Consider the following 125,934-nt stretch of genomic DNA (forward strand, 5'->3'; position numbering starts at 1 on the left):
GACAAAGAGAAAAAAAATAAAAATACCCAGTCACCGCTTTGCTTGAACTCGTAATTTTACCTGCCTATGGAGAAAAATCCAAATAAATAACGTCGAGAGAAAATTGAATTTTATTCAGGTATCTTGTGACAAACTCCGTACATTTGATCACATTGTTCCAAGTGACTTATTCCATGCGAATACCGATTCACGATACTGGACATCCTGTTTTGAACTTACACCTTGGAGTTTCAATCGAAAATGAACTAACTGCCTCTCGTGGAAGCTTTTTGCGTAACAAGGTTCGCGGCAACGGATGAAAGACTCTGTGAGTCACGTGCAGTTGAAGGTGATCGAAAAAGATTTGAGAGAATATGTGGCTTTGGCGAAGGGTCTAAGCACGAGACGGGAAAAGGTTTTGCGGCGAATTCTGACCATGAGAGGATTCGTTCGAAACGGCGATGCAAATACACCGATTGCCTGAATTATGGATGTACGAAGCCCCGCGTCCATTCCTGCAGGGTGAGAGGGTATATACACGACGATTCGCATTTATATACAATCAAATTCCGTGTATACCAAGACGGCAAGACGGTGAGTCCGGTTTACCCGGGCCTGCCAGCGAGCGGAGAGAAGGAGGCAGCCTCTCCTGCCTGCTTTCCGCGTCGTGCCAGGGTCAATTTAAAAATCAATATTGACCAAGGAAAAGCAATCCTTTATTTACTACGTGGATTGTTTCGGCTGGTGGTCTTCGGGAAACGCCGGTGCAGCCACTTTGGAATTCGGTATTTCAAACACGTCTCGAGTAATCCGGTTATATTTGATATTCCTCCAGGAGTCGCGGTGCAAGCCGCCCAATGGTCGGTGTCAACATTCTCTGTGGAAAATTCTAACCGGGGCTCAAACCGATTTTACTTTATGACCGGTGGATGAGAATGAAAAAAATTTTTATATACATGAAATACATGACTTTGATGATTTTTTGTCTTAAATTTCGACTCAACTTGAGGTCCGAGAAAAAATTTTGGATAACAACGACACTTCCATGCAGTTGTCTGAAAAAGCTTTCACTCTTATCGAATAATTAACTATATACTTTTGGTAAACTTTGATTACAACATTTTATGGTCTTTAATTACTTGAATAGATATTGAAGTTGGAATTTTTAAAGAGATCTTACGCAAAACGTCAGATGACTTTTTTTCAAAGTTTCGAATAAGAATTCGCTACGGAGCAAGAAGGAGATGTGGAGGTACTCCGCCATTGTGCGGAGGGAGGATCATTCTCTCTTTGGCTCGCGGTACGATATCATTTTTCTTACGGGTTGCTATAGCTGGATCCTGCACGAACGTGAGGGTGACAACCCTCCTTGCTGACTCTGGAATCTTTCAGTCTCCTCGCGTGTTCTCAGCCACGCCCGCTAAAATTCAGCTCTCCGGAAAAGTCATCCCCTGATTTCAGAAAAAGCTGGTATTACGGATGGCACTAGTCCGGGTTTCCAAATCCGAAACCGCCGCTCACCCTCTTTTGACCCAAACCGAAAATCATCATTTTCTTTTTCCCTTTTCGCATCTGCTTCTTCCATAACAGCGATGAAAGTTCAACAAGGTCATCGCTTTATAGAACCCGCAATATGTATTCATGATATTCACGCTGGAGAGTGAATAGCATCCACGTATAGTTAGATTCAATCACTGAGACGGATTTTCGGGATCGAAAAATCGATCTATAGTCCCGGAAATGATTACTCCTCTGAAATTTCGTTCATTTTCAGTGTCACTCGGAATTCAATCCAGCAGTATCGACCAGCGAAAAATCAAGTCGATAATATGTGATCGCAAATGTCGACAAAGTCATGAAACCAAAAAAAATCGAAGTCTTCTTTCTTTGAGCTGTGCTCTTGGTACGAGGCCAAGTCCCAAAAAATCAACATCCGAATGAATCACAAAAACCGGTTAAACGGACAAATTTCGTTGAAATTTTATCGTTAGTATCCCGCTTTCGTCCAACGATACGATATTCGATACAACCGACTCAGCCCGTATCAAATACACCTACATAGCAATAACTAATAACGACTATTGATTTGTTATTTCAGGGTCGGCGAAACCTTATTGCGCCATATAACAGGACAACGTAGGGGGCGAGCTGTTTGTTTTGACGAAAAACGTGCGATGTTACACGCGCACACGTACGTATCCACACGAGTGCGTATACAACTGGCAAGTGGTTTTCATCCACATCCACATTAACATCGATCACCGCGTATAAGGTACGTACAAACCAGTAGGTATATTAAACGTACACAAGGGTATAGAAACGTGTGCTTTCTCCTGGTGGTGCGCAAGCGCCTCTCAGGTCGAGGATCATGTATAAGGTTTTGCGATTGACCATACGCGTGTGGGGGTGCGCCATTACTTTGATATATAAACGCAGAGAGGCAACCCTACGGCCCCTCAACCCACTCGCGGAGACCCGACGTTGTATAATACAGAATCGACAGCCCTCCTCCAGCAGCCCATGACTGCCGGCCGATTCCACCCCCGGTGGGGAGGTAGTCGGTCGCGCCGCGCAGCACAATATCGCGGCAACATAACTCTTGTCCCCTGCACGCCCCCTGCGAACCCCGCAGAGATACATCGCGCCCCCCCCCTCCCTCCGCCACCCCCTCCTGCCCCCAGCCACCCCCGACCACCGACCCCTGCCCCACCCGCCCCGACCGAACCAACGGCTTTGTTTCAATAATACTGTTTATATTGGAACGCGAAGCATTGATCTGTTTGCACGGTGGCCGCCGCCCGCCCGAAGATGGACATATTGGTTCCTGTGAGTCCGGGACCTCTAGACCACCCGATCGCACCGACGAACCAAACGGTCGCTGTGCGACGTTCTTTTGGGATTTTCACCACCAACTTTATCGACACCCGTTATAGGGGGGGGGGGGGGGGGGGGGGGGAAGTTTTTGGAGGTTAAAACGATAAAGAAGATTACGGGAGGAAAATTAATTTTTTAGGTTATTTAGGGTTTTCTTTTTCGGTCTCTTAAAATGTCGATTCTTCGAGGGGATCGAAAGGGAACGGGATGCGGATCCGTAAACAATAATGATACGTGATATTGACCGTGAGTAAATTAAGCACACTTTCGACAGTTTATCGAAAAATCTATGTTAGCAGTTGATTAGGAGAATCAAAAAATTTCAGAAGCTGTATCGATTCTCGGTATTGATTTTGGGTCTGGTGTCTTGAATTCTTAAATCGAAATGAATTTTACATTGAGAGATACGTTTTATAACTTTTGAAAGGCTTGTTCCTGCACTAAATTGCAGACGATATTGGAACTCTTATATTGAATTACAGCAGTGCTTTAACAATAAATAACAGACGTTTGGGAAAAATGTATAGCAACTTCTTCCACCCCTGGAGTCGTCGTCCGAAAGGGTTGTTCTAGCTGTGTAAATATTAATAAGCTTCTCACGATCTCGAGTATTTTTCTAGTTCCGTTTATTGCGAAAGTTGGGCTGTTGCAGGAATCAATCGCCTATCCCTTTGGACCTTGGCAGCCATGAGTAACATCAACCGATCTCTGCAAGATTCATCCGATCACTGAGAGTGACCAAACTTTTATCTCTCCGATTTTTTTTTATCCTGTAATATGCTATGGTACATCAAAAAAACACCAGGCACGTAATTCGTTCGAGTAGTAACGATAACTTTTTCATAAAACCAACGGAAATTATTCATTATCAACATAAAATAATATGCGCAGTAATTTCACCATCAGAGTTTGCATTCCTTAATTTCTCGGGGTAAGCTTTAGGATTCGTTTTTATCCCTCAAACGTCCGACTCGGTAGTTTAAAAAAAAAAAATACGCGTCCGATGCTTTTTCACACGCTACAACATATCGAGTACTTACTTTCCTCGTCAGCTTTTACCGAGACGAGGAGCGGGAGGTTGCAATGATCAAAGCCGTAAAATTTGTCGCAAAATGAAACAGCTGTGCCCCGCTCCGTTCCCCCTCTGCAAGGCGACGGATCGTGAGTATATACGATGTACGTGTAAACCACCGTAGATCCGTGTGCGTTCTTCACGAACACAGAGTTGCCGGTCACCTTGTGCAGACCGATCGGCGATGCCCACGTGCGTCGTGGACGCCTCGATGGTCGCAGCTATCTCGGTGTGAAATTAGCGCAGATGTCACGACGGCGGTTCAGCAGCAACGCCGACGGGCTCCCCGTTCATTTTCCACCAGATTGAACGGCGCCCCGAGACCGCGGATGAGCGAGTGCCGAATTTCCGCAAGCTCGCCGATATCGCCCACCTGACATTATTCTCCCCGTGTCGATTTCTCCCTTTCTGCTTGTTTTGCTTTTTAAGACGGTGCGGAAGAAGGTCGCGCGGGCTGGTCAGCCTCCGGGATGGACTTCGAGGTTGATTGGTCGGTCTTTTATCCCCGCGTGCGCATGACTTCGGCCAGGCAAGGGAACCCCGGAGGCAATGGTAACCTGCGATATAACCTTTGGAGAAACTCGCTCTATCCCAGTCGACTCACGTAATACACCCCCGGCCCGACACTCCCCCGAGCCGTCGGTTCTACTTTATAACTTCTATTAATCCTTTATCACAGCCTAAGGGGGAGGGGGGAGGGTGGACAGAGAAACAGACCGTGCTCGTGTCCCCTTTCCATGAACATTGCGATACCTGATGAGAAATTTTTGGTAGTGGTAGAAACTCGAGGAATGATCCAAATTCGGGTTCACCTTTTATTGTTAGTCAGGGATAGTGAATTCGAATTATCGAAATTCGGAACTCCCGAATCGTCAAAATTGATAATGATCGAATTTTTCACCGATCGAAACTCCAAATGGTCCAAGTTCCTGGCATTCCGGAACCTCGCACAAGATTTTGCGTAACCGATGAAATTCGTGAGGAATCTTGGGGTTGAGTTGCAGCACCGATTTTTCGAAAGGTTCGATTTTATTTATGCCGGTTCTGAGTTTTTGAGGAACGTAGATACGCTGAAAATTGAATATACCTACGTAAGGTCGGGATAGAAACATCTCAGAACTTATTACGTGAAATCAAGAGAGAATTTTTAGGGGGAAATTCAACGTAGCTGATTTGAATTCGTACGCATCTTCATCTTCCGGGATTCTGAAATTTTATTACTATTCGATTCGAAGTTTTTCAAAATCGTCTATTTACACTTTCAAGAAAATATCAACCCTCTAAAAAATATGAGTCGATAAGCTTCGAGATTCTTACCTTCTGAAATTTTAACCTGTCGATAATTTGTACTTTCCGCCGTTCTTGCAGCCTCGAGATTCGAAATGATTCAGTATATAAACTCACACGATTCGGAATGAGGAAATTTCGCCCGTCTGAATTCCGAACCGCAACGAAATTCCGGACTTTTCGACAACGGAGGATGTCTCGAACGTTATTTTTGCAACAAAAGCTGTCGAACCGTGAACCGCATCGACCATCGACGACCTCGCCGAAAGGTGTCCGAGCAGCCATGCAGCGGTTGTGCCACTGCAGTATAAGGACGAGCCCGGGAGATCGTGAACGGAATTTGTAATCAGCCGAGATTGCGTTAGCGCAGCTAATTACCCGGGCACAATGCTTTGATAATATTATATTGTCTTGTTCCGAACGTGCAGGGGGAGTGCTAAGCTCCGTGGAACGAGGAGATGGCATGGATGCTACAGAGACTTGAGAACTTCGCCGACGTTCAGTTATTCACAACGCAAACTTCGGTTCTTCGGAGCGATTAAACGCCGTCTCGCCGACTGATTCCCTCTCACAAAAGCCTAGCGGTTGCCACTCGCGTTCATGCACAAAAATGGATCGGTTGACGAATTTAGATTCTCTCCGAATGCATCGCAGCTAATAGGATTCATCGAAGCTCGGAAACGAAATCGGCAAACTGTTGCGGGCCAAATTCACCAAGCTGTTAGATTTTTCATCATGTTCGGATTGAAGTAATTACTGATATACGAAGAAAAATGATATTCGTGACACCGTGAGTAGTTCGAAATGTTTGAATTCACGTTACCCAATAAAAAGAGATTCGAATTCGAAAGCAGTAAACGTTTTTAATCACACTAAAAGAAAGCGACGATACATTCAATATACGCCAAAAGCACATGAAGCACGGCTTGCTTTGCATTGGTAAAAGTGTTTTTCATCCCTTTCAAGTAATTGCCGACACTGATTTAACGTAGAACTTGTCGCCAAATGAAATTCAAGTCATCGGAGAAGATCTAAATTCGAGGGATTCTCTGGAATCGGATGAAAAGTCTTCCTCGACACGAGCACGTACCTGGATGACGGGAAATTTTTGTTGCTCGGTAAGAACGGGAGAATTTAATACCAGCATCGCGATAGCTTAAAGCGTGTCGAATGAATCAGTCCCGCCTTGAACAATGTGAAATTGTCCGGGTGCAGCGTGCATTCTTTCATTCATCCCTCGATCCCGTAGTTAGGAGGGTGAAGGCTCGGCCGTTTTGCCACCCCCCAAAATTGTGCGCCGCGATCATATCTCGCTGGCACTTTCACGCATCATCCCGGTGTTTACACAGTTCCGCACAAATCTTCGCTCTCTGGTGTCCATATTAAAACAGCCCCTGCCTGCAGCGGCCCTCAAGAGTGTCGGGTGGATGGTGGAGGGTGGAGGGCGGGAGCCGCACGCGAGTCTCCAACCCCAACCAGCCATCTCCAAGGGACAATTTATCTGTATTACACCCTCAGTTGGCTCCACTGTGTGTTTTGACAGGAACAGTATTATTAAATGCTGGAGCCAACCAGGCCGTGCGCTCTATATCTGATCCATCACGCTCGTAATCTACATATCATACGTTTATACGCTCGTAGAATTCTCTCCCTAATTTAACCACCCCGTCCGACCCCTTACGCGGCTATCACGTGACTCGACTATCCGCCACCCACCGGACCCATCTCGTTAACTACGCTTCGTTGAAACGACCCCGAATTATGTCTGTCTACTCTTCTCGGTAGGTTCGTATCGCTAAGCTCGCCATCACTTTGCCAAGAGTGTCTAAAAATTATTTTCTCCAATTTTTGGTAAATGTTTGACTATTTCCGATCGGACTGTTTTTTAAAATCAATCTTCTTCTTCTTCTTCTTCTTGCCACCCTTAAATTTCCATTGAAAATTTATCGAATAGTGGAGAAAAAATGTCGGACAATTATTCGTTTGTGTCATATTTTAAACTAACTTATCGTATATCTTGCCAATATTACTAACGAAAAATTATTCTTTCAAAGATTGGACCACGTTTTCAATACGGATTTTTAATTCTCTCTGCTCGTGAAGTCCCTTTCTTCTTAATGAACGAATTTTTAAACCTACTAAAAACGTTATCAACGTTATTCTCGGGATGAATGAGCGAAGATAAATCTCGGACAGTTCAAACCTCGGTCAATATCACCGCGTCGAATCACCGACGGCAAAAACGTCGTTACTCAAAGTATAACGAGAGAACGACTGCTGCAGGAACGGTATCTTTGCCATAATTTGTAAACGTCCTAGAAAGACATGAATTACATGTCGACAAATGGCGATATTATGCAAAGATACGCGCGGCGTCAGCGACGCGCGTTCAACATGCCTGATATATCCATACCGGACAAATTAGGTAGAGGCGGTAAGGTAATCCGGTTAGCGGACACGACCAGTGTTACAACCGAAATGGCTCGGCGTGTGGTTCCCACGTGACAGAGCGCGTGGCAGGGATTTAGTCGGCATCCCTGACTGATCCCCGGCAATAGATCATCAGCGCGATGTTGTGACGAGGCGTTCGGCACGCCGCTAATGCTCATCCTTGATCCTTGCTTACAGCCGGTTAGTATTCGCGATATCATGTCCGCCTTCGGAGATAGGACGATTTTAACCACGCTTTTCGCGGCTCATTTTCACCCTCTGCCAAACGCGCACGCGTCGCAGCTTTGCCTCTCCCCCGATACCAGGATTACCACCCTGATCCGGAACTTTTTTCCCCACGTGGTGGTGGCTGAGAAACGGGTCGGAAATTCGAGAAAGGGGGAGGCAGCTACGACGGTGCGGTTAAATACATATGCGTGAAAAAGATACTCGGAGGTATCGACCGATGAGCTAAACAAGCACCGTTTTGCAAGGGATATAATATCCTGCCTAGGGATCAAACGATTTCGATAATAATTGCCGACCGAGTACAAGTTTGCGCCAAGCACAGCTTAATTCCCGACGATATTATAATTAAGTGGTTCTGACGTAATGGGGGCCGTCACGTCATCGAGGGAACACCTTACTCCGAATCTACCTACCTTGAACAATCAACGCGGCTATGGTAATGGTCACGCGACCGTAAAACCCCATATACCTTACATCCGTCTACCTTCCCACCTATCGCTGTTCGCGCCCGACTCAATTCTTACCCCAGCAATACGAATACTTTCATATCTATCTTTATGCCGTTGGCGAATGCAAATGTTTTTAAATTATTTGCAGTATTTGTATTATTCGTTGAAAATAAAATTCTCTCGGTTAAGCCTATTTTTAGGAGTATTGTTAAAGAAAATGTAAACAGAGCAATTCGAGTTTGAAGGCTATATTGTTTATAGTTTCAAGAAGAATTCAGAATTTATTCATTGAAATTAATAACAAAATGGTGACATGGCGCATATAAGTAGTGAACGACCACTTTTCAATCTGGCGGCGCAGATTCCTCGGTCAATCTTTATCCGATCGACTTGATATTTTGACACAATCTGTAAAACTTGTTCATTGATTTAAGCTCGTGGCTACATTTTTAAAGTTCACTCGTATTTATTTGAAATTTATTTTTTAACATTTGGGCTACGAGGTCGATTCCGAAGGGGGGTTTTTAACTCGGATAAATTTTTTTATTTGTCACAAGTTGGACAATCAGATGAAACTTTCCCTATCGTGTAACACAATTTAGCAAATGATAAACATTTTCCTTTGTCAAGATGTCCCATAATTCTATGTGTAAGATGCGTAAAAAGTAGTTTACTCGAAGCTTTTCTCGATATTTACCAATATTTTATGATAATGGTATACTTTTGAAAATGTAGCACGAATGTTTCCATCATCCCGGCAAAGATACAGAAAGACCTTGATAAATATTGACAACCACGGGAAAATATCTAAAGCCTTTCGCAAAATTTTTATACATCCCCAGAGAATACTCCACCTTTGATTAAAGTAAAGTGAGAAACATAATTCTTTTGTTACGTTATATGTAGGTATCGTTACAACAAGGGTTTAAATATTGTTGGAATTACAAGAAAACATAGTACGGGTAACTATTTGCATACATTTTTTGTTATTACAGCGTTCAATTTGTTTGTTCGGTTTTCTGCATTCCTTAACGCAGTAACCACGACTGTAAATATCCCTCGACGTACGCGATTGGCTCGATCTTACCTTTCTGCGATTAAAGTATCGCGAAGGATCTTCTCAACGCCACAGATTCGCCGAGGTCCTTTCTAACTAGAAGGGTCGCGGTGAGCCTGCTGCAGTTCGGCTCTGTGGAAAGCAGGGTCTACCCTTGAGACGTCACTGACAACCCCGGACAACCCTATCCCGAAGCTACCTTGGCCCACCCCCGTCGAGCAGAGAGGCAGACACACACCGCCATCAGGCAAACACGCAAGCCGCAAAGTTTGATAAGCAACCCAGTCAATTTCCGAGGATAGGATGGCAGGCTCTGCTAGTTTGTTGGTCTAGAGGAGGCAGGCAGTCGGTTGGCGGGCAAAGGACAAAGTAGCCCTGGATAAATTACGCGCCCGACAGACAGCCGTCTACCTGCGTTAGCAAATCACGATTGTTTATTCAGCGAGGCCGTCAGCGTCGAACCTGTAACGGCCCTCGCGATTAACTGGATCGAAGGACCTTTGGCCTCGGCATTGATTACCGATCATACCTGCACGTGTCGCGTTTAGTTGTCGTTTCCTGCGTGTGCGCTCGACACCCGCGTCGGCATCGCTGCTTGATATAGACGAGTAATATCGAGCCGGTCCTTTCAATCAACCCTACAAACGATAGACCAACCGAAACACAATTTACCCCGTAAATCGTATCACGTAGGTAGGTGCGTATACGCAATGTTTACAATTTTACTGCACTGCAGTTTGTGAAAATTTTATGTACGCTAGATGTTTCTTTTTTCGTTTTCTTCCTTTTTTTTTATAGTCAATTTATATCCAATTCTGACTCTACGCTTACAGGACTAAATTCTATTACTATAGGATATTGAACCTAATATGAACCAATTTCTCTATCGAACCTAAATTCAGATTATAATTAGCGGTGATTCAAATTCTTAACCGCGCAAGTTGTCAAATTTTGAATATTGAGAAAATTGATAGTTTCAGCCAAAGTGTCAAAAGCTTGGTAAAAAATATTCTGGGTGCAACGAATTGGGGTCGTTTTACCTGCCAAACTGGCTATTTCGACAAATCCGAAATTTTTTGTCTGTACCTTGTCGTTGAAATCGTGTCAAATCTAAAAAAATATAACAGCATCCATTTACCTCGGTTAAGTGAAATTCATGATTTTCGCGTAATTATGCGTCAAATATGGAAGAATTTGGTTTGAAAATATATCATGGGTCAAAATAGAATAAAAAGTACCTACAAGTCGAAAAACGATTAATGACAGTACACTTGTACGAATGATCTGAAAGCGCCCTAAAAGTGAAGTTTCATCTGTTGTAACGCCCCTTAAGCGGCTGAACAAGAACCAGCATTTCACAGACGGGTAGTCGTTACATACGTACATTTTTACCGAAGCGTCAACAGATGTTGCACGACCGAAATAATAATGATAAAAAAAAAAAAAAGAAAGTGGGAAAATTTGTGCGTCAAGGGAGCTGTTGAACATAATTGAATCAATCGCCTTCTCCCCTGCAGTCCCGAGCTGTGAAGTAAATTTGCCGTGAATTCTTAAGGGTTCGTCGTGTGAGCGGTGCTTTCTTTTTTCTTCTTATCTCTTTTTTTTCGTGTCGTTTAATCGAATCTTGATTATAATTCCAATTTTCTTGATTCTGACCTCAGATGTTACTCTTTCGATAATTATGACTATAGGTATAGTAAATTCGTAACTGAAAAGAAAGAACGAACAGTGTGATTTTCGATCTGTTACATCGTTGAAATTAAACGTACGTTCCGCGAATGACACGTAGTGTGATTTTCGAAACATCTGTCGTTCAGTGTCATCGGCAACGAGTGCAAACAGTATATTAGGTATAGCGGATCCCTACCGAAGTATTTGATGATTTTCAAAGGGCATATACACACCGTATACAATTTGCAAAGAGGGTGTTCATCCACCCATCGGCAGGCTCCCGTTTCGAAGCGCCGGTTCTCGCAAACTGGATAGTAAATTAGCCCGTTAGTTGAAACAATTAATTAATAATTCATGATAGGCAAGGCGAATTTGCCAGCTGGGTGAAATCAAATTGTATCTATTTATACAAGTACATACTCGCACGTGTGTACAATGTACATACAGATGTACACCTCGGTGTATACGGAAGTGTGGGTGAAGAAAGGGCGCGGGGGGGGGGGGGGGCGGCGGCAGGGAGAAAGCACAGAAGGGTATAGTAGTTTGCGTTACGACCGATGTCAGAGAGCCACCATCCTGAATATAATTTACTTGAACAAACTAAAATCCCCCGTTGTGCTCCACCCCCCCCCCTCCCCCCCCCCCTCAGCCCCTCACCCCGAGCTTCGCGACGTGTCTCCGCGTCGTCTTTTCCCGCAAACGAAACGTTATCCTCCCTCCGTTGCACCCCCTTTTCGTCTTTGCGCGCGACACCCAGCCGAACCCGACTTTCCAACCCCTTTGCCGAGAGGAGAGAGAAGCCGAGGCGCGGTGTAACGTAGAAGCGAGGCGCTCTGCCCCTTTACGAATACTTTATAGGGCCAAACACCCGGCTCAATGCCACCCAACTTTATTCTCTATTTATGTTTACTCCTAAACCGGCTGTACAACCCTGCAGTACACAACCAGCGTATACCTTATACCTATACATTTATACATCACTTCGGAAGCACGGTTATACGTATATTTATAGCTCTTGGTATACGCTCTGCCTTACACACCCACGTGCAGCCTCACTCTCTCTCTCTCTCTCTCCCTCTCTCGCTCTGTAAGGATCAGATGGTTTTATTACCCGATTAACTCTGTCTCTAAGGATTTTCCCCAAACGCCAAAACTTTCCGCGGTGGTTTCAGTTTGACGAACTCATAATCTCGATCCGCATTTGCTGTGCATCTGTTATTCTCGTTGGTCCGAAAGCAGTAATTGCGATTACAAAGTGCGGCTCGCTTCTGAGGAAGTTCACTTACAATTCCGGAAATTATTGAACGGCTGGTCAATGTTATAAATCTTTGTCGGTTAGCGGAGGCTCGAATATTCTTGAACGGTATGACATGTAGGATGAAATGTATAAAAAGGACAAGATTCTCCTACTGAAAACTGCAATCAGCAGGAAATGCATCGTCTACCGAAGAGAGTTTACGCGGTATATTTTCGATACCGAATTCAATCCAATTTGTAGAATTCAAATTTACCGTCTAACAAGACTGAAACCTGGTTGAAAAGAAGCTTTATCCATTAGCAACGATTCGTCGTTTCGTAGCCGTTCATCGTCGATGATCTCCGGCGCTTTGTGCGGATTGAGAAAGGTAACAAAGAGGTGGAACGGGGGAGGAGGTGGCTGTCGAGGATGAGGATTCGAGGATGTATAGCGAGTGTGACAGCCGAGGGATGCGAACCTGCGTTCATAAATCTCAGCAGATTACTAAATCCCATGTTTGATGGAACTGTGCTTTCTCCCCTATTCAACATCCACCGTTGAACGCTACGGCGAGTACTCGACGCGTATACGTACACACGTACACCCTTCAAGATCCCCGTTCATTCTTTCTCCGGGGCGCAAACGTGTTACGCGATATCGCGCTAACTCATCGGGCGTTCGGGGCTGATAACATTATCATAAAATGGCAATAGCGTCGGGTATTGTGAGGACAGGGTGGGTGTTGCTCAATATTGCCCGGCTCTAGGAGAGGCGCTGATCTAGTGCCTTGCAGCGATCTGACACAGCTTTCATATGCAAATCTCTCTATCTCTCTCCCTCTCTTTATCCCACCGTCTCTTTCACCGTGCCCGAGTCAAGTCGTTCCCAAGTTCACAACCAGATACTCGGCGCCGTCGTCTTCGCTCTTTGACCGAACGCTACAAGAACTGTCTTCAAAGTTCACCCAGAGTATCGTCTACTACTAGATGGAGAGGTCATCTTACTCGTGCTACCGGAGAAGAAACACCTTGCGGCGTTCAAGAGCTTTCTATGCTTCATCCTGTACATCCCGGGAGCAATTCTAGCGAGTGAAAATCCCTCCAGGTCAACGTCTAACCGAAATCGAGCACCGAAAGTCCATCCCGAAGGTTCACCGGTCAACCATTCGCTAGAAGTATCTCGCGACTACCTGCTGCTTGGTTCGGATTATCGAAAGTTGAAGACGCGTCATCGATTTGCCACCGCTGTCAATTGGCTTGCTTATACAAGTTAAAATCCGAACGGACCAGACTCGATCGTATAGCTGACCGCCACCGCAACATCAACGAATCCTTTTGTATTTCAACATCGTCAGTCTCACTCTAACCAAGCCATTTTCAATGGTTTTCGAATGAAAAACAATCAACGGAACAAGTCGTCCGTGATTAATATTCCAAGTGACGATATTCCTTCGAAATAACTCACTTTTCTCCGCAACGATCACATTCCGATCGATCAGCATCGCGATAGTACGAGCGAAGGAATTGGTAAGGGGACTAGATTCGAAGACCGCGATGGGATTGCGAGGAAGATCGAGCCCCGGGGAGGCTGGATTGTCCGAGGCTGAGAAAGACGGCCTTCAACGGTGAGAATAAGCAGAGGTGCCGTGCGGTGTTGCATATCGATTGACGTAGTGGTTGGCGAGGGCCGTAGCACGGATAGCGGTATAAGGAGGCGGCCGGAGGGTTGCGAACCCCGCAGAGAGGGTTGAGGAGGGTGTAATGAAGCACCGCGCAGACACGCCGCCATGAATATTCATAATCTAATACCTGAGCTGTGCGGGAGTCGAACGAAAGGCGAACAGAGAAGGGAAGCCGGGGGCTGGGAATAGGCGGTCCGGGCATCCGAGCCGTCTCATCATCTCGGAGCCCGTTCCATATTAGACATCCAATCGCTGTGTCTCTCCGCCGCATGACTGAAGATCCTCAGCGCGCTTCCCTCGACGGATTTGAATATCGGGCGCCCCGGCAGGTCGGGATAATTCTGAAGCGCCGGTTTTTCACGCCCCGCGAAAGAAGAAGATGAGAGAGACTAGAAAAGTGCTCCGCACAGAGGCTGATTGAAATCTGGTCGCGGTGACAGACGCGAAGCGTTAGTCACGCCAGATCTGATGAGCCAGATTTGGTAAACGGGTACCTACCAAGGGTAAGGGTGCGGACGATGAGACCGTAGCTACCCCGCAACGATGGAATTAATAACACCAAGGGACACCAATCTGCTTGGCTACAATGCGCGTATAGTGCCGCGGGGTGAGGGAGGCGGATGAGTAAAGTGGATGATTTCGACTGCAAGGGAGGGACAGCGCGACGCTACATCAGGGACTCGACGGTGGATCGCGCATGATTTGATTAGCCCCAGATTGACCCCACGCTCCGTCATGTTACTATATGCACCGCGGGCCAGGGTTAATCACTCACAAGGATCCTTTTTATTCGGCATCCCCGCCCGCGAACCGTCGCCGAGTCTGTTCGACCCTCGTTGCCGCTGCTGCTGCACCATTAGTCCTCCGGCGGGCACTTTATGTTGGGAAATTTGCAATCTTCCCATTTAATAAATTGACGCTCCCCGGCTCGGCAGTCGGAGGCGGGGGCTTACGCTTTGAATACATTATCCTCCTACCCAAGTTCCTCCTGTCTTCCATAATGCGATATCATGTTCGCCTAACAGACTTCCCCGACCCGACCGATGTGCGCCGATTCGCGATTTGCCAAATCCGGGAACCAATCGCCCGCGATACCCTCGCGCTCCGCTTTCACGAGATACTCGACGCACTCGAAATGCGAGAAATCATCACCACCGGTTGGATGAACTGCCCCTTATGCAGCTGGGAATCAGTCTTCGTATTGCGTTACAAATGCCGGGGTAACTGCGTGAGTGGGGTCGCCGACGGACATACGGACCCACGAATTGCCGAGCCAGGGGTTAATTTGAGACAACGCGGATAAATGTAGTTAATATTGGATAAGAGGGGAACCGGCGAGGCGGTCGTCCAGGGGCCGACCCTGCTTACCGAGAGACCTTTGCTGCCCGTATTCGGGCGTCTGTCGAGGCCTCTTTGCTTCCCAGGAACTTTAAGAAGTCCACGCGGTGCCTGCAAGCCGTTAATTTTCCCCCCTCGCACATCGATCGGGATTTTTTTCACAGCGCTGTGAGAAATCAGCATCCTAATTGCACCTTCGCGACAACGATTCCCTCGGTTTATGTTTCTCTCTCTCTCTCTCTCTCTCTTACCTCTTCGACTGCAGGCAAATTTCTCATAACTTAGCTTGTATCCAACGCACCGTATACACCGAGTTTTCAAGAGAATCGATCACCGCTCATCGATCGGTACTGCACCCGGGTATTACATCACCTATTACTCATAACGTATACCTAATAACCATTAGCGGAGCGAAAAACCACTCACGGATCATATTCCAAACAATTAAGGAGACGCTCGAAGGTCATAAATTACCACTGGTCACGCCACTCCTCAATTTCGTTTTCAACCGTTGTACGGTTTCATTGCACGAGGGATATTACTTTAAAACTATTGAAAGAAAACCGAGTTACCGGAATTGTCACGGAAATTTTTCATTTTGTACGACATGAAAGTTTTCCTGAACAGAAGGAACAAGACGCGGCCCTCTAGGGTTCGTTCCTCCTGTTTTCTGACGGTATTCCGAAAGGTAAAAGTGGGAGAGAAGATGGCTCTCGGCTGCTGGCAGGTATAATTCGATTAGTCGTTAGTCTTCTCGGTGAGACGGTGGAGGATCCCGAAGTATCGGGAAGGCCGAAAGGAAACACTATGAACCACCATTATGTTACCTTATCCACTCGCCCTCGCCCCAGCTGCCTGGGGTATTAGTGTTCGTGGTAACTGAGCTAACGGTTTCCTTCGCTAAATTAAAGGAGTTAAATGAACACAAGATGACCAGAGGGTGAAAGCGGGATTCCGGTACCTTGAGGAAATAGGGGTGGAACCCCGGTCCGCTCTGATTATATCAGAAATTGCGCCACTCAATCCGTTCGTGAATGTCTTTTCAGGAGAAACCAAACGGCATCTTAGCCTCGTTTAGGCTCGGTTGATTTTCTTTCTCAGGCGGAATGATCGAGGTCAGACAAGCCGTTGAAATTTTGAAATATGACGGAAGGTTGGCTGATCGAATCGAATCAAGTGGACAAAATCCGTCGACTCTTTGGCACCGCTGTTGCATCTCTTTTTATAGCCCAGGACGAGCTTAGCGGCGGATATTATCAACGGGGGTCAATGTGGAGACTGCAGACTGGGATGCAGACGGCAGGGAGAGGCGGTGGAGAAAGAAGGAGTGGAGGTGGAAGAACTGACTTGGGTAGGTACGTGTCGGTGTTTGTCGGTGGGTGCGTGGGTGTGTGGGTCTATGGATGGATATATAGGTGCTCGCGTCATATATCGTTGGAGGAGGATAGAGGTATGAAGCAGCGCGAGTCCCGTATTGGAGAGATCATCCATTCTGGCCGCAAGATGGCCGACGCTCAGGGTCCCGCGCCAACGTAGCAAGATTTGTTGCCATAAACAAGATTGCCTCGCGCTAATGAAAAAACATTACCGCCGCAATATTGCGCATCCAGTATTATACGCCGGTCCCCTTTCCCCGATATACAGACTATACGTATAGTATACAACTCGGCTGAAACTCGCTATCTTTTTCTCTCTCATCTCGGTACCGAACGCATCTGTACTGAACTGAATAAAACACACACAGAGCTGCATCGATGGACGCATAATTGCCCGATTGAGCCATATAAACTACTTTCCACGTAGACTTAAACACCACGGGGTGAAATATCCTCGTTTTCAAACGCTGCCTGATAGCACAGGTTGTTGCAAATTTGTTTCACTGAACAACGGTTTTCAGAAGAGTGAAAAAGTTAACCACGTCTTGACTAGCATCGGAAACTGAGAAATGCCCTGGGAGATTTCGAATCTTCACATTCGAAATGAATTATCGTACTTAGTTTTTATTCGATGAATATCTAGCAACTGTTCCTAAATGTTCTCTTGAATTAATTTACTTATCATTTATTTTAAAAAATCCTACCACCATATGCTAAGCATTGGTAAACTAAGAATCGAGATGATCTCGTTGCCATGCCATTAATTCGTCGATACACATAAGATCGTTAACTATTTCATAGCAACATTATATCGGGCCATTTAATCTTGTTCCAGAAGGTTATAAAACAAAAATTTCAACCGAATGTTACGTAAAATTGTGGTCAGCCGCTACAATAATTCTTTGTCTGCTTAAGTGTTCGTTCGTCGACGTACTCACCCCAACTGTAACCAGACGAAACAAAATTTAGGAAGATAATGGTGCCTCGTACCCTCTTAGCCTGTACCGTCCCTCGTAAAAGAGGCATACATCAAGCTGAAATTTTGAGGGCACACATAAACATTGTCTTGTTTCACGGGCAGCCACAATTCTCTCACTCCTGTCCAATTAAAGAAATTGCCGTTCATCTCACAAAGAATTTTACAAGCCCCGAGTTCTGTACCATAAAAAGACCTTCCTAGTTACGGAGCAAATACCATTCCGATACCTACCTAGACCGAACGATTCCAATTGCATTCTCTATCAGAAGACAGGCTATAATTTATACCGTCAATTATGAATATGCAATTTTATCATACAAGTCTCTTCCCGGTACGGCGATCAGAGTTCACTGAATCGACATATTTTGCGATCAACCTTCTTCACTCTGCTCTTCAACCTTCGGTCGTCATTGTTGCTTCCAGTGAGAACGATCGGATGTAATTCGACGCGACAAAGTCGTCGTTGCTGAAGAAAATTTTCTCAAATACGTGGCAAATATTTTGGATCCTCGAGATTTCGCAGCCGATGAAGGGTGGCTCCGGCATCTAGAGAAGAAGGAGAGACGCGCCTCTTCCTCCCGGTGGTCAACGGGTCCGGTCCAGCGGACGGCGTCTCCTGGCGCAGGCGCATGCATCCGTATTGACGCGCGCTGGTCACCCGGAGAAAACTATACTACCCTCTCTGACCAACGACGTTCCCCTGATACGCCGCCGACGCTGGTCCTCGGGAGAACCTCGGCCAGCCGTGTGTCTTACGGAATGCCTATGACGCCTTCCCACCCCGGCGAAACCCCCTCGACTCCCTCTTTCCGCAGGCCTCCAGCGCTCACACGCCCGTGACAAGAACAAGGCGGCCATCCAATAACCCGCGGCCCCCGGCCCCCCGCCTCAGGGACGAGTTATTGAGGCTCCACGGAATTAGGAGGAAGTCCTGCACAGAGGTTACGCTGGACAATCGCCGACGACGACGCTTCTGGCCTCGGGGATGAGGTTATGACCGGATGACGAGCCTCGGGAAAATCGACCTCTCGAAATACTCGCCGGAAGCCGGGCTTCCTGTTGGTTATTATCGTATTAATCGAACGTTTTGGGCGTTGCTCAGTCTCACCGATCTTACATTTATTCCGCGATGTATCATGTGCGTCGAAAAATGTTAGACACGTATATTTGCCGTCGAAGGAGTTAAAGCCACTCCTACAATTTGCCTTTAAAAATAAGGTATGCAACGAACGAGAGTAAGAACACTGCGCACGTCATCGTATTGCGTTGAAAGTGAATAGCGTGCAATTGGTTTATAAAAAACAAAAGTATACATCATTATCGAAAAATCATGAAAAATCGATTCTTAGAAGTGCTTCTTACACCTCAAACGGCTGAAAAAGTACGCGCCTGATATTCTTCAATGCACTCGAGCATATCGCTGAGGTATTCTTCTTGTCAGGAAGGACTGCGACGATTCTGCTCCTGGATCCTTCGATACTAATATTTCCATTTTGCCCAAATCTGTTACACATGACATATCGAATTTTTATAGACAATATAATTACTAGCCATGACAAAAAACAAAAAAAAAACCACCGTGACCTGCACAGAGTTAAGCTGAATGATATACTTTTAGGCTAAACGACTCACTTAATTACCGTAAACGCCGAACAGTCTCACCCAGGTAATTACTGGGTTTGACCAGGGGGTCAGATGTTCACCTAACGAGAAAATTGGCGACCTTCAAGATGGCGATCGGATAACCGGCGCGGAAGGGGTGAAATGATTCGTTGGATAATCTACCGGCCACAGTGTGCCAAACGAGTGCGGGTGACGAGTTTTAAATAGCGTCGGTGTCAAAACGGCGCGCGGCAAGGTGAAAAAGACCGACGGTGGCTCGCTGCGAGGGTGTGCAACTTGGTTATTATGGCTGCTTCGGGTTCTCCTGGCACGCCTCACGTACGCACCGCGTACGTCGCACACCCTGGAACAGCGGTGGCCGGTCCAGTGGCCGCGGCTGTGGCCAGCAGCCGGGGGTGGTGGCGATTGGAGGTCCGTTGAGGGTACCCAGGCGTTGATCAATACGTGAAGATAGAATCCGATGCTGCCCATCCGGGCGCCCACCCACCCTCCACCCACCACTACGTACCCACACGTCGGTTTGTATGTCCACGCCTCGGTGTGCGCGGAAGGAGGTGCACACACATCGCCTGGGCACGTTTGTGTATTGTGTCGACTGGCGTCGCAGAAACAGACCCAAAGTTGTCGTTTTGTAAGCTGCAGTTTTTCTTTTTCTTTTTCCTTTTCTTTTTTTTTTTTATCCTAGGCAATCGCGAAGCTTTGATGTACTCGTATGACCGATTGCGACGTCGGGCAGCTCAATTGCAGACCTATTATCAGGAGGGTTCTTGGATATTTGGACGATATTGCAAAGAGGATCATTCGTTAGGACGTGAAATGTTACGATATATGTAAGTAGTCAAGCGACACGGTAAAACACTGCGATGAAATTTTTTCGAGAAAATGAGGTGTTAAATAAGTAATATAATGATTTTTAATTCGTTCTCGTAGAAATAAGATGAAACAAACCGATAATGCGTATGTTTTTTACCGAACGTATGAAATACCAGCCAATTTTTCTATATGGTTGAAACGGTTTCTATGTGTTTCCAGCAATAGGGGTGTAACGTTGAAATTTTTGGAGGGAAATTTAACTCGATTTGTTTTGATTTTATCAAAGTAACAATCGGTTTGTTCGATCCCGTATTGCAAAGCACGTGACGCGTGCTAAAAGAAACTCGACTAAAATTCTTTACCGTTGTTCTTCTGTACAAGGATATGAAAGTTGAACGTGTGAAAACAATGGGTAAGTATGGAAATTGTATTACGTGTCGTTTTCAGAATTGCACAACGTAATTATGCTACTTCTGTATGTTTTAAACATATGATTTTAACCACAAATTGGAAATCTAAAAACACGTAACCATGGATACCTTCGTATTGTTTCTTGTGTTTAGCGTTGCCTGAGTTGTAGCCTTTCTCTCTGCGAACCTGACCGATACTCTTGGTGCCTACTCCGTTTGATCCGCTCAATTGGCAGGACCGATAGTATCAACCTTTTTTATGTGGGAACTTTGGCGACGGCTAAGCCACGTCCTTTTGCCTTCGATATATCTCTAGCATGCTCGAAATCAAGCCTCTACGATATTTATTGACGTATCACAATAAAGCGCTGATGAATCGAAGAGAAAATGTCATGTCGAACTTTATGCGACAAATTAGTTCTTTCCAAAATAATCAGGCTCTTCTAGAATTCCTGTATACTCGGCAAAATTCAACTTTCCTTCGTGCAAAAAAATACACGATCCTGAACTATTACCATATTGTGTCGGGTGATAGAATGATCGTATAAAATGTATAATTCTCCAGTTTCGAAAATTCGCACGAAACTGAGATTGTCAATCAATCTTCCATCTTTCAAAAATGAATCCATGTTCTAAAGTAAGATTTCCAAATGTGAGGAATAAATTTTATCAAGTCGCGAGATTAGTGTAAAATTACTTTTTTTTTGAATAATCTTCAACGATATCTTATAGACTTTGAAAATTGTTTGAAGCAGGTAAATTTCACTATCTCCGAATCCTAGTAACATAATAATGTATCAAACGTTTCATTTGATTGCATGAAATTTCATTAACGACTAATAAAATCTTATAAGACCAGATCAATTCCCTGCACCGACTTCTTATTCAAGTGAACGGTTCTTTCTGGGTATATTTTCTCAGATCTCTATTTCCTTGTATCCTATCATCTCTCGTAACTTATCAAACGAATCATTTGAGATTGCACGAAATTTCGCTACCGACAAAATAAATTTTCATTTATTTCATAAGACCAGATCGATTTCCTGCACTAGCTTCTTGTTCAAACGAACGGGTTTTCCTGCGTACATTTCCTCTCAGTTTATACGTGTAAATAATATAGAATCAGTCTAAGAAACGCGTCATGTGAAAGAGTGAAAGGAGGTAAAAAATAGGCGTAGGTATACCTCGGCGTTCGGTGAACCGGGTGCATCAGCAGCAGCAGCAGCCGCTAGCCGCCGAGCTTGCAGACGAAGTTCGTCTTCACCGGGCTCTCCGGGGTGAGTTAGCTTTATGTTAATCATGGGCGTCGGCAGCGTCGCGGCGACTGACAACAACAATGCCCTAGCTCTTAATATCGCTAGGTGACGCAGTGGTAACTGTAACACGACTCGCCGCCTCACCTCACGATCATTCGAACATAGGCCAACCTGCAACCGCCATGGACGGAACCCCATAATATCCAACCCGCGCTCACCTCGTACATTTTCGCCCGACGCACACACCCCCGCCTATCATACTCGTGCACCCCGGCACCGACGTATGGTTTACACCCGGTTTACGATGGTTCGCCGTGCGGCACATCCTCGGCTGCGAAGGGCGGCGAGGAGGCGAGGAGGCAAGGGGGCGAGGGTGAAACTGCGCCGAAGGGGCGAGAGGGAGGGACGGTTGGGAAGGGGGGGGGCCGTCAGGGGGAAAGGGGGCAATCAATATAGCCCTCAACGCAAACACGGAGCCACCGTTGTACTAACATCAAATAGGCGGATAGCTGCCGTTCATCGGCTTGCGCGTGCATCGGATGCCGCTTCGATACCCGGTATAATAATACCTACATTGATATACCCGTCGCTGAACACTCGGTGGCGCCGAGGGTGGCTGGGGGGAGGATATTAAACGCGCGTAAATCAGATAGCTGCGGAATTTCGGTGAGAGAAAATCATTCCTCGTTGGGTAGATTTGTGTTCCCAGGTATTTTCCGGCGCGGTAGAACTCGCCGTTGATTTTCGCTCGTTGACTTTTAAAAACTTTCACAAATCTTAGCACTTAATAATCGCAAGATGAAGAATTTATGGAGAGGCTTGGGTATTTAGAATCATGTTACAGTTTAATTTGTTGTCATTGGATAATACGTGGAAACGTTTGACTGCCAGTTTATCTTGAAACTTTTTCTACAACACTGTTTGAATCAAAATATATCTTCCTATCAATGATTGACTTGTGTTACTGTAACATGGAAAATTTTAAACTTGTTTCGGTTAGATATCATGATTCTTTGAATTCTGTTTACCCTCGCGTGTACCCGAGAAAATTTTCCGTTGACGATCGTTAAAGAAAGCCAGTAATTCATTTTGATCGGCAGATGCGACATTTTTCCGCGATATTTTCTCTGCTCGCGGAAATTTTCTGACCGAATCTGTAAGATATGTAGAAGCTTTTTTGTCAGAGGACGATAAATTTCACGAACCTGAAGAGGTACGGCAAAACAAGGTGTGGGCAACCGGGCCATACTGGCAGAAGCCCGAATTTTACCCCTGGGGATTTAGTCCGCGAGGCAAACTGCAGGATACCCTGTGACCGTCGATCCGCGTGTCGAGGAATAAGTGAATAAAAATTCAACCTTAACACCGCCCCGCGTTTGATCGTTGCAGAGAAAAAACTTAGCACATTGAATTGAAGTAGCAGCGAAAAGAAAAAGATAGCGGGACAAGTTGTATTAGGGAGGAAAAGAAGAAGAAGAAGAAGAAGGAGAAGGAGAATAGGCAGAAGAAGAATAACTGACTTTCTGAGATCCACACTGTTACACGTTTTATTATAAATTACTTTAACGAATTATGCTTCTGAGGATGGGGAAAAGAATTTTTTATGTTTCCTTTTCTTCTTCTTCTTCTTCTTCTTCTTTCTTATTCTTATTTTTAAGAGTGGTATAACAGCACCGGCTACGCTGCCCTCCTTCTTGCGGAATAATGTATAATTTTACGGCGGGGAACAATAGCGGCGAGAAATAAATTATGCAAGATTACAAAGAAGGGAAGATGAGGAGGACAGGGTGGCAAGGGGGACGGGGGCGGAAAGTCTACGGAGACGAACTCCTCCTGGGCGAAAAGCTGGCAGAAATGACGGCGGTATGGGGGAGGGTGAGGGGAGTCTAACCATTTTATATTATCCGAGACCAACGCCGGCATAATTACCCACCCCTAGCCAACCCCTCAAAGAGTCACCGACAACCCGACCCCGCAATTCTTCAGCGCGGCTGAAAAATACGCGAGGGAAAAAGACAGATAAGTCTTTTCTTTCGTTATGAGATGGGCGGCCGCCACGCTCGAGCTTCCAGATTTCCCCAATGTAAACATTCCGCTGCTTCGCCACTTCACCCAATTCGTTGTTACACGAACCACCCGCCTCCCGTTTTAACCACCCTCCCGACCCCCGCAATGGTGAATTTTCACAAGCCACTTATTTCGGACCAACGGAATCCGCAGTGACCGTCATTCATTTTTTTCATTTTTTTCATTAGCCAAGAAGCCCGAACAAATTAAGACGAAAGGAAAAAAGTAGGAGCTTTTCATCCCGCGATTCAAGCACGGATAGTCAGTTTTGGATCTTGAGAAATTTTTCCTCTTTTCTTTTTTGATTCTCATCTGTTCTGCATTTGCATATTCGATTCCATACAGAACGAAGTATGATGTCAAAATATTTGATTTTGAAGAAGAAATTTGATCGGTTCCTAATTGATTATATCGAAGAACAAAAGTTCAAATCAGTTCCACAATTTATGCAGAGAAGGCTAACGGTTGATTTGAGAATCGCTGGCGGATCCTCTGGTAGGACAACGACCACAGTTGGTAGAACGAGTTTGGGTACAGGAGAGAAGGACTGATGGTAATTCCGATTGGAAAGGAACAACCACTTCCCCCTTAATTCATAAAAATACTCTACTCCCAGGGTCCTGAGAGTAAAGAAGAATCTGGGATGCGGTCTAATAACCTTTCCCTTTTCCGATACCCCGTTCCTCTTCCTCCGACCTCATCCCTTATTCCCTCACGATTCCCCGCCGCCCCCTTTCTCTAATTCTTCGCGACGCCAAAATTTCGCCTTGCGATGGTCTTATTGATTCCTCCACCTCACTCAACGAATGTCAAGATGCGTTCGCCACGACTCTCACTCCAACCCTTCGGTGGTCAATCAGTTCATATCCGATACCTTGCCAAACTGGAAACGGTAATTATCGACCAACTTGTTATCCATGATTAAAATAATTTGGACATCACAGTGACGTGTTGATATATCAGTTTTGGCAATACGAAAGGAATGGTGAAATGAAGGCTCGACTGAACTGGAAGAGGTCATCCTCTGATTCAAGTTTTTGATGCTGGTCAAGCGAGTCTAAGCAGAAATCTAACAGAATGCAAGAAAGGCTCGGTCATACTATCAGTTTTACTTCTTTAGGCTGCCTATAATTACGAAACTCTGAACTATGTAAATATCATGAAATTTTCATAGATAACTGGAGATGATTTGAGCGACGAAAATGTTGCAGTGTTTTACTTCCAGTGTCATGAAATCAGGTTTACATAGATTTTTACGGCAAAAGTGACACTGCGAATTTGATGTTTCTTTGAGCCACTAATTTCTTGAGGTTGAAATAATTGTTCTCAGCTTCGTTAAATATTCACAAGATATGGAAATGGATGAATTCGTACAAAAGATCATCGCGCATGAATGGGGAGCTGGTTGAAGTTGCTACAAAACGAGTCGAAAGGTGGCAGTGTATTAAAACTGGATACGAGGGCCAACGGAACGTGGAGAACGGTTCGAAGATGATAGCAAACAAAGTACCGGGAGTCGGGGAATATGAGGATGTTAGCGATTCTCGAATTAAGACGACGACGTGAAGTTCATCGCGAAGGGAGTCTTCGTAGCCGGAGTCGGAAGTAAGTCGCGTCGGAAGATGTTAATGAGACCGGAGGGTTGGCATTCCTGGCGGCATCCAAGACTCCCAAAGATTCCTTACGCCCTCGGAAGCATACCTAAGGATGTCGCACAGGGCCAGTTCCTCCAATCTCGACGAGGATGGTGCAGCTCTCGAGGATCGCGAAAATCGCGCCGTCAGTCTCACCGCTCTTCCAAGACCATGCGAGTACTCTAAAAATGGACGCCTATCGGCCGCGGGACTCTGCTTTTTAGGGTCGCTCGGAAGGGCTGGTAAAATATGACCGACACTCGGACAGCGTCGGGGTGGAGCAACCCTCAGGGGGCGGAGGCGACCTCCGAGGCATGTTGCGGGATATGATATTTCCCGGCTCCTCGGCCAATCCCGAGGGCGAAGAAGATGCCCGACGGACCTGGGTGAGCCGAAATAATCGCCGACCGCAAGCGGCCCTCGGTTCGATATTCGGCTCCTATGACGCGACTCCTCCTTTCCTCATCTTTATTTCACTCGCATCGAGGGGGCGAAATACGAATACGCCGTCTAGTCGCCTCGGTGCCTCTGGTGATTATAATTTTCCACGGAGTTTGAGAAAATTGCGGACGTCAGGAACAGGTGGAGGACGTTTAAGACAATTCAGCGCAGGTTACTTCGCGTGGTGGGTACTGCTCGAGTCCTTGAGTCGGGTTGCTTGGGGTGAAATGCTGTCACTGGCATACCCGCCCGTTACTTCTGCCACGGTGAATCCAGTTCTCGCTCCATCGGATCATCTCCCGTCACAGTTCCCGGGCAGCTGGATTCTTTTTCAGGTTTTCTGAGCTGTTGCGACCACCGAGAAAAATTTTTTTTCCACCCAGTACGTACGTACCTGTATCATTTTTACCTTCAAACGAAACCGACTTCGCGATCACGTTTGAACGGATTTTTTATCCAGCTTTCGAGAGTCGAATTCATTCGAACATATCCCTCGATAGATGGGGATGTGTATGTAAATTGAAAGATATCGAGGGATCGATTGGTTCCCGTTCTGCTACGCTCCGCAACGTTACTTCCTTACCATCGAATTCTCATTGAAAGTATCTCCTTTTTCTTTTTTTCTTGTCTTTGCTTTATTTCTTTCCTCTTCTTTTTTTCGTCTGTTTCGAAAACGAGCCTCGGTTATCTCATACACTTTGATCCGTCCCTATTCCATCCGCGGAGGATTTTGAAACGTCAGCTATTCTCAAGCAGTCTCGAGATCCAAGCCCATCTAAACGATATACCAAAAGTCGTGCTGGATACCTCGCTGGCTCATTCCCTCAAGTTTTCTCATACGAGTTTCATCGTTACGATAAACCCATACCTATCCACCCTCCTCCCTGTCAACCATGAGAACGATCCACCAGCCTATGAATTCAAATTACGCCCTTCGCCCATCCACGTGCGGAAACAAACGTAGGAAAAAAATCATCCTCAGAATATGAGTTTTAGAAAATATTTTACAGCCAAAGAACATCCGCGCAAAGAACCGATTATGATAACGGATGAATGCATCTAGCTTCGGCCAGTTTTATAGCGTCAAGATTTGGATCTGGCTGCAATTTGGATATTCGTATATGTTATATTTTAACAATAAGATATGTAAATTCTAAAATTTTTAGGCCTCTAAGCTTTTCCACTTAATACGTGAAACGCGTTGATCAATTTTATTACGTGCTTTAATTGAAAATTTGCTTCCAAATTTTCGCACGTCTTATCATTGGAAAAATATGACCAAGTGTGTTTTTTGAGTGAATTGGTCACTGTAACAGATCTAACAATAAATTGCAGCCCGATGAAAATTTTGACTTTCACTGACACAAAACACCGACCATTTGGCAAACGAACAAGTACATTCTTGAAGCGTGATTGCATCTGTTTTAATTTTCCCTTCTTTTTTTTTAATTCCTTTTCATTCTGTACCACATGACGTACGTTCGCCGCGTACGCATGGGAGGGTGACGTGGCTCGCTCGGATTCCCGTAGATACATGCCAACGCAGTGCAAAGGGAGAGCGATAGAGTTGGCGGGTGGATATAATCGCGGGCTCCCCAGAACGCACGCTGCCGACCGACCGTATAGAGGGAATCGTGGAAATCAAACTGCAATTCCCATTTTTATTTCCTTCCCGATAGCGGATGGTGTTTTTTTCAAACGGTTCTGGCCCGTTCCATTTTAATCCATAGAATATAAAAAAGGAGATAAAAAAGAGTACAGGGTGAAAGTGGACTCTGCCAGCCTTCCACTCCGGCTCTCTGTGAAAACCCGCGGGGAAAACTCTCGTCCGCATTTATATACGTATAACGTGCGACTGCGATATCAAAGGATCCACAGGAGTTGCCAAGGATCTCTATTATGGGTCCGAAACACTCGTGTTTAAACACTTGACGCGTCGTTTTGCTCTTACATTTTTTATTTACCATGAAAAATCATTATTATGTTCAATCAATGCGTACATGGATTAAAGGATTTGTAAAATCGACATGATTGAATAATACGATCCTGAAATTATACCAGATACAAATTTATGACGAAAATTTTTACAAGTTTAGATAATACTGGGTGAACGTTTGTCTTGCACAGTATAAAATTTGTATTGAATTTTAATCGTACGAGAAATTACAATTAGCAATATTTTGCGAATTGAATGAGATAAAGTGACGCAGAAAATTTTCTCAATACTCTCACGGTACTTTTTCTCTCACTGTTACATTAGTAAGAATAGACGACATCCTACTCGATCGCTAAAACCGATCGCAGCATCCTTTTAAGCGTAAGAACTACGATTAAATAAAAAAAACACATGTACTTTAAATCAGTTGTGAATTGAATTTCGTGAATTTCGCCCAAGGAACTCGAAATTTCCGATCACGCGATGACTATCCTCCAGATCTTCGGCGTCGACGGACCGAGGGTTCGAAATGACATTAATTTTTGAACACCCTATGGATATAGAAACGAGCGTGGTGGGTAAGGTACACAGAGCTCACCTTAATGTCGCATAAATCTCCCACAGGAAAATTACACCAATGCGAGATAGAGGGTGTCCGGGGGTAGAGGAAGGGGGATGGGGTGGCAGAGCGAAGCTTCGAGATCGGTGGTGTGTCGGAGTTGGGGGTTTGCGCGTATATTTCCAACGCCACCCCCGAACCGGCAGCGGCAGCAGGAGCAACGTGGCGGCAGCAGCAGCAGCAGCAGCAGCAGTAGTAGCAGCAGCAGCTTTCCCCACTTCAGAAGAAAAGCACTTTCATAAATCTGCTGGCAGATATATGTGCGCACAATTTCCGAGATCCGGCCATTAAAGAGCCGCTCTTCGGCTGCACCCACCCCCAGCTACCCCCGACCTCGCGGCACACCTCCGCAACGTCGCCTCCGCTTCCACCCCCACCGCCGCAATCTCGCGAGCCCGAGGCTTTCCGAACGGCAACGCGGAACCCTGCAGAAGTAATTCAGCTCCTCTGGAACGGGCGGCGCGGCGTGGCGCGGTTATATCTTGATCTTCCCCTCAGCTGCTATGAAGAATAACGGCACAGCAACGCGAATACCCGGGCCACTTTCCCGTTTCTCCTACCAGCCGCGCGTTTAGATAACGCGATCCCGAATTTCCCCGCCACCCCTCCGTCGCGGGGTGAGACGACGGCTACCCCCCCGTTTCCGCTCCTCTTTTGACTCCTAAGGACGGGGGAAGGGTGGCACCTCGCTCGCGGGGATAACACCTTGTAAACAGTTTACTCTTAAAACTCGGGACCCGCCGTGTTACCTATGTGTTCTCAGATAGGGGTGAGTTATGCCCTCCGTCGCCTCGCCACCCCCGCAATCCTCGTTTTTAGAAATTTATCTCCCGTACACCGGGACTGGGTACCTGTTTCGGAAACGTTCACACCGTACCACGTACCGTCCTCTGTCGAAAGGGTTGCTTCGTGTACGTATTTAACTCCCTGCACTGTTCTCTCGCTGAGCTAGGATTCACCACCGGAAGTTAGGAACGAACTATCTTAGGGTCTTGGATTTCGAGACCTGGCGAGTTTCCAAACTTTTGCCAGCTTAACACGTTTCTCGAATAATTTTTCTTTCGCTTCAAATTCTCCCGCAGTTTCACGTCCTGGCAAGAAACATCGGCAGCGATGAATGGAACGGCCAAAATGCCGCGTTTTCAAACGAAAGGCTCAAATTCCTTATACGCGGAATACATGTACGTACGTATATAGATCAAGGCATACAGAGCCGCAATCTCAGTAAAGACAAAGCCTAAGACCCTTTGTCCTAGGACGAACCCTTTGTCCAGATTTACTGTTTAGGCACGTGAATTTAATCTCAACTTCAACGAGTCAATTCTATACCTACCCACGCTGAAGCTCTGCAAACGAAGGTTAGCCTCGCGACATCGCGACAGCAGCCTCTTGCCCCTCGTCACACCCAGCTTATGTCACGTGAGAATTTCTCCGTGAAATGAACCACCGAAAAACTGTTGCAACGAGACTCAACGCGTTTCCAAAGGTTCGGCTTACTTCCGAGTATAGAGATCGGTAATATCAATTCCTTAGATTTCACTTTGAAATGTTATTGGTTGGAAAAAAGAAAAGAAAGGATCATCTTGAAAGAAATTCTCTGTACATATCGGCGAAAAATTATATCTACCGCCTACCGAGACTTAAACTCGATCGAAGATTAATGTTGGGGGCTCATTTTATACGAAGTAAATTACTTTGGTCCTTAGCGGTGGTAATATAGGGTTGCTCGGTGTATCGCAACCCGGCATCCCCTGCTCCGAGGTCTCCCACCTCCTGGAAGGGTAGCGAGGATGAAGGTGGAGGTAGGTAGCTGCCGCGGTGGTAGTAGCTGAAGGCTGAGCGAGGAGGGGTGCGTTACAGATGGCCGGCTTAACTGCGGCATATTATACGAATTAATTGCCCTCCCCAACCTGAGACGGACATATTATTTATCTTCTCTGCCCTCGTTCTCCGGAACTACGGTTCGCCCACCACCCCGCCGCGGATCCCCAACAGCCCTCAACGACCATCGTTTATCTATCTTTCTATTTCTACGCCCAGTTCGGCCGGCTCACGCCGATCGAAAACCACCCCTGAAAATTCACCTGTACTTATATTTGTAACTGTACCCACTTCGAGGAATCGCTCGAAAACCGCTGCGGAGGGTAAATAAAGGTAAAATTTTCCAGACGAATTGGAGCCGTATCTGCCCCTCGTCTATACTTACTCATGGCGGCTGGAGGAACCAGGAAATAAAGGACAATTACAGGGTGAGCGAGACGTGAAAAGCCTCCACGTGGAGCGACTAGGGCGCCGGGTGAATCGAAGTAGGGACAGTCTTGTCTCAAAACGCACCTCGGGCCGCTAAGGGCTGACCACGAGGATAGACAAAGGAACGTTCTCGAAGCTACCAGCACCAACACTGGAAAGTTCCCCACGCGTTACCCATAATCTGAACATCCCCTTTATGGAAGGAAAAAAATAGCGAGCTGAAGACTGCGAGTGGGTATTTACGTCCGCCAAAGATGCGGGTCTTAAAACGGAAGACTTTGCTCCGATCATCGGACCATCGCTGATGGCTGGTCGAAAAGGTTTCGAAATTAACGAATATCTATGTGGAAGAATAATAATGTACTAGCATCCTCCGTCGCGGCTTTGACTTCTATATTCGGATACAGAATCGGCAATAATTTGTGAATTATTTAGAATTACTTTCTGCCACCGAAGTCTACATGTATAATGTATATGCTCCGTGAAATTGCATAATTCGCAAGTCATAGGATAAAATAGACTGCTGAGGCTAAGATGGTACTTGCAGTAAATTTGATGCAACACTATTGTAATTATATTCAGAGGATACGCCGTTGAAAATTAGTCCAATCTCTCTTTTTCGGGGCCTTGATAGGATAATATCAGTTTGTACCTTTTATGAAATTTTAGAGATAGTTGAAAAGCTTTTGATGAAATTTCACGAAAATAGGCCCAGCAGCTTCTGAGATTATCGATAACGAACAGTCTGCCTTCGTATTAGCGCAGTTTAGGTAGGCCGAATAGCCTGAACATCATTATTCTGCGGTGTACGCTTTTTGTAACTCGCTTACGATTCTCAACCTTTTTTAGGCTTCGTTTAGTTGATGATGGAGCTACTGGATCATTTTTATTATAATATTTGGAGAAGTTCGTGAACTGAGATTATATGAAAAGTCAGTCCAATAATGGAATTATCGAATTCTTTGGCGAATTTTTTGAATTCTTACCGTTTTCCAACTTTTTAGGTGAAAATTAATGATTACAAAGTTTTTCACAAAATCGTTTATACCTCGATATCGACTATTACTGACAATAGCGAAATAGCAACATCTCACACGTATTTCTATGCTGGAGACAGAGTCTTTGTATTTGTAATAACGTGTGCTCATTTTCACATATAATCTGAACCCTGAGAAGAAATCTCACAATTTCTCTGAGACGTGAGAAAAGTTGGGGATGAAATACAGAATATTTCCGGAATCACTTTGCGAACATTGCTAAAATGCTAAAATGTTATTGAATGAAAATTTGAAGCAATCACGGAGTAAAAGGTTTAGGGCTGATTGCTTAGGGTTGAAATCAACCTACCCCTGATCCGGAGAAGCCTTGACACGGTATTCACGCAAGCAAACCACGACGGTAAATATGATCTCCTCAAGGGGTTATATGCTTGGGGGTGGGGATGACAGCAGAAGCTCACCTGCCCGCGGTTCACCGAGGGAGGGTGAAATATCCCCTCCGCGGAATATGCGTATACCTACCGAGCAACCCACCTTCTTCTCTTCTCCAGGCCGTGGTGCTTACAGGAGGGGAGGATGTGGCGGTGAATGCGGCTGAGCCCGAGGGGGTAGAAGCCTCGGGTTTACGTCAGCCAGGGGAAGGTGGAATGAGCCCCGCCCGTCATAATCCAGGGGCGCCAATCCCGTGGCTTGGTTTTATTAGATCCATAAATCCATCATATCCATAGCGGGCCGTCAGCCCCGCGCGCCTATTGGCCGCGCTTATGACCAACCCTCCGCCCCGTGTTCCGGCAAGGAAGGTGCTGCGAGGGTTGCAGGCTGGCTGACGCAATGCGGACCTTTCTTCACCCCGCCTAGATATTAATATTGAATTTTTCCTTCTCAAATCGAGCCAAGCCGCGGAGAAACGAACATCGAATACCGGTTCCGGCGTTCACCAAGGATTCGACACCGCGCACCCTCCCCTCCCGGCAACCGTACGTCGCGCCTGCGCACCCTCCCTTCATCCCAGGGTGGACACGTCGCCGGACACAACACTGTCCATCGCCTCCCAACATCCATCCTGGAGTCCGGCTATTTCTTGCCGTTTTACGTCCAGAGATTCGAGCGCGCGTCTCCTGTCCAAGCAGTTACTCCGAAGTGTTCACTCTCGAAGGACTGTTGAAGTCACGGTGATATTTCCATTTTTGCAGGTGAACCAAGCGCGATGACCGTTACAGTCTCATCCGGGGGAAAGGACTGAATAAGGAAGTGAGAGGAAGAACCTGGGCGTGTGTTTATTCAAAGTCCTGGAAGATGCGTAGGTACCTACTGCGGAGAGGGGTGCAGCTGCGAAAGTCCTGGATGACCCCGGCCTCCCCCTATCTTTCCGTCTTTCCTCCCCCTCTCGTCGTGCCACCCGCAGCTCGCTGGACCCGCAGAGAAACTGGAAGACCATCGGCTCCTTGACGGACGTGGGGATCAATATCTGCCAATACCATACTCTGGAACCTATATACGAACCCATTTCCACTACCAATGAAACGCAGCACCTACGTGTATTGCGTTATACGGCTATTCTTTCCTCCACGGTCTGCCTGCCCACCCTGCCTCGTCTTCGACCCAAGCCTCCTCGTCCGCCTCACCCTCCCGCACCACCCGGGCCTTCTATTGGCCATAAAATACCTTGCCAGTAAAAGGTGAAATTTACTAGTGAGAAGCGCCCAGAGAAACGCCTATACACCCACCCAGCACCGGCAACAATAACATTTCCAAATGGTGATCAATAATTCCCGGTATCAACGCGTCCTTCCAACCTCCGGTATAGGTCCGTTTAATCCACCTCGCTTCGCCGTTCATCTTCAAAATTTCATCGAATTCTATTCGAGTCTTCCGAAACCACTCCAGACACTCGATTCGCGTAAGTCGGTTCAACCGATGGTGAAAAAAAAGCTTTCTGGAAAGTGAACTACCGTCCAAGTCCTTTACGAATACCATCAATCGGCAGATACTGCAAGTGATCCTTTACTTTTGTTCCAATGGTACCACTCTAGATTCGTGTTTGACCTTCGTTCAACGGCCGAGAGACCTTCACCGAGGAAGAGAGATGGATAGAGTAATGGTAATGGTAATGGCAAATGTATTTCTATCTCACAATCAGCCTCGATGACGCTTGTCGAGATAGTTAATACAATTTTCATTCTCTGAAGTATACTATGCAACATGGTGCCAATGTTTCCATCCATAAAACTTATTCTGGTTTTGAAGCTGTAATAGTTGGGGGAGTTGGAAATGTGCAAGTAGTATAAGCGCGTGGGTGGAGGGTGCTGTACAAGGTTCTTTGAGGGAGGTTTTTATGAATATGATAACGTCGGGGAGGCGTCCGATTGGTGGATCGAGCAACCAATAGTGTAGCTGCGCGATATAACTCCTCCGTGATATGACGTTATGATATCGCTCGAGTCGGTTGCTTATTATTGGTCGCTGTCCCTTCTCGACCCCTCGCGGTTTCATCCCCTCTCCGCGTCTTGCTCACCCCCTTACCTTACTCCCTCTCTCTCTCTCTCTCTTCTATTTCTCTCTTCGCCGCTCCGCATCCACCCCGACGCACATGCCGCTACACTTGGTAAAGCGGTGCCCCCGTTTCCGCCACCCCCCTCGTGTCCTCGATCCTCGCCCTCGCCCTCGTCCTCGCACTCCCCCCAGGACGCCAAATTATGAGGATCAATACGCGAGGAGGCTTCGCGACTGGCGCCGACGCCATTCGCCTCCTGGATAGCCGCGAGGACGGACCGCGTCAGAAAAGCTCTGTACCTCGATGGAACCTCCTTGCAGCGTTTCACTCAAGAGGATAGGATACCGAATAGGGTGTTTCGTTATTCACGAATAATACGATCGCGAGGGGATCGTTCAACACTGTCAGTTTATCAGTTCGGTAAATCGAACAAACTGCATGACACCCGACAATTATTTCAACTCTGTTTTCCACCTTTGTTTTATGACAGGTATCACATGATAACTGAACACGGCAGCATCACTCAATACTGAAATGCAAAACTGTCGTTCTCAGATGTCCTCATGTCCTGTCGATCTGGAAACAACGAACAATTACCTAGTGATTGTGTAATGAACTTTTAAGGGACAAGCTTATTAACATCAACCATCCTGGTGTTCCAAAATCAAAGATGTAAATGCGGTTTAGAGGACATAAAAGCTTTTGTCGACGGTACGCTGAGAATGAAAGTGAGCAGCTGGAGGCCATTCAATTCTCATCGCCAATTCATCCGACTGTCCACCGCTGGGAAGTGCGTGAGTCCGTGTTCTTTTATTTCATTCAACTGAGTGGTTGTCTCGTTGTTGCACTTATCATAGTGGTCACATTGACCGGCCAGTTGTTTGGACGTGAAATAAACGACACTATCTCTTGGGAGTAATTTTCACGCATTCCACAGCATCAGCGATTTCTAATCTCCAGATCACTTTACCTAACAAATACCTACCAGTAGCATTCTCCCCTTGAAACTGCAGGTGAAACCATGATGAGTTATAATTTTTTTACTCGTAATGATTCACCGTACCTTCAATATGAAACTCTACAAATTGCATGAAACTTTGAGCAACTCTTGCAGAAGCTGTGGTTCTGCAGTGGCAACACCATAGCCAGTGTACCGGCAGGGATACCGTTTTCTGAGAAGATTTACGGTATCGCCATGTCGCCCAGTTGAATATAACAAAGCACCGAAGCCTGAACATAAAAATGTCATTCTCTGATTTAGCATTTGGGAAGTATACAAGGCGTTGTCTTATACGTGCGCTTTGGCAAAGTCGCTGACCAACATTAAGATCCTTCTTTCTCGACGGAAAAATATTTCTCAGCAGCGGAATAGCGTCTCTCTGGATGAATAATGATGGTCAGAATACCTAATTGAAAAAATTTATAAGCTGGCTACCAAAACAGAAAGAGTAAAAAAGAGTCACTCTGCAGTTTGAGTCCAGTGCATTGGACAGCGGGGTTCTTTTGACCGAATCTCGACGTCCCCGAGGCTCCAAGGGAAATTCTTCGGCAGGGAGTAGCCTAGGAAAAGCTCGGTTGATCCAGAGTGGTACAGAGTCCGGCAGTTGGGTGGCTCGTACGAAAAAGTAGAGAGAGAATGAATTTTTTATAGGTAAAAACTCCATTAGAGAGAAACGCCGGTGTTTGTTATTGGTCATCCTCGGAAGACGGGGGGTACGTGTGTGGGAGGCGAGGCAAGGGGAGGTTGAAGTGTGTCCGGCGCAGCGGTGTCCATTGATCCGAAGGATACAGAATCCTCCTCTTGGGCTTCGCCTCCGCCATCATCCTGGTCACCATCCCCTGGAGATAGCCCCCCATCCCCCACACCAGACCCACAACTCCTCCACACGCACTCTGGCATCTACAATGTCCTCTCTCGCGAACGTCTCAAAGAAATCAATTACCCCGACAACACAGAATCCTCCCCTCCCCACCTTCTCCATCTAGTCACCTCCGTCCGCCCTCTAGCCTCTTCAAACCCCGCCTGACCCCTCCACACCAGCAACCTTCCACATATTTGTTTTATGGACGCATTCTGTGCACACACCTACCAAACCGTTTACGATACATCCGCACCTCCTCACGAGTCCTCGGGCTCTTTGTAAACTTGTGCATCGAAAAACGATACCGGAAACAAACAGTAATGAGAAACTTCCCAAAAATTTATTGTATCTGTTGCGGTTGCATTTCGAAAACTAACTTTAATTTATGATGTGCTGAGATACTCCATCACTGCTTCATAGTGGCCAGGGAGGGTTAATTTGAAACGGATTCAAAGCTTCATGAAAAAAAATTCTAGAGCTGGTACTATCATGGATAGGCTGAATCTAACACATCTGTCAAACAGGTCGTTAGAATTCGTATAATCATGTAGTTGGAGCTGACTAGGATCGGCGTCTAGCAATCCAGAAAAGGAAGTGGAATAGCAATTCTATTCCGGACACATACGATAAGTTGATTAGTGATAACGAGTCCAATGAACTACGCAATGAGACCTTTTTGAGCACAGTGAACAGAGACGTAATGCCAAGTCGAAGATGTCGTCAAGTACCCGGATAAGGAAATTGGAGACGCGTCTTCACCCTGGTTGTTGACGTCTTTTAGATCCTCGTTCCTGGCATCGTACCAGCAACAAGTTCGGGAAGTGGAGAAAATCCGTGCAGGCGAAACCGCGCGTACACGGAGAACTGAGCAATTCCCAAACCTCGAACTATGTGAACTTGAAAGACTATTCCCTTCTATATCTTGAGTGGAAATGAATGGCTCAACTTTTTCCGGAAAAGTCGTTGCACTTGGGGAGCGTACAGTACAGTGTGAGAACCATACGCTAAGCTTGAGATGATCCTGCAGTAAATTATGGGTTCATGGAAGAGCGAAAAGACTCGCTTCCCTGACAGTTGGACTCGGCCCGTCACCCCGAAGTCGGGACTGAGGTGGACGAGCCTCCCAAACCCCCGGTCACGGAACAGGGAAGAAATGGGACGCTACTGGACTGGACACATCGTCCACTACCTACTTTTATATCGTTCGGGAAATAATGGGATTCCCATCATGAAGTGGATTTCCCTTGGGAGCGGTGGACATCGATGCACGCGTCACGAGATCCTTTACCGTTCACTCTCCCTCTCGCTCGTTTCCTATATTTCTCTTTTTACCTCTGTCTCTTTCACTCTCCCACGTTCTGCCAATCTATCTTGCACCTATTATGATATATATCACGTTCTTATTTGCCCAATTGAAACGCAATATCTATCATGAATATTAAGTTCTTTGAAATGAAAACTTATATTACTATAATAGTTACTTCATAGAATTAACTTATTGTAAATGAACTTTAAGATCAAGGGTATCTATTTCGAAACATAATAAGAATTACTGTTTCGTTACAGTCACGTTTGTTGAAACAATTGAGAATAATTCCTTACAGATATTTCCATTTATGAAGCTATATTATAATTAAAAAATGATGTGTCATCGTAAACATTAGCAGTTCTTCATTTAACTCATTTGGCCCGGCATCAATGGTGTGCGGTTAATTCACGATAACACACTTGTGGATTATTTTGGTGTTTCAATTCTCATGAGAGAAAATGAAAAGACAATCTACATCGTGAAATTAAATAACTCATAATCATCTGCTTATTCCTATCAATGAAGAACTCAACAATACATCATTGAACTAATTCAGCCATTATCATTAAAATTTTATGAAACTGTGGAAGCTATAGTTTTTCATTTGAATTAAGAGAACCAGTTTTACCTAATGGCGTTTCAAAGTATACTGGTTCCCACAAAGATACCTGTAGTACTGCGAAACTCCTATAACTCCAGAGAGAGGTTTTTTGATTTTTCAACCGTAAAATGGAACATTTGACTAATTATTCTTCTGGCAGTCCTTACTTGCTATTTTTACACGTTTTTTGAAGCACACCACTATAAAGGAGAATCGTTGATCATTTATCAACCCAATATCCCGTATGGGTCTTCAAGATTACATTGTTCTATTCATCTATGGTTATCAATATTGTATTAATTTTACTTGTAGTACTGGCATGAAATTCCCTTGTATATTCAATTATCGATCAAACTCATGATAAAGCATTGACCCACTTAATTTCGTTGACTTACTATATTCTTCTTCCTTAACGTTTTCGCGCAATAAATGTAAATTCTAGTCGGTTAACCCTTTGAAAATTTCGCCTAGTCAAGACAGCTACGCAAACGGTAGTGAATGTTTGGTTGCGGACTAACAGGCGTTAACGCAGCTCAATCGGACACCAACACCATTTCCAATAAGTGCGTACAATTCTCGTACGCAGGCGTAGAAATCCGAGAGAAAAAGCATTCATGCACGCTCAACTACACACACTCAACTTCACATTCAAGATTCGAGGCAAACCGAATGAGCTTAGGTTAGGTTCAATTTTAAGCATTGAGTAAAATGTATTAGCCGTAAATTGAAGTGCCGTAAAAAACACGGAAACAGAGTATAAGGTCTGCAGCATTGGTATACCATCATCAGGCATGGCTGGGCTGCTCAAGTCATTTGCCAACCTGCAAATATCCTGCAAATTTCTCCACCCTAGGTAAGTTGCGTACGAATTACTCGTGCGACTACGATTTATAGGTTACGTAGTGCCCGGTTAACCGCAAATCTCAAACATTCTTATCATTTTCTCCCAGGGTTGAAGCCATCACAGTACCTTCAAGAGGCAGAAAACATTTAAACTATTGGCCAAGGAAACGCCATCCTATATGGTTGACAAAACAAACTCGCGTGGCAAGTATCGCATCTCTACCTAGTAATAAGTGATCCTGCTAGAATAGTTACGCAGGACGTAATACTGTATCCCAAGACGAGTCGTTCTCTTTATTTTCTCTCTTCTGCATATTCTCATCAAATTCATCATTTGATTGAATCTTGTTCAATAGCAATACAACGAAAACCTTACCGCCGACAATGCCCGGTTCATCAAAGAAGTCGTTGATACCAAATATAGTAACTCTGAACTCAGTCTGGGTATCGCTGGGTCCTTACGTGCATCGCCTCTCAAAGTTGAGCCAATTGAACCTAAAGCAGAATGGCAACCATCCTATCGACGCACTGGTGTCATTGCTAAAAAAATTGGAATCTATCCACTGTGGCTGAAAAATGGAAAAAGAGTTTTCACCACTCTTTTACAGGTAGAGTGTATGCTGCTTAAGTAAAAAGTTATCTTCAACACTACACAATTGTTACAGGTCTGGTGAACAAAAAAAAAAAAATCCAAAGAAAATTTATGAAGATTCTGCATCTTACTATGTAGTTTCTCTTAAAGCTCAGTTTCCATGGAGTGAACTTATTTTCCAATCAGTACTTTTTACTAGAGTTCATTAACACCATGATTTGTAAGTTGTTAGTAAGTAAAAGGAAACATACTCGAGCACTTCATGACCCAATAGGATAGAAATCTTTCATTGTTAAACTTGTTTTATTGTACAATCTTGTACATCCTCCATACTTCATCATTTTGAAAGTAATTGTTTAATTAGGCACTAATAAAAACTAGAGTTATAATATGTAGCAGAAATATTCCAATTCTATACTTCAGAATCGAATTGTGCAAAGTATTTTGTTGTTAATTTTTAAAATGACATAATTATTGAACCCTTGACAATCTGATTATTCTTCAGGTGCTGGATAATCATGTGGTACGATACATACCGCCAGAAGACTACAAGCCAATACTGTTCAAGCGTAAGCACAAAAATAACCCTAGGCAGGAAAAATTAGGTTGCCTTGTGGTTGGTTCCGACAGCTGTGACCCTCAAAAGGTAAGAATTATTGCTGTATCTGTTTCACACATTTTATGAAAAATGTAAACATCTTTTAGGTGCCGATAACAAAACATTTTTCATTCATTACGTTTACAGTTCACCAAGGAATATTGCGGCCTCTTTACTGACTCCGGCGTTATGCCTAAGCGTGTATTAACTAGGTTCCGCGTCTCACCCGAAGCAGCGCTAGCACCTGGTACACCACTCGTTGCTGCACATTACAAGCCCGGACAAATTGTTGATATCAGAGGCAAGACGTAGGTGTTTTTATCGTTTTATCCATTTCAGATTCGATTAAACGTAAATCAGAATTAAAAGCATCTGCATTTTTTTTTATCCAAGCTCAGTATTTTGAATAACAAATATAGTTTTTCATGTTCGTGATTCATCTGTTCTAAGTATTGCAATATATAATGACTACTTTGTCTTTAATTTTAGGTTTTCTTCATTCATTAAATCTTCAGACCCTCACACTTCATTATAATAAGTGTTTTAAAATTAGTAGCGAAATAACTTGTTTCTTTATTTTCACGTTTGGGCAGTATCGACCGTGGTTTTCAAGGAGTATGCAAACGGTGGGGATTCAAAGGTGGTCCAGCCTCGCATGGTGTGACAAAAACCCATAGAAGACCTGGAAATATTGGTGGTGGTGGTGAAAAGGGTCGCGTATGGCCCGGAACGAAAATGCCGGGTCACATGGGTAATCGTATGCGGATACACAAGGGTGCCAAGGTATGATCGTCATTGAATTCTGGATAGTTTTTTTCAGCCGTCTCTGTAATGACATTCGAAATACAAAATTAACTATTTTATTTATCCACAGATCCTTCGAATCAATACAAAATATAACGTATTATGGATTCATGGTATTTCTATTCCCGGTGAAACAAACTCATTCGTTTCCATATATGACACAATTTTGCCGCTGAGGAGGCTGAAAGAATCACCAAGTTTTCCAACTTATTTACCCACAGCGGACGAACCTTTACCAGAAGAATTGTTTTGCGATGAGTTGCATCCCTTTACAGAACCCACTATTCAATTCAGTGAAGAATCGTAATACGTGTATTCTATTATGTTAGGAAAATACAGATGATATCGACTGTCTTATGCAAATATTTTATATTTTTATTGCGTTTCCGGAACTTAAAAATAACCTTACTATACGCAATCCGCATAACGTTCTCATGCTTGGCTTCGGAACATGCTAATTGATACCGAGAGGTAGTGCCACTGACAAGGGGTGGCGATTCGATGAACTACTTTTACCGAGCGCACAGAGAAGCCGGGAGAGCTGGGCATCACTATTCTGTATCATTCGCTGCTTTCCGGATGCTAAATACGGCAGAGCATTGATCGATTACCGACGATACACCTCGAAAGTTAGTTCCAAAAAGCCGTTTCAGATCAGAGAGAGTTACAAAATCTAGAAGAGAAAAAACGCAGCGTGCGAAAAGATCGTGGTATTCAGTATTGGGAGCGACATAACCTAAAGATTGCATTGGAACTTTGAAAATCGACTGGTGTAATTTCATTTTAAGTTCTCATTGGTAGAATAACGCTCGAGAGTCTATGTGGGTCTGAAAAAATTGCACTTATTTAATAATCTACGAACATCTTCTGAGTTTACGATAAATCAATTCTTTCACAATGCCGATAAAATATATTGGTAGAACAACAGATTTCAAAGGTAAATCGCTATGGGAAATTGTTGGGAATTTGAAGAACGGTGGCATTGGACGTATCGTTGCCAGACAAATGTTTGAAAGATACCCTGAGCCCTCTTTCATAAAAATTCTCAAAGTCGAAGCACTGCCCTACGAGGTAAGCAATGACTGAAAACTATGAACCAACTTAACTTAATCCTATCAGCACAATATTTTTTGGACAGACTTAAGTTTTTACAGATCATTTTTGACCTCTCTTACTTGCACAGGAACCTCGCAAGGTCAGCGTCTTGGTGGAACGAACGTTTCGTGGAGTTAAATTTGACAGACCTGTTCTCATAAGAGCGGCATCTTACAAATCAGACTACCAATTGATTCCCAAAGATCAGGAGGCCGCGTACTGTAAGACTGAAAAACCTAGAACGATGTCAATTTTGGCACGGACATGTGACTATCCACCACTCTACAAAGAGATGCTAATCCGCAAAATGAAAGCTAAAGGAACTCCAATAACAGAAGAACTGAAGCTTGAAATTCAACACACAACCTCTACTAATAAGTTTGCAAGGGTCGCTGAAGAGGGAGAAACTCCAACAGTCAACATGACTATAGACATTGGGCCAACATGCTCGCCACGGCTCTATGAAAATGTAAAACAGTAACTTAGATTGTGAAAATTTTGTTTGTTATTAAGTCACTAGTTGTAAATAAACGCTCGACTAACGTGCGAGTATGAAGTTTTTTATTGCTCGTGCGTATTTCTTCTGTTAAAATATATTAATTTAAATGCATTGTACACGATATTACTTCACAACGAATTGCGACAGTATTATTTTGTAATTTTTTGGGGCCATTGTGATCTGTAACGTTGACAAGGTTCAGCGTTTCTCTCGCGCTTTCGTTTTTCCAAAAGTTCCGAATCTAATAATGATATTACAGTCAACTGCGTGTTAAACGAAAATTTCAAACGTTACCAAAAAAATCAATAGACAACTTACAAGTTATGCCCAAATCTGCCGCTTCTTGTTCAGCCTCTGCAATAATTGCCTGCAAATAATTAATAGCAATTAAATTCGAATTTTAACTCAGCCCATAAATGTAAATTTTAAAATGCCTAAAAATTTGGAAACTCTCCTGGTAATATTTTTCTGAAACCAGAATCTCTCCGAGAAAGTCCTAAGACACTGTTTTAAAGTTAGTCAGAGATTTTACAAAAGCGGTTACGCTTTTGAATATGTTTAAACGATGATGATCTTCTCTTACATAATTATTCCGACAGAAAACACCGGAAAAAAATCATAATTATCTTTTTCCTTTCTCAGAATTGCTGAAAAATCTGGTTTTCCAAGTTTTTGTAAACGAAATTTCCCATGGCTGGCAGTACCTTCCAAAATAGACGCATTTCTTGCACATCTTCCTGTTTTCTCACCAGCCAACCCCGGACCCATTTTTGAATAATCAAAGCACCATCTTCTTGTGTCCACAGCCAAGATTTCGGGAAAATCGGCCTTGGACTGTTCATTATACATATATACATTTCAAACCTGATCATGAATCGAGTATCTGATGTCCAATGACATACTGTGTACGTAGTAACCGTGGTATATTTAAGTTCTATAGTAAATTTGAATGCGAAACAGTAAATTTAAATTTGATTTTTTGATGAACCATTGAACAGATTTTTCTTAGGTTTTTCAATAAGTTTTACCGTGTAAAATACCGTCAAATACGAAACGCTGGCCCTATCTTACCCCCAACCCTACTGGCTGGTTTCTAGCATAACTGGGTTCCCAATTCTTTCCGTAGTACAGTTAAATTGTAATTCATGTTGTTAGGTGGTTTGTAAAATGAATTAAGTAATGATCACGCCATTAATACGTCGTCACTAACTTTGACTTTAACCAGAGTCTAAAGGGTGGAATACTGAAAACCTCCAACCAATTCTGCAATCTTCTAGGATGACGAGGATTACTGTTCCACAAAATTTCAGCGAGAAAGTCAAGTCCGTTGAATCGACATTTTTGAATCTGAAATTCAAAGCAAAAATCATCGCATTTCTTGTGCAATAAACACAAATAAGCATCTGCATTGTAGCTGAAAAAAAGAAAGTGAAACCTCAGCCCTTGACTCACACAAAGAGCGTCCCACTCCTGAGCTTGCATCAGCATCGTTCTCATCGCCGGAAGCAGAAGAGGAAATATTTTCTGGTCGAGAAAATCGGCAAGACTATCCTGCGGCTTGCCTGCTGGTTCCGAAGCATTTCTCTCCTTAATCCACTCCCTGTAAGGTGCAGTTTTCTCTTCTGATTGTCGCAGTATGCTTTCCCAGAGTGAAACGTTCACCACATCGACCTCGTCGTCGCTGTCCAGACTGGAGTCCTTACTGCTCTTGGAGTCGAATCCGCACGGGTTCGGACCGCAGATGCATTCTTTGTCGTCCTCTTCATCTTCATCGCAAGAAAGACTCCTGAGTTCTGCGGGCGAAGGATTGAAAAAACTAAATAATTGGCTGTTCTGACACATGATAACCGTTTCATCAGATTACTGCACTATTGCTAAATACTATGAAGATCGTAGCAGTTGAAAAAATCGATTTCAATCTGTCGCTCAATTTTCAAACATGTTTTGTTCCCCGTAAAAATGTACATTATACACACCCGTTTGATATATTGACCATCTTGCGTATCAAAATTCTTGGAAATATTGAAGCTGCTCTAAATAGGCTTCGCCAAATGTGCCCATCGCACTAAATTGCTAAGTGATGAAGAGGAAAAATATTGAACGGACCAGGATGGAAAAATAACATCATATTTCAACGCTATGAATGGCAGCATATGTGTGACACAGATTCCAACTGAAAACCATACAAGCTTTTAAATGCAGAGCTGCCAAAATTCTTGTCCGAAGTTAAGAGCTCAAGCTAGCGCAGCCTCCAGTTCCGTGAACGCCGAGGAGGCAGAAAGTACGTGTTTCAAAGCTAGGTACTTCGTTCAGTATAACACTCTACCTTACTTCAGAACCACATCTTGATGGAGCTCAAAAAGATGCGGTAAAAGGAATAATAAACAATCGCCGAAGTCCGTCGCAGAGTCAGAAATCAGTGCAAATCGCGGGAGTCGCCGCAGTCCAGAAAACAGACTCACAGAGCACCAAGAGTAGCGATAAGTCAGTGCCAATCGTCGGGGTCACTGCAGTCCAGGAAACAGACTCACGGAGCACCAAAAGTAGCACCAAGTCGGATTCGAGGAGTCAGGAGAACCGTAGCCCCGTTCAACAGATTCCGCAAGTATCTGAACGATCGTCAAAAAACAGCGAAATGTCTTCCAGAGACCGAGCTTCGCCTTCCGCAGCAGCTCAGGGTGCTCAATGGGATCCAAATTCACACGATCCATGTCCTCCGACTTGTCCGATGGCCATGGCTAGAGGTAAGCCTTTCATTTCCATCCGAGCTTGGGAGCTTTCGATTTGATGAAAGATTGACATTTAACAATAAGTTTAAATTCAGAACGAGCGGCAAAAAAGGCTCAGATGCGACAAGAAAGATTGGACGATTATTTGCTGAACAAGGGCTTCAGCTACTTCGATGATCTCTGTACCTGCACCTCGATTTGCGTTTATAATCAACTAAGAAGAGACAAGTTCGTAATTGACGTATTAAAGGCCGCGTGCTTGTTTGGCCTCGGTATTAAGCTCTGTGAAGAATTGGATGCCTGGAATGCAATCGAATAATCGTTGCAATGAACGTACGATAAAATGTTCGTGCAACGAAAATAAAAAAAAAATTCGGATAGGGAAAAAGGGTAAGAAAAACGTAACTCAAAAATCTAAAAGGAATCGAACAATTCAATACAATGCAATGTTAATAATTATGTTGACAATTTTTTGTTACACATATCCACAATTCACAAACAATTGACACCAAGAATAAAAATAGTCATTCTAATTTTCAATTAAATTAAAGCGGGGATCTTATGTTGCAGCAAGTGAATTCCCATCATCATCTGTACTTCAACCTATACTAGAAAAATGAAAATACAGCCTCAGTGCGATTGTGAATGCATTTTATCAGAATTTTCTACAAAAGTGTCCATAACTCAGTCTGCTACCACAATTTGCGGTAAAAATGATACTTATTTCCTTGTCACCGATCTCTGCTTCAGCAACGTCTTGACAACACAGAGCAAGCCAACGCTGATCACAAGAACGAAGATGGTCAAGACGTAGGGTACGATCAGCTGAGCATCGTCCGGTCTATAAGTTCTCGAATCGTTTTCCGGTGCTCTTTTGACTACCTTGAAAGCAATGTCACTCTGCCAGTCAGTGACATTGGCTTTGGCGTCCGTGTCGAGGCCAGTCGGACTCCTTGCTCGTCTTGTATGCTCCTTCGGACAGTTGAGACTGCAGTCCTCGCCCTCAAGACATCCCATCACCTTGACGCTGACTACCATTTCGTCGGTCTCCTTCATGTTCTCGAACATGAATGCCTGAAAGACCAGGTAGCTCTCGAGCGGCGCCACCCTGTACTGACCGCTCGGTGATATTTCGGGAATCTCAGGATTGCGGCAACCCTCAGCATCCAGGATCCACAAACTGTTCATCACTCTCTGCTGCTGACGCGCCTCGATGTACTGAACGCTAACCTCGCCGATCCTCGAGTATTTCCACCCTGAAATTATTTCATCAAGGGATAATTAACCCGTCTTCGATCACGGAATGCACACAAGTGACGGATACATTGACCTACCGTCACCATCCCTGACCAAAGCTCGCAGCAGGATTTCTTCCCCAAGAACCACAGTTCCACCAGGCAGTATCTTGACGTCGAAAACGTTCTCGGAGTTGTAGGATTTCCGAAACAAACCGATGTCGGTCTGGAATGCATTCTTCAGACCCCCGGCAGCAACTCTCGGCGCCATTCTCGCAGCTCTGGAATGAACAAGTATTCAACAGTTCAATTGGTGACTGGAATTCAAGGTTCAGGCTTTCGGACAAAGAGGATTGACGCTCACGTGTTCAAGGTCTTGACGTTGATCTGCGTTGTGTGCGAGGCGGTTTTATCCTGAGTCTTGCACTGGAGGGTGATCGTAGTGTCGTCCTTCAACCTGAGTCCAGAGATCGTTGGAAAGCGAACGGTCAAGCAAAAGAAGGTTCCCAAATCGGTCGAGCAGTCGGTTACGCCACAGTTCCAGAAATTCTCCTTCTCAAACCTGAGCCGATATTCACCCTTGACCTTAACGATCTTGCAGACATCGTTACTGATAGCGTCTATCAGAGGATGATCGGTATCCTTGAGTGCGGTCAAAGACGCCCGAAAGTACAAGTCCTGGCCCGAATAGTGGCAGGACATGTCGTTCACCTTTATCGCCTCCGAAATCCTTGCGCCAGCGCCGAGCTTCAGGGTACTCTTAAAGTTCGATCTCTGACCGATCCTACCAGCGTAAGGATGCAAAAAGTAGCGCCCTTCTCTGGCAACGTCTTCCCGTGGTGTCTGAAGATCGGTTCTCGTCGTTGGCCAAGTCGTGCTCAAATCGATGCTGGTCACACTGTCGATAATGACCGGTGGCGTGGCCAAAGCCCGATTATCGACGACTTCCGGGAGCAAAGGGTCGCCCACTGGTTTGGGGGGAAGATAAACGGGGGCGTTTTCTCGCGAGGTGTTTGCCACTCGACGAAAATTTATCAGCACTGGTTCCTGGGGGGCGGTCTTTCCGTGCTCTAAAGTTCCGAGGCTGCAGCGCGCTGTCAATTCGAGGCAGAAGAGCGCGATGGCGAACCGCATCGCGAATATCTGAGCGGAAATTGACGCCGAAGGGACAGTAAAAGCTCCGAGACGACTGATCGATCTTTCGTTCGAAATTTTGCTTTTATAGCACCGTAGATGTCGAAGAGAAACCCGACGAGGTCATGAGCCCCCATTGTTGGTTCGGCGCGTTTCTGATCATGTACCCGCCGAAGACAAACGCCCAATATGACACAAAGTCCATTATATTAAAGAGGTACAGACACGTCGAAGAAGTGCAGACAGTCACGCAACCCTCATTCGTTATTCGAACGGCGATCCCGACGAATTAGCATAAACAAGCAGAGTGTGATATCCTCGTTTTAACACCCGAACTGCAGGCTATTACTGGCCCAAAACCCATTAGCATTAGCGGCCGGCATTAATCCGTTATGCTTATAACCCGATGCCCCAAAAACGGTGTGTATAAATCGCACTGCTGCTGTTCTTGTGCACTGATTTAAGCCGAAGGATGACGCCTAATTGACGCCTGCTCTCTGGATCAGTGAGTGCCCGTCTTATCGTTCGTACAAGCGACAGCTTCGTCCGACGTTTCACGGTTGACACACATTGGTCATAACTTCATGTATCGTGTGCCAAGTTCTCGAATTTGAAACCCTCAGCTGCAGGTTCAGAGAATTAAGGATCCCTCTTCGGTTTCGGGATGATACGCTGCGAAGCGAAGCGGCATGTGAGAGAACAGAAATTACACTACCTGCAGGTTATTAATAACCGGTAGTCACTTGCTTCATTAATTGCGTTTTCATGCTAAGCCGCTCATCGACTCCTCTCGAAGAATATTTATCGCTATCGCAAGATTATTTACTTTCACCTCGTTTAAACCCGCGAAGACGTTTCGTGCAGAGTAACTGGACCGCAAAATATCGGTTTCGAAATGCTTGAGGAGAACCGTGGAACGATAAAAGACCATTCTGAGAATACTTTAGTGAGTTTAAGATACCTTACATGATATTCAATCTCGTGCCAATTTCAATTCGGCATTCAGGCACTCAGAGGTCGACGATTATTTCACAAGTTTTCTCGTAGCGCATCTAATTTATATACCTGAAAAGAAATCCAGCAAGAACTTGGGACGTTTTTGGCGACGGTCAAGGTCCACAGAACGCCATGCGGAAAATGCAGGTGGCTAGATGTTTGCAGGAAATGCAGAGAACTTGTGTTCCGCTTAGCTTAGCTTGGCGGGCGTTCGCCATTAATTTTATCTATGGTCCGTAACAGACTGAACCACGACGCTACAGTAACGGATAATTATATCATTAATCTCGAACTTCATCATTCCCTCAAATTACCGCGATACGTATAACGCGGCGAAAGGTAAATCAAAGAAACTAACCCAACAATGGAAAGGAATATGGTACGCATATCACGATTCACGCATATCACTCTGAAGTGCCTTTCAATGGTCACGTGATACATGCATTGGGTGAATAATTATATTTTCAAATAAAACGAGCAATTTTTTGCCGTCCCTATATTAATTTGAAACTCTTTCTGTTTTTTTTTTTTGATGATACGTCCGACCGTTCAAATTTTCTTTTCAATGATTGGATCCTCTTGAGTTAATGAAATATACATTTAATGGGATAGTCAATGGAAATCATAGCATTGTCGAATATATGATTGAATTCTGTGGATATATTCATAATTAGTGTGATTGTTAGGTGTGAGACTTGTCGGTAGGTAACGGTTATATGGTGTATTATTAATAAATGGATTCAGTATGCGAGTAGAATGTAACGTAATTACTGCTGATCAACGCGGGGGAGTAATTAAACTCGCCATTATATGCGAGCGGGTAAATTATATACATAATAAAATTGCTGACCGGTGCATACGAGGCTTACAGCAGCCGGTTTTTTATCCCATCCGCGACCAACCATCGTTTCCGTTACCTGCAGGTATAACAGCAACCGTAATACTACTTGCGGATAAACGAATCGGGAATTCCGTTTTCGTTGCATTTGCGAAAAAGCTCAACGCACGCGTTGTACGTAAGTATAATACATATTATATACATACGTATTGCTAAATTACAGAGTCCGTCAGGAAAATGATTTGTGCACGAAGAAAGTAAAGTAGAACCGTGTGGCGAAGAAAGAGAAAAATAAAAAACGAAAATTGACAGCGTAAGGCAAAACGAGACAAAAAGAAAACGCGTCAAAGAAGACGCTGTTAAAGCTGCCTCGTCGACTATAACGGAAACTCCGTGTATGTACCTTCGTCCTCCATTTATAAAATTGGCAACGCTGTCAAGCGATGCACTTACTACCGGGTTTGGAAAAATTGTAGTCGGAAAAAATTGCAATTGCATAAGAGACCGACAGTCCTGAGGGAAATATACAAGGTGAACATAATAATAGTCAAATTATACAAAAATTCTCTCTCAACTTGGCCAGGATCATTGCCTGAGAGAAATTACTGTAAGAAGATCATGGAGTGCAAATTGTTGCAAATTTTCGAGCGTTGCAATCACGTGTATGTTGAAAATCAATTTTCCTGCAAAAGCCAGAACGTTATTTCAGTTACTGGCCGATCGAAACGCGACACCCGGTGTGTGCAAAGGAGTGCGATGTAGATCCTTGAGGATTTGAAATTCCGCGTGCAACAGGATGATCGAGTATATCACGCGGACAGCGCGCGTATCTAACAGCAGTCTGTTATTCATTGCTTTGCATCTTCGCCACTTTCCGGGTAGAATATTAGTGTTCCGTTATATTTCGTTTTGCCGTCATGCCATGCCTCTGCGGTGGTCCGATATGCAGGTATGCGTACCTTCTACACACGCATCCTTATACGCGTCAAGTAGTTGATTGATCAACACCTGGTACGACGTGCCGACACGGCGCTCGTAACTCCGATCGACGATCATCGCCAATCCAAAAACCGGCTTCACTCGTCAAGTCTTCACACTTCAAGATTCTAATCTGCCTCTCAGGTGCTCGAGATCTCTCAATGTTGAGCGTGCGTGCCAGTTTAATTTCGCAAAACGTATACGCGAACCGAAATTTATTTTTAAATGGACCATTATCAGAATTCTCATCCACCGGTTCTTTCCTTGTCGATCATTAAACTTGAATCGGATGTGAAAAATTTTCGTGAATGTACTGCGGCCGCCCCGATATGCCCAACTCGAAACAAACCTTACCCTCCAGCAATGCATCATGCGATGAGGACGAAAAAACTTTATGGAAATTTATTTAAAAACTAAACATAAATATAAGACGCGTAAAAATCCCCGTTATATCGACGCTGATACCCCAGTTTTTGAGGAAATCTGGGATTTGAACGAACTTCCCGCAAGAATTGGTGAAGAATTCACTTGGGAGATGAACCGCCTAGGTCCCAGAATTGCAACCTGAGCGAAGAATATCATTTTCTTTGTAGTATTATTCTTATTCTGCAAAAAAAGTAATTGTCTAACAGACACGATGAACGGACTGCTTCCGGTTTCCTAAGTTTAACGAAGTGTAATTACGCATTTGAATAAAGAACTGAAATGATGGCGGGGCGAAAGAATTTGCGCTCGGCGTTTGAATTACAACGGAGTTTTTTACCGCGGTCCAAATCGGGCCAAGACTCTGTGTCCATGTGTGGGATGCCCACGTTATACGTTCGGTAGAGTGACCACTGCGTGCGGACCACCGGAGCGTGGCACACGTACCTACCTACTTTAATCAGAAATAACAGATTAAAGTGCAGTTAGACAGTTAACGAAATGCAAAATACAGGGGAATACGAGATGACATTGACCCAGTAAGCCTTCCGCTGACACTCGGTGCACACGACTTGTTCAGGTAGGCGATATCGACCAGTGCCGTAAAGTAGACCGAGAAAGAAATAAACAGAAGATGAAGAAGAAGAAGAACCGGAAGCAAGGAGAGAAATAAGATGAAAAATACGCCGAAGTACCAATCGCGTATTATGCCACACAGGTGTGTGAAAAGATCTTTACCCTTCCAGAAGAACGAATCCTACGCGTATGTGAAGAAGAGAAAAAATGAGAATTATGTTTTCCATTTCAGCGCAGAAATTGTTTACAAGAGAAATTCGTCGTAGCGGTTATAAGACAGTCGTGAAAAATTCCGAGGATTCTTTTATTACGTGACTATACAATACTCGTAAGCTTCGCATCGTATATTCGAATTAGAAGATGTAATTTGGTTGAATGTATTGTTTTCTGCTTTGAACTTCGTTATGTTTTTAAAAAATGGTTTACATACCTGATTACCGCTTATCTTGCTGAAGCAAATGAATTTCTCGTTAATTGGAGGAAATGTGTAAAAAATTTGTCAACAAATTGATTCCTTTAATAATAAGAAAAAAAAAAAAAAAATGGTAGGTTCACTGTGAAACTTGTCGGTCAACACAAGTAGACAAGCAACCGAAGCTACATTTTGAATACGCAGCAATTACAAATGTATCTTCGATTGCCTATCTGCTGACGCTAACAATGAGCGACGAATTCTTACAATAAACTCACGGTATAAATAATTTCCCGAGGTTCTTACGTAGAATTTTCGAGTCAACAGCGGATTAGACTAATTTTCACCGTGTTCCTCGAGGCTTCTAAAACTTTGAGTAAACAACTAAAAGAACATGGACTCGATATTCCGCCTGGTTCGAAGCTTCTTTCAAATGGCTGATAGAGCTTAGAGGCTATAACGACCCATGGCACATGCGGAGTTCTATTATACCTTGAAGAGTACGTCAAGGAGGACAAGAGCGAAGGATGGTTGTTAGCAGGGGCAGTGGGCATGCATTAACAGTACTCCGAATGGTCTCGTAATTCTCTCCCGCCTCCCGGGGCGATCGCCTCTGCCCAGTGGAGGACGGTCTGGACTCCGATGGAGTAACTCAGTCTGTCTACAGCCTTCAGCTAAATTCAACCACCCGATCATTCCTCCTTGAACGATCCAGCGCCCCAAGTAAGTTGGAGCCGGATTCGAGTTCTCAAGTTTCATCGGTTCTATTTGGTCGATAACAGACGAGACAGTGATTACGATATTGATTGATACACAGTAAGCGAAAGATAATCAAAGATGTGGAGGAGGATTTTAATGTCGATCGCTTTCACGGTGAGTAAGACAAAACTTTTTACTCTTGCAAGGTTCTTTTCCAAATTTACTGGATTTCATTTACTTCATTTACTTCGAAGTAATCTTATCGACAATAATGGATTCTACCAACGCTTGTCGGATGAGGAAGTAGCATTTTGTAAACACGGAGAAAGAGAGAGAGAGAGAGAGAGACAGGCTAAACCTGTCCGCGTCTCGTTTACCGCTCTCTATCTGAGTACCGCTTACCAACTTTAATGACAAGGATCTCTGAAGGCGCCGCGACGCGGTTTGTAACTCCAAACAACGCGAAATAAATAATCCAGATGAAATGGACTTCCGACTCTGGACAGTGAACCCCGTTTTGCGAACTTATCGCGGGATATTAGCGAAATTCTTCAGCACGCTCATCGCTCGCGAATATCTTTATACGACTTAAATTCGCCCTTTTCCCGCCGCGTCAAGCAACAGCTGGCTGATCAGAACAGCGCTTGCTAGTCTGCTATTTGGTGTTGATTCCGCAGGTTGCAAATATCACGAAAACTGAGAGTTACACTTTTGTATTGCGGTTTGTTTCGTGATTGATATTAAGGGACAACACCACTGTGACCCCCTGTTTTTGTTGCCGTTTTTCAAGAATTTTTTTTTGTGGGAAAAAAAAGAGATATTTCCAAAATTTTTTTTTTGTTTTGTTCGTTGTTTATTAAAGATACATAACAAATTTTTTTTAAATTTTCACGCCCTATGGTGGCGCTGGGGAAGCTCCCGCGTCAGGTGCCGTTCCTTCTGCAGTGATTCGCGGCACGCAGCAGAACTGTCTTCAAAGTCGATCTGAAAAAAAATACCGAGTGTTTTCGTTAATAACATGATATTTTGAAGAGAAGTACATAGGGATTTGAAAAAATATTGATTTTTAAAAAATTGGGACGCTTTTGAAATTTAAAGTCGATTTTCGAGCAAAATTTCTCGTCGAAAAAAGCCTATAATTTATTTATCTATTGAGATATCGAAAAAATCCTATGTACTTCTTTAGATAATCTAGTTTTATTGATGCAGTCCAAATTTAAAGTCGATCGGATAAGAATTGCTCGAGTTCTACTGCGTGCCGCACTCAAAAAAGTGGTTTTGAGAAAAACGCGTTCGAAGTTTGAAGTTCGTTTTTATGCGATAAATTGAAAAAAAAAAATTTCTTACCTAGTCAGCGATTCCGGCACCATATAGCTGGCCTTCAAGAAGCAAATCACGGTCTCCAGCAACTTTTCTCGAACTTGTAGAGGCTCTCCTTGCCTCTTTTGCAGCATCCGTGAGCGAGAGCTCCGCCTGCTCGATCGTCACGGAGCGCTGCACCGCTCCACAAAATATTCAATATCTCCGAAAATAATTATTTTTTCGACCTGCAACCAACGGCATTCGATTCCTAAATGTATTCTAGATTTTCCTAGATGGTTTTCAAAAAATCGATTTTTTGAAGCTGTCACAGTGGTGTTGTCCCTTAATGCAAGGAACACAAATAATCACACTGTACACCATATTCCGCATTCTTATGATCATTTGCATGAAATTAAAGCAAGGATGCACCTGAAACGCGATGCGTGCGTGCCGCAATTCTGTGGATCTACACATGTGTGAAGTATCTAAAGACTTATGGCAATTGAGATTTAACGTCGACGATGTATTTGATCGATCGATGCGGTTTTAGAAAAACCAGAATTGAACGAAAAGTATTGAAAAACCGTTGAAACATTTGAAGATTTGTCAATTTTGAGATAATCTGCGATTTCTGTGATAAGAGGCTGAGCTAAATTATATTTAGCATATTTTTTCAAATTGATTTATTTATTCCGCAAAATTTTACCGATATTCAAAATTATTAACAAACACGCAGTGCGGCTGAAAATTCTCGAATAATAAACACAGAAATAGCCTGAAAAAGCAGACATTTTCCGAAGATGACAATCGAATTGGTATAATACATTTTTTTAGCCATTGATCTAAATCACGGTATTTTAAATTCACACTAATTTCGGAATCCAACTGCAATACCAGCTGCTCGAAAAGTCCAACATTTATAGATGCATATATGCACCCAAGTGAAAACGAAAACAGCTACAAAGGAAAAATAAATCAATTAATATTGAATTGAGTTTATCGAATGAATTAAGGAGGTCAAATTGACGAAGTTTCAAAAATCAGCTCGCCTTCCAAACGGTGTGAGATCCTTAATTAAATTTTTTTACTATTTCTATACAGAATCAAGAATTGTGTCCACATGAATTGAGAAAAAAAAAGAAATCTTGTCCAGTTACGTATATATTATATACGCATAGTAGTTATAAAAATCAGAAAAGATCGAGAATCTTGAAGTAAACGAAACAGAAAAAGGAAGAACTAAACCGTTGCGACTCTACGCTATACGGTATTTTTTTATTACGCTAAATCACTATACATATACAATCTATGAATTTGGGACCTGATTAATACGCATAATATTTGAACAGTGACCGACATATAATTGCGCAGGATCTTGCGTACTATGATCGTTCTTTAAATATGTACGCATTTTAAATTTATGGTAAATCCTCTCCCGGATCGTACATACGTTTTGCCTAATATGTGTATCACGGATGGGTTACATATGTGATGATAAATTTGCACGCATACGTAGAGACGGTCAAATTTTAACGTATTCACCGGAGCATTACACGTTGCACCGTTACTTCGTCCAGAGTTTACTTATCCTTATACTGCTCACTTGTATGTTTACCCGGCGAAACCAGGCGGCTTGAGCGCGTGCCGAAGATGGATCATATACGTGTCGCGTTCGATGCTAAGATCGCTTGGATCGCTTGTATGTCATTACGGATGTACCTAGACGGATACATCTTGTACCTGCGTCACGGAAACGCGGTTCGTTCGGGCGCAAAACGGACCCATATGAGTTATAACCCGTGGTGAACTTGGATCTACGGATTCAAGGGTCATGCAAGTCGATAAATACACATATCGAGGCAAACGGATAAAAAGAAACAAATTTTACACGGTTCAATTGTATGTTGATTTTATTGCTTTTCCTATGATTACAACCGCACGTCTTATTGTTTTAAGACAGATTAAATAATAGGGATCATCAAATCGTTCGAAATTATACACGACATCTTGACACATATATAGGAAACTTGAAATCCTCGAATCAAGCGAAATTGCTCGTTGAATCTGGAATCACCTCGAACCATACGAATTCATTTGTAATTCTGAAATTATCTGCAGTCATTTTTACGCCTACGTAGAGTGAACAGTCCCTCCACCTTAATATCTATATAAAGTTACACGTGCTACATAAACATTAGTGGAATGGCAAGATATTGAATTAAAAAATGAAAAAACTTCCAGGATTTTGACCTAATTCGTCGAATGTCTCAACAAATTTCAAAAGTAGTTTTCCGATTATTTGACCCTTCATTCGAAACAATTTAGTTTAACTAAATGGGCCTTTCCGTTCCTCTGAACGGTTCCCATAATCTAGCTGACAAAAGAACGCTAAGAATGCTGTCCGCGTTAAAAAAATTCTTCGAAAAGAAAAATCGTTCGAACTGTTCGTCAATATAAACCGTTAACATTTTTTCGAAGGAAAGACGAGTCGAAATTGATGTTAAGTTACCCGTAGTTTTGAAAATGTGTTTTTCACATTGCATGTCACAGGCGAACCTGTGCCTAGCTCAAGACTATGAAGTTTCGGAAATTCAATGCAGTCTCGCAGGCTCGGGTTCCGATTTGTTGACTGCCAAGATACGCCGTCCCGTTGGCTTCAAAGGCGCCCCATTATTCGCGGACGACAGAGCAGCGAATCCGCTCACGGATCCGAGCTGCCAAATTAGACCGGATCCCACCGACCCACAAGAGGATAACTACCTTCTCAAGGTCACGGACTTCTCCCGTTGCGGTATTCTCAAGAGAAACGTAAGTGTTCGGTCTTTGATTCTCCGTTATACTTAAACTCGGACTCAGAATTTGGTATCTGAAAATCATTGTAATTTTTTTACCTCTCTTTCTTGTAGTAAATATAGATTGAATAACGGACACGATGAAAATGAAACAATTAATAATTGGTGAACGAGTCTTTAGTTCATGAATTAGGTAAATTTCCGAATTCGAAAAACGTATACCTTCTATTTTCGTAAATCAGTTTTTACCAATCAGCGGTTTCTTTTGATTTTCACCTGTGAAAATCTCATTTCTTGGAAAATTCTAGACTGTTTCTTAAGAATAAGCGGGACACAAATGGTTGCAATTATTTATATAGACAAAATGTGATTATGCAGAATTATTATGCAGAATACTGGTCAAATATTAACCCATTACCCGCTGAAACCGACAAGAGAAAAAAAACGTATTTTTTTTTTATTGTTTTATTCCGCAATAATTACACACAGTATAAGCATGGGACCCACACGTGCAGATATTTTACAGGAATTCATCCATCTCAGAGTATGGTTCCCAGCTTTCCCAGGCGTTGTGATGCTAGCTGATCAAGAACTGATCCTGATGTGTAGACCTCCTGAGCCAACGCTGCTGCGACACAAAGCCGCGGGCTTTGCTGGAACGTTGTGAGTACATATAGAATAAATTAATGAATGGTTATCCAAATTTAAACCTCATAGAAAAGCCCCCGAGGTTCAAATTCATCCTGAGAATAAAACTTTTCTGAAAGCGAAAAAGTCTTCATACGGCGAGTCTCACTTATTTTAATAAAAACTTAAAGCTTTGAGCGGTTTGACACTTTTCGACAGAAACTTAAAGAGCAAGATAACTTACAAAAGGATTCGAATCAATTTTTTCATGCACCTTTATAGGATTTATAATTTACTTCTCGAATAGGTCATTCCATAAAAACCGCTTCGTAAAACCATCTGAAATTAGAATATGGCTCCCAAATTTATCCCTGTATTAAAATTGAACGAATTAACTTCATTGACGAAAATCAATAATAGACCAGGGAAAAAGTTGAACAGCATCAGCCTTCAAATATGACTCCGTCATGTTCTAGTGGTCCCGAAAAGATAAGCATCCGCTTTCACATACGAAATGTAACATCAAATACTTTTTCCAGAAAAGCTTTCTCGAAACTTATCAATAGTTGCTCTCCGGTCGGGGTTTCCTGAGTTTTTCGATTCGTATTTAAGGTCGATAAAGTTATTTTCAATATGACGGATCAAATATAATGGATTCTAAACTAAATACGTGTAAAATTAATGAATCACTAGATTCGAACGAAACTTGACGTCGAGCTGTTTTTCATGTATAGTATTTCGGTATATCGAATCCACCATTTTTAAAAATTACTTTCTGGCCTTCAAATTCGAATCGAACGACTCAAAAGTCAGAAGAGCAAGATTCGAGAAAGAAACTGTTGAAAATTTTTGAAGAAGTAATAATCTACGTTACTTATTTTGCCAACGATGTACTTATATTTCGGAACGAGCAGTGACTAGAACGTGAAGAAGTAAAGATCAGGAGCTGATGCTTCGAAACTTTTTAAAAATTTCGAACCTCGTAACAAAATATCTCTTTAAATTCTAACTGAGAAAGAAATTTCACGTGCGTACCTTACGGTCAATTCCCTTGTCTGAGAATCTCTAAAAGCATTTCATCAATCTCGGTGAATACTTCGCGCGAGTCAAAATTCCATCACACTGTAAATTTCCCAGCCCCCACGGAGCCCGGGTTTCCGGTGTTGTCGAGGAGACACCCGGCCGGTTGGAGTACGAGGTCGCTTTGTACCGAGAGGCGGTGGGAAACGCTTCCGATCCTAATGCCGCCTCCCAGACGGTCGACCAGGCGGTTCCGATCGGTACAAAGCTGCAGTTGCGGGCGAGAATAAGCTCCGAAAGCGCCTGGGGGCACATCAAGCTCCTCGAGGTGACCGTCAGCCCCGATCCCGACGAGCCCCACGCCCCAGGAAGCGTAGCCCTGGTCAAGGACGGCTGCAGGAACAGGGACTTTGCCTCGATAATTCCACACCAGCCAGCGAGGTACCGGGGGAAGAAGAACGAGGTCTTTCTCGACTTCGAGGCGTTCCTCCTTAGCTCGATGAGGGAAAGGTCCACCCTCTGGATACATTCGCAGATCAAGGCGTGCATGGAGGCTCAAGACTGCCAGCCAGTACGTTGATATTTTACATAACTATATTTTTCCAGATGCACCGAAATCGATAACATTAACAGTCAACCGTACACAGTTTTCTTTTTTTGTTTTTTTTTTTTTCGCAATACGTGTGCGCGCTTATAAATTTAAGTTTAAATCTTCATGGGATGAATTAGAGGAAATGTAAAAGTATAATTTATCATATAATTGAAGAACAAAAAATATTCCTTCCGTAAATATGTTTGACGTAAAATTGCGTTCAACAATTTCAGATTCGCATTATCGAGGAAAACATTGTTCAGGCAGATCGTTCGAACCTTCAATTAGGCGCAAAATCAATATGACCACTGTTAGTCAGACATTTATAAACTTGTGATTCTATTTTGGGTCGACACTGGTTTTTCGAGTTCATTGGATGTGAAATTTTATTTCACGGTAAATAAAATTGACAGACAGAGATGCCGAAGTATAATTTCGCTTTTAACTGGATTTCAATAACCGAAAATTTAGCTCGGGACAAGAAGAACTAACGGCGCAAGCTAGCTTTTGACGTATCTCAAGGTTCAAACGTGAAACATTTGATCTTAATCTGAAAACCGGTAGTTCTAAAATTTGTATAATGTTCGGTAACTTTAGTAACTATATTGACATTAAACATTCGAAAATCGACCAATCATTACTGAGATATAGGAGAAATACAGAAAATCTGAAAGTTTATTTATTTGAGAAAAAAAGTGATACAGTGAAATTAGGACCAAAAATACAACCACTATTGATATCAGAAATTCATGGTTATTAGTTAGATTCAAAAGCAGTACTGTATTAGTTGAATGACAACAGCATTGAATCTCAGACTTTATTGTGGTTAACTGTCAAATTTACGCTGGTTGTACGATAGATAAAATAATAACAATGAAAACAGAAGAATATAACGAGCCGTTATACATATATTTCAGCCGGTAAACGTTCAACGAACGTTCGTGAATTCGGGGGTAATCTCCAATCCAAGTTAGTGGTTGATATCAACAACGTGATCGCTGTAGTCGATATTTCTTCTTAGGTTTCGAGTTCAACGCAAATCAGTTGTGAGCCAGCTGTGAAACGAGTCGGTCAGAAACACAGCCGGTTGTGCGAAAGTGATCGATTATAGTTAAAATCACTCTATTTTCACTGAAGTACGAATCATACAACCTCACAGTGATCAGTTTTTAGGCTTCAAGTAACCGAAAGATTAATCAAACATTTAATTTTTCGTCGGAAAAATGTCACAGCGACTGCATGACGATAATTCGTTTCACTATCGTGTGTACAGAAAAATGACGAATCTGTATAAGAACTTTGTAAGATTGTTTTCAAATACGTAAAGATGGGCCCGAATGTTTTCTTAAACCACAAATGTGATGAGAACCGATTTGGTTAAATTTGTAAGATTATCGCCAAACGACAAATGTTAATTGACAATACTCATCCATTTGCAAACAAATTTCTTTCAATGAAATATAGGAAAATTATTTATCGTTAAACTGTAAGCCCTTGAAAATCTTAAATTCATAAATAATTTCAATATTCATACCCGATAGAAAAAGTGAAGGTTCGTTGTGGATGCAGTGTTTTGACAGTGTCAATTTTAATTATAAAAACAAACCCCAAACTCCGTGTGTGACAAACGAGCATGAACTCAAATTAAATAACGTTGTGCGATATCAATTCACATTTCACAACACAATGCAGTCTTCACAGGAATTTTGTCTGGACCTGTTCGAGCCTGCCGGACACGGTAAAAAAAGAAGAAGGCGTTCTTTGGAACCGGATGTGCAATTACCCAGCGCTCAAAAGCTCGTTAAGAAGTTCAACGATTCTGTACCGTTCACAAAATTCAAGGAAAACATTGAGTACACAGTTTTGATGCCAGGCGGTGAGTCTATAACTAAACTTGCAATATTTCATCGTCTACAATTTGTTCATAAATGTAGTTTTTCGATTATTTTAATTTTTTATTCAATCGTTATTTCTGGCTGTTTTCCTATTTTTGTTTTCCTATCTCGCCCCCCTTTTTCCTACGGTAGATCTGTACGAGAAAGTAGCGGGACTTGAAGGCAGTTGCGGTAGTTTTTTTTACCTTGCTTCCGGTCTTGGAGTGCTTCTCGTGTTCTCCGCGTTCATTATGTGTTACCTGGCATCGCGACTTCACAGCGTAACTTCCGGTGCAACACATAACAAGACTATCGACGACCTCGTCAGAGAACGTGCGCGAAAATTTTCCGAAACGCAGGGGTATACGGGACGTTCAACGGTGCAATAATATTATAATTGCAAATGAATAATTATTAATAGATATACGTAAAAGAAACAAAAAATACACCAACGTATAATTGCATACGTATAAACTACGTAAAACTGGACTACATCTTATTAGACAAGAAATTTTGGTAATTTTTTAATTAATATCATTATGTCACTGTTATTATGATATAATATTATTATTATTATTGCAATCACTGCAATTTGTACAGAATTTTGTTAATTGAGAAATTATGCATAGATGTACCAGTTTTACGTTTCTATGCTGTGATACGTATAACGGTGAAACAAATCTGAAAAATGCATAAAAAAAAACACTCGAACTAGTCTATTGAATAAATCGCGATTACTTAACTACACCTGTATACATTGAAGAAGGAAAGAAAAAATCATACCCCAGTGAGTATATACAATACACGTCAATGTTTTTACTAAAGCTATTATAAAATTCATAAAATTCTACTCGAGTGGAAAATTTAGAGTTTTTCGAAAGGTTCTGAGGAGATATTGAACAAAGAAATCATAGAAATAAAATTTCAGCGGAAATCGAAATTTTTGGGGAATACTCGGAAATTGCAAAATGTACATAGAAAGAATATTTTTGTGGAAAAGTGTTGAAGTTACGGGGGAAAAAAATAAACGACAGTCTATAACGAATCGGCAATTTTCTGAAGGTGAATTTGAAAATAAGATAAATACTGAATCTTTGGAATCTGCTTTTTACCAAAAAAGTTACACTGAAGCACATAATAGTTTGAATACTAAGTATCATTAATCTATTTCGCACCTTGAGAAAAATAAAATTTTCCTATATATATGCATCAACTTCAAGACTGCCACTTTTTTGTCGTCTAAAACACACAAATTCTATTTACTTACGATTAATCTAATTTCGCGATTTATCACGATATACGTATACGAATAAGTATATAAGTTACACCTAACACACGTACATTATGTACATTTAGAATTAAAATTTAGTCACATTAAATATCAAATCAGCTGCACAGCACGGCCGCATAAATTTTTATTCTGTTTCCACAATTAAAAAAATATCGAAACCGGAATTTCAATTTATTGTCTCACATCGTCATTATCACGTAACAAAGAAAATATATAACACATTTAATCCAGTGAAGGATTAAAGCAATGCTATTACGTGACCTGAGCAAATGAACTCAATATACTCGTATGTATATTTATAAGCACGCTACATCCATGTGATGTGTAGTACATAATAGTGTTGCACGTCTATCACGGTATAGACAAGTGAATAAATAAATACATAGTTAATTATTCATGTAATCAATATAAGATACGGTTTTTGAAATGAAATTTACAGGCGCTAAATGATGAGGGCTGGGTTGTGGGGACTGCGTACTTTTCGTATTATACACTTACACAATCGATATTCACTATGTAAATATGTACACACAACACGATTGGAAAAAAACGTAAAAAAAAAAGAACCAAAACCGTGGAACTTTTATGAGGGGATACATTTTAGCAGGTGTGTAATGTATAGTATAAAATTACAGCGAGCTGTTGGTTATGGGGGGGGGGGGGGGGGGGGGGGCAGCGAGCTGTGGTTATATGTATTATTATACATATGTATACGAAAATCGCGAGGCATTATCATAAATACGTTAGTTACTATAATTTAATAATTTATTTCTCATACATTTACTTTATTTATCATGTATGTATAAGCATGTACGATTATTTATGATTCATCAATAAACAGAAACAATCTATTCGAAAATGCCTAACGTGTAAAAATGAAATTTTAGCTAAAACTATTACCGTTTTTATACTAATCGCAGTCCTAAAAAGCCGTAGAAATTCCGATTTATCCTCACTGTTCATACAGTCATTTAACTTTCTATTATTATCATAATTTAAATAACCCAAGTGTGTTCATTGATCATTATTCTAAATAATCATATTCTCCGACGGAATAAATTATTTTGGCAGAATTCAAACAAAACGGTAGAATTATAATGCAAAAAAAGTTATCTCCGGTCTCGAATTTTCGTACGAATTGAAGATTAGTCAAATGAATCGATTTCTAGATCTTATTTGTAAGAGACAAAACTGTTACATATTGCAATAATCTAAATAAGTTAGCAGCTCATGAGTGATAAAACAGTAAGAAATTTACAAATCATCAATAACTACCAATCGCGTCATAATCGTGAATTGATTGTCATTCCAATTGATTTTTGTACATATTTACGAGTGTATCATTATTTTGGTTACAGCAGCTTTTTCCGTTTTACAGCGAATCTTTTTTTCCTGCCGCTTCAAAGTGCTTTCGTTTGATCGAACAATTTGTTTTACCGTATTTTGATTACCATGCTATAGAAATGAAAACTTCAATTTCCCGTTTTTATGGGATTGCATGATGTTTGGAAAGTACTGTATTTTACTGTAACGTAAAATTACTCCATTTCTGGCAATTATCAAGTTTCTGAATATCGATGATTTTCAAAACTGTCTCGTTACGTTAACGAACGTTACGAACTTCAACTTAGCGTCTTCGGAGCATCTTTTTCATTGTTGTCTAAATTCAGGTACAATACGAATGTACCATTAATCGTAGTAACAATATTACTCCTATACACACACAATAAATTGACGAACAGAATTTTTTTAATCATTTAAATCGTAGTCAGAGTTTGACATAGTATTTACTCTTCTTACGGTAATACCTTATATAATAAATAAAATACAGGTACAAGGTTTCACAATGATTACTTGCGAATTCAATTTCGCGGAAATTCATACAAAGGGAAAGCAAGAACAAACACCAACAAATTGACAATTTATGTATATTGCAATTTATATCAGATCGTTTGACTTAGTAATTATATTATTACACTTACTATTTGGCATAGACAGAGTAAGTTTATATGTGGGGTGGAAAAATGTTTCATAAAATGTCTGAACTCTCGGAAGATGATTTGCTTCACCTTTCACCCCTTTGTGACAATTTCGAAGTTTGCAAAAATCATCCATACCAATACGATTATAATTAAATTATAATTGCAGACGAAAGTTGAAAATCACAACACTTCGAAACAACTTCTTCCAATAATAATCAAAAAAATTGCTATGATGTTAAGAAATTTGGGAATGAAAGACCCAAATCTTTAATTTGAAAACCAAAAAAAAAAAAACCTCTCCAAATGTTCCGAGTTTATTGCTAGTAAACTTTGCGTGCACTGTTTGATAGCCATATTTGAAGTAGTATTGGTTTTCTTTTTGTTTCGATTTTAATGATGAAGTGTTAAGGCACAGTTTATAATTCTAGTATCATGAGATGACATAATTATTGCAATAGAATTGTAAGTCATTGCATAAAGTTCAGACATGTTACGAAATAATTTTTTTATCCACCCATGCGCAAAACGTATATCTCAGAAACATATAATTCATACCGATACATAAATATAAGTACAGAAAATTGTAGATACTCAATATTTGAGTTCATCATCTACAGCATTAAAGACATTTTACATTTCAGACACTTGTTTGCGACATCGTACATAGTGTATATATATATGCAAGTATTGGTTACCCCATTGCAATGTCACGAGTGAAAAAAGAAATGATGAGAATTAGCTAGTTAAACATTCAACAAATATTTAACTCAACAGTTAGGTTGCGTAATATTAATAGTTGGGTACAAACGGTAAATAGATGCCAGCCTATTATCGCGTTAGTTTCGAATAATTTGTACCAAGTGGCTTTAAAGACCGAATAGTAATAAATATATCTGTACGTAAAAACGTAGATAGGCGGGCAAGGATAACAGATTATATCTATATAGATACAGAATAGTAATAAAGGATATGTAAGCAATCGATTGAGAATTAGTTCGATTTTTGGAACGTAAATAAATTTCATCGCAAGATTTCTCAAATTAATTTCATTGATTTGTATAATATATGAGGTACGTATATAATACAGGGTGTTTATGTTAACTCTGCACGTACTTCTAGGGTGTGTAGGGGCCGCCTAAGCAATCATTTTGAGATAAAACACCCATGGTCGGAAACTCATCCTTACGACTATAGAGAGCTCTGAAGGATTTGATACCACGCGCGTGTTCGTGGTGTTATAATGAATCAGATGTGATCACTTTCTACCAAACGATTTATTCAGCCGTAATCAACAGTATACAAAGTTCTCGTGTGAAGTCGGCAAAACTATAAACTTGGCAATAAAAAAATAACAAAACAATTTCCAGTGCTTATAAACAGAATTTGAAAAAATTATGGAAAACGTTCTCTGAAGTGCCTTCTTCAAGCTGGTGAATACTTTCAACAACGGCTGTGAAAGATCCGTTTGAATACGTGAAATTTTACATATTCCGAACTACAAAAAATTGTTTTGCTATTTTTCTCATTGTTTATCGTTTTTTTCAAAGTCTAATCTCAAAATGCTTGCCTAGCCGGCCTCCACACCCTAGAAGCATGTGCAAAGTTTATATAAAAACCCTTTATATTCCGTTATACTTATCGTGTTATCATTAATTCACAGTTGAAAATAATTAGGCAACAATCAATAAATAACAATTAAAAAGTATTTTAAAGTGGTATGTTTATGTACTTTATGTACAGATTCACGGCCGTCCGTGGTTCGCTCCCCCCCCCCCCCCCCCCCCTCCTTCACCTTCTCATCAGAACTTTCTTGGATTTATCCAGCCATCTCAATATTCTCTGATTTCGATTTTACAAAAGCCTCGTAAGCAGCTAGCTCTTTCTTTTCCTTCTTTAAATTTCTGTCCTCGAATTCCAATCTGTAATGAAATTAGACAATTTTTCATGTACGTGGGGAAGCGATTGATTGGAAAATTAAAAATTATTCAACTTATGCATGCAGGTAACTTGAGTCAACGTTTTTCGGGGTTGCATTCTTAATTTTTCTGCAATTCATACCGTTACTACTTTACTAAAAGTTGTATACAGAGGTAAGAAATATTTGAAAATTTGACAAGTATTAATCGATTACTGTTTGCGATTCTAGACCCCGGTACAGATTCAATCGTAGAACAGAACTTATAAGTAGCAAAATATCGTCATCAACAACATGCGCAAAAGTAAAGATAACTAAAATTATCATTCATTCGTCAAGGAATCGCGAAAATAATACTCTGGCGAGAGAAATAAATACAGACATAACACGAGTGTAATAAAAATGATGTAAAGATCTTGATAATGAAGCAAACAAATGTACAAGATATCGAGTATAATGAAGTACGATAAAAAAAAAAGCAATAATTCCCAAAGAAAACGTTTGTTTATTTTGAATATCAGACGTCATCAGCATTGCAGGATACAAAACAGTAGATAAGGATTTTTATGTTTTATCTACAGTTAAGGTTTTGATAACTGAAAATAGCTCCTCCGACCTACGGGGTAAAACAGCTATGTATAGTTAACCAGCTTCAGCAACAAGTATGTGTATTCGAGTATTGTTTGGACGTTGAAAATGAGCTACGTTAATTATTAACGATTTTATATTAATAAGTGAGTTATCTACTGTATCAATCACACCAGACGGTTATTGCAACGTCCCACTTGTAGCAAATTTCTAATGTAACAAATTTGATGGATTTCAAGATAACGGTCTATTTTTATGGAAGAAAAAAGAAATGATATTAACAGAAATAAAATCTTTAAAGAGTAAGGTTGAAAGCATTCTACAAATACACTACAAATTCGTTATTAGAAAAAATTAAGAGTCGATAACAAAAAATATATTCGTATTCCTACGTTAATAAGATACTGTTATTTTAAATTTCAAAACAGAATGTTATAGTTTTCAGTAATCACATGACTTGTATTCTCAGAGCTATAATATTGATATATTTTCATTATATTTATTACTGTTATTCTTCTGATTACCAAAGAAATTTTCTACCATTACAATTAAATCGATAACTAGTACTGTGTTTCACGGGTTTACATGCGGGAATATGATCGGAGTCAATACTGATTAGCAGTTTGAGTTTAATTGTAAGAACCAAGCGATGAAAGAGTGAAATAGACATATGATGATACATTTGTACTTAAAAATATACTTTCACAAATGATTATTTTTCTTTTATATAATTGTATGAGTAGTTGAATAATCGAAAATTTGAAAAAAATGTCAGTCAAGTTTCGAACCCTACCTGTGAAGTATAATTCTTTCGACTATTCTCTCCGTCGTCATATCGCTACCGCTGTTCAACGGTTTGAACTTGTTCTGCAATTTCGGCTCTGCATACGGATCGGATCCGTTTTCACATGGCATTATCGGTGTTTGGCCGTGGCAGACAACAGACACATTAAAATGCTCCATCAACTCCTTGGTGACTTCGTACGGTGCCCCAATCACCACCTCATTTACATACTGTTGAATAGAGAGTGCTAGTAATTCACAAATCAATAATCGTAAACATACGCATGTACAGTAGCAATCAAAGCTGGAAGAGCTGACATTCTTAATTGCTTGAACGTTTTCCGTTTCCTTAGTGATTGTAATATACCTTGCATGCCAAGACGCTGAGAACTCTTTCATGAAGGTTCATAATAGGATAATTGCTTCCTTTGTATCTGTTCACCGCGGGATCAGTGTGCAGCCCAACGATGAGATAGTCGCCCTCCTTCTTAGCTTCCTTCAAGAAATCGAGATGCCCCACATGGAACAGATCGAAGGCGCCAGCGACATAGACGATCTTGTCGCCCGGCTGTGGAACCTTACCATCGCTGAACTGAATTATCTTTTGGGTTGTTGGCAGGAACTGCGAACAGCCTGTCCATGGACTTCGAGCGGTTCTGTCCTGTCCCATGCTCTTACTTGGTTCTCTATCCACACTGTATTCACTGTCGCCTTGTCTGAAATGCTGGCGGGTCATCAGCAACATTCGACCCACTAAATCTGTCGTTGACACACCAGCAGTTCTTTCGACCTCTCTGTAATTAGAAACGATAGCTCTTGTTATTCGAAGATATAAAATTGGTATTTCTTTTAGTTTTTTTTCAATCAAAAATGTTTTCCACTCTCTGTCCAGGATGAAAGCTGAATAACTATTGAATGAAAATTCAAGTACAACGCCTGTAAATTAGAGTGTACATGTGAAATGAAGAGAAAACAATGTCAGACTTGTAGAAGATACAAAACTTTCGATAACCTTGTAGTACGTGAAAAGCAAATATCTGTTTCAATGAAAAAAGTACCATATATTGAACGCTATGTACTTTAAAAAGATTTTTCACTCTCTTATCAGTTATCACTATATGTGTAGAATTTCCATTATGAAACTCAGTATTGCAGTAAGGGATCATAAATCACTTTCAGTGTGGAAAGAAAATTCTTATCACATAACGGCACGTCATGTAAACATCATACGATGTTACGTTGCTCCGAGACAATGACAATCTACGTGAGTGTTGATGAATCAGTACAGATTATACTCAATCGGATGAACGTAAATCCGATAACAGTAGAATGTTATAGCCAAAATAGATTCTTTACATAACTGATATACCAAAAGTCTTACACGATATACAAAGACCTACTTGTAACGCCCACAGCTTTTTACGAGGTGATAAGTGTCTACTCCATCTGCGGTCATCGTAATATCGTCACCATGAACACAAAATGCGCAGCCGTGTTTGTCCAATGTTTCCAACGTGGTTACATATGGCGCACCTTCCACTACTTCGTCAACCCATTTTATCCCTCTTACCATTTTGTAACTGTAAACATAAAACTATATTGCAGTCGGTACTAATTTAGTTTATTCACAATGTGAAAGCACCTAGCCCCGATTTATCAGAATCTGACTTCATCAGGTTTTCCAGCCCAGTAATCGTTAATCCACCAGTACGGAATAGATGAAATAAAACTGTTTTTTGAAATTGAACAAAAATTTTTATATCTAGGCTTTTTCTGTCCCTCCAAGCTACTCATGTTTCTGCTACAATCACTCTTATAGTACAATAGAGCAGTGCTTTATTGATCTAGCTATATCCAACGTTTCATTCTAGTCCTAATCATTGATGAGATAATAACGTAACATGAGGTGAAGGTCAGATAGAATTTGACAAATACACATGTACTACCAAATGTAAATATTTGAAACCAGGCATCATATCGCGTGCAAATTTTTGATTCATTTATCATTTTACAATATACGAATAATCAATACATTACGTCACATTCGGTTCTATATGTTATTCAAGAACAGGAAATTAGATAATTGATAAAAAAAAAGCCAATCAAATACGAATTGTATATAATAACGTAAATAACTTAACGATTAGATTGTATCCTCTGCGACCAATTAGGCTAAATAATAATTATTATCATAATACTGCAGACCTCATTACAATTCAGTGAAAAAATGTGATATGACGTTATCTGTATATGACTAATGCTGCATATTATAAAGAAGCCCGATGTATCACAATTAATGCAAATTTTAATTAATAATTCATACCGTTCTTCCTGGGTAAATACTGGCGGTCCTTTATGTTTTGTTATCTCAGCATCTGTGTGAACTCCAACTACCAAATAATCCCCTAAAGCTTTGGCCTGACGTAAGGAATTCGCATGACCAAAGTGTACCATGTCATAGCTGAAGGAAAGAAATATGGCGTGAAAATAAATGTACGTAAGAAAATTTAATTCACACAAATGTGGTGATTAAAGTTTGTGAAATAAAACTTATTCGATGTGATATATAGACTGGAAAGCAAATAAAGGCAGTCAGCCTTCGGTAAATATTTTGTCCATCCCTCAATAAATCTAAATATTTGTAAGCCTATGACTCGGGAACGAAGTTTGTTTATCATTCTTCTGGGGATGAAACATGTTGATTCCAGACTATGCTGTTTATATTGAATGAACTGTGAAGCATTGAAGTTTTTTCTAAAAAGTTACATGGTGCACGCTATCATTCAAAGTTCTCTCATCATCTGATAGGTAATATAATTGTTGGATGACATATACACACAATAGATGTATCCGGAAAAAATATGTACATACATACAAAGTCATTCAAATTCAAGTATGAAGCATCCAGCGGGATTCACGATCAAGAGGAAAATGTTAAAAGAAGAATAGTTTTAAGCTGACATAAAGTTCCCGCGCCCTGGTCAGAGTCGGGAGTTTCCGGGGATTCCCTGTGTCAAAACGTCATTGCGTACATTCCACTAGGGGATGCAACGTCGAGCAATGCGATTGGCCGGACTTAATCGAAGTGCCCAATGAAACGAGAGCGAAATCGTGTTTTCAGAAATTGGATGCCTGTGTCAGTATGCGAGGCATTTACACAAGCATGAGATACCGTCGGTGATCTGTCACATACTAACGTTAGCTGACAGACAAATCTTACATTTGACGTATAATGACGTCAAAATTTAAACGAATAGACGTTGCAGCAGGCGCGTTACGAGCCACGCAGAAGGAAATTTCGAGAGTGCGAATGTGTGAGCGTGTCTCTTTAACTACACGTGGTGTATAATTAGCAGAATAACGTAGTAGTGGGCAATTTACCATCCGTCGCACCAGACCCGAACCTCCTCTTTCGTTTCTTCCGTCATGATTCTAGGAAAGTTGTTAGTAAACGGTTACGTTTTGTTTCACAAATTGCGTGAAGGTTGTTGCGTCGATCGAGACACTCCACTCGACATCTGACGTCTCTGGATTCCCGGCGAACACTGCGCGCGTCGCGACGCCGCACCTCGTCTCGACTATCAGTAGCGTTTAACTCCCCCTCCTCACTGACGGACACCACTACTATTTCGAAAAAAGCCTCCGTACGCGATTACATCGTCACGCACACTTGACGAAAATGAGTCTGATAAATTAACTGCACGCGCGTGTGGGCATTCGTTTTTTAACGAATTGCCGACTCTGCGAGTTTGACAATGGGTTAATATTTTTTATGTACCCTCGGGACAGTAATGATCGCAATTAGATCCACAAGGCGATTGTTTCACCGCAATTTCGTCGAAATCTAATAAGGCTCAATTATATGACGAATACATACCACGCATATATATACTTATACACCTGACTTATGCTTATTGATCTACTGTCATGAAATATACTTGTAACGTGTTTATATTTCAGATTTGTCGTTGGCTCGATAAAACACTGCGTATGTGTATTATGTCTGTTCACGTTGGACCACTTCATTAATAATGTTTACATGCGGAAGTGTAGAGAGATTTAAATTTCAAATAGTCATGGGAACAAGAAAAAACCTGTTAAGAATGCAGAGAGATTGGTGAATATAATACACGTTTATTAGTTTGGTTTTTTCGTATACGTATATTTACCTCCCAAACCCGTATCCATGAAATCAAAGCGAACTTTGAATATTTGAGATTCGCATTCGAAATGAATCGAATTCCATCCCCGCTCCTTAAGGATGTAGAGGCGTGTTGTTCGAAATCGTTCTACGTCAATGAAAATAATATAAATTATTTTTACCTTGATTTTAAAGACCTGAATAAAATTTGAAAGCAATTGTCTGAAGTTATTTTACTCTCAATTCTTTGTAATTTCACCTTGATTCTTGTGGGAAACTGTCATATATACAATTCATACAATTACTTTCAAATTTTACACAGGTGTTTAAAATCAAAGTAAAAACAATTTATACACTTTTCATTGATGTAATACGATTTCGTCCTGCACGCCTGTACATCCTTAACAAATAGATGATGATAGAGCTTCGCTGTAAGCTTACAATCATTCTCACGATAGAAGTTTATTTGAAGAAAATGTTTCCAAGGAATTATCTGCGGTTAACATTCTTCCTGCTTTATATACCAAGAGTTGGTAGTCCGATACTACCGCTTTGCTTATCAAAGTTCACGTTAATCCACAGCTGTAGGAAAGTTGCGTACATTCCGTAATTCTACGTACATGAGTGTAATTATTGATGACTTTCGAGATATCGAAACCTTATATTGTTTATTTGAATTCATGTGAAAATTATACCACAGTTGAGAAAAAAAGATTATTCAGTATTTATTAATTTCGCGATATCTATTCGAGGAATATAAGTATTAGAACTATAATATACCTCTGATGTAATAGAGAATATTCAGAAAACTGATGAATTATTAATCCTCGTTGATTAATCATCCCAAACGTCGTAACGATCGAAAACTACTTCAAAATAATGGGATTCTCGGTATACCTACAGATCACAATGCTATTTGTCCGCTGTACGCGTGTATTATTTGACTAGAAATTATACGGTTCGAAAGGCATAATTGAATACGTCAGTAACGAGATACACGATCTTTTGAATTGGAAGTTCGTACATACATATGCGTGGACAATTGTTTGAAGTGCGCAGTGCTGTAACGCGCATCGGATGATTTCTGATAAACACAATCGGCCCAATAACTATCAGCTCGGCATATCCGACGCCTCTATGTTTGAGCGCGATTTCTGTGTATTTATCGGACCGGAGAACACCGACTCCAACGAACTTTATAACGTTTCGGCATTATAATTAATTGATCGCATCACTGCCGACTATAAATATTGTACTGTAAAGAACCACGATGATTACAAAACGCAAAAATACGCTCAGAAACTAGTTGAAATTTTTTTACATCATTGATCCCCGCCCATTTCACTTCAAATTATACATTTTATTCGTAGAACTCCGTGGTTGAAACATTGAAAAAAGAACTCTGTGGTTATTTTTAACAATTGGATAGAAGAGTCGTGGTAAACAAGCAGAAAGTTAAGAGAAAAAATTTGTAATATGTTATGCTGTTCGGTTAAATCGTATTGTAAGATTGAATTGCAAAGTAACACGAGAGCCAGGGGGAATTTCCGAATGGAAAGCACCCAAACAATTGATAAGTTTCTATCGCTTTGCGGTATGCATGATTGTTGTTTATAATTTTACGTTGTTATTAGCTAAGTCTTTGCAATAAAAAGTAGTGAAATTACTTCGTGCAATTGTGCAGAGCAATATTAGCCGTTGCGTACTGAAAAAATAGCTGTACTGTAGATACGGCTTTTATTATTTTCTCACCCGTTGTTTCTCAATTTTCTGTTTACTTTAAACTCATTTGACGATTTTCTTACATTAGCCCTAACAATCGGACTAAGTAATTTTAACGTCATTTTTAGCCCAAACAGGCTTTCGTGTACTTGTGTACCAAAAGTATTTTTACCAGACGAGTGGCGTCTTTTCGATATCGCGGGGAAACGGGAAACTGTTCTGTTGAATAACACCATTTTTATTTCTTTTTATCACTACGTTTACGGCTACTACCTTGAACCAATTATCTTTGAATGAACCGCTGTTACTGTGCTTGATATAAATTTTTATTCAAATAATTAATAACCTTTTAACTATTATTCAATAATCTATCGCCGTTTTATTAGAAACTAAGACACTATTAAGCAGTTCATCTCGCGTCCAGTCGCCTCCTAGCACTCAGAGCCACCCGCGAAACCTGAAATAATCCCGATAGACTAAAAGTTAGTGACAAACCTTATTCCAGAAGCTCATTCCCACTCTGATATAATCGTCAATTCGAAGATTTTCAAGAGAGGAAATTTCAGCGTTGATCTAACGAGAAGGTAAATCGTGTTTAGGGGTTCATTCGAGACTTAGAGTTAAATTGTGTTGCATGTTGGTTTTTCTTCAAACAACCAATTTATTACGAGATATTATAATTCGATAAATAATAAGCCGAATTATAATGCAATAGATCATAAACCGAATTATAATTCGTGAAAGTCGTAAAAATTCGCATTTCATTGTACGCTTGTGAAACTTGTATACCAAAAAAATACAAGGCAAAATTATTTCGTGTTTAACTGCACGTAATTACGGCCAGATGTTAGTATCAAGTGTGTCCGAAAAATAATTGCTGTTGTTACCATCAGTAATTATCGTAACAGTACTGCGAAGAAGTTATTATTCATCTTTTATAAAACTGTTTGTAGCTACATTCATCGATACAGGGAATTGCGGGCAGTATGTATGATTTTGGGAAAGGATTTCAAATAATAAGACATATAAGAAGTTTGGAACTTATGTATGTATGTACGTATGCATATCAATAAACATAGGTATATATTAAGATAGTATGTACGTATGCGGATATATACACATATATCTAGAAAAATGCACATTTCCATACACGTTCACACATAATGTGCACCTACTTCACGATCTTAAAATTTAATAAATTCTCTTGATATAATACGTATAATAAGGAAGTATAAGAAAACATTTAATTTGATCTATCATGTACCGATAAATTTAATTACCTGTATATATGTCGCCTGTTCGCGGTTTGGTGATTTCATTCATCACTCATCCTAAAGTCGCGAGGTCAATAATGTACGGTTTTTTTCATATTTTTTGCCTGATAGTAATTGAAATAGAGTTTTAGTTTCTGTTGCTTCTTGTTTTAATATAATGTTCCAATCTACCATTTCGGATCAGACCATTGTCTCTTCTTTTTTTCACTTCCTATTTTTATGATTTGTTTTCATCATTTAAAATCATTTTTCCTTTTGTTTGCCATTACTGATTGCGAGAATTCCCGCAATATCAACGATATGATCACAATATATTGTTATTGCATATACATTTTTTTATGTATATATTCGTTTTAATAACCGTTTTGGTGCCTGTAACCACTACCACTTCCGCTACCACCACCACCACCACCTCCGCTATAACTGCTGCTCCCGTTATTGTGACCGTAGCTACCTCCCCCACTGGCATTGCTGGTATAGCTGTTATGACCGAATGATTTACTGCCGTAGCTCCCACCTGGAATAGTTAAACGAATGATCCGTCGTTAATAATTTGACCATTTCATTGTCGAGGAACATAGCTTTCAGTGTTGACATTTCTAAATTTTTCAGCTAGTCGACTTCCAAATTGAAAGACATTACTCTCGTGTGTTAATTTGTGTCAATTACTGAAAAAATATTTTTATGTGAAAATTTACTGCAACGCACTATTAATTTGTATACACTTGGGTATTCATTCACACGCGTCTATAACATCTAGTAATCTAACATAAGTAAACAATTTTAAGGTTTTGTCAATGATTTAATTTTACACTTTGCGTATGAAAATTGGTAATTAATCACAGAATGAAAGAGCGAATGTACCTCCTCCACTACTCCATTTCCCTGATCTGTCACCTGTATTACTGCCACGATCAAATCTGCCTCCTCTATCTCCACCGTCGCGACCACCACGGGAACCTCGCGATCCGCCTCCACCACGACCTCCCGAACTACCGCCTCCGCTACGACCTCCGAATCTTCCCCCTGGTGAATGAATGAAAATATGTTTCAACAGTTATCGTCAAGTTTTTATGTCTTGTAATTGGCAGAAAATGGAAGCTTTCGTTAATCAGAATCTTGCATGATCAAAATTTAATTAACAAATCAGTAGAACGACTCACTTTTATAAACTCCGGGATTTCGTGAAAGCTCATACAGCTTTGGATTGACGACCTGCTTTGCCTCCTCTAGGACTTGGATAAGGTCATTAGCCTTATGCGCATTGCCAGGTGTAAAGAAGGCATATGCTGTACCAGTTCTCTGGGAACGACCAGTGCGACCAATGCGATGTACGTAGTCCTCAGAATTCGAAGGATAGTCCAGATTTATCACAAATTTCACATCTTCGACATCTACATACAAGCTTGTCGGTTACTTCTACATGACATAGTCAAAACCACTTGTTGCTTTGTGGTTCATTATTGTGAAATTTGAAAGACTTTTGCTTTGATTTACCCTTTCTTGATATGAAGTTGATGACCATTTTTTTCATTTTATCGTACTGAACTTATAAAGACTCTTTTCCACGATCTTTAGTTTATAGATCGTATATAATCAAAATAATGGTGGACAAGTAATCGAAGCAGCAACAGGCAAAATTTTAGCATGGCAAAAATAAATGACCACAAAGAGCAAGCTTGTCTTTTATTTACCTGTTCTGCGCTATAGCTGGAAATGTAAAGACATTTTTTGGTTGAATGTACAGGAATCAGAGCTCAGATGGTTCTCACGAAAGTCTCAGTTGACTTTTAGCTCTAGTGTATAAGTCCTAGCGACTTGGTATAGCCACACCCTTCTCTCCCGCACCAAAGTATGGATCTATGATGCTGATCTTAGAAAACGTTTATCTCTTGATACTTGTTTGATTCAATAATACGCTGCAAATATGCACACGTCTCTCTCAATTTTCACCTGAATATTTATTGTGTTCGCACAAACGATATATTTTGCAATGCTACTGTCAAATTCCTCTTCTTACATCCTAAGAGGAAATTAAATGCTGTCGTTTTCTTTCACGAGTTTCGTTTGAAAAAGTTTTACTTCAATTCTTTTCGATTCAATTGTGCCCAAGCATTGCAAAAGATCTATATCTTAGTGCGAAGGTTCGCAATTAGCCCGAGCGATTAAATTGAATCAATATAATATACCCACGTCTTTCCATGGGTCGATGTCCCCAGTTAAGTGCCCTAGTAATTCCCTATAATCTCTTCCATACTTTGGACCATCATTGGTATAGAGTGAGAGTGTGTAATTCAAGTGGCACGGCAAGCCGAGGCACAGCGTTATGTTAGCTTGTTGCAAGGGGGCGGAGACCAGCAGTCACGCCTCAATCTATTATGTATTTATTCCCAAGCAAGCTCTTCAGAGTTCTTATCATTGATAAAACTCCGTCGCATGTGCCTCTGAAAACATATAGAACAGCATATTACTACCAGACTGACAAGACAGAGCATTAATTAGGGCAAGTTTACCCTATATGGAAACGCCTAACATACACCTAAGAAACCTACCTGCTATCACAAATACATTTCTGTTTACCACTTTAGACATTGATCAATTATAATCAAGTTTTTACGTAATCACTACGATTTTGTGCAAATTCGCTGTATATAGTAAACTGTATATTTTTTATATAAAATTTCTGTCATCTAGATACATCTGTTTTCTTTTCATCAAGTTTCATCGAAGATCTAACGATCTTACACAAACATGATTGTGTAATCAAATGGTTCGAAAAGCAAACTACTCAGGAGTTGGTCAAAAATGTTTTTATAACAGTAATTGAAGATAAATAAATAGACTGAGGTGTTAAACAGGAAAGTATTTGGAATCAGCCGGCTTAAGCTGTGAACGAAAACGGGTAAACAATTATTACCAAGCTTGCACGTATCTTCTTTGCAGATGCTATATATATATATATATGTATATACGTATATATATGTGTATCTATTATAAGTATATATTAATATCCTGAAAAAATTCATTAAAAAATAGCTACTCCAACATTGTCATCGCACGTCCGTAGTGTGCTACATGTCATTTTAACATCATTCATCACACAGTTGGAGAGAGCACCTGCGTCAATCAGTCTGGCAAATGCCGTCGTCCGTTGCCACGTTCATATTATTGTTATAATACTCAGTTTTGACCAGAGATCAACCATCGCAGCCCGACCCTTACATCTTTTCCAACCTTGTCCTGATCTGATGTACCTACCTAAGCCTCTAGCTGCCACGTCAGTTGCGACTAAAATTGCAGACCTACTGCCCCGGAATTCTGAAAGAAAAGGATGATATAAATATTAAATATATTTCATAATTTCTTATTGCTTTACATAGCCAAATGCCACAGATCAAGTTTAAAGGTGAGAAAAAAAATTGCTAACAGAATAAAAATGTGCGACGATGTAAAAATGTGGTACAGAAAAATGTGATAAAAAAATATCACGTACGATTTAAAACATAATCACGTTCTTGTTGACTTTTATCACCGTGAATGCCGATTGCCTGCCATCCAAACCTGTTGATAGCTCTTGTAATGTCGTCAACCTTTCTCTTAGTTTCGACAAAGATAATAGTCTTATTTTCAGGTTCGTTAGAAATTTCTTCAAGGAGCTTCATGAGCTTTCCTTCCTTTTCGTACTCCTCACAAACGTCGACGATTTGAAGTATATTGTGATTAGCAGCGAGCTGAAGAGACCCAATATTAATCTGAATGTAATCTGTCAGAAACTCTTCGGCCAGGTTGCGGACCTCTTTGGGCCATGTGGCAGACCACATGAGAGTCTGTCTGTCGGGTCTGATTTGCTCGACGATTTTCCTAATCTGTGGCTCAAATCCCATGTCGAGCATCCTGTCAGCTTCATCAAGCACAAGATAGGTACACCTGCGGAGATTCGTAGTCCCTCTTTCCAAAAAGTCTATCAATCTCCCCGGAGTTGCAATGCATATCTCAACACCTCTTTCCAGGTCTCTGGCCTGCGGCCCCTTTGGCGCACCTCCAAATATGCAAGTGTTTCGGACTTGAGATGTGCTTCCGAAATCAGCAGCGACCTGCTGAATTTGTTGAGCAAGTTCCCTGGTCGGTGCTAGAACCAGTGCGACAGGTCCGTCGTTGCGCTGAAGACGTGGCTGGTTGTTTATGTGGACAATAGCAGGCAGGATATAGGCAAGTGTTTTTCCCGAGCCAGTTTGAGCGATTCCAACCATGTCGCGACCGGAGAGTGCAATTGGCCATCCCTGAGCTTGGATTGCAGTGGGTTGGCTGAAGCCTTGTTTGCGAATTTCGTTTAAAACATAGTCAGGGAAGCCACCCTCCTCGAAATATATGTTTGGTCCTGGAATGTTGGATCCTTTTACGGTTATTTCTTTGTCTGAACGATATATTTCAACCATGTGCAGACTCCTTCCCAAGACATTGGGGTGTGGCTGGTAAAAGTCCTTGCTGAACGGCTGCAGGGAACTCATGTCCCATCTCGGTTTGCGCAGGCGCTCACCGGGCTGCTTGTTTTTGAATGAATTACCCCCAAATCCATTGTCCCGACCTGTGTCTCTTCCTCCACCTCCTCCACCGCTTCCAAATCGACCTCCCCCACCGCTGTCTCTACCCCCAAATCTGCTCCCTCCTCTGCTCCCTCCTCGTCTGTCTCCGCGATCCCTGTCTCGGAATGACCTGGAACGAATGCTAGGATTAGCATTCGAGTGGTTGATTTTCTTACTTCATACTAATTTAATGCAAAGACTTATTGTAGAAGAATCAAGTGAATATATTGCAGCTAATTTTAAGTAGAAAGTGAAGATTCAAATTAGAATCAAAACAAGGATTAATGAATTGCAGATTATGAACAAATTTCGAACATTTTTTTTACAAACTCAGTTAGGCAAGTAAAAACTGCAAGGGTTCAGATAGTAGAACATTTATTAGAAAATTCAAGAATGAATGAAAAGGATTCAAGGAATGACAATTTTATTTAAGTAATAAAACAAGCGGGCGACGGAAATTTTCAAATTGTAAAACTATGATGAACGATGATTTCACAAGATGCTCTTTATTAATTTCTCAGAAGATAATACGTAATCAAAATGTAGGGCAAAACGAAATAATTTTTGTTTACTGGTGGCATTTCAATCGTATCGTAAATCAAAAATCGCCGTATCACGTGGTTAGATCTGTCGCGAAAAAGTTGAGCTTTCTTCATCATAGAAATAGTGGTTACTTTAATTTATTCCACTCATTGTTTGCTTGTTCTCTTTCTCATGTATCATCAGGGCATGCAACCTGTTTAGAAACGAATCATAATCAGGGATGCGTAAGTAGTAACTGAATTACAAATATAATACAGGCCACATTTGAGGCCTTTTAAAAGCAACATGGCCGACCCCCCATACAAGCTCTTCACGGCACAGGTATAGAGGTTTATGTTTATATTAAAAAAAAACCAATTTATGTTTATGTTACAACGAAAACATGACATCAATAGGATATTTTTTCCATTCGGTGACATGTTGATTACGCCTAAATAACGGACATTGTAGCTTGTGCGTCGCTAATTGCAAGCTCTGTAAATTTCATGATTGATTTCCTGGCAGTCAAACATCAAGACGGCTAACGAATTAACCAAATTGAGACAATAACAAACATACACGTTCGTGACTATTGTATTCAGTTAGATAAGTATTCCGTTCGGTGTATGTTTAGAAACATGAAACGTATGTATGTGCATATTCGATTAACCTTGACAGCATTAATGCGGTGTTAACTAGTTGTCAAACAATATTTAGTGTCGACCAGATATTTAATCCCTACGACCGGACTGTGGTGTTGTCTGTAGATTCGGAATTGGAAATGAAGGACTTAAGGATAATTCATCTACTGGCATAAAATCCAATTGGAAAGGAAAAGATCTAAAAAAATGAGTAAAAAATTGAACGAAACTAACAACGTTGCAGGGATCACGAGGCAGCCATGAATGAAAAATGCAAAATGAATCGCTGTCGCGTACACAGCGAAGCATCTTTGAGGCCTACTATATAGCCGACGATTATCGATAATAAGCTGTAGCCGGGTACTCGATATGCCTAAAAATACTTACATAGTAGTTTAAGTGTAGATTAAAAAGCTGTATCAACTGTTGTATGCGTCGTTGACGCGAAGATGCAAATACAGGTCGACTAAGGCTGAAAAACCGGGAAGCGTCAGCGTAACAAGATAGTCGTTTTACCATCTGGGCAGCGGACACCGGAGGAACACGGAGATACAAAACTCCGGTGGTGAGTCGCAGCGCGCATTAGATTTTCTGTGCGCCGCGGTGAAAAATAGTTCCTCTTCTATGCTTCCGTCGTTCGTTGTCGAATTTCTGGACTCCCTCGCGCTTATGCATGTGTTTCCGGCCGGCACGTGATACTGTAACATTAAATATATCTGGATTTGCCGGTTGCTATTAGCTTACCGTGGATTACAGAGAAAACTTATTGTTTTTTCGGTACCGCGTCGCGCGCATAGGTACCAAGTGAACTTTGGTAAGTCCAACGTTTCCATCTCACGTGTGAATAATTACACGTATAAGAATTATTGCCGAGTCATACGTAGGTATGTCAGTGAAAGTGGGGAGAACTCCCGTACAGAGTTCTGATCGAAATTCAAAATGGCGTATTTTCTGGCGGTACGAGGAGGAGTTCGCTGCGTCGAACTTTCCGTGCATTTCGTTACGTAAATTCACTGCTATAGATCGTTGAGTATTAATAGTGATACCACACCGCGGTATGTCTATAGACTGTAGTCGCTTCAAGCCTATCGTTTTCACCCAGGATAATTAACCAATCGTTAGCAATTATGCGGGATATAGTCCTGGCAGCCTTTTCCGTTATTTCTAGTCTGCTTATTGTATTCGGCCTCGTTCTACTAGGTAAGAAATTTTCATCCCGCTTTTCTATTGACCATTTATATATTTTTTTCCACGAATCCCAAATTTCCGATCTCACGAATACATCGCAAACCAAACCTAACCTAATCTAACCTCAATAGCGATACTCTAGTACACAGTCCTCATTTCATGGCGCGCATAACTTGTGATATTGTTGACGTCATGCTTTTATTGTCATTTTCACAGTTTGACACGCAATTTTGTACCTCGATATCATAAATTTGTAAGATTCATCGAAATGATTACGTACATTATGATGCGTTTATTGCATTTATGGATGATTTTTTCCCAACTTGGACATAAAATCTTTCCAAACCATAGAGGAATTTAGTTGGTATATCTTTTATCTCCAAGTACATTAATAGTAAAATGTGTCAACAATCATTTTTATAAGGAGTAAACTGCAAGCTCTATGGTAAAATTGTATCTGATTTATTATTTTACAATGCTTCGAAGCGTTGCAAAATCTTAAAAATGAACGTCATCTATCAATATAACAAAAGTGCCATCGTATAGAACAAACAGAATATATAAGACTGGCTCTCCCACATTTTCAATCAAAAATTCAAAATTCAAGTAATGGCAAGAAATAATCACTGTAGATCTAGTTCGTTTTTGTTGATTAATTAACAAAGCCATTGTACAAAGGAGCTGTTTGAAAAAGGTTTTTTTTTCTAAATTCGTGGACCAACTCAAATTTCATTTTGTTCCTATTGGAACCCATTGTGGTAAATTGCTGCTATTTATACTATTAATAAATGTAAGCTATGTAAAAGTTTTCCCTTTTTTCTTGTCGATTTCCTCAGCCCATCTCATATGCCTACTACTGCCATAGATACATGTCTTAAGCAGGGCATACAGATGCTCAACCAATTTATGTTCATTAACGAGCATATTAGTTAAAATAAGCATCATGCGTTTTTAAAGATTACTATTTAAAATAACTAATATTGAGTAGTTATGCAGCTCAAAATAATGTTATGAACGTCGGGGAATTTTTATAAAATGACCGGGAAAATATTGGAATTGTATGGGAATTTGCAAGCCCGTGTTGCTGCACACTCTACGACTTTCATATATCAAATATCATTAACATTATTACATGTTACGTTTCTTAAAACTCCATCGCTCGATAGTCGCTAGCGGTTAAAAGTATTTACAGCATCAAGACTGATTCTTTTTCTCCAAGTGAAAAGTATGTGTGAAAATACTTTTATGTATGACAACAATACTTGTGTGAAATTATGTTTTCTAAAATATTTTAGACTCTTCCCTTTTTTTCATTTTCAGGCTGGTACTTGGTATGGAAATTCTTCCTGTCAAGGTTCCGTTTTGTTCGTGAGTTGCTTGGTGGCATGAGCGAATCTTCTTCGGTAAACGATTTAAAGAACGGTAGATCACGGATAAAAAAGGTCCGTCGAGACTGAGGACAGTATAGATTTCTTCACGATCAAAAGAAGGAAGAAAAAGCAGATCAGACAAGAAAACATTAACTATTTTATTTTTAATACTTGGACTGAAACCACAAAATCTATCCGATAATAATTTAGCCAGGCACGCGATTATTATATCAGGTTCCAAAGTCCATCTCTTCGATCACTGCTCACAATTTGCTGACAGCTGCAAAATATAACAGAAACAAAATGTCAATAAACATACGTTGTGCCACGACGGAGGATTTGCTGAACATGCAGCACTGTAATCTTCAGTGTTTGCCAGAAAATTATCAGATGAAGTACTACCTCTACCACGCTCTCTCTTGGCCACAACTTAGCTACGTTGCGGAGGATGAAAAGCGTCGAATAGTTGGCTATGTACTGGCGAAGATGGAAGAGGACTGTGAGGACAATCCCCATGGGCACATAACTAGCTTGGCTGTAAAGAGGTCACACAGAAGGCTGGGCATTGCTCAGAAGCTGATGAATCAGGCATCAAGAGCGATGGTAGAGTGCTTTGGAGCGAAGTACGTTTCTCTTCACGTTAGGAGAAGCAACAGAGCTGCCTTGAATCTCTACACAAGCAGTCTGCAGTTTGAGGTCTCTGAAGTTGAGCCGAAATATTACGCAGACGGCGAGGACGCTTATGCAATGAAAAGGGACCTAAGCAGTTTTCATCAAGAAAAAAATCATGCGAAGGATAAAATCGCCAAAGACGGAACAGCGCACACCCATTCTGGTGGATGCTGTGATTACGAACACTCTTGAAGAAAGTTTGTCTGGGTATTTGAGACCAGCTACTACCGGTTCTTGAGTCCCTGAATAATTCCAGTTCAAGATTCGTGACGAACCGATGTTACCAACCAATCGTAAAATCATCAGACGTAAATTTTTTTCTGCGCGCAAACATTCGATAGCTGCAACATTATTATTACTATTATTATTATTATTATTTTATTTAATAGAAGAAAGAATAAATATTATTGAATATACAAAAGTAAACGAAATGTGAACGGAGTATATTATTTTGAGAGTTAGCCTAATTTCATGTACCGCCGGTCAATTTTACAGAACACGTATGTAATATATTTGAAAATACTTATGAATTGATGCTTCATTTACTTAATACGGGTGCAGGTGACGATACTACGAAAACAATGGAATTTTTATAAAATTATTTGCATTCACTAGGGAAACTTGTAATAATTATAATACATTAAAAATATTCGTCTTCAAAAAGGACTATCTTGTCAATTTAAATTTTGTACCCGTGACATGCCAATGTTATTCGCTCTCTAAATTTGATTACAAATTCGAGTTTTCGAAAAAAGTAGTCAACAGCTCAAGTATCCTGTGAAATAAATCTAGATTAAATTCACAACTGCTAAAAAGTCATATTATCGATCATTTTACAGAATCACCGAGTACATTATATCGTGAAATGTGAAACTGAAACGTTGGAGAAAGACGACATAGTTATTACGCGAGCTAACTGAAGGGAAAAAACCAAATAGGAATGTACGTTCAGAGTTCTCAAGAAGTAATTCATTTGACATTTCAATTGGCTTATCACTTGACAACTTAACAGCTGAAACTAACATATGAAAACGATAAACGTCCAGAAGAGAAACATTCTAATTACCTTTCAATTCTGAATATTCGTAGTACTAAAAATAATTTTTCGTAAAGTTCTCTTACGACAATACAAGAAAGTTTCACCAGAAATAAATAAAAATGAGGCTGATTTTTTTAAAAATGGTTTTTATTCGTTTTAATCCGAGAGATTGCAAAGAAATATGCATTACTTGACGCTCCGGGTATTATTCCACCCGAATCTTAGTGATTATTGTATAAAACACAAGAAGAAAACAAATAAAACAATCGTCAAAATGAAAATGAACAAAAGAGCTGACATTAGATAGTACTTAATATAACTATGTTTTAAAATATAATAATAATTCTATATACATAAAAAATAAGTTACAGCTTAAATAACATTGTATAACGCACATTCTTGTCACAAGACGCCAAGTCGTCCATAACATTGAACATTTTTCGTGTCAGAGTAATTTGAGACAGTCGCTTAAATGCAAAGTCAGAACACTGAAACTTGAAAAATTCAAAAAGACAGTGCTCGACGTTCACGTCTGCGTATTCCTTACTTAATTACAAATTGAAGTGAATACCCCCTTTTCTTGAAACTCAATCTTTTGCACGTGTCCTACAAAACGTCCAGTCTCGTTATTTACCTGTGCATAAGTTACTACAAAAGTGAGAGTGATGATTCACGAAACTATTTTCTGAAGTGGTTCTGAAGTTTCTGAACGAACTGAATTATTTCGCGTTTTTAATGTCTAATTATAATACTTGATCGGCGTAATTTAAAACTGGCCCGTAATCTGTCGGATCCAGTCGAGATAGTGCGATACTCTCGTGTAAACCCCGGGGACTCCTGCCTGACCGCATCCAATTCCCCAGGATACGACACCAGCCAACTGCCAGTGACCTTGACGTTCGCAGACCATCGGGCCACCGCCGTCACCCTTGCAGGCGTCCTTTCCTTCCTCACCTCCAGCACATATGAAACCTGGATGCAAATTGAAGCTGTACCCTAATCTGGTCCTTCGCATCTGGTTCTCGCAGACCGCGTTGCTGAGCACTGGAACGTCGACTTCCTTCAGGATGTTCTGATACTTTCCAAAGTCGCCAAAGGCGTTTTTTCCCCATCCCGTGGTCCAGCACCTGTGCGAAAAGTGAGAAATTAGCGAAATGAACATGCCGAGAGGCTCCTGCAGGACAGACAAGGATCGACGTTCTTCAAACTCGTATGTACCTGGTGCCAGTAAAGTCGTCGTGTCTGTTCGGGAGGCAGGCCGGACTGATGTGCGGATTCCTTTCAAAATCGATATCATGGTCGAGCTTCAGGATTGCGAGGTCATTGTACAGGGTACCGGCGTAGAATTCTGGATGCACTATGACACTGACTATGTCGCGTTCGATGTACGGGAAAAATTCAACGTCATGATTCACGTCCCATTCTCCAAGACGTGCCCTGAGGTCTCGTCCGGCGTGAGTTTTTATGCAATGAGCCGCAGTCAGTATGTGACGGGGACCGATCAGGGTACCACCGCAGACGTAGACGCTCTCGCTAGGGTCTTTCTTGAGGATTGCTACTTGCCAAGGATACTCGCCTGGAAGTTATTTAAAATTTTAGACTTTTGCTTTCGCAAACGGATTTCATCTACGTGCAGGCAAAACGCTTCAAGGATTTCCAAGTGTGCAAAGTACTGCAATGTCAACGAATACCAATTACCGAATTCAGAGTCTCCATCAATGTGGGCTGGGGTCTTTATACGACCATTTATACCCTGGCTGTTGCGGACTCCACATTGTCCATTCCGACTAGGCCTTCCAGGGTTTATCTGTTGCCGGCGACAGCACACGTGACGCGGTCCGCAGACTGGAGGACGTCCAAATTGTCTCTGTGATTGAAAAAATATTTTGTCAAGTTACATTAAATGAGAAAGCAAAGCAGTTTTTCCAAAAATGGCCAAGCTAAAAAATTCTGTATTTTTCCATGAACGGTTTCTAACAGTATTTTTCCCATTATCTTAGATTTTGAGCTTGGTCGTTTTTATAATTAATAACAAGATTGTACCCACATTTTTGAGTTTCAAGTGTCGAGAATTGTTAATCAAAACGCGATTTCTTATGTACGGATTTGCTAAAAAATTTTACTATGCTATGCAAATATTAAGTCTGGGTAAATTCGCGTTTTGAATTCCTCGGCTTGTGGCATCTCCAGAGTTAATTTGTAGTAGAAGAAAAGCCAATCAGGTTTCCCGCAACCTTCACAATGCCAGAAGCAATGCTTACAGACTTTCGCTTTGCAGTCGAGCACCGAAAATTTGGAAAATTAAGTAGCTTAGTGTCAGATAACTTTGTATGTACATGTTTCAGTTTTAGTCGAGTACTCCAATTTACGGCAAGTGAGATATAGACATATACCAGCATGGTCCTCGACGTGTATTCAAAATGCATACCTATAATCGTAACGGTAAATCTACAGATAGGAATATTTTTTGCATCTAAGGAAGTGAAAATATTTTTTTTTGTTAGATGAACTAATTTCTCAGGTTTGAATCATTACTGTACCAAATTGGTTTGTCAAAAAGGCAAACGGTCTTGTGCTCTAACGCCCATACTGGTATACATGTATATAGTATATAGATTCGTCATGCTTTCTACTTGCTATAAATATATTATGTTAGTACTGCAGTAACAAACGGCGAAAGTCTATTAGCGAGACTAGGTATAAGTTCGATAGTTTTTCCATTACACAAATTAAAACAGTAAGAGAGAGGGCGCGCAATGCATTCAGAAATTAATCGTCTGTATGTACACTAGTTAATAAGTTTCCGCCATAATTCAGATTGATAATGAATTCGTAAAAAGTAAAAGAATTCGCCGGTGTACCAAATTAGTCGATAGTCAGTTTTTAGTAGCGATGTCATTCAGGTATAATAAGACTTTCACTGAGAGAAGAACAAAGAGAAAGAAATATAGTGTGTGTTTGTGCGAAAAAGAAAGAAATATACAGAGATATGGACGAAGAGAAAGTGAAGGAAATATGCATATACTTATACAATGTATATCGAGAGCAAGAGAGATAGCAAAAAGGAACTTGAAAATATTCTCAAGTATATGTAAACTGTTTATAATCATCGTAGCTCTGTGCGCGTGTCTCCGGTCAGGTCTGTCCTCATCGTGGTGTTCGCCGCGGCCATCCTCACAGGCTTTTATTCAGCTCACCGACTAATACTCCCAGCTCTTACCTCCTGAGCCAGTTGTTCGACTTGGTTAACATCGCGTTTTCGCCTTTCCGGGAAAGCTACCCGGCCCCCGCGTTCGTCCCCTTTCTTTTGAGCCTGAACAGTCTGCGCTCTCGACGACGATGACGGGTTCCAGTCATTCTCTGCGCTATCGTAACTGCTCTGCAATTTCTCATTGTAAGCCCCGAGGTTCTTCTGAGTATCGTTTGCTCTCAAATTCCTGTAGTAGTCCTCGGCATAATCACCGTATTCACCGGAGTAATCGCTGTCGTAGTCGTTGTCTTCACGGTAATATCCACCAGGGCCTTGGCCATAGCCGGGCTGACCATAAGGACCCTCGGAATAATGGGGCTTGTACACGGATTGATGTTGGTAGTGTGGCCTACTGGGATAAGCCGCACCGAAGCCGCCCCCGTGACTCGGGTAGTGGTGACCGAATGGCTTTTCGTAAATAGGGGGCCCTACCGGGTAATGCTGGGGGTAATAATGGCCACCTGGTTTACCGAGGAGGACTTGTTTCTTGTAGGCGAGAAGGTCGCCGAGCTTGTGGACTAGTCCGTGATTCGGGGTGACGTGGAGGTTGACGAACGGCTTGACTACCTTATCACCGTACTCGTCTTTCGTCACTTGAACTGCAACTAAGGGATTCACTGAGACCAGCCCGAGGTTTAGACCCTGACTTCCGCCCCCGTAACCCGGGTAGGGATTTACTAGCGAATCTCCGCCGTAGGGGTTTATTGGGTAGCCGGCTCCTCCTTGTGGCAGTCCAAAACTGACGCCCCAGGTTGGCTTCAGGTTCAATTTCGAGGTGTCCAGGTCGCCAACGACCAGCCGCTGGAAATATTTTACCCACGTGGTAAAGTTACAACGACCCGGATGCAGAGGGTTAGCACGTTGGTTAGACACTCCTCGCTTTTTACGCCTTTCGCCGCTATTCCAAAACACTAGCCAAACGATACCAACCAACATGATAATCCCGAGTCCTTGCTTACTCGGACTCGATTCAAATGATTCGCATTTTCATTGTGCCGATGGCTGATCGCGTGACCTTGGACGGTGGAATGTACCTTCAACTTGTGCAATGTTCCCGGTTGACTTAAGTTGCTGTACTTTTTTTTCCCCCTCAGACTGACGAAACAGTAATCTGGTAGGGTGTCAGGTGATGTGATTTGACGTGACCGGGAAACGTGAAGTGGAATCAGGTAGTTTCGTCTGAGGTGTTGATTGGAATTTGAAAGTGGAGTGTAGTTTAGGTCATGAAATTTGAAGTCAGAGTTATTGGAAATGAGCGAAAGTGCATTAATGTTATAGAAAGCGTTAAAAAGCGTTAAAAGCCGTACACCAACTTGCCTCATCCTCGTAATTCTGCGTTATAGAATTATATCTTTACAACCCATGCTCTTAGAAATTCGTACCAATTGCCAAGCTTAAGGTATAAACACACTTTGCCTTGTCCGAGTTGACATAGTCACGAACAATCAATGAACTATAATCCTGTATAAACCATTCATGGAGTTCTCCTGGACTTGGCAAATGGTAATAGACTACAGTTTATGCAAATTATAGTATGTATTATTTAGTGCCTTACCCCTTGTGCGTCGGTTTTCTTGACTTCCTCGCCCGCGAGCTCCTTAACGTCTCTCTTGGACCTCTTCGTTTCATTGTTATTGTCAGTCTTCTCGGCATTTGCTTCCAACGCTTTCTTGTTCTCTTCTATCGTGTGCTCAGCCTCTTCCGTGACGTTTACGCCCTTAGGTACTCGAACAACGCTCATTGTACCATTTCCGTCGGTTAGAACGGCCTCAACGGTTTCTGCCTCGATATTTTTACCAACATTCCTGGGGTCTATGGCCAGGTAGAGGTCATCCTTTCGTCCGAGCTGATCAACGGCCGGGCACTGCTCGTACGGCACACAAACGCAATCGTCGTAATTGGAAGACGAAAAACCGCTGTCGATTCCACCGTTTGATGACCCAAAACCGTTTCCGGATCCGAAGTTCCCGTTACCGTTAGACCCAAAGTTGTTGCCATTTGACCCGAAACCGTTGCTGGACCCGAAGCCGTTGTACGACGACGACGAACTGGAGTCATATTGACTGTTGCTAAATCCGGAATTGAACTGTTTACCGGTATCGTAATTGTTGGATGAGAATCCCTTATTAATGTTGCCAGTGCTGAAGGTAGGATCTTGTCGCGGCTTTTCGTAGCTCGGGTATCTGTCCGCGTAATTGCTGCTTCCAGAGCCGATCAGGTTGTTGCCGGAGGACGGAGTCTTGATTTTAAACTCTTTTTTGAAACTTTCGAACTCGTTAAAGGAGTTGCCGAATCCCCCGCCATTACCGTAACTTCCACCCCCGTGTCCGTATCCGTAATTGTTGAATCCGTTATTACCAACGGGACCAGGTCCAATGATGGAACTGGGAGTCCCAGACACTACGCCAGGGTTGTTGACCACAACAGTTGGAGCTTTGCCTCCGTTGTTCGCATCTTCACCATGGTGGTAATGGTGATGGACATGTTGCTGCACTCCAGACCCTAAGCCCTGATTAAGGACGAGCTGCTTCTTGTCGATGAACTTGTCTTCGTATTCAAGCCCCCCGTCGAATGAAGCTCCACCCTCGTAGATGGGTTTGGAGTCATAGATTGGTCCCGGCTTCTTGAAGCCTGAGTATGGGCCGCTAAAACTGGGTGGAGGTCCATAGCTCGGTCCTGAGAATGACGGCGGTGGTCCAGAGAAGGATCCAGGTGGTCCATTGAAAGGCCCGGTTGGTCCAGAGTATATCGGTCCCGGAGGGCCAGAACTAAAGCTCGGAGGAACAGGCACTGGCCTTGGTGGTCCGTACGGACGTTTTACTGGAATTGCGGGAAGAGGCCTTCCAACTGGTTTAATGGTGACAGGTTGTGCGTAAATGATTTCCTGTGGCTGAATGTCTCTGTGGGGTGAGTAATATGGGCGTCTTCCTTCGGGATTGTCACACTGTAAATGAAGAAACAGGTTTTTTATGCACAATGCCAAAAAACGTGGTCATAGGCTGCCAGATCCATGAGACCAATCATATCATTGACACTTACGTTCATGAGGCCAAGCGAGCACAGCTTTTCCTTGATGTAGGCGCGTGCTACGGTATCATTCCCAAGTTGAAGAGCGCTCTTTACGTTTGGATCTGAGTATACTTCGTCGTAACCTTCCAGATTGCGACCCTGTCGATTCGATACGAGAATATCATCAATGACAGTGTCTACCTGCAAGACAAAGGATTTTTTTTTTTGCCCAATTAATCTGCATACTTTTTTTAGGACCTCAAAGCAACTGCCTGAACCCAAAACGATCCTTACCAATCGAACCTGCTGTTCAAGAGCCTCAGCCACACCGCTACTATCTTGCTGTACATTGGAGTTATACTGTGGATAGTTCGTAGCGACGTTCTGCAGATCACTCTGCTGTTGTCCTTGCTGGGGGGCATCGGGTGCGTTGAAGGTCACTGGGTGAAAGGCCTCCTCCTGTTCTGTATTCGCTGCTGCAAGCAGGTCTTTACCCGTATCTTGCCACGACCATTGCTGTTGGTGTTGTTGTTGGTTTAAAGATGAGGAACTTTGGAGAAACGATGACGTCCCGTATGAAACTTGATCAGCACACAAGCACTGCGCCAGCAGGCTCACCAGTATCACTCGCCACATTGTATATCACTCTGAAACCAAAAACCTACGTCAGCTTTCACTGTCGGGTTCACTTCTCGTCGAGTTTAATCTTATCGTTCTCATAAAATCAAGTTCCGTCCATTTAGCTTTACTGAATTACAAATAGTCAATGAAGCATTACGAATTTCTCCAACGATAAGGCTTGTCAGTGAAGATCATCACTTGTAGATTAAAATTCGGAACTCTTACGAACGTTCCAACATGCAAACTAGTTTCTTAATTTTCTCGAACCTAGTTGGCTAGAGAACTATTTATTCTGTCACATGTGTTGGCGTTTCGAAATTCACAGACCATGAATGGATAATCGCGCCAAAAATTTCGCGGACGATTTGCAAGAGCATACATAATAACGTGGTGTTTCGAAACGATGAGCTTTCGCAGGATCCAAAGTGTGTTTACGTATAACATGTATTTCAAAAGTGTGACGAGATTTTTTCTGCAGATATTGGATTCGTGGGCGTGCGTGGGTGGATTCGCGCTACATCCATCGCCTATTCATGTAATCTGTATCTGTTCTTGATTGCCGAAAGTAATTTTACATGGGCTACAGATTCTCGGCATAAACACGCGAAAGTCAACGTTGACTTTCCCTATCTCAACTTTCATCTCATACATATATTTGGCTGTGATCTCATAATATTTAACTAAGGCAAAACACAGTTTCGCCTCTGTACCGAAAGATTTCCATTCGTCATATCACACAACATACGCAATGGAACATGTCGAAAATCCACTGATTAACACGAATCAGTAATAACTGCAGTAATTTCTCTGCACGGTTGTACGACCAAGCCGACACTCGCCGCGAAAGTGCATCATCTTTCGCCTTTCTCTTCTACCGATTGTTTTTTCAAACAAGTTTCATTCCTGGTCACTGACCCATGCAAGGGTCCTTTGTCAGAAGTCTTCGCGTCAAAGCGGACGAGTTTATAGCCGAGATCGCGGTACCTGTTTCCCAAATTCACGTATGATTTATTCACAGTAGTGCAACTTCTTGAAGCATAAAAATTGTACTTCCTCTCTACTAATTGCAGGTTTGGGTTCACTGGCTATATGGCACAGTTTTACTTTAATTCTGAAATTGGAGGTGACAGGACGGGCTGACTTTCAGCTGAATCAGATGTTACCGAAATCAAAGGATTCGCTTCGGGAGAAAGTATGAAGTATGTGCCAAAAGTCATCAGCCTACATAAATTTCACGCACTATCTACGTGTATAGGAATTACCAATGCCACAATAACTCTGTGTTGTGGCGCCAGCTTGGCAGGATGATTGAATTCGTTTAATTCATTTCGTGTAGATACATACAAGCCCATTCGTATCGCACGGAGAAAGTAGTATGGTGATGTAATTCTCGCCAAATTTGACAGGCGATTCGTATCGTTAATCTTGTCGTTAACAATTTAACGGCTTGCTTACGTACACGCGAATCGAGATTCTTTAGGAGCAATAAATCCATTATAATCTCAAAAAGATCGAGAAAACGATGAGAAAAGAATTTAAACGATCAAAAATTAATTTTATATCATCAGTCTTAAGATTTTGTCGAACATTAACCGTACTGTTTTTTTTTATACCGATTTACTGCAAAAAGTTGTAGGGAAAGTTTGACGGTATTTATTGGATTCCGAAAAGGGACTCTCCTATAGACACACGTTTGTCAAACGTGCATAAGAAGTACGTCAGCGATCCTCCCACGTGGTTTTGCGGTTCACTGATTTTAACTTTCTCTTATAAATTAATTATTCACCCTGTATGTTATATTATATCGCGTCTTGGTCTTGACGAGTTACTTGGAAGGTGCTGGCGGGAAAAGCTATTGTATGTTAATCAATCTCAACGCAGTAAAGTTCATTAAACAAGAATAACAATATACTTTTAGTTCATCCATAATAACCTGGATTAGTTCTAACGATAATTTTAATAACAGGCATATGACTTTTTTCGCTTTTTCTTTCCTCGCAGATCATTTCACGATTGTTATTTCTTACATTTTTCATACGATTCCTGAGATTTTCACGAGACGCATTTTCGTCTCGATCAAGGAAGATTATAGCAAAGAACGTTGATCGAAATTTATATTTTACTTCAGACAGCAATGTAATTTACTTTAGGGAAACTTTGAAAAAATAAAAACCGGCCAGCTAAACTCAGAGTTTATCTTCGTTTTTTTCACCAGATGAATATTACAAACGGGTCAGCATAGCTTATTTTTTTGCTCCAAATCATCGGAGTAACCATTTTTTCCTCACAGTTTATTTATTAACGCCCATCAAATTCCCAGTTATAGTTGGTACGTTCCTAACCAATTAATGAGAAAAATATATGGATCTAATAATGCTGCAATTTTTTCTTTAAGAAACACATCTGGATTGCTGACAAAGATAATATAATTACAACATATAAACACTCAAAAGTTTGCCTGGTTACGTACCACAATGAAGTTCAACTAACCGACGTGCTCGTCACAGAAAAGACCAATTTACATGAGTATATTTACAATTCAAAATTCACCAAAAACTGCTAAAATAGTCTCACAACTGAGCTGCAGCTGGCGCAGTCCAGCTTCTTTTCTATGCCATAAACACAAATTAACGGGGCTTGGGAAGTCCTCTTAAACTTGACATAGTTATACAGTTTCGTAACCCACCGAACTCACCGGCTTCTCTGGAACTCAAACTTGGAACGATACTCGTACAGTCGACTACGATATACCAAAATCAACGTACCTTGCACGGTCCCAAATTCCTGGCAAAAACCTTAGCAAATATACTCGGATACTATTGCTTGTTATACTATTGTTCAAATGACTCTAATGTCCGGTAACCGTAGTACAATTCATTGTCATTGCACCTGCAGCATGACTTGTTACATTTGTACATCGGTATTGTAAAATATGAAATTCATTTTAAAAAATCAAGAGAATTACGTTCTGTGATGAAGTGATTACGTTTGAACAATTTGAAAATATTCGGCGACAGAAAAACTGTGAAGTAGAATGTTAAAAAGACGAAAACTGCAAATCGAGGTGAATCAGTGATGTTTGCGTTTGTAAAAGATCCAAATGAAGAAATTGGTGATTGAAAAATTGTTTAAATGTTCTCAAAAAATATTCTCACCTTGGGCGAGGCGTTCCTCGTAACACTCTCACGGACACTGAGCTACTTGTACACCGGAGTAACTCTTATATACGGCTGTAGACCAGAAGCCCACTATGCCGAGCGATACTCCTCGGCTGAATTGTGCATAGACTGAGACGAGTATATGGTCTAAGGACTGAATGACCGCGAACACTTTCTCCCAGTTTTATATGCTATACCTCCTCACTCTGGTTCGAGATATCCTCTCTGACTCTAACTCCGGCACTTCTGTGGTTGACCGAAGTACGCGACAAAGCTTTTATATACTATACACTGGTTCCCATCACGGGGATGCTGGTGCAGCGGGGCAACGGAACCGCGTCCGCGACCACCTCGATTTTCTTCGGCGGTGGGGCTCCAGCCATCCATCGAAGGCTGATTGCACCTCGGTGAGTCACCTGAAAATCCGACGCCTTTCTTCAGCCTGCATCCCCTCTGGAAGTTAGAATAACGAAGGAGAAAAAGTGCCGAGACAGGCGACAGAGTCTGCATTTATTTATGAATGAACGTAACAGTGATTGCTAAAACTACGGACTATGTGTACGTAATATCGCAATGATGACAAAACCTAAGTCCGCATTCTTTCATTCTAGTTTCACTGATTCTCAATGGGTGAAGCTGTAGTATATTTTCACAAAGGTTTATCCAACTTTGATTACTCCACGAGTAATTTATGATTATATAACGAAGCCGATGATCCGCATAAATTTCGAGGGTTTAAAAGTGATGGTATTTTTGCGATTTTGCCGAATCGAGTTATGTGGTAAATCGCAAGACGATAATAATAACAATTATAACATTAAATCGCATCAAGAAAGAAAGTCGGAATATATGTGTCTATAATGATTTATACGCGTAGTGAGATGCAACATTTGAATCAAAATAATAAACTTCTTTCGGCATATACCAGGTACACTTATACACTTTTGATACAGGCAAACGACGATAAAACAATAGAATGATTCACACAACACGCTAAAGGTACTCGACTACGATTTATTTTCCTATCAGAACTCGTGGCGCAGAATCATTGCTGTCAGATGTCGTAATTTTACCAGTTCAGGAAAACTAGGATATACAGAAAAATATAAGAATATCTTATACATAATGTATCAAGAACGGTATCACAAAAGGAAGTATCTTTGAAAAACTGAATCACACTTTATAATGAGAGTTAACTAGGTACACATCTAATGTACGAATTCTGTAAATTTTCGAGCGAGTTTTCAGCTCTTGGGAATTGGATGTAGTTGAAACCAGACTGAAAAAGTGGTTTGCTGGGATCATGGTAAGGACAGTCAAATTTTAAATTATTCTGATTGTTTAAACTACTGGTAAATGAAACTTGGGATTCCATCTAGTTCAATAGTAAAAATGTACTACGAATCCCGTGTAAAAATATGGTCATCTTTCACCGTGAAGTTCCCTCAAATATTATGTGCGCCGCATGCAGAGTACCCACCGCGACAGATTAGATGGAGTGCAATGCACTAACCAGGATCTTTGAGCTGGAGTTAGTTGCGCAAGTATCCGTTGACGAAAATAGTACACCTGGCCTAGCTTTACCTAGACTAGACTTATCCATAATTCATTACACAATTAATTTCCATTCATCCAACTGCTTCAAGCTCCTTACCACGTACTTTGGTTATACCCGTAGTTACTCATGTTTGATGGTGGGGCGTCTGATCTTAATATCTCATCTACAGGAGCCCGAATGCCAATACGCCATTCCGGACCTAAGGTTGTTTCAAAATATGTACTGCCAAGGAGGGCAGACGCAAACTCCGAGAACCAACCGTTTGATGTTGTGATATCTGACCGCTAGAATCTGAATTTCATAATTGCATATTTCCAGAAGTGTTTTGATTAACTTCTCAATCCTCATCGCGAAGGTTCTGCGTGGATATACGTAAATCCAACAGTCATATTCGTTCTGCAGAGACGAAACTCGAACAAAAGTGATACGTGGTTTGAAGGGCCTGTGTCGCAATGCGTTTCCAGTGAAGCTTGATGCGCACACTGAATCAACATAAGTTCCGGTTCTTTACAGAGTTAAGTGATCATACAAGAGTATTCCAGGCGAAGAAGTGCCTAAGTTTAAGGTTTGAGGTCATCAACTCCACCAGCCGGGAATTACGGAACGATAATCTATCATAAAACCAGTTCCTGAAGCATTGCGAGCCACTCATTTTCTCATGTAGAAATTCAGATGGAAAAGATTTTTTCTTTCATATTTTATTGCGATACCAGCATATGATACAGGTATGATATTATGGAGGAGAAGTGTGAATTTGTGCAGCTTCGCAATATCCGCCGAAAAAGTGTCAGTCAACAATCAATATTGTAATATCTACTGGCGGTCATCTCACCGTCTCTCCATCAATCCCCAACCTGTCGAACACAATTATAGTGATTGGTATGTGCAGAGGATCCTATTCGCAGAAAAGGAAAGTTCGAATGAAGAAATGATGCAGTGTACAAATATATTCAATGACCCGGTGAAATAATCGCGTAATGTATACATTGTCTTGGATTTTCAAGTCCTGGTTCGCGGTATGATAGATGGAATTAATTAGCCGTGACATATTTCAACATCATTCGATTGCGATCGTAGCAGAACGAAATTGAGAGAGACGGTTAAGGATCGTAATCGATGGAGTTCGGGACTCGTGATTGCAGCCCGAGTCTTCTTGGGTAGGTTTAACGAGTTTTCTCGCATCCGGAGGAAGCGTGACTCGTGAACTGCGTATCCTTCCCCTTGTCTTCGTCCCGCTGGCTGCACTTTCTTTTCCTCTCCTCAACCTCGTACCCATCTCTACCTCAGCCATCTTCCACATCCGCAACCTTGACATCATACCGACTCAATCGTAAAGGCACGGGCCCAAGAACTGGACACGAATACTCACATGCCTTGGTATATGAACGTTCACTGCGCGCATACATAGGTCTCACAACTGACGATAAATGCGATCTTTTTGCGACTCGGAATTTTGCAAAAAAAATATTGTACACATTCTGGTAAAATACTGTTACGCATCCTGCTTCATATTGTCGTGCAATGTAGCATGAACTCAAGTCCCTCTCGGTTGTTGTACGCCGTTGGAACCTACCTTGTGCAGCATTTCGGCTGACCGGTTCCGGGAGAAAGTGATCTAGGCACTGGAGGATGTGCTGACGAAGTTACTTACGACCGGTTTACCACTCCGTAACATTATCTCAAACGCGTAACCGTGCAACGCTCTGTATATAGTGCAGAAAAACGATCAGACGTACGCACAATGTTACGTAGGTATGGACGTATAATATGCATTTTGGTATCTTATATATAGGACTTTAATACACGTCCTTTACTGTTACTTTTTTTTCAATCATTCAATCACCAAAAAATCTATTGTACGGAAGACTGCTTTTGTAAGATTAACTATGGAATCTGAGTTAGTATCATCCCTCATCACTCTAGACTCGGATTTACCTAAATTAGGAAATTTTTCAATTGCTTTAGTGTTGAATAATTTTCGAGATTCTTGAGCTTTGACGAATTGTATTGAACTTCTTGTTGGGAAACACATTCAAAAGTTCGAGAACAACGTTTAAATCCGAAGTATTTGTACGTATGTCTTTTTAGTATGAAAATCACTATCCCTGCAGCTTCTTTACAATAATTAATAAATAAATGAATATTACTTTTGCGAAGCAAGAAAATAAAAAATTTGACCCCAACTGGCTTAGACATCTGACATGCATCTATAAATTGTAGTGTATGCATCATCGATACCGAAATAAACGTGATCCGAAAAATTACAACTCTGCACATCACATTAGGTTGAAATACTAGTTTAATTGATCATAAATCAGGTTTCTCAGTTTTTCTTCCATAAAAATCGTTACACCAGTATAGTATATTTGGACGTTATCCAAAAGTGTTATACTTTCCTGAACAGCAATAGGAACTTTTCTGAAGAGTAGAATGGAAATTGATAACATTCTTTAAACATTCTGTCAATTGGAATATACGGGATGACCAGAAATTTTCAAAATTATTTTAGATAGTCTAATTTTTAACGACAGATGTTCTCTCACAAGTATGAATGAAAGGTATTGCAGGCAAAAATGAAATCAAGTTGGTCATTTAACCAGGATGAAAAATGACAAATTCTTCATGCGTGCAAAATTTTTGCGACCTGGTTCGTGTGATGGGCATAAATGCGTGGGGTGCGTGTTCTAGTTACCGGTGCGTTGCAGCGCTGAATTATGATTACTGATCATATTATAGTGATTGCGTAACGGGTATTTCCTTGGTATTGCGATTGTACCTGCAAAGACTATTTCGCAAGGCGGAATTTCCCGGCATTGCTAATCCGAGATCGGTTTGTCTTGACCCGATTTTTAACCGGTACAAGAAGTTCGCGTTATACGTTGTTCTAATTGGCAGGAGTGGATGCTCACTCTTTCTTAGTATCAACTTTATAGCTGTTAAGGTAATTTGGTTACGTATTTCCTTGCGAAATCTATGGTGACTTATTACACGTGATCCACCCACGAGGCCGAGAGACGGACATATACGTGCAAATCATGGACGTGATATGTAAAATATAATTGTGTCATGTGAAAAATTGTTGAGAAATATAGCTTTTGAAAAAATACATTACTGAAGTTCTTGATTCTTAATTATATACGCCGAGTGCTGAATTGACTTTTGTGAGATGAGATGTATGTATAATGATCATGGCAAAGTAATACGGCGTCGAAAACTCTTATCAGCTGATCATTTTACGCAAATCACCAAAAGCGTCGTACAAGCTGTTAGATTTTTGTTTTATAGGATTGAATAATTATTTTTTCTTTCAATATGGAAAAGAAGAACGTTGATTTACTATTTTTATAATTATTAAATATAGAATTTTATTTGAGTAATTTATATTGTCTGCAACTAATTAATTAATTAAAATTAATTTGTCACTGCTTATAGGCATATGTATCTTAGGAATTACGTAAGATTTCACACTGTCCAAGCGATGCTTCATTGCAAGACGACCATTCCGGACTCTGGTACAACACGTTCGTTCAGGTGCTAGCCGCCTGTTTACATACACGCGACGGGCATGCTAAGCGTTCTAACTATAGTCGAGAAAGTCTTGGACGGTTTCACTTTCCTTCTCGGATAGTATGAGTAACCCGCTGCATGTTGCAGCATTCGTTTAACAGCCTGCAGTCAGTAGTGTAACGTCTTCGAATTTTCCATTTCCTATGATTTGGTTTTTATTCTTACCCGACTTTTTCTACTTATCAGTAATCAGGGATCGTACATTTTTTAACCTCAGCTATCAAGCTATAATAAGCCATCTCGAAAATAATAGATTGTAAATAAATACAATAAAGAAACAGCAAATTATTTTTCAAAAGAATAATTTTTCCGGGTGGAATTTTTCAATGAATATAGTTCTCCTTTTACCTTCTACCTAGTGTACCTGAGTATAAGTGCTCGGAGAGAAAATCACAAGCTAATTAACAATCATAACGATGTATTGAGGGTACTCCTACGCAATTTCAATGAAAATGGCAAAACAACAAGACGATCTTACTTTTGCATTTCGCATGGTCCGGATAGGTTTCACCAGTTATGTTACTCCTCATATATCTACACATACATATAAATTATATGTAATGTATAGACATACGAGTCATAATATTTATGTGCACATAACTACTGTGAAAACCTTGGCTCATTTATTATACTGACTTACTGTAAATACTACAATGTTTATTCTTCTCTGTTCGGTGTATGATTATGACAAACTTGACATAGTTTATTAATATGTATGTGTATAAGTATATACAATATCTATAATACCTGAATGCACACGCAAGTGTTTTGGAACAAAATGGTTTTTTATTTGTTATGTAACCTTTAAGACTTCCTTCCAACTCTAAGTGTTACTCCGAATAATTTTAATTCAATTTTACATCTAATTCATATGTTAGATGCATTTCAATTTTCAATGATCGCAGGATGGATTATGCTTATTATACGTGCGATAAATGGTAAGCAGTAAACTACTTTCAGAATAAAAGGATAATCAATTACTAAAAAGCGAAAAATGTAATCATTACTATGTACGCAGATGAACAATAACAAATGATGTTCCTTTTTAGAAACTAAATGAATAATAAATATCTCTCTTGCATCTCCTAACTCTGTAACGTACGCGCCCACCATCCGTCGGCCTACCTCCTAGTATTCTTATGGGTAGTGACATCGCATTATAATACGTCTCTCCGTTTATAATCCTCGTGAAGAATAGTGATATAGAGGTCAAACCATGAATACGCCACTCAGTAAATATGGGGTTTCCTGATCGAGAATCAAAGAGTAAAAAAAAAAGAAAATATAGGGTGCTACTGCTGGATGCTACCATTCTATCACATACGGTGCTTACGGATCCCTTTCGCTACATCACAATCATTCGCCTGATCTTGCGAGCGACAGCAATTCCGTAAAATCGACCTCAGTGTGCGCAGTCACTTTGCGCAGATCGCTCCAACCGATCGAAACTTGTTCGTTAGTGGCTAGTTTCCCGCAACGTCATTCGCTTTCATGCAACGCAGGCAGAGGTACCAACTTTTACGCTCAGAAACCTAGATTGCATTGTTTAAGCAGGTTGTTCAGTGTTGATACCACACTTACCATCAGCTTATTACGAAATTCGCCAACGTGTCACCCAAAGTAAAGTAAGTTACCAGAATTAGAACAGTTTGCAAACATTGAAGAGGAGTTTTCGTGCCTCGCTATAATTGTTGCGTGCAAGTTGGCTTCGATAAAGTTATGATTCCGCATGTGGCGAAGTTTTTGTTTTCTACCTACTCGTTGTTGAGAGATTTGTTATTGCAAGTCTACTACCTGGAGAAAGTAAAAATATTTATTTTGATGATCGTTTAAAAATTTGAGGTCGTATAATTTTAAACAGCTTCTGTCACCACCTAATTAAAATCAACCTTATTGAAAACAAAAAAAAATATATATATGTATAAAAATTTATATCCACATTCATGTTAATACAAAGGAAGAATTGTTTAGTTAAAATCAGAAAATAAAAATACTTTTGTTGTGGTAGCTATATACGCGGTACCAAAAGTTTCTAGGATTAGCCACTGGAGTCGGGCGCTACAATCGGGCAGAAACGAAGCGAGCTGGGGGTAGCGCGCTGGGCTTCAGATTTTTCATTCGAGTTCTAGACATGGTGACGACCAGAAGTGCTCGAGACAGTTAAGTAGATTTCGGTTTCCAACTAACAACAATACGAGGGGGGTGTTAAGATAAGATTGAAAGATTTCTGCGACTGTAACAACTGCTCTCTATCCTATGAACCCGTTGAATCGATGACGCAAGAGGTCCTTGGTGACCTGACTCCGGAACGGAGGCTGTAGTGTCCCGATAGTGTCCGGGACAGCTTTCGATTTTTTTTTTTTTGGTGTTCAATAACCTTGGCGTTACATCGAGTCGCGTATAAATGGGACTTTTTCAAGTAGTGTCATAAAATTGGGAATTACGACAAAATGAATCACAATAAAGACGCTGTCGCTATTCACGGATTCTTATGTATTCAAGTCGTTATGGTATTCAAACGGAAACGTATAGAACGTGAATTATTTAAATCATGTCATTCGTTGCAAGTGAACTTTTGTCCAGAAAAAATCAAATAGAAATGGATACAGTATAAATTAGATCGAATTGAAACTGCGTTAAAGTTCAAATACAAAAAAATTGGAAGAAATAAATTACATCACAGGCATTCCTTCCCAAAAATTAAATAACGAATCTCGTTTATTTTCGCATCATACAAGCAGTTTTCTTGTAAATTTTTTATCGGTGGACCTCAAAGCGAATCTGTTTTGATGTGTTTTAATCTCTTTTTATTTACAAGGGCGTGAGACGGTATAGTAGGACTGTAGGAAGGTAATTTCCGTCGGTCAGTAGGAGGCGCGGCGGCTTGGTCATGACGTCACGATTTATTGGTTGGATTTTCGTCAGGCAGATCCTCCTTCGTTACCTCTCCGTAGTCTATGGAATTAAGCGCTGCTGTATGGTCATGTGGAGAGCATGTGAAGAGACGACAAAGTATACACGTGTTTCCGATATCGGTGTTTTTCGATCTACTGATTTAACCATTAACTCGAGCAATATTTAATTGATTGATCTTTAGTTGGGGTAAGTAGTACATTCCCTCCTCGACTGTTTCTTAGATGCAAAGTAGCGAAAATTGCAAAATGTGAATGCGACAACTTAATAAATATGGTTTATGTCTTTCTGAAAGTAACCGTTGCTTGTTTACGTTCACACATGTTTACTGGAGATTGCTAGAAAACTGTATTCGATTTCACAAAATAAAGAATTTGCATGCCTTCAAATGAATTAGAAAAATCCTAATCAATCATAAACTCTACAGGAACTGCATTAATCATTTGACTCGTAAAAAACTGTTAAACTATAAATGCACAACAAAAAAAATTGCAACTACAAAAACGTATAATAGATATAAAATTTCTAATAATTTTGTGTATAAAGCTGTTGAGCACAAACTCTAATTGCCCCAAAGTTTTGTTTTTGTTGTGATGTGGATGAAATGTGGCTTGGAAAGAAATCGAAATTTTCTCGAGACAAATTTATAGCTAGACTAAAAGAAACAAAACAGTTCACCAGTCAATTTTTCTCTGCATGTACTTCACGATAATCATTATCTGTTCCATTCAATTTCAGGACAACATGTACAGAGTCAGAGACTTTACAGAGGAGCGTTCCAGGACGTTGTACGTCCGTCTTCCGCACACGATCCGCAACACAAAAGAAGTGCATGCTCTTTTCGAAGGGGATGCAAAAGTCAAGGTACCAAGACAGTCGTCAAGATCGTGTCACGTGATATTTCCAACCGTAGAAGAGAAGATAAAAGCCTTGAAGCATGTCAAGAAAAAGACAGTAGATGGTAAACGCGTTATCGCCTTCAATCCTAAGACAAAACCAATGGAAAATAAACCCAGCAGGAAGAAGATTAAAGTTCCACAGCCCAAGCCGCCGCTTATACCCGAAATAACGCAGACGTATGCAGCATTTTGAAATTAGTTTTTCATTACTGGTTTAAAAGATTCAACTGACATGCGAAGTTTTAGCAAAACTCGTATGTTGTTTCGATGTTGCATGTAAAATATAACGATGTATGGTACTGGTTGAATCTCATGCCACTGACATATTTTAAATGAACAATTATTAATGAATCATATCTGAATAACTTTTCATTTCAATCGTAGCTTGTTTGTGTCCAACATAAATGCTAAGACGAAAGTAGAAGACCTGAAGATAGCATTTCCGGGTTGCACATCTGTTGGTATGCTGGCATTGAATTCAAGTGGTCTCAGGTCAGCATAGAATAAAATTTCGTAAAAAACTACAGGCAATAAGTATCTAACAGTTGAATGTCCCAAAGTTGATAGTTGTGTATCACTCCAACGGCAAATAATGAATCTGTACGTGATTTCAGGTCTGCGTTCGTTAAAATGGATAGCTTAGAGTCTGCTAGGCAATATTTGAAAAAGCAGAAGGATTGGCCACTTGTTCATGGCAATACACTATTCCTCCGTGCTGACAATAGAGCGTCAAAGACGGGAAAACGGGGGACTAGAGGCAAGAAGCTTAGTATCCACGACAAAGATGGCAAACAAAATGAAAATAAATTTGAAAATCTTGACCAAACGAACAAAAGCAACAATAAATTGAAACAGAATATCAAGCCTGAACTTAATTCTGTTTCTGAATCGGAATAGGAATCTAACAATGAGCTTGAGATTGAGTCCAAACCTGATTTCCAGTCTAAATCGCATTCTGAGTATGAGGGTGAGCTTGAAACTAAACCCGAAAAGGAATAACAACTGCAAATTGCGTTTCGATCTCGTTATAATAAATATTTTCGTCTCCTCTGAATTATCCATTGTTCTCTTTACAATTTGAATAGTCTAATGTTAATTACGCATAAGTGAACCAATTTAAATACATATTTATCTTTCGTACTTGCTGATACTTATTATTTAACTTTCCGTGATGATATATTTCGTCATTAGGACAAATGCGGTAAGTTTTTTAATGAGCTGTAAAACGAGCTACTTCTTAATTACTAAATTTACAATTTTATTTATCAATTCCAAATTAGTAAAACTCAAGAGGAAACAGAGTTAAAACATCTTACAAAGTATTACGAATTTCTTTGCAACCCTGTTTCAGTTTTATCTGATATCATATGTGGTAACTTTTGAAAGAACGAATTGGGATTACAGGTTTGACACGCTTTGTGGAAACCGGGAAAAGTCTGGGAATTTTATCATTTTTCTTGAAAACAATACATTTTTCAATATTTTGTTGATATTGATAAAATTTTCCGCAGACTGGAGTGAATTAACAGAAAATTTTTATCGGAAATAGTTTAAATTTTTCATTAAACAGTTTGAATTTAGCAAGTAGAATATTTGTTTCTAACATTTATGACGTCATCCTAGTGTAGTTTTTAACGCGCTGTATCTGTGTTAAATTTGTTTAAATGAAGAAATAGGAATATTATCTATCTGGAACACGTAAATTCTACGACTGGAAAATCTGGCAAAGTCGAGCTATTTTGTAACGAAATAATAGTGGCAATCCTGGATTAGAAATACTGCATGATATTGCTCCATGAGGGCAGTGTAGAGCCCATCACGGTACTAGCACTATTTCATAACATGCAGTTCACCGCGCGACTTCAACGAGCAGTCTGACCGCAATCCCTTGTATTGTACACATTCCGATTTTTGGGATCTTTATGGTGATTGCGGAATTGAAGATTACCCACAGGCTATTTTTAAACGGTATCGTGGAAATGAATTGTGAGTAAAAGCCAACCTTAGCTATTCGTAGGTGTCTTTAAGAACCAAACACAAGTGCTCGGGATAAATTTCCGTTATGTTTTATAACAAAGATTAAACATTGTTTACTGGGCAAGTGGGATCTGAATTGTACCTATCACGCACAGTCGATCTCTTATCATGATATTTATACGATGTCACGTGGTTATAAACTGCGTCATATCTCTTTTCTTGATCACGGTCTATGTAAGACCGTGTTCTTGATCGACAGTCAATCCATTTCGACCTGTCAAATATATCCCATACCTTGGAGGTACATACATGCACAATTTAAAAATGTATATTAATGAAAGAATATCGACAATAAGTTCACGTAGTCCCAACATTTAATCATGATTAAATGACGAATACGACCAATCTTCTATAACACGATTCACGAGACTCAAATTCTCCGGACCATTTCCTTAAATTCATTTCCATGAATTTCAATTAGTAAGTTAAATCACTCGTTTGAAACGAGGCAATTTATGGTAACACTTGCGGTTACTTCGGAACTAGATAACCAGACGGAAGTACACTGGATGTACGCCATGAAATTTCCTCAGTCGAAGTCTGGCAGGATCTGGTTTGGCGCACACGTAGATTCTACAAATATTATAAGAACATGAAAATTAGTCCTCGTGATAGTGTTACATCGGGAATTGTGTTGTGACCTGGCTGCGCGGCATAGCTACGGATGCAGTTGGCGAAAAAACTTAAACTCACCGGCCAATAGCTAGCAACAAATTCAAATCTTATCAGGGCGGGTATACCGTGACGTTAGATAGCCAAAGATTAGGAAACTTAGTTACGGTCGTGAGTGAGAATTCTGTCTCTCGCGTTAGTTGATAATAGCAATCGATTCACTGTCAACCAGATTCAAAAAGTTTTTCATTACCCAACGCAGTTGATTCCTGGTGTTGTGTCTCGGTCAATGGACTCAATATAGGAATTAATTAAAAGTCACGCATTGCATGATAATAATAAGTTACGATCGTAATCGATTATCAATAGTCAAATAAGCAAAGTTGACCCAAGTGAAGCGTATTATAAATTATGTTTGCGACGTGTGATAAATCAGAGATGCAGTTTCACTGTAAACTAAGTTCGTAGGACACGCGTAGTTGAAGAAGAAAACGGGACTAGTAACAACGAGTTTATTTTCATCATTTATTTATTTATTTTTAATTTAACTCCGAATGAAATGTGCCGGAAATAATTCCCTTATAAAAATTAAAAAACGAGGTTGGTGCCGTAGAAACACTCATCTGTTCAAATGGTAAGTGCGTTGTGATATACACCATTTTTATCAGTAATGATTGCAATTTCTAAATTTTTGAAATTCCGCAGATTTGGAATAGTTATGTGCAGGTATTTCAATACTCATCCGCCTATTCATATTATTTATTTTTCGTTAACAATTTCTTTGCTTCTTTAGAGCTTATTTGATTTTCTACGTTTGATTCGATACATTTTACATTATTTAATCATCTACGGCTATCTAAATTGCAAATCTCGTCCACGAAATCTTTCAGGCCTTATCAATCTTCGTGAACGATTTTCGAATCATAATAAAAATGACTCGTTCCACACCCTGATAGTAATCAAGAATATGAGTCAATGCCATGCATACATGGTGAAGTAAAGGTATGGAAAGTCATAGAAATATCGGGGTGTTCGATGAAAAAAAATGATCAAAGATTAGGTTTTAGTTAATTTTTAACGAGGGAATCAATGGTGACCGTTGCTTTGACCTTGACTCTCAAACTTCCCGCTGTTTTCGATTCTGGTACCAAAAATGGAGGTTCCCATTTGAAAAGTTAAAATCGATCTTAAAATGACTGAAGATGAGATTCAAGGTCAAATCAAAGGTTACCATTGAATACTTTATTAAAAATGACCTAAGACTCAAGCTTGGTAATTTTTTTTTCACCGAACCCCGCGAAACATTAGGGTTTTACATACTTTTTCCTCACCCTGTATATGCACATGTTTTTAATATTACTCTAATGGTTTACGCTCGACATATTTTTGTCCAGACCTCGAAACTTGATACATAAATAAAAATAAAACACATGATTTTCAGTGACACATTACGCGTAATTTGTAAATGATGCATCATTGTTCTGGCACGTGAAACCTTGACTCAACATCCACGTGTCAATATCTTCACACCTATACTTATATATATCATATCCATGTCCTTATCTGTACACATTAGCTTGCAAAGAAAATATGGCTAAAATTCAACGAGCAATCTAACATCGTCATCACATCGACACCGTGCAAAAAGATACCAGGAAACTAAATACTCACGGTCAAGTAGTTATTTGAAGAAAGATAACTGTTACCAAAGTAATTCTGGTCGATGAAAATGAACAGAACAATTTTTTAATACCTTAAACTTGAGTAATCCCGCAGTAACGGAAACGATTGAAATTTTTATAAAACCGAAACATGCTACGCCTAACTGTTGTTTTGAAACTTTTGATACGGGCAAGAAAATTCATTTTTCATAGTCAATTCACGTGATGTTTAGTTCCATTTTGCTTAAGATATGTTTGACTGATTTTTAATTAATCAGATAAAAATGACAACATTCTTAACAAATGTTGATATAAAACCGGCGCAGTGTATAGACTTACAATAAAAAGTATAATTCCACCGTAAAGATTTCATATCAGCTGCGATATACAGGCGTAGGCCGACGATGATTGAACGATCGAATACTTGAAGCGTAATTCTAACAATCCTAAAAAATCTGCTAATTCGAACATTTTCAATTTTTCGACAATAAGATTGAAAATTAAAGTACGTACGTAATTCGTGTGCGAAATCTAGGTTTCTACACATTGTATAATATCAACCAACTTACTGATATGAACGTTCTCATTTCCGTTCACGATTCTTAACTATCCTCAAGCGATAAAGTGTCAATGTCACTACCACTTATCGTTGCTAATCGCAGTTAGTTATTTAAATTTTATACTTGCATAATTTGGCACATCAATTTTCTGCTGCCTCTCATAAATGCAATTTTTTTTTTGTGTCAAGTTCTACCCTTGATCAGACCTAGTACAAGATACGGCATTGTTCGACAGACCATGAGATATCTGCGATGCATCAAAGCGTCGTGGCAAGGTGTGAAAATTCATTTAGCAGGGTATTCTCCGGCCTGCTATCGTTAGCACGTTATTTGTTCTCAAAGACAACCTATTTGCTTACATATTGCAACCATTTTCAATTCCGAGTGTGGTCATTGAAGCTGATACTCAGTTCCTTATTTGCTCGTTAATCTACGTTGAGATGCCGAGGCTCAATGTGGGATAGCAGTGACAGTGACGTTGTTTGGTTCATAAATACCGAGTACATTAGTTTATTGGTGAGTTTCGATTCTGTGCTTGACAATCATTCCAATCATTCTATGGTAGCGATTCATAAATTAATTCACATCATACCCAAACCGAATTAGTCATTTCAGAGAGTCGATTACGATCTGTACGTAGCCACGACCAAATCACACATCGTATTACTAAAAAGCCATCTACACGAACATAATTATTAAAAAAAAAGTGTATAATCACTGTGATTAAATTATAACTACACGGTTAATACCGTACAATATACTGATGATTTAGCAAATTACGGTATCTCGCCTGGTTTTGACGTCTGACTTGTTTACCGATTGCATGTCTCTGCCTAGATTCTAAAAATCAGAATTAAATGATTGTTCGTTTTCATGAATCTGTGAGTAAAATTTTTTTGTTCAAATTTAAAGAGTGGAAAGTTACTTGAACGTTGCAATTTCATTCGAGGCCCATCGCTGTTTCCATCATTTGGTTGAATTCCTTTTGGTAAATTAATTTGCTACCGGTAGCTGGAGACGCCGAAGTGGCTCTGCCGCCGTAGGCTATATCATCAATGTGTTTATGCAAAGAGAGGGCAATCCGTTCTCGCACAAAGTGAAAACCACCCTGATTCTTGTGCTCTTCTTGGACCCACATTAATAACTGTATATCAAAATATGAATGAAGGCACGTTGGATCGGCACGAAATTAATGTTGTAAACGAGGCGCTGGTCACTTGACGCTCATTCACCTTAACATTTGGATACTTGCGAACCTCCTCCGCCACTAAGTTGTAGGGAAATGGACAAAGCTGCTCTACGCGTATGACAGCTATCGTATCATCCAGCTTCCTCTCAGCCCTTTGCACCACCAAGTCATAGTATACCTTTCCCGAACAGAGGATTACTTTTTTAACAGACTTTGAGTCCGCCGTGATGTCACCGATCACGGGTTGAAACGAAGTGCCGGTTGATATTTCGTCAAAGCTTGACCGGGCCTCTGGGTGTCGAAGCAATGATTTCGGAGTCATTACCACCTGAAGAAAGCATAACACGATTATAACAATTCCACTTTATAAGTCGTGCAGGCAATAGCAGAGTTTCAGCTTCTCTTAGGCGGTACTGACTAGCGGCTTCCGGAATGGCATGAGTATCTGCCGCCGTAGGAGGTGAAACATGTTGGCAGGAGTTGTCGGGTTACAGACTATCCAATTTATGTTGAACAGCTGTCGGGTCATTATTTCCTCAGGCGTTTCTGTCGCGCTAGAACCCAGTTCCTCGCCAGGTAGATAGGTGCAGTCGTCGTCGGATAACTGGAGGAAGCGTTCCAATCTCGCGGATGAATGCTCTGGTCCTTGGCCTTCCATTCCATGTGGGAGTAGCAAGACTAGTCCGACTTGTCGGCCCCACTTTGCCTGTCCGGAGCACAACAGCGAGTCCAGTATCACCTGGACGTCAAAAATAGAAAGCAAGAGAGTGTCGTAGGGTTTGTCTTGATGTTGAGATTCGGAGTTCTGTATCACCTGACAGGTATTGGCAAAGTCCCCAAACTGAGCTTCCCATATCGTTAAGGAATTATGATCGTAGGCTGAATAACCGAGCTCGAATCCTGCGCATTGAACCGATTTAAAGACCAAGGTTAGATTTTTGGACTAGGTCTTGAACAAACATGACAGACCAAAGTTTGCAGACCCAGGACTGACTGCAGATTAGTCATCATTCTTGCGCGAACACTTACCGCAGACACCGTATTCCGAGAGAGAAGAATTTGACACAGTATAAAGACTTTGCCCCGGAAATATGTTGTGAATTATATTCTTCCATGTCATGTCCTTGCTCTGATCGTGAATTATGTGCTGTCTGTGAGAGAAGGTGCCACGCTCGACATCCTCTCCGGATAGACGGACGTGATGACCTTCCTTCAGTAAACTTGCAAACGCCAGGCACTCGCACAGAGCCCAGTCAATTTGACGAGCCTTCGTCATAGCAAGCCGGCCAGCCATTACTCTTATCACCTATCACGATAAAATGTATATTGTGCTTTTATCTTATGGTGCAATTAGCCGCCGTCCGATTTTTTATTTACTACTCCCTAACGGTATGGGTCAAAGTATGTACCTGCTTGTGAACCTCGATGTCCTTTGGCGGTGTCGATACTGCCATACAGATGGTTTTTATGTCTTCGGAATCTATTCCAGTGGGCGGAATTTTTGCTTTTGGAGTTTGTTTCTCGAAAAAATCAGACCACGGAGTATCGTGCCAGTCACTGATATGCATTGTCGTGATTTCCTGCGCCTTTTTAAACTCCGTTTCGCAAGTCTGTAGAAACTTTTCTTTTTCCTGAAACATACTCGGGGGTAATGTCAATGTTCGACTTTGCTCAGACTATTTTGAGGGTAAATTCGTTGTGTACACATTGTACATCGTGGCTTATGCAGATAACAAGCTTCATTACCGCCTTCATCTCATCCTCCGTAAAAACGCCCTCGCTGAGTAGCTTTTTACTGTAGATTTCAAGAACGTTAGGAAGCTCTTTAATTCGTTTGTACATAAGTGGCTGGGTCAGCATCGGCTCGTCCATCTCGTTGTGGCCATTCCGACGATAACCAACAATGTCCACTACTACATCATTGTGAAATTTCGCCCTGGTCAAATAAAATAATAAAACATAACGCCACCTTGAAAAATATTAAGCAAAGTTAGAAGGATTTACCTATATTCACTTGCCACTTTGCTACAATAGACGACTGCATCCGGGTCATCAGCATGGACGTGAAATATGGGAGCGTTAACCACACGAGCGACGTCTGTACAGTGTGGACTGGATCGTGAGTACCTTGGGTCAGTTGTGAATCCGATCTGTTAATGAAATGAGCAGAATTGAGAGGATTCACCGGTCGCTGATACGCGTACATAGACTTCCTCATAGCTCACCTGATTGTTGATGACGAAATGCAAAACACCGCCAGTCGAGTAGTCGGAAAGGCTTGTAAAGTGGGCAGTTTCGAAGCAGATACCTTGTCCGGCGTAGGCCGCATCTCCGTGCACCAATATCGCGAGTGACCGAGCTCCTTTTTACGTAATATGAATATATTAGCAGAGAGTATATTTTCCCCCGAAATCCAGCACATGCGGATGACACGGATTTTAATCGATTAACCTTTTTGATCATTTTTGGCTACTTGCTCGGCTCGAATGCGTCCTACAACCACTGGATTCACCGCTTCCAAATGAGACGGATTCGGCATTATGGCAACGCTTATCGTTTTCTCTGTTCTAAATGATACGGTTATATCATAAAAATTCATAGTTTATGAATTGTCGAGATTGCCAAAATACCTGTCCAATAGTCTCTGACTGTAAGTACCAAGGTGATATTTGACGTCACCAGAGCCCGAGCCCTCCAATTCGATTGGATTGAATTGAGTGAAGAGTTGTCTCATCGGCTTCAAACAAATGTTCACCAAAGTATTCAAACGCCCTCGGTGAGCTAGGCCTATCCCAACTGTCTCAACTCCTGATAATATACAATTCGGGTAGTGCAGTTAAATTCACTTTACTTATAAGTCATTTATTTTCTCGTTATATGGATCATTTTTATTTTACCATTTTCAGAAGAGGTTTCGAGACATTCAGCCATTGCTGGAATGAACGACTCGCATCCTTCTAATCCAAATCGTTTCTCACTGCCAAATTTTTTTGCCAGAAATGACTCAAAAGAGACAGCTCGCATCACTTGCTTCCAGGTCCACTTCCTGTGCTCCGTACTAATATTCATTATACCTGGCATCTCAAACTTGTGTCTCAGCCAATCTAACTGATTTTAATCAAGCGTGAATTACTTCACTGATTTTTCATATCACCGGAAGCTCGATACGCTATCAAGTCATAAGCTTCAGGCCAGTTTCGGTACATTAACTTCCGAATATCCAATAATAATCACAAATAATTTCTGCTAATGCTCTATATGATTACTCCCAACAATGACGAAATAAATTCTGACGTGCTTTCAGTGAAGATTCAACTAACACGAGTTTCTGACATGGCGACAATTGTTGTTGCTGATATTCTTGTTTTCTCATGTTACGTATTCGGAATAAAGAAATTACTAACTAAGTAAGTGACAGACGAAGCAACGAACCACTGCAAAGTCTGGTATGTAGGCATATTCAAGGCCGATATGACCACAGTAAATGTTATTCAGCCGCATGATGATATCTTTTAATGGCAAGGTTGGTTTTTCTCCTGCGATGTGCGTGCTCGAACCCAGGAAAAACTCCTTGTTCATTTCCACTTCTGTTATGCCTTTGAAGTGTGCCCGCACAACGACCTCTGGTGCTGGATTGGACGTTCCTCTCAAATGCTTAGACTCAGGATTTTGTATTCCCAATGGGTCAATGTCAGCTATCAGATGTCCTCGTGACTGTAGGTGGAGGATATCACTGATAAAACATTTCCTTGTGCGGAGATGAATGTATGTGGCTAAATGGCATTGGGATTCAGGATATTAATAATGACAAAAAACAATTATTCAGATATAAAGTTACAGAAAAAAGGTAGTTCAGTAAAGACGCAAAAGGCAAAAATAAAAATTTGTGTATATTAAAACGAAAAGTGTCGGACAGAAAATATAAATGGCAAAGAAGATGTCTAGACTATCCCAGAGAGTTTGCAGTCTCGCGGACTAGCAAGTGGCAAATGAGCGTTACATCATTATGATCATTCATACCTGATAAGCTCTCACGGCTGCACTAATATCGAGGGTTCCAGCCACGTAGTCCTTTCCTTGTAGTTCAGCATCGCTTTTTTTCCGAATACTATACTCTGGCGATATTTTTCCTGATTCATACGATATTCAATCAAATTTTTTGTACCAAAAGTGTGCATGGTTGTGCAGGATTTCCTACAATACCTTGAGGCCATAAACTTACTCACGTTCAGTAGGCTGGAATTGAAGATTAGCAGGGGTCACTGAGGCACGAGACGAGACTCGCAGCATTGGGGGACGATAGTATCGCTGATCTGGTGGGGCACCAGAGGCGGCCTGTCTAAAGTAGGAAGCCCACGAAGCGTGAACAGACTTTTCATCCTTGAGCCAAGCTTGGTACATGTCGTCAATGTACTGACTGCTGTTCATATTCATGAAAGAATCGTCAAGGAATTTCTTTTTGAATCGGTTTATACAATTGAACAGAGGTTTGGCGGATCTGCGGTTAACCGATGTGAAAAGCTTTTCGCCCTTGTGATACATCCCGTCATTGAATAATCGGTCTTTGGAGTTACAACAATCGTATACCACTGTCAACATTGAGATTGAACAGTATTACCGATTTTATAAATTTTTCCCGCATTGTGCAAAATACTTTTGTGCACTCGCTTTAAGCAAAAAGGTTTTGATCTATCGTTGGACAGAATTTCTCTTGTGTGTCGCGTCGCCGATTGACCATGACTACTGCTTCAAGCTCGTCAAAACAAAGGAATCGTATTATACGAATACCTACAATCATTTGTCGAATGCACCGATGGAACAGGATCAGAACCAGATTCTCGTCTACGCATAGTCCGTTATCCGTTGTAATTAATAACCTGAAATGTTAGTATTTCGTTAGAATAAGTTATTATAAAGAGATCGATTGTAAGCCCAGTAAATGGAGCAAACGGCGAACTCTCAGCTGGGTTCGGAAAATATTGAATCGATCGATTATTATCACAATCAGCTGAATCATCCCCAGCGGAGCCGAAGAAGATGTATATTTTTTCGAAGACGTAGGAGAACCTATCAGTATCTTTTTGGACAATGTATTACCATATTTCGACTCCCGGTGTTACGTGAAGCAAGTTTGCAACGACGCAGCAATTCAGACCGTATTAGCAGATGACTTTACACGTTATTTGGTTATTAGTATTATTGATAGCCACAATCAGCAAAAATAAACTACTTTGAGTAACGTATTCACATTTGCTTATACGTAATTTTCAGACGAACTCATCCAACCACGCTTTGCTCTTGAATTCACGAAAGTAATTCAGAATCTTTCGTACCTTTCAGGGGAGCGGATCATCAACTCCCGCAGAGCATAGGACGATCTTTATCAAACCTGATAACGATCCAAAGGAGACAGAATATCCCGTTAATCGAATCGCTACAAACAAAGTAAGTGACTTGTATTTCTGATGTCAAACGATTGAGGGTAAAAACTATACCATCAAGACTCCACGTCACGCTAATAATTTCTAATGTTTCAGTACACACTATGGAATTTCTTGCCAAAGAATTTGTTCGAGCAGTTCCGGCGAGTGGCGAATTTCTATTTCCTCATCACAGCCTTGATAGCAATCTCTATCGAGTCACCAGTATCACCACTAACCAGCTCTCTACCCTTAATGTTTGTAATTTTAGTAACAGCCTGCAAACAGGGCTACGAAGATTGGCTTCGATATCGGTCTGATCAACGGGTCAACCGTGCCCTCGTTACGGTTATTCGTAACTCGTATGTTCAGGTAAGAATCACGGTAGATCACACACAATTTCATCGTGATAATCTGTTGGGTTCTGCTGCAGGATATTTATTGTGAAAACGTCGTAGTTGGGGATCTAGTGAGGGTGAATTGCGACGAAGATGTACCCTGTGATTTGGTACTTCTATTCAGTAGCGATCCGACTGGTTGCTGCTACGTCACTACGTCAAATCTCGACGGTGAGACAAATCTTAAGGTAAGCACTGCACAGATGCGAAATTTAATTTCGCGGTTCCAAAATCATCGTCACATTCTTACTCTACTTTCAATGTACACTTTCAGACCTTGCAAGTTCCCAGAGTTCTTTCCACCCCGTCGATATCCGATATCGTATCGCTGGAGGCAACGATTACTTGTCAGCATCCATTGGCTGACCTCTACAACTTTCATGGTAAGATGGAGATAAATTATGGCGATGAAAGAAACACTGGCTTCCTTACCGTGGATAATCTGCTGCTACGAGGAGCGAGAGTAAAGGACACGGCTTACGTTATCGGCTGCGCGATTTACACCGGACAAGATACGAAACTTTCTTTAAATTCGAAAATTACAACAAACAAGTTTTCGACGGCGGAGAAGTGAGTGAATGGAGTATACTTTGATTTCGTGATTTTCTCAAGTTCTCATTCGTTTTATTTCGTTGTCTTTACAGATCCATCAACAAATATCTCATTATATTTATCGTTTTACTGGTGGTCCTAATTTTCTCTTCAGCACTAACGAAAGCTCTCCTTGAGTTGAATCCAACCTGGGATGAATACTTGGGAACATCGGACCCCATTACTACGTACACCTTCATAGTTGATGCCCTGGCCTTTGCGATTCTTTACAATTACATTGTGCCAATATCCCTGTATGTGACCGCTGGTGAGTGTTGAACCCTGAAGACATCCGTAACCGCGGAAGTTTGAGTTGGTGTTACGAGTTATTTCTAACATTTTAGAGATGCAAAAATTTCTTGGTTCGTTTTACTTTGCCTGGGACATTAAAATGTACGACGAGGAATCGGACCAACCGGCTTTGGCTAATACGTCCGATTTAAACGAGGAGCTCGGCCAGGTTGAGTATTTGTTCACTGACAAGACCGGTACACTCACTGAAAATCTGATGGTATTCAGGCGGTGTTCGGTAGACGGGAGGACTTACTTGGAACGAGACTGTGACGGCAGTCTTCACTTGCTTCCCGAGAACGGCGATGAAACTCATGCCGAAAAGCTCACCGTGTGGAAGGTAAGACCAACGTTTCACTGAAAGCTCATTACGATGTGATTCCTTTTTTTTTGGAAGTAAAAATCATTCGTTTCTGTTCTATGGCAGCCAGAGATTTGGCACTTCATGATTGGCATTGCCCTCTGCAACGTTGTTCACATAGCACCTTCTAGCCAACGTGCCAGTATAGTAGCTCGTCGGTCTGTATTCCGGAAAAGTTTTCGGGAAAAGAAGACTACTGTTGTCAACAGCTCGCTACTCATGGACCCGAATCTACCGGAATATCAAGTGAGCATGTAAAACTGAATTTCGTACTGCAAATCTCAGATAATATGCAGTAACAAGTTTTTCATACTTTGATCACATCATACAGAGTTCAATTTCTGAAGGAAGTTTTAAATCCATACACAACTATACTCTTAGGATTTAATTTTTTCTTGGTAAATAATTGCAACTCTCTCTAAGATGCGAGCAAAAATTGAGAAAAAAAAATTGCAGCCTTGCCAGAAATAGAGGATATTTTGAAATGCCACAAAAATATTATCGGGACTAATAATATGTCGGGATTTTTATTAATTACTTGTAAATTGTGCATTCTCCATGCAAACATATATTTATAATTTTTCAAAAAATAAGTTGCAAACATTCGCAGGCAGCATCCGCGGACGAAAAAGCCTTAGTGGAAGCTAGCGCCAGATGTGGAGTGGTATTGCAAAAGAACAATGGTGACGAAATGGAGATACGAATAAACAATGACGTACTAAAATTTAGGAAACTGGACACGTTTGAATTTACTTCAGGTCCGTATGCTGCAATAAGCTGATTTGCTCGAATGGTGATTGATAAATTCTATGCTCTGTATATTCTTCTCTAGAAAGGAAGAGAATGTCCGTTGTAGTCCGAGACGGTGCTGGAGACATATGGCTGTACTGCAAGGGTGCTGACGCATCAGTTTACCCGTTAATCGTAAAAGGCAAAGTGGCGGAATCCAACAAACACGTCGAGGATTTTTCCGGGGTATTAAAATTAAAGACATGACCAGAATAATGCAAATCCCAAAATAAAATTCTAAATACCTTGTTTAGCGTCTTTTCAAAGTAAAAGAAAAATGAAAAAGAAAGATAATGTAAATACTTTCCAGTTATAACTCTTTTCTTCGTTTTCGTTTAGTTCTTTGATTGTCTTACTTTTTCAATTCTAGCGAGGCTTGCGCACGCTTGTAGTCGGGTTCAAGAAAATTTCCAAATCTGATTACGATCGCTTAATGACCAGTGTGGAACGGGCTAGACAAATTATTGGCCCAGAACGCGCTGCCCACGTAGAACGGTGTTACAGATCGGTGGAAAAAGGCTTGACGCTTCTTGGTGTTACCGCCGTCGAAGACAGATTACAGGAGGGTGTCCAGGAAACGCTAGAAGCCTTACGAGCAGCTGGGATTAAAGTAGGTTTTTGAATAACTTTCCGAGTAAAAATCGCAAAGCAACAATCTAAATCTAAGATTATTAAGAAAAAGTTAATATTTCGAATAAATTTTTGAAGTATCCGTTTTTGTTTTCTTGTGATCTTTTAGAATTTCTCCTATTCTCATTTTTATTTCTGTCCTCAGATCTGGGTTTTAACAGGGGATAAGGGTGAGACTGCAGAGAATATTGCTTACCTCTGCGGTCATTTCAAAAAAGGAACTGAGATATTGAGGCTAATGGGTGAGGCCACAGCAGAAAACTGTTGCGTAGCACTCACCAGTTTCGAGTAAGTCAGCTGTACGCTGTAAATTTTCTTTCTTTTTATTCCTCATTGTTTGCACTGGTCACATCGGTCCAATTCCTTATTCAGTTTGAGAATGTTCTATGAGTTGAACAGCAACATGCCTCTTGTATACAATAAATCTCTCCGCTAAAATTAACCTTTCGTTTTCAGACAAAAACTCGAATTGGAGCCTTACAAGCAGTTCGGGTTGATAATGGACGGTGCGAGCATGACAACAGCATACAGGGACTGTCCGGACTTATTACGAAGCGTCACGATGGCTTGCGAATCCGTTGTGTGCTGCAGGATGTCTCCTCTCCAAAAATGTGAGGTATGTAGGCGATGTTTTCGAACGGGATTATGCTATAATTAATCAAATCTACACTTAAAAATCGCAACGCGTAAGACCGTGAGATTAGGTTTTCTAGATTTACTTAAGTAAACTACAAATCACACAAAATTGGTGTAGCCGCGTGGGCTGGCCTAGTCGGGGTAGCTAAGCTACCCCGGGGTGGTTTTCGTGTCGGGAAACCAGCGCGGCTTGCAGTCCCCGGTTAAAATAGTACAGGTACTGACCGATGATTTTGAGTGAGATGGTACCTGTGCACGTCATCCTGAGGCCTACTCCGGTTCTGTTCACGATGAGACCCGCGTTGAACGGATAAACGTTAGAAAGTTACCCAAGTTGAGACAAGCGTTGAATAATTAGTGATTGATTGAATATAAAGCTTGTCCAATAAACCCTGAAGTACAGTTTGATATCTGGTGGCCATATTATTAATCGTTAAATCGACCCCGAACCCACTATTATTGTTTTGAGTCTATCGAGAAGGGTAACTGTGAGACCTATAGCTAGTACAAAAGGAAATTCGGGTACTTGTAGTACCCGGCTGTGAAGTCTGTCACTAACAAGAATTATCAGTCGCGGTAAAATCCAGGAGGCGCGAAATTATTTGATCAGATGCGCAGAGTTGCCAATGAAAATCGTTAATCCTTTTTCTTGCAGATGGTGCAATTGATCAAGCAGTCAGGCAATCGGCCGGTTACCGCAGCTATCGGTGACGGAGGTAACGATGTGTCAATGATCCAACAAGCTCATGTCGGTATTGGCATTATGGGAAAGGAGGGACGTCAGGCGACCATGAGCGCCGATTTTGCTTTCGCGAAATTTATGTTCCTCCGACGGGCTCTCTTGGTACACGGACACTGGTACTACATACGTATAAGCATTTTAACACAGTACTTTTTCTACAAGAATTTAACCCTGGTCGTGCCGCAAATATTCTTCGGCATACACAGTGGATTTTCTACTCAGGTTTGTCAATGAAACTGCCTATTTTCCGACAATTTCGACGATGATTTATGTGTTGTATTTTTTATACGTTTAATTTTTTTCCACCAGGTGTTATTTGACAGTGTTTATCTGATGTGTTACAATGTGATATTTACTTCGATTCCCGTACTGCTTTACGGTTTATTGGAGCAGGACCATGTAGCAGATGATCTGTTAAAGTTTCCTCAATTGTATAAACTGTACAAAAGAAATTATTTGCTATCAAAAAAACAGTTTTGTTTGTGGATGGCCAGTGGTAAGGATGCATACTACTGAAAATATGTGCTTCCAAACATGTGCAATGTCTTAAGTACGGATGTATTTTTTTTAAAGGTATATGGCATGCATCAGTATCGTATTTCGTGCCTTTCGGTTACTGGTACATCAATCCGACTATTTTATACGACAATACCCCAGGTGGTCACTGGGCCTACAGTACCTTGATTTACTACGTCGTTATTATGGTGTCTAATATTAAGGTGAAAACTGGAAGCAAAAAAATCCTAGACACTCATATTGGTTTATAATGCTCGGAAAATTCGTACGAGCACATTACTTAGTTCAGCTATTTTGAGCCCCGATATTCATGTGTAAATATTCTTTCAGCTTCTGTTACACAGCACGTATTGGACAGTTCCTTTTGTAGTCAGTATAATATTATCTTGTTTGTCATTCATTCTACTCTCGCTAGTCTATTCATCGCTGGGAATGTGAGTATGAGAATTTCACACAGCTGTTGAAATTTTTTAAACATTTAGAAGCTTTTATTAGAGGGATGCCTGGAATGGAAACGTCGACTTTACCTTGATCTTTTTATTTCAGAGTCTACGACGGAGACATAGTCTATGTGATGAATAAGTTGTGCCTATCCATAACGTTCTGGTTATTGACAACTGTGACAGTGATAATCGGTTTGTTACCGGATTATGCGATTGTATTGTACAACAGTTATCGACCAATGCGAGTTCAAAGGAAGAATCTGCACAAGAGTCAGAAATCGGAAATCGACGATTTGTCCAACGGCAATGGAAATGTTGGAATCGTAAGTTCAAATCACTGGTTTACAGCGTGGCAGAATAGAAAAGCAGCAATGGATTGAGTTTCCCTACGTGTTTCAGGGAAGGCGACTACTGAATTTTTCCACGCAGAAGTACAAACTCTCATTCACCAAAATGAAATGAACAATTCGAACGCCTCGTAACGAGAGGTGATTTTCAACAGCTTGATTATGCTCTGCCTCACGTAGAAAAAATAAACCAAAACCAAGTTGCCCAACTTATATTTTGTACAATAATTTTTATAAAGTTGAGGATAAATGCATGAATCATAACGTACAAATATAATTTTTTTCATCAATCTGAGGAAGAAATGTTTCATTTTTTTCGTCATTGTAACGACATAAAGTGATTAAAAGAGTGTAACTCGGTGGAAATATTATTCTATAAGTTATAGAGGACAGGCTCAGATTCATTTTATTTATAGGCTGTCGTAAAAAAAATTATGTTTCATATTGAATTACCAAGAAGATTACCAGAAGATTATGAAAGGATTACAGAAATTTGATTACCTCATTGATAGCTACTGAGTTTGGGCTCGTACGAAAAATGAATTGAAATAATTTATTGTGAACATGACAAGTGTAAAAAATATTAGATACAATATAATTACAATTGCCTGCAAGTGTTGTAAAAATGTTATACTCATCGTGCAGAAATCCTCGTCCCCCTCCACCTAGTGTTCCTCCTTATCGAATCTGTGACCATGAATTTTTGGCTCCAAAAGAGAAGAAGGAAGTAAGGCTAACCCCTTCGCATTTTTGGCAAAAATTTTCGCGATTTTGGGAAGTGCTGGAATGAGGTCTTTCTGGCACTAGTCCGAAGTAATTTTGCGGGACAAATCGATTCAGTGCAGTCCCGATGCGGTGCGAGCAGCGGATCAGAAGTTACAGCCAGAAAACGAGAACCTGTTTTTTCGACATTTTTCAGCAGGTGCTTTTTCGCTCGCCATTTCTCTCCTGTTGGTCCTACGCTCTTTTCGCTGCGATTTCTGAGTTCCTGAGGGTCCCATTGGTCAAATAAGGGTCATTTAAATCGAAACTGAGACCGAAAGTTTTTTGCCCATAAAAAAAGTAAGGCTAACCCCTTTGTGTTTTTGGCAAAAATTTTCGCGATTTTGAAAAGTGCTGATATCAATCAATTGTAGCACTGATCAGGCGTAATTTTGCGAGAGAAATCGATTGGGCGCAGTCCCAATACGCTGCGATCAACGCATCGAAAGTTACAGCCAAAAAACGAGAACCTGTTTTTTCATCATTTTTCAGCGGGTGCTTTTTTGCTCGCCATTCCTCTCCTGTTGATGTCACGCTCTTTTTGCTGCATTTTCTGAGTTCCTGAGGGTCCCATTGGTCGAATAAGGGTCATTTAAATCGAATCTGAGACCAAAAGTTTTTTGCCCAAAAAAAAAGTAAGGCTAACCCTTTGTGTTTTTGACAAAAATTTTCGCGATTTTAAAAAGTGCTGAAATCAATCAATTGTGGCACTAATCAGGCGTAATTTTGCGAGAGAAATCGATTGGGCGCAGTCCCAATACGCTGCGATCAACGCATCGAAAGTTACAGCCAAAAAACGAGAACCTCAATTTTTGACGTTTTTCAGCCGGTGCTTTTTTGCTCGCCATTTCTCTCCTGTTGGTCCTACGCTCTTTTCGCTGCGTTTTCTGAGTTCCTTAGGGTCCAATTAGTCGAATAAGGGTCATTTAAATCGAATCTGAGACCAAAAGTTTTTTGCCCAAAAAAAAAGTAAGGCTTTGTGTTTTTGGCAAAAATTTTCGCGATTTTAGAAAGTGCTGAAATCAATCAATTGTGGCACTAATCAGGCGTAATTTTGCGAGAGAAATCGATTGGGCGCAGTCCCAATACGCTGCGATCAACGCATCGAAAGTTACAGCCAAAAAACGAGAACCTCAATTTTTGACGTTTTTCAGCAGGTGCTTTTTTGCTCGCCATTTCTCTCCTGTTGGTCCTACGCTCTTTTCGCTGCGTTTTCTGAGTTCCTTAGGGTCCAATTAGTCGAATAAGGGTCATTTAAATCGAATCTGAGACCAAAAGTTTTTTGCCCGAAAAAAAAGTAAGGCTAACCCCTTTGTGTTTTTGGCAAAGATTTTCGCGATTTTAAAAAGTGCTGAAATCAATCAATTGTGGCACTAATCAGGCGTAATTTTGCGAGAGAAATCGATTGGGCGCAGTCCCAATACGCTGCGATCTACGCATCAATAGTTACAGCCAAAAAACGAGAACCTCAATTTTTGACGTTTTTCAGCCGGTGCTTTTTTGCTCGCCATTCCTCTCCTGTTGATGTCACGCTCTTTTTGCTGCGTTTTCTGAGTTCCTGAGGGTCCCATTGGTCGAATAAGGGTCATTTAAATCGAATCTGAGACCAAAAGTTTTTTGCCCGAAAAAAAAGTAAGGCTAACCCCTTTTTTTTTTTTTTTTTTTTTTTTGATAACGCTGGTAAAAATGCCTTATGCACACCCTGGAGCTTCGCGCAAGAAGCTTCAGGGTAGTGTGGGACTCGCACCCACTAAAAAACCAGCGGCCACTCTGGTACGAGTAGGGGGGACTCCCCGGAACCGCGCGAGGCATAACCTCAGGGATCCCCCCGGCACCTTCGCGGTTACGCGCGGACCTTACTTCAACGCCTATCCGGGAGTTGCGCCTCCCGGCTCCCCCCCGCTGAATCCTACGCTCAGTGTCCTCTTGCGAAGGACGACCCTGCCCGCTGGTGGGGCATCTTCTGTAGCCGCTACGACGAGAGCTCCGCTTAACGGAGCTGGCAAGCGAATGGAGACCCCCATTCGGTGCTCGATGTTCGCGATAACGAGCGCCCTGCCCTTGCGGATCCGGGGGAAGATGGATCCGGCGCGACCGTCACATCCGCCGTCCCCGGGCCGGGGGACGAAGAGAGAGAGGCAGAAGAAGAAGAAGAAGAAGAGGGGGCAAGGCCGGAACGACCCTAACGTCACCCTATCGCCTAGCGTCTCACCTATCCTGGCACCAGATTCCAAGTTGCCCTGCACCCCTCCTCTCCCCTCCACCCCCGAACCACGACCCCGACCCAAAGGACCGGGCTGAGGTCGACCGGTGTCCCGTCCCGCAAATCCGTTTGGACCCCTGCCCGTGTAGGTCCGAGCCTACGTCATGCCCACGCTTACACGCGAACCACCCCCATTTCTCCCGCTCAAGCGGGTCGCGCGGTGCACGCTGCGCCGCGTTCGCTGTCGTAACCGCTCCCGCTGTTCCTTGGCCGTCATGACCCGCTCCGCGAAGCTAGCCACCGCCACAAGGCTAACCCCTTTGTGTTTTTGGCAAAAATTTTCGCGATTTTGAAAAGTGCTGAAATCAATTAATTGTAGCACTAATCAGGCGTAATTTTGCGAGAGAAATCGATTGGGCGCAGTCCCAATACGCTGCGATCAACGCATCGAAAGTTACAGCCAAAAAACGAGAACCTCAATTTTTGACGTTTTTCAGCCGGTGCTTTTTTGCTCGCCATTTCTCTCCTGTTGGTCCTACGCTCTTTTCGCTGCGTTTTCTGAGTTCCTTAGGGTCCAATTAGTCGAATAAGGGTCATTTAAATCGAATCTGAGACCAAAAGTTTTTTGCCCGAAAAAAAAGTAAGGCTAACCCCTTTGTGTTTTTGGCAAAAATTTTCGCGATTTTGAAAAGTGCTGAAATCAATTAATTGTAGCACTAATCAGGCGTAATTTTGCGAGAGAAATCGATTGGGCGCAGTCCCAATACGCTGCGATCAACGCATCGAAAGTTACAGCCAAAAAACGAGAACCTGTTTTTTCATCATTCTTCAGCGGGTGCTTTTTTGCTCGCCATTCCTCTCCTGTTGATGTCACGCTCTTTTTGCTGCGTTTTCTGAGTTCCTGAGGGTCCCATTGGTCGAATAAGGGTCATTTAAATCGAGTCTGAGACCAAAAGTTTTTTGCCCAAAAAAAAAGTAAGGCTAACCCCTTTGTGTTTTTGGCAAAAATTTTCGCGATTTTGAAAAGTGCTGAAATCAATTAATTGTAGCACTAATCAGGCGTAATTTTGCGAGAGAAATCGATTGAGCGCAGTCCCAATACGCTGCGATCAACGCATCAATAGTTACAGCCAAAAAACGAGAACCTCAATTTTTGATGTTTTTCAGCCGGTGCTTTTTTGCTCGCCATTTCTCTCCTGTTGGTCCTACGCTCTTTTCGCTGCGTTTTCTGAGTTCCTTAGGGTCCAATTAGTCGAATAAGGGTCATTTAAATCGAATCTGAGACCAAAAGTTTTTTGCCCGAGAAAAAAGTAAGGCCCCTTTGTGTTTTTGGCAAAAATTTTTGCCAAAAAAATGTTTTTGGCAAAAATTTTCGCGATTTTGAAAAGTGCTGAAATCAATTAATTGTAGCACTAATCAGGCGTAATTTTGCGAGAGAAATCGATTGGGCGCAGTCCCAATACGCTGCGATCAACGCATCGAAAGTTACAGCCAAAAAACGAGAACCTGTTTTTTCATCATTCTTCAGCGGGTGCTTTTTTGCTCGCCATTCCTCTCCTGTTGATGTCACGCTCTTTTTGCTGCGTTTTCTGAGTTCCTGAGGGTCCCATTGGTCGAATAAGGGTCATTTAAATCGAATCTGAGACCAGAAGTTTTTTGCCAAAAAAAAAAGTGAGGCTAACCCCTTTGTGTTTTTGGCAAAAATTTTAGCGATTTTGAAAAGTGCTGAAATGAATTGATTGTAGCACTAATCAGGCGTAATTTTGCGAGAGAAATCGATTGGGCGCAGTCCCAATACGCTGCGATCAACGCATCAAAAGTTACAGCCGAAAACGAGAACCTGTTTTTTCATCATTTTTCAGCGGGTGCTTTTTTGCTCGCCATTCCTCTCCTGTTGATGTCACGCTCTTTTTGCTGCGTTTTCTGAGTTCCTGAGGGTCCCATTGGTCGAATGAGGGTCATTTAAATCGAGTCTGAGACCAAAAGTTTTTTGCCCAAAAAAAAAGTAAGCCCTTTGTGTTTTTGGCAAAAATTTTCGCGATTTTAGAAAGTGCTGAAATCAATCAATTGTGGCACTAATCAGGCGTAATTTTGCGAGAGAAATCGATTGGGCGCAGTCCCAATACGCTGCGATCAACGCATCGAAAGTTACAGCCAAAAAACGAGAACCTCAATTTTTGACGTTTTTCAGCAGGTGCTTTTTTGCTCGCCATTTCTCTCCTGTTGGTCCTACGCTCTTTTCGCTGCGTTTTCTGAGTTCCTTAGGGTCCAATTAGTCAAATAAGGGTCATTTAAATCGAATCTGAGACCAAAAGTTTTTGCCCGAAAAAAAAGTAAGGCTAACCCCTTTGTGTTTTTGGCAAAAATTTTCGCGATTTTAAAAAGTGCTGAAATCAATCAATTGTGGCAC

The 125,934-nt window shown here is 41.3% G+C and overlaps 12 protein-coding genes across 19 annotated transcripts; 6 read left to right on the forward strand and 6 right to left on the reverse strand.

Annotated features, from left to right (window-relative positions):
- The first annotated feature begins 38,625 nt into the window (after positions 1-38,625).
- LOC124298609 (39S ribosomal protein L3, mitochondrial) lies at positions 38,626-41,194 on the forward strand. The gene is made up of 7 exons (XM_046750814.1): positions 38,626-38,845; positions 38,943-39,039; positions 39,192-39,443; positions 39,933-40,073; positions 40,173-40,333; positions 40,619-40,808; positions 40,900-41,194. Exons 1-7 carry the CDS (start codon positions 38,784-38,786, stop codon positions 41,134-41,136), a joined length of 1,140 nt encoding a protein of 379 aa, XP_046606770.1. The 5' UTR covers positions 38,626-38,783; the 3' UTR covers positions 41,137-41,194.
- Positions 41,195-41,347: 153 nt separating this feature from the next.
- On the forward strand, positions 41,348-42,488 carry LOC124298611 (uncharacterized). The gene is made up of 2 exons (XM_046750818.1): positions 41,348-41,900; positions 42,013-42,488. Exons 1-2 carry the CDS (start codon positions 41,727-41,729, stop codon positions 42,403-42,405), a joined length of 567 nt encoding a protein of 188 aa, XP_046606774.1. The 5' UTR covers positions 41,348-41,726; the 3' UTR covers positions 42,406-42,488.
- Positions 42,489-43,015: 527 nt separating this feature from the next.
- On the reverse strand, positions 43,016-44,265 carry LOC124297796 (IQ domain-containing protein K-like). The gene is made up of 3 exons (XM_046749111.1): positions 43,876-44,265; positions 43,634-43,770; positions 43,016-43,257 (listed from the first exon to the last, which is right to left on the reverse strand). The coding sequence occupies exons 1-3, from the start codon at positions 44,263-44,265 to the stop codon at positions 43,062-43,064; spliced, it is 723 nt and encodes a 240-aa protein (XP_046605067.1). The 3' UTR covers positions 43,016-43,061.
- A 1,401-nt stretch (positions 44,266-45,666) lies between these two features.
- On the reverse strand, positions 45,667-47,567 carry LOC124298607 (uncharacterized). The gene is made up of 3 exons (XM_046750810.1): positions 46,752-47,567; positions 46,487-46,668; positions 45,667-46,408 (listed from the first exon to the last, which is right to left on the reverse strand). Exons 1-3 carry the CDS (start codon positions 47,519-47,521, stop codon positions 45,873-45,875), a joined length of 1,488 nt encoding a protein of 495 aa, XP_046606766.1. The 5' UTR covers positions 47,522-47,567; the 3' UTR covers positions 45,667-45,872.
- A 4,797-nt stretch (positions 47,568-52,364) lies between these two features.
- Positions 52,365-62,557, forward strand: LOC124298608 (uncharacterized). 2 transcript variants are annotated; one of them, XM_046750811.1, is made up of 6 exons: positions 52,365-52,617; positions 56,296-56,553; positions 57,064-57,200; positions 58,302-58,755; positions 60,469-60,652; positions 60,804-62,557. In XM_046750811.1, exons 1-6 carry the CDS (start codon positions 52,582-52,584, stop codon positions 61,037-61,039), a joined length of 1,305 nt encoding a protein of 434 aa, XP_046606767.1. In that variant the 5' UTR covers positions 52,365-52,581; the 3' UTR covers positions 61,040-62,557. The 2 variants fall into 2 exon arrangements, with proteins under 2 accessions (XP_046606767.1, XP_046606769.1); XM_046750813.1 differs by having other exon boundaries at positions 52,366-52,617; positions 60,478-60,652.
- Positions 62,558-63,668: 1,111 nt separating this feature from the next.
- Positions 63,669-70,787, reverse strand: LOC124298610 (ethanolamine-phosphate cytidylyltransferase). Of its 2 annotated transcripts, none has more exons than XM_046750815.1 (6): positions 70,591-70,781; positions 69,533-69,670; positions 68,610-68,789; positions 67,577-68,003; positions 67,220-67,440; positions 63,669-65,842 (listed from the first exon to the last, which is right to left on the reverse strand). In XM_046750815.1, exons 1-6 carry the CDS (start codon positions 70,635-70,637, stop codon positions 65,740-65,742), a joined length of 1,116 nt encoding a protein of 371 aa, XP_046606771.1. In that variant the 5' UTR covers positions 70,638-70,781; the 3' UTR covers positions 63,669-65,739. The 2 variants fall into 2 exon arrangements, with proteins under 2 accessions (XP_046606771.1, XP_046606772.1); XM_046750816.1 differs by lacking the exon at positions 63,669-65,842 and adding an exon at positions 66,324-66,454 and having other exon boundaries at positions 70,591-70,787.
- A 3,315-nt stretch (positions 70,788-74,102) lies between these two features.
- Positions 74,103-80,913, reverse strand: LOC124298606 (ATP-dependent RNA helicase dbp2-like). 2 transcript variants are annotated; one of them, XM_046750809.1, is made up of 6 exons: positions 80,480-80,913; positions 77,840-79,059; positions 77,605-77,664; positions 75,510-75,740; positions 75,244-75,372; positions 74,103-74,863 (listed from the first exon to the last, which is right to left on the reverse strand). In XM_046750809.1, coding segments are annotated over exons 1-6 (1,806 nt in total). In that variant the 5' UTR covers positions 80,482-80,913; the 3' UTR covers positions 74,103-74,699. The 2 variants fall into 2 exon arrangements, with proteins under 2 accessions (XP_046606765.1, XP_046606764.1); XM_046750808.1 differs by having other exon boundaries at positions 75,211-75,372; positions 80,480-80,912.
- Positions 80,914-82,734: 1,821 nt separating this feature from the next.
- On the forward strand, positions 82,735-83,753 carry LOC124298612 (N-alpha-acetyltransferase 11). The gene has a single exon (XM_046750819.1). It carries the CDS (start codon positions 82,954-82,956, stop codon positions 83,512-83,514), a length of 561 nt encoding a protein of 186 aa, XP_046606775.1. The 5' UTR covers positions 82,735-82,953; the 3' UTR covers positions 83,515-83,753.
- A 798-nt stretch (positions 83,754-84,551) lies between these two features.
- Positions 84,552-94,652, reverse strand: LOC124298605 (uncharacterized). 3 transcript variants are annotated; one of them, XM_046750806.1, is made up of 8 exons: positions 94,397-94,652; positions 90,915-91,267; positions 90,651-90,779; positions 89,167-90,555; positions 87,582-88,412; positions 86,060-86,228; positions 85,580-85,937; positions 84,552-85,488 (listed from the first exon to the last, which is right to left on the reverse strand). In XM_046750806.1, the coding sequence occupies exons 2-8, from the start codon at positions 91,254-91,256 to the stop codon at positions 85,128-85,130; spliced, it is 3,579 nt and encodes a 1,192-aa protein (XP_046606762.1). In that variant the 5' UTR covers positions 91,257-91,267; positions 94,397-94,652; the 3' UTR covers positions 84,552-85,127. The 3 variants fall into 3 exon arrangements, with proteins under 3 accessions (XP_046606762.1, XP_046606760.1, XP_046606761.1); XM_046750804.1 differs by having other exon boundaries at positions 90,651-90,821; XM_046750805.1 differs by having other exon boundaries at positions 90,651-90,821; positions 90,915-91,281.
- Positions 94,653-102,462: 7,810 nt separating this feature from the next.
- On the forward strand, positions 102,463-104,476 carry LOC124298581 (uncharacterized). The gene is made up of 4 exons (XM_046750771.1): positions 102,463-102,626; positions 103,176-103,513; positions 103,721-103,828; positions 103,951-104,476. Exons 2-4 carry the CDS (start codon positions 103,182-103,184, stop codon positions 104,231-104,233), a joined length of 723 nt encoding a protein of 240 aa, XP_046606727.1. The 5' UTR covers positions 102,463-102,626; positions 103,176-103,181; the 3' UTR covers positions 104,234-104,476.
- Positions 104,477-106,084: 1,608 nt separating this feature from the next.
- Positions 106,085-120,944, forward strand: LOC124298571 (phospholipid-transporting ATPase IF-like). 3 transcript variants are annotated; one of them, XM_046750751.1, is made up of 19 exons: positions 106,085-106,619; positions 114,736-114,840; positions 114,933-115,187; positions 115,249-115,401; positions 115,488-115,783; positions 115,858-116,072; positions 116,149-116,435; positions 116,523-116,702; positions 117,067-117,214; positions 117,289-117,431; positions 117,616-117,855; positions 118,021-118,163; positions 118,332-118,491; positions 119,167-119,475; positions 119,563-119,749; positions 119,827-119,972; positions 120,100-120,203; positions 120,316-120,535; positions 120,617-120,944. In XM_046750751.1, exons 1-19 carry the CDS (start codon positions 106,617-106,619, stop codon positions 120,692-120,694), a joined length of 3,372 nt encoding a protein of 1,123 aa, XP_046606707.1. In that variant the 5' UTR covers positions 106,085-106,616; the 3' UTR covers positions 120,695-120,944. The 3 variants fall into 3 exon arrangements, with proteins under 3 accessions (XP_046606707.1, XP_046606706.1, XP_046606705.1); XM_046750750.1 differs by lacking the exon at positions 106,085-106,619 and adding an exon at positions 108,590-108,722 and having other exon boundaries at positions 120,612-120,944; XM_046750749.1 differs by lacking the exon at positions 106,085-106,619 and adding an exon at positions 108,590-108,722.
- On the reverse strand, positions 108,894-110,536 carry LOC124298580 (2-oxoglutarate dehydrogenase, mitochondrial-like). The gene is made up of 4 exons (XM_046750770.1): positions 110,425-110,536; positions 109,814-110,134; positions 109,439-109,723; positions 108,894-109,350 (listed from the first exon to the last, which is right to left on the reverse strand). The coding sequence occupies exons 2-4, from the start codon at positions 110,051-110,053 to the stop codon at positions 109,147-109,149; spliced, it is 729 nt and encodes a 242-aa protein (XP_046606726.1). The 5' UTR covers positions 110,054-110,134; positions 110,425-110,536; the 3' UTR covers positions 108,894-109,146.
- Positions 120,945-125,934: the final 4,990 nt, after the last annotated feature.

Source organism: Neodiprion virginianus, chromosome 2 (genome assembly GCF_021901495.1).
Source record: "Neodiprion virginianus isolate iyNeoVirg1 chromosome 2, iyNeoVirg1.1, whole genome shotgun sequence".
Classification (NCBI taxonomy): Eukaryota; Metazoa; Arthropoda; class Insecta; order Hymenoptera; family Diprionidae; genus Neodiprion; species Neodiprion virginianus.

Excerpts from the sequence above, each read along its gene's own strand:
- LOC124298580 (XM_046750770.1), bottom strand. The coding sequence starts at position 110,053 with ATGGAAGGCCAAGGACCAGAGCATTCATCCGCGAGATTGGAACGCTTC. Across the intron at positions 109,724-109,813 it reads TGCCATTCCGGAAGCCGCTA|GTGGTAATGACTCCGAAATC; the intron begins GTCAGTACCGCC and ends TGCTTTCTTCAG. Across the intron at positions 109,351-109,438 it reads GCAAGTATCCAAATGTTAAG|TTATTAATGTGGGTCCAAGA; the intron begins GTGAATGAGCGT and ends TTTGATATACAG.
- LOC124298610 (XM_046750815.1), bottom strand. The coding sequence starts at position 70,637 with ATGACGGAAGAAACGAAAGAGGAGGTTCGGGTCTGGTGCGACGGATG. Across the intron at positions 68,004-68,609 it reads AAAAGCTGTGGGCGTTACAA|AGAGGTCGAAAGAACTGCTG; the intron begins GTAGGTCTTTGT and ends TTCTAATTACAG. Across the intron at positions 65,843-67,219 it reads GAAAGAATTATACTTCACAG|ATTGGAATTCGAGGACAGAA; the intron begins GTAGGGTTCGAA and ends ATTTCATTACAG.
- LOC124298608 (XM_046750811.1), top strand. The coding sequence starts at position 52,582 with ATGTGGAGGAGGATTTTAATGTCGATCGCTTTCACG. Across the intron at positions 57,201-58,301 it reads GCGGGCTTTGCTGGAACGTT|CCCCCACGGAGCCCGGGTTT; the intron begins GTGAGTACATAT and ends TAAATTTCCCAG. Across the intron at positions 58,756-60,468 it reads AGGCTCAAGACTGCCAGCCA|TCTTCACAGGAATTTTGTCT; the intron begins GTACGTTGATAT and ends AACACAATGCAG.
- LOC124297796 (XM_046749111.1), bottom strand. The coding sequence starts at position 44,265 with ATGTGTCAGAACAGCCAATTATTTAGTTTTTTCAATCCTTCGCCCGCA. Across the intron at positions 43,771-43,875 it reads AGGAGTGGGACGCTCTTTGT|ATTCAAAAATGTCGATTCAA; the intron begins GTGAGTCAAGGG and ends TTTGAATTTCAG. Across the intron at positions 43,258-43,633 it reads AGACTCTGGTTAAAGTCAAA|TCCAAGGCCGATTTTCCCGA; the intron begins GTTAGTGACGAC and ends TATAATGAACAG.
- LOC124298612 (XM_046750819.1), top strand. The coding sequence starts at position 82,954 with ATGTCAATAAACATACGTTGTGCCACGACGGAGGATTTGCTGAACATG.
- LOC124298605 (XM_046750804.1), bottom strand. The coding sequence starts at position 91,256 with ATGTGGCGAGTGATACTGGTGAGCCTGCTGGCGCAGTGCTTGTGTGCT. Across the intron at positions 90,822-90,914 it reads TTGAACAGCAGGTTCGATTG|GTAGACACTGTCATTGATGA; the intron begins GTAAGGATCGTT and ends TTTGTCTTGCAG. Across the intron at positions 88,413-89,166 it reads AGAAAACCGACGCACAAGGG|CGGCTGGTCGTTGGCGACCT; the intron begins GTAAGGCACTAA and ends AAATATTTCCAG.
- LOC124298581 (XM_046750771.1), top strand. The coding sequence starts at position 103,182 with ATGTACAGAGTCAGAGACTTTACAGAGGAGCGTTCCAGGACGTTGTAC. Across the intron at positions 103,514-103,720 it reads ATACCCGAAATAACGCAGAC|CTTGTTTGTGTCCAACATAA; the intron begins GTATGCAGCATT and ends TTTCAATCGTAG. Across the intron at positions 103,829-103,950 it reads TTGAATTCAAGTGGTCTCAG|GTCTGCGTTCGTTAAAATGG; the intron begins GTCAGCATAGAA and ends ACGTGATTTCAG.
- LOC124298571 (XM_046750749.1), top strand. The coding sequence starts at position 108,660 with ATGTGGGATAGCAGTGACAGTGACGTTGTTTGGTTCATAAATACCGAG. Across the intron at positions 119,973-120,099 it reads TTATGGTGTCTAATATTAAG|CTTCTGTTACACAGCACGTA; the intron begins GTGAAAACTGGA and ends ATATTCTTTCAG. Across the intron at positions 120,204-120,315 it reads GTCTATTCATCGCTGGGAAT|AGTCTACGACGGAGACATAG; the intron begins GTGAGTATGAGA and ends TTTTTATTTCAG.
- LOC124298611 (XM_046750818.1), top strand. The coding sequence starts at position 41,727 with ATGCCGATAAAATATATTGGTAGAACAACAGATTTCAAAGGTAAATCG. Across the intron at positions 41,901-42,012 it reads TCGAAGCACTGCCCTACGAG|GAACCTCGCAAGGTCAGCGT; the intron begins GTAAGCAATGAC and ends TTACTTGCACAG.
- LOC124298609 (XM_046750814.1), top strand. The coding sequence starts at position 38,784 with ATGGCTGGGCTGCTCAAGTCATTTGCCAACCTGCAAATATCCTGCAAA. Across the intron at positions 38,846-38,942 it reads TGCAAATTTCTCCACCCTAG|GGTTGAAGCCATCACAGTAC; the intron begins GTAAGTTGCGTA and ends ATTTTCTCCCAG. Across the intron at positions 40,334-40,618 it reads GTTGATATCAGAGGCAAGAC|TATCGACCGTGGTTTTCAAG; the intron begins GTAGGTGTTTTT and ends ACGTTTGGGCAG.
- LOC124298607 (XM_046750810.1), bottom strand. The coding sequence starts at position 47,521 with ATGCGGTTCGCCATCGCGCTCTTCTGCCTCGAATTGACAGCGCGCTGC. Across the intron at positions 46,669-46,751 it reads AACGTCAAGACCTTGAACAC|AGCTGCGAGAATGGCGCCGA; the intron begins GTGAGCGTCAAT and ends TGTTCATTCCAG. Across the intron at positions 46,409-46,486 it reads TTTGGTCAGGGATGGTGACG|GGTGGAAATACTCGAGGATC; the intron begins GTAGGTCAATGT and ends AAATAATTTCAG.
- LOC124298606 (XM_046750808.1), bottom strand. Across the intron at positions 77,665-77,839 it reads ACGTGATTATGTTTTAAATC|AATTCCGGGGCAGTAGGTCT; the intron begins GTACGTGATATT and ends CTTTTCTTTCAG. Across the intron at positions 74,864-75,210 it reads GAAATGGAGTAGTGGAGGAG|GTGGGAGCTACGGCAGTAAA; the intron begins GTACATTCGCTC and ends TAACTATTCCAG.